Source organism: Triticum urartu, chromosome 2A, assembly GCF_056163025.1.
Source record: "Triticum urartu cultivar PI428250 chromosome 2A, HENAU_Tu73, whole genome shotgun sequence".
Lineage (NCBI taxonomy): Eukaryota > Viridiplantae > Streptophyta > Magnoliopsida > Poales > Poaceae > Triticum > Triticum urartu.
In genome coordinates this window covers 48,928,735-49,048,470 of record NC_141874.1, presented here as the reverse complement: position 1 = coordinate 49,048,470, position 119,736 = coordinate 48,928,735, and the positions used below count along the sequence as shown (strand labels likewise).

Below are 119,736 nucleotides of genomic sequence, written 5' to 3'. Positions count from 1 at the left end.
CATTTAAATCAGAGAATAATGGTTGTTCTATTTATATGAGTAATATCTTTTATGGTCATGCACCCTTGAAGAGTGGTCTATTCTTATTGAATCTCGATAGTAGTAATACACATATTCATAATGTTGAAGCCAAAAGATGCAGAGTTGATAATGAAAGTGCAACTTATTTGTGGCACTGTCGTTTAGGTCATATCGGTGTACAGCGCATGAAGAAACTCCATACTGATGGACTTTTGGAACCACTTGATTATGAATCACTTGGTACTTGCGAACCGTGCCTCATGGGCAAGATGACTAAAACACCGTTCTCCGGTACTATGGAGAGAGCAACAGATTTGTTGGAAATCATACATACCGATGTATGTGGTCCGATGAATATTGAGGCTCGTGGCGGATATCGTTATTTTCTCACCTTCACAGGTGATTTAAGCAGATATGGGTATATCTACTTAATGAAACATAAGTCTGAAACATTTGAAAAGTTCAAAGAATTTCAGAGTGAAGTTGAAAATCATCGTAACAAGAAAATAAAGTTTCTACGATCTGATCGCGGAGGAGAATATTTGAGTTACGAGTTTGGTGTACATTTAAAAAATTGTGGAATAGTTTCGCAACTCACGCCACCCGGAACACCACAGCGTAATGGTGTGTCCGAACGTCGTAATCGTACTTTACTGGATATGGTGCGATCTATGATGTCTCTTACTGATTTACCGCTATCGTTTTGGGGATACGCTCTAGAGACGGCCGCATTCACGTTAAATAGGGCACCATCAAAATCCGTTGAGACGACGCCTTATGAACTGTGGTTTGGCAAGAAACCAAAGTTGTCGTTTCTTAAAGTTTGGGGCTGCGATGCTTATGTGAAAAAGCTTCAACTTGATAAGCTCGAACCCAAATCGGAGAAATGTGTCTTCATAGGATACCCAAAGGAGACTGTTGGGTACACCTTCTATCACAGATCCGAAGGCAAGACATTCGTTGCTAAGAATGGATCCTTTCTAGAGAAGGAGTTTCTCTCGAAAGAAGTGAGTGGGAGGAAAGTAGAACTTGACGAGGTAACTGTACCTGCTCCCTTATTGGAAAGTAGTACATCACAGAAAACTGTTTCAGTGACACCTACACCAGTTAGTGAGGAAGCTAATGATAATGATCATGAAACTTCAGATCAAGATACTACTGAACCTCGTAGATCAACCAGAGTAAGATCCGCACCAGAGTGGTACAGTAATCCTGTTCTAGAAGTCATGCTACTAGATCATGATGAACCTACGAACTATGAAGAAGCGATGGTGAGCCCAGATTCCGCAAAGTGGCTTGAAGCCATGAAATCTGAGATGGGATCCATGTATGAGAACAAAGTATGGACTTTGGTTGACTTGCCCGATGATCGGCAAGCAATTGAGAATAAATGGATCTTCAAGAAGAAGACTGACGCTGATGGTAATGTTACTGTCTACAAAGCTCGACTTGTCGCGAAAGGTTTTCGGCAGGTTCAAGGGATTGACTATGATGAGACCTTCCCACCCGTAGCGATGCTTAAGTCCGTCCGAATCATGTTAGCAATTGCCGCATTTTATGATTATGAAATTTGGCAGATGGATGTCAAAACTGCATTCCTGAATGGATTTCTGGAAGAAGAGTTGTATATGATGCAATCGGAAGGTTTTGTCGATCCAAAGGGAGCTAACAAAGTGTGCAAGCTCCAGCGATCCATTTATGGACTGGTGCAAGCCTCTCGGAGTTGGAATAAACGCTTTGATAGTGTGATCAAAGCATTTGGTTTTATACAGACTTTCGGAGAAGCCTGTATTTACAAGAAAGTGAGTGGGAGCTCTGTAGCATTTCTGATATTATATGTGGATGACATATTGCTAATTGGAAATGATGTAGAATTTCTGGATAGCATAAAGGGATACTTGAATAAGAGTTTTTCAATGAAAGACCTCGGTGAAGCTGCTTACATATTAGGCATTAAGATCTATAGAGATAGATCAAGACGCTTAATTGGACTTTCACAAAGCACATACCTTGACAAAATTTTGAAGAAGTTCAAAATGGATCAAGCAAAGAAAGGGTTCTTGCCTGTGTTACAAGGTGTGAAGTTGAGTAAGACTCAATGCCCGACCACTGCAGAAGATAGAGAGAATATGAAAGATGTTCCCTATGCATCAGCCATAGGATCTATCATGTATGCAATGCTGTGTACCAGACCCGATGTGTGCCTTGCTATAAGTCTAGCAGGGAGGTACCAAAGTAATCCAGGAGTGGATCACTGGACAGCGGTCAAGAACATCCTGAAATACCTGAAAAGGACTAAGGATATGTTTCTCGTATATGGAGGTGACAAAGAGCTCACCGTAAAAGGTTACGTTGATGCAAGCTTTGACACTGATCCGGACGATTCTAAATCGCAAACCGGATACGTGTTTACATTAAACGGTGGAGCTGTCAGTTGGTGCAGTTCTAAACAAAGCGTCGTAGCGGGATCTACATGTGAAGCGGAGTACATAGCTGCTTCGGAAGCAGCGAACGAAGGAGTCTGGATGAAGGAGTTCATATCCGATCTAGGTGTCATACCTAGTGCATCGGGTCCAATGAAAATCTTTTGTGACAATACTGGTGCAATTGCCTTGGCAAAGGAATCCAGATTTCACAAAAGGACCAAACACATCAAGAGACGCTTCAACTCCATCCGGGATCTAGTCCAGGTGGGAGACATAGAGATTTGCAAGATACATACGGATCTGAATGTTGCAGACCCGTTGACTAAGCCTCTTCCACGAGCAAAACATGATCAGCACCAAGGCTCCATGGGTGTTAGAATCATTACAGTGTAATCTAGATTATTGACTCTAGTGCAAGTGGGAGACTGAAGGAAATATGCCCTAGAGGCAATAATAAAGTTATTATTTATTTCCTTATAATCATGATAAATGTTTATTATTCATGCTAGAATTGTATTAACCGGAAACATAATACATGTGTGAATACATAGACAAACAAAGTGTCACTAGTATGCCTCTACTTGACTAGCTCGTTAATCAAAGATGGTTATGTTTCCTGACCATGAACAAAGTGTTGTTATTTGATTAACGAGGTCACATCATTAGTTGAATGATCTGATTGACATGACCCATTCCATTAGCTTAGCACCCGATCGTTTAGTATGTTGCTATTGCTTTCTTCATCACATATACATGTTCCTATGACTATGAGATTATGCAACTCCCGTTTACCGGAGGAACACTTTGGGTACTACCAAACGTCACAACGTAACTGGGTGATTATAAAGGAGTACTACAGGTGTCTCCAAAGGTACATGTTGGGTTGGCGTATTTCGAGATTAGGATTTGTCACTCCGATTGTCGGAGAGGTATCTCTGGGCCCTCTCGGTAATGCACATCACATAAGCCTTGCAAGCATTACAACTAATATGTTAGTTGTGAGATGATGTATTACGGAACGAGTAAAGAGACTTGCCGGTAACGAGATTGAACTAGGTATTGGATACCGACGATCGAATCTCGGGCAAGTAACATAACGATGACAAAGGGAACAACGTATGTAGTTGTGCGGTCTGACCGATAAAGATCTTCATAGAATATGTAGGAGCCAATATGGGCATCCAGGTCCCGCTATTGGTTATTGACCGGAGACGTGTCTCGGTCATGTCTACATTGTTCTCGAACCCGTAGGGTCCGCACGCTTAAGGTTACGATGACAGTTATATTATGAGTTTATGCATTTTGATGTACCGAAGGTTGTTCGGAGTCCCGGATGTGATCACGGACATGACGAGGAGTCTCGAAATGGTCGAGACATAAAGATTGATATATTGGAAGCCTATGTTTGGATATCGGAAGTGTTCCGGGTGAAATCGGGATTTTACCGGAGTACCGGGAGGTTACCGGAACCCCCCGGGAACCATATGGGCCTAGATGGGCTTTAGTGGAAAGGAGAAAGGGGCAGCCCAAAGTGGCTGCGCGCCTCCCCCCTCCCCCTAGTCCTATTAGGACAAGGAGAGGTGGCCGGCCCCCCTTCTCTCTCTTTCCCCCTTGGGAATCCTATTTGGAATAGGATTGGGGGGGAGTCCTACTCCCGGTAGGAGTAGGACTCCTCCTGCGCCTCCATAGGGCTAGCCGCACCCCTCCCCCTTGGCTCCTTTATATACGGAGGCAGGGGGCACCTCTAGACACACAAGTTGATCCACGTGATCTATTCCTTAGCCGTGTGCGGTGCCCCCTGCCACCATATTCCTCAATAATACTGTAGCGGAGTTTAGGCGAAGCCCTGCTGCTGTAGTTCATCAAGATCGTCGCCACGCCGTCGTGCTGACGGAACTCTTCCCCGACACTTTGCTGGATCGGAGTCCGGGGATCGTCATTGAGCTGAACGTGTGCTCGAACTCGGAGGTGCCGTAGTTTCGGTGCTTGATCAGTTGGATCGTGAAGACGTACGACTACTTCCTCTACGTCATGTCAGCGCTTCCGCAGTCGGTCTGCGTTGGGTACGTAGACAACACTCTCCCCTCTCGTTGCTATGCATCACATGATCTTGCGTGTGCGTAGGAAATTTTTTGAAATTACTACGAAACCCAACACCTTCTTATCCGCCAAATACTTGGGGCAGTTCCGCTTCTAGTGACCAGTCCCTTTGCAGTAGAAGCACTCAGTCTCAGGCTTAGGTCCAAACTTGGGATTCTTCACTTGAGCAGCAACTTGCTTGCCGTTCTTCTTGAAGTTCCCTTTCTTCCCTTTGCCCTTTTTGAAACTAGTGGTCTTTGTCAACCATCAACACTTGATGCTTTTCTTGATTTCTACCTTCATCGATTTCAGCATCACGAAGAGGTTGGGAATTACTTTTTTCATCCCTTGCATATTATAGTTCATCACTAAGTTCTAGTAACTCGGTGATAGTGACTAGAGAACTTTGTCAATTACTCTCTTATCTGGAAGATTAACTCCCACTTGATTCAAGCAATTGTAGTGCTCAGACAATCTGAGCACATGCTCACTGGTTGAGCTATTCTCCTCCATCTTGTAGGCAAAGTACTGTCAGAGGACTCATACCTCTCGACACGGGCATGAGTATGAAATACCAATTTCAACTCTTGGAACATCTTATATGCTCCATGGTGTTCAAAACGTCTTTGAAGCCCCGATTCTAAGCCGTTAAGCATGGTGCACTAAACTATCAAGTAGTCATCATATTGAGCTAGCCAAACGTTCATAACGTTTGCATCTGCTCCTGCAATAGGTCAGTTACCTATCGGTGCATCAAGGACATAATTCTTCTGTGCAGCAATGAGGATAATCCTCAGATCACGGATCCAATCCGCATCATTGCTACTAACATTTCTCAACTTAGTTTTCTCTAGGAACATATAAAAATTAAATGGGGAGCAACATCGCGAGCTATTGATCTACAACACAGATATGCTAATACTACCAGGACTAAGTTCATGATAAATTAAAGTTCAATTAATCATATTACTTAAGAACTCCCACTTAGATAGACATCCCTCTAATCATCTAAGTGATCACGTGATCCAAATCAACTAAACCATAACCGATCATCACGTGAAATGGAATAGCTTTCAATGGTGAACATCATTATGTTGATCATATCTACTATATGATTCACGCTTGACCTTTCGGTCTCAGTGTTCCGAGGCCATATCTGCATATGCTAGGCTCGTCAAGTTTAACCTGAGTATTCTGCGTGTGCAAAACTGGCTTGCACCCGTTGTAGATGGACGTAGAGCTTATCACACCCGATCATCACGTGGTGTCTGGGCACGACGAACTTTGGCAACGGTGCATACTCAGGGAGAACACTTTTATCTTGAAATTTAGTGAGAGATCATCTTATAATGCTGCCGTCAAACAAAGCAAGATAAGATGCACAAAAGATAAACATCACATGCAATCAATATAAGTGATATGATATGGCCATCATCATCTTGTGCTTGTGATCTCCATCTCCGAAGCACCGTCATGATCACCATCGTCACCGGCGCGACACCTTGATCACCATCGTAGCATCGTTGTCGTCTCGCCAATCTTATGCTTCCACGACTATCGCTACCGCTTAGTGATAAAGTAAAGCATTACAGCGTAATTGCATTGCATACAATAAAGCGACAACCATATGGCTCCTGCCAGTTGCCGATAACTCGGTTACAAAACATGATCATCTCATACAATAAAATTTAGCATCATGTCTTGACCATATCACATCACAACATGCCTTGCAAAAACAAGTTAGACGTCCTCTACTTTGTTGTTGCAAGTTTTACGTGGCTGCTACGGGCTGAGCAAGAACCGTTCTTACCTACGCATCAAAACCACAATGATAGTTTGTCAAGTTGGTGATGTTTTAACCTTCGCAAGGACCGGGCGTAGCCACACTCGGTTCAACTAAAGTTGGAGAAACTGACACCCGCCAGCCACCTGTGTGCAAAGCACGTCGGTAGAACCAGTCTCGCGTAAGCGTACACGTAATGTCGGTCCGGGCCGCTTCATCCAACAATACCACCGAACCAAAGTGTGACATGCTGGTAAGCAGTATGACTTATATCGCCCACAACTCACTTGTGTTCTACTCGTGCACAACATCAACGCATAAAACCTAGGCTCGGATGCCAATGTTGGGGAATGTAGTAATTTCAAAATTTTCCTACGCACACGCAAGATCATGGTAATGCATAGCAACGAGAGGGGAGAGTGTTGTCTACGTACCCTCGGAGACCGGCAACGGAAGCGTTGACACAACGTAGAGGAAGTAGTTGTACGTCTTCCCGATCCGACCGATCCAAGTACCGAACGTACGGCACCTCCGAGTTCTGCACACGTTCAACTCGGTGACGTCCCTCGAGCTCCGATCCAGCAAAACGTTGAGGGAGAGTTTCGTCAGCACGACGGCGTGATGACGGTGATGATGTTCTACCGACGCAGGGCTTCGCCTAAGAACCGCTACGATATGACCGAGGTGGAATATGGTGGAAGGGGGCACCGCACACGGCTAAGGAACGATCACGAAGATCAAATTGTGTGTCATGGGGTGCCCCCTTGCCCCTCTATATAAAGGAGGGAGAGGGGGAGGTGCGGCCGGCCCTAGGGGTGCACCTGGAGGAGTCCTACTCCCCACCGGGAGTAGGACTCCCACCTCTTGCCTTGTTGGAAAAGGAAGGCGGAAGGGAGAAAGAGGAAAGGGGGGCGCCCCCCCTTCCTTGTCCTATTCGGACTAGGGGGGAGGAGGCGCGCGGCCTGCCCTGGCTGGCCCTCCTCTTCACCCTTATAGCCCATGTAGGCCCAATAACCCCCCCACGGGGGGGGGGGGGGGGTTCCGGTAACCCCCCGGTACTCCGGTAAAATCCCGATTTCACCCGGAACGTTTCCGATATCCAAATATAGGCTTCCAATATATCAATCTTTATGTCTCGACCATTTCAAGACTCCTCGTCATGTCCGTGATCACATCCGGGACTTCGAAAAACCTTCGGTACATCAAAACACAAAAACCCTAATTACGATCGTCACCGAACTTTAAGCGTGCGGACCCTACGGGTTCGAAAACTATGTAGACATGACCGAGACACGTCTCCGGTCAATAACCAATAGCGGAACCTGGATGCTCATATTGGCACCTACATATTCTACGAAGATCTTTATTGGTCAGACCGCATAACAACATACGTTGTTCCCTTTGTCATTGGTATGTTACTTGCCCGAGATTCGATCATCGGTATCTTAATACCTAGTTCAATCTCGTTACCATCAAGTCTCTTTACTCGTTGCGTAATACATCATCCCGCAACTAACTTATTAGTTGCAATGCTTGCAAGGCTTGAGTGATGTGCATTACCGAGAGGGCCCAGAGATACCTCTCCGACAATCGGAGTGACAAATCCTAATCTTGAAATACGCCAACCCAACAAGTACCTTCAGAGACACCTGTAGAGCACCTTTATAATCACCCAGTTACGTTGTGACGTTTGGTAGCACACAAAGTGTTCCTCCGGTAAACGGGAGTTGCATAATCTCATAGTCATAGGAACATGTATAAGTTATGAAGAAAGCAATAGCAACAAACTAAACGATCAAGTGCTAAGCTAATGGAATGGGTCAAGTCAATCACATCATTCTCCTAATGATGTGACCCCGTTAATCAAATGACAACTCATGTCTATGGTTAGGAAACATAACCATCTTTGATCAACGAGCTAGTCAAGTAGAGGCATACTAGTGACACTCTGTTTGTCTATGTATTCACACATGTATTATGTTTCTGGTTAATACAATTCTAGCATGAATAATAAACATTTATCATGATATAAGGAAATAAATAATAACTTTATTATTGCCTCTAGGGCATATTTCCTTCACCCTAGGCGCAGGGGGAGGCCCATGGGGGGCGCACCAGCCACCAGGGGCTGGTTCCCCTCCCACCTCAGCCCATGGGGCCCTCCAGGATAGGTGGCCCCGCCCGGTGGACCCGCGGGACCCTTCCGGTGGTCCCGCTACAATACCGGTGACCCCCGAAACTTTCCCGGTGGCCAAAACTGGACTTCCTATATACAATTCTTCACCTCCGGACCATTCCAGAACTCCTCGTGATGTCCGGGATCTCATCCGAGACTCCGAACAACTATCGGGTTACCGCATACTAATATCTCTACAACCCTAGCGTCACCGAACCTTAAGTGTGTAGACCCTACGGGTTTGGGAGACACGCAGACATGACTGAGATGACTCTCCGGTCAATAACCAACAGCGGGATCTGGATACCCATGTTGGCTCCCACATGCTCCTCGATGATCTCATTGGATGAACCACGATGTCGAGGATTCAAGTAATCCCGTATACAATTCCCTTTGTCAATCGGTACGTTACTTGCCCGAGATTCGATCGTCGGTATCCCAATACCTCGTTCAATCTCGTTACCGGCAAGTCACTTTACTCATACCATAATGCATGATCCCGTGACCAAACACTTGGTCACATTGAGCTCATTATGATGATGCATTACTAAGTGGGCCCATAGATACCTCTCCATCATACGGAGTGACAAATCCTAGTCTCGATCTATGTCAACCCAACATATACTTTCGGGGATACCTGTAGTATACCTTTATAGTCACCCAGTTACGTTGTGACGTTTGGTACACCCAAAGCACTCCTACGGCATTCGGGAGTTACATGATCTCATGGTCTAAGGTAATGATACTTGACATTGGAAAAGCTCTAGCAAACGAACTACACGATCTTGTGCTATGCTTAGGATTGGGTCTTGTCCATCACATCATTCTCCTAATGATGTGATCCCGTTATCAATGACATCCAATGTCCATAGTTAGGAAACCATGACTATCTGTTGATTAACGAGCTAGTTAACTAGAGGCTCACTAGGGACATGTTATGGTCTATGTATTCACACATGTATTATGATTTCCGGATAACACAATTATAGCATGAGTAATAGATAATTATCATGACCAAGGAAATATAATAATAATCATTTTATTATTGCCTCTAGGGCATATTTCCAACAGAAATAACTAAGTATTGGGAGATTAATATGATGAAGATAGACCCCGGGGCCATAGGTTTCACTAGTGGCTTCTCTTGAGAGCATAAGTATTCTACGGTGGGTGAACAAATTACTGTTGAGCAATTGACAGAATTGAGCATAGTTATGAGAATATCTAGGCATGATCATGTATATAGGCATCACATCCGAAACAAGTAGACCGGCTCCTACCTGCATCTACTACTATTACTCCACTCATCGACCGCTATCCAGCATGCATCTAGAGTATTAAGTTAATGAAAACAGAGTAATGCCTTAAGCAAGATGACATGATGTAGAGGGATAAACTCATGCAATATGATGAAAACTCCATCTTGTTATCCTCGATGGCAACAATACAATACGTGCCTTGCTGCCCCTACTGTCACTGGGAAAGGACACCGCAAGATTGAACCCAAAGCTAAGCACTTCTCCCATTGCAAGAAAGATCAATCTAGTAGGCCAAACCAAACTGATAATTCGAAGAGACTTGCAAAGATAACCAATCATACATAAAAGAATTCAGAGAAGATTCAAATATTGTTCATAGATAGACTTGATCATAAACCCACAATTCATCGGTCTCAACAAACACACCGCAAAAAGAAGATTACATCGAATAGTTCTCCACAAGAGAGGGGGAGAACATTGTATTGAGATCCAAAAAGAGAGAAGAAGCCATCTAGCCACTAACTATGGACCCGCAGGTCTGAGGTAAACTACTCACACTTCATCGGAGGGGCTATGGTGTTGATGTAGGAGCCCTCCGTGATCGATGCCCCCTCCGGCGGAGCTCCGAAACAGGCCCCAAGATGGGATCACGTGGATACAGAAAGTTACGGCGGTGGAATTAGGGTTTTGGCTCCGTATCTGATCGTTTGGTGGTACATAGGTATATATAGGAGGAAGGAGTACGTCGGTGGAGCAACAGGGGGCCCATGAGGGTGGAGGGCGTGCCTGGGGGGGGGGGGGTAGGCGCGCCCCTACCTCTTGGCTTCCTCTTTTGTGTCTTGACGTAGGGTCCAAGTCTCCTGGGTCTTATTCATTGAGAAAATCACGTTTCCGAAGGTTTCATTCCGTTTGGACTCGTTTGATATTCCTTTTCTTCGAAACCCTAAAACAGGCAAAAAACAGCAATTCTGGGCTGGGCCTCCGGTTAATAGGTTAGTCCCAAAATAATATAAAAGTGGATAATAAAGCCTAATAATGTCCAAAACAGTAGATAATATAGCATGGAGCAATCAAAAATTATAGATATGTTGGAGACGTATCATACATCATTATCATTACTAGGTTGAGCATCAACATGAACATCATCATTAACATTATCACTAGGTTCATGTTCGTTACCAGATTGTGTTTCAGCATCAGAAATAGAAATATCATTGGGGTTCTCAGGTATGTCACCAACAGGTTCACTAGAAGCATGCAAAGTCCTATCATTTTTCTTGTTCTTCCTTTTAGAAGGACTAGGTGCATCAACATTAGTTCTCTGAGAATATTGCTCAATTCTCTTGGGATGGCCCTCAGGATACAAAAGTTCATGAGTCATTTTACCCCCTCTAGTCATAACTCTAACATCATTATCATTTTTCTTATTATTTAATTCATTGAGCAAATCATCCTGAGCTTTAAGTACTTGTTCTACTTGAGTGGTAACCATAGAAGCATGTTTACTAATAAGTTTAAGTTCACCTTTAACATTAGCCATATAATCACTCAAGTGTTCAAGCATATCAGCATTGTGTTTCAATTGTCTACCAACAAAAGCATTGAAGTTTTCTTGTTTAACCATAAATTCATCAAACTCATCCAAGCATTGGCTAGCAAACTTAGTAAATGGGATTTCACATTTATCAAATCTATAGAGAGAATTTACCTTTACTACCTGTGTCGGGTTATCAAGACCATGTATTTCTTAAATAGGTGGTAAATTCTTAACATCTTCAGCTTTAATACCTTTTTATTTCATAGATTTCTTTGCCTCTTGCATATCTTCAGGACTGAGAAATAGAATGCCCCTTTTCCTCGGAGTTGGCTTAGGAGTTGGTTCAGGAAGTGTCCAATTATTTTCATTTGTCAACATATTATTCAATAGCAATTCAACTTGATCAACAGTTCTTTCCCTGAAAACAAACCAGCACAACTATCCAGGTAGTCTCTGGAAGCATCGGTTAGTCCATTATAAAAGATATCAAGTATTTCATTTTTCTTGAGAGGATGATCACGAAAAGGATTAAGTAATTGGAGAAGCCTCCCCGAGTTTGTGGGAGACTCTCTTCTTCAATTTTCACAAAATTATATATTTCCCTTAAGGCAGCTTGTTTCTTATGAGCGGGGAAATATTTAGCAGAGAAGTAATAAATCATATCCCGGGGACTACGCACACAACCAGGATCAAGAGAATTAAACCATGTTTTAGCATCACCCTTTAATGAGAACGGAAACAACTTAAGGATAAAGTAATAGCGAGTTTTCTCATCACGTGTAAACAAGGTGGCTAAATCATTTAATTTAGTAAGATGTGCCTCAACAGTTTCAGATTCATAGCCATAAAAAGGATCAGATTCAACCAAAGTAATTAACTCATTGCTACCTCTTGAGCACTGCGTTGGATTTCCCCGAAGAGGAGAGGATGATGTAGCAAAGTAGCGTAAGTATTTCCCTCAGTTTTTGAGAACCAAGGTATCAATCCAGTAGGAGGCTACGCGCGAGTCCCTCGTACCTACACAAAAACAATAGCTCAACGCAACCAACGCGCTTAGGGGTTGTCAATCCCTTCACGGTCACTTACGAAAGTGAGATATGATAGAGATGATAAATAATATTTTTGGTATTTTTGGTATAGAGATGCAAAGTGAAAAGTAAAAGGCAAAGTAAAAGCAAAGCAGTAATAAAGTGATGGAGATTGATATGATGAGAAAGAGACCCGGGGGCCATAGGTTTCACTAGTGGCTTCTCTCAAGAGCATAAGTATTCTACGGTGGGTGAACAAATTACTGTTGAGCAATTGACAGAATTGAGCATAGTTATGAGAATATCTAGGTACGATCATGTATATACGCATCACGTCCGAGACAAGTAGACCGACTCCTGCCTGCATCTACTACTATTACTCCACTCATCGACCGCTATCCAGCATGCATCTAGAGTATTAAGTTAAAAACAGAGTAACGCCTTACGCAAGATGACATGATGTAGAGGGATAGTTTCATGCAATATGATAAAAACCCCATCTTGTTATCCTCGATGGCAACAATACAATACGTGCCTTGCTGCCCCTTCTGTCACTGTGAAAGGACACCGCAAGATCGAACCCAAAGCTAAGCACTTCTCCCACGGCAAGAAAAACCAATCTAGTAGGCCAAACCAAACTGATAATTCGAAGAGACTTGCAAAGATAACCAATCATACATAAAATAATTCAGAGAAGATTCAAATATTATTCATAGATAGACTGGATCATAAACCCACAATTCATCGGTCTCAACAAACACACCGCAAAAAGAAGATTACATCGAATAGATCTCCACGAGAGAGGGGGAGAACATTGTATTGAGATCCAATAAGAGAGAAGAAGCCATCTAGCTACTAACTATGGACCCGTAGGTCTGAAGTAAACTACTCACACTTCATCGGAGGGGCTTGGATGATGATGTAGAAGCCCTTCGTGATCGATGCCCCCTCCGGCGGAGCTCCGAAACAGGCCCCATGATGGGATCTCGTGGATACAGAAAGTTGCGGTGGTGGAATTAGGTTTTTGGCTCCGTATCTGATCGTTTGGGTGTACGTGGATATATATAGGAGGAAGAAGTACGTTGGTGGAGCAACATGGGGCCCACGAGGGTGGAGGGCACGCCTGCGGGGGGGGGGGGGGGGGGGCAGGCGCGCCCCCTACCTCGTGGCCTCCTGTTAATTGGCTTGACGTAGGGTCCAAGTCTCCTGAGTTGTATTCGGTGAGAAAATCATGCTCCCGAAGGTTTCATTCCGTTTGGACTCCGTATGATATTCCTGTTCTTTGAAACCCTAAAACAGGCAAAAAACAACAATTCTGGGCTGGGCCTCCAGTTAATAGGTTAGTCCCAAAAATAATATAAAAGTGGATAATAAAGCCCAATAATGTGAAAACAGTAGATAATAAGCAATCAAAAATTATAGATACGTTGGAGACGTATCAAGCATCCCCAAGCTTAATTCCTACTCGTCCTCGAGTAGGTAAATGATAAAAACAGAATTTTTGATGCGGAGTGCTACTTGGCATAATTTCAATGTAAATCTTCTTAATTGTGGTATGAATATTCAGATTCAAAAGATTCAAGACAAAAGTTCATGTTGACATAAAAATAATAATACTTCAAGCATACTAACTAAGCAATCATGTCTTCTCAAAATAACATGGCCAAAGAAAGCTATCCCTACAGAATCATATAGTCTGGCTATGCTCCATCTTCACCACACAAAGTATTTAAATCATGCACAACCCCGATGACAAGCCAAGCAATTGTTTCATACTTTTGATGTTCTCAAACCTTTTCAATCTTCACGCAATACATGAGCATGAGCCATGGATATAGCACTATATGTGGAATAGAAGGGTGGTTGTGGAGAAGACAAAAAGGGAGAAGATAGTCTCACATCAACTAGGCGTATCAACGGGCTATGGAGATGCCCATCAATAGTATCAATGTGAGTGAGTAGGGATTGCCATGCAACGGATGCACTAGAGCTATAAGTGTATGAAAGCTCAAAAAGAAACTAAGTGGTTGTGCATCCAACTTGCTTGCTCACGAAGACCTAGGGCATTTTGAGGAAGCCCATCATTGGAATATACAAGCCAAATTCTATAATGAAATATTCCCACTAGTATATGAAAGTGACAACATAGGAGACTCTCTATCATGAAGATCATGGTGCTACTTTGAAGCACAAGTGTGGTAAAAGGATAGTAACATTGTCCCTTCTCTCTTTTTCTCTCATTTTTTGGGCCTTCTCTTTTTTATGGCCTCTTTTTATTATTATTTTCTTTTTCGTCCGGAGTCTCATCCCGACTTGTGGGGGAATCATAGTCTCCATCATCATTTCCTCACTTGGGACAATGCTCTAGAAATGATGATCATCACACTTTTTATTTTTCTTACAACTCAACAATTACAACTCAGTACTTAGAACAAAATATGACTCTATATGAATGCCTCTGGCGGTGTACCGAGATATGCAATGAATCAAGAGTGACATGTATGAAAGAATTATGAACGGTGGCTTTGCCACAAATACGATGTCAACTACATGATCATGCTAGCAATATGACAATGATGAAGCGTGTCATAATGAACGGAACGGTGGAAAGTTGCATGGCAATATATCTCGGAATGGCTATGGAAATGCCATGATAGGTAGGTATGGTGGCTGTTTTGAGGAAGGTATTTGGTGGGTGTATGATACCGGCGAAAAGTGCGCGGTATTAGAGAGGCTAGCAATGGTGGAAGGAAGGAAAGTGCATATAATCCATGGACTCAACATTAGTCATAAAGAACTCATATACTTATTGCAAAAATCTAGAAGTTATCAAAGCAAAGTATTAAGCGCATGCTCCTAGGGGGATAGATTGGTAGGAAAATACCATCGCTCGTCCCCGACCGCCACTCATAAGGAAGACAATCAGTAAATAAATCATTCTCCGACTTCATCACATGACGGTTCACCATACGTGCATGCTACGGGAATCACAAACTTTAACACAAGAATTTTTAAAATTCACAACTACTCAACTAGCATGACTCTAATATCACCATCCTCATATCTCAAAACAATTATCAAGCATCAATTTTTTTCTTAGTATTCAACGCACTCAAAAGAAAGTTTTACAAATCTTGAATACCAAGCATATTATTATTAAGAAAATTACCATGCTATTAAGACTCTCAAAATAATCTAAGTGAAGCATGAGAGATCAATAGTTTCTATAAAACAAATCCACCACCGTGCTCTAAAAGATATAAGTGAAGCACTAGAGCAAAATTATATAACTCAAAAGATATAAGTGAAGCACATAGAGTATTCTATAAAATTCCAAATTATGTATGGCTCTCTCAAAAGGTGTGTACAGCAAGGATGATTGTGGTAGACTAACAAGCAAAGATTCAAATCATAAAATATGCTCCAAGCAAAACACATATCATGTGGTGAATAAAAATATAGCTCCAAGTAAAGTTACCGATGGAAGTAGACGAAAGAGGGGATGCCTTCCGGGGCATCCCCAAGATTTGGCTTTTAGGTGTCCTTAGATTATCTTGGGGGTGCCATGGGCATCCCCAAGCTTAGGCTCTTTCCACTCCTTGTTCCATAATCCATCAAATCTTTACCCAAAACTTGAAAACTTCACAACACAAAACTTAAAGTAGAAAATCTCGTGAGCTCCGTTAGTGAAAGAAAACAAAAGACCACTTCAAGGTACTGTAATGAACTCATTCTTTAATGGTGTTATACCTACTGTATTCCAACTTCTCTATGGATTATAAACTATTTTACTAGCCATAGATTCATCAAAATAAGCAAACAACACACGAAAAACAGAATCTGTCAAAAACAGAACAATCTGTAGTAATATGTAGCTAGCGCAAGATATGGAACCCCAAAAATTCTGAAATAAATTTCTGCACGTGAGGAATTTATCTATTAATCATCTGAAAAAATAATTAACTAAATATCACTTTCCAAATAAAAATGACAGCAGTTCTCGTGAGCGCTTAAGTTTCTGTTTTTAACAGCAAGTTCAACATGACTTTCCCCAAGTCTTCCCAACGGTTCTACTTGGAACAAACACTAATTAAACACAAAAAACACAACCAAAACATAGGCTAGATAATTTATTTATTAAATAACAGCAAGGAAAAGTATTGGGTTGTCTCCCAACAAGCGCTTTTCTTTAAAGCCTTATAGCCAGGCATTGATAATTTTGATGATGCTCACATGAAAGACAAGAATTGAAGCACAAAGAGGGCATCATAAAACACGTGAAAAACACATCTAAGTCTAACATACTTCCTATGCATAGGCATCTTATAGGCAAACAAATTATCAAGGTAAGCAAAAACTAGCATATGCAAGGAAGAGGAAGGAAACAATAGCAATCTCAACATAACGAGAGGTAATTTAGTAACATGAAAATTTCTACCACCATATTTTCCTCTCTCATAATAATTACATGTAGGATCATAAGCAAATTCAACAAAATAGCTATCACATAAAATATTCTCAACTTGATCCACATGCATGCAAAGTTGACACTCTTCCGAAATAGTGGGATCAACATTAACTAAAGTCATGACCTTTCCAAACCCACTTTTATCAAAAACTTCATGAGATTGAACATTCTCCAAATATGTGGGATCTAAAGTTGACATTCTTCCAAACCCACTTTCAATATTATTTAAAACATTATAATCAATCTCATATTCATCATGGGGTTTAAATAAATTTTCAAGATCAAAAGAAGAATCACCCCAATCATGATCATTGCAACAAGTAGAGGACATAGCAAAACTAGCATCCCCAAGCTTAGGGTTTTGCATATCATTAACACAATTGACATTAAGAGAATTTATAATAACATCATTACAATCATGCTTTTCATCGAAGGAACTATCAAGTATGGGTGCAATAGCAACGATCTCATGTGTAACATAAGGAACTATAGCAGATTCATCTTCATAAATATTGGCATCATGGCCAGAAGCATAGCAATCATCATGTTCATCAAGGGATATTTCAACCAAATCATCAGAATGATCATTATCTATTGATTCATGCATATCATTATTTTCTTTCGAAGCAACAGTCATTCTTTCAATAAATTCTTGGACATAGACATTATGGGTAAGGTTTTCATTGCAATATTTAAGTATGATGATGGAATTTTCAGATTTATTGAGAGTGAAATCATACTTTTCAATCAAAGAAGCAACTTCATGAGCACCCTTAAAAACGACAAATTCTTCAATTTGTTCGATATCATAGTAACTATAAACACCCTTTGCATAAGAAGATAAGATTTCATTATCATTGAACTCACATAGGTAGGGAAGGTGTTTTTTAGGGTTCTTAGAGCAACAAGTAAAATCACAAATATCACAAAGATTCCAAGCATAGCATAGCAAACTATTTATATGATACCATAAGAGCTTCCCCTTTTCAGACAAACGATGACGCATAAAATGAGCATGCTCATCTAAAGATTTCCCATCAACTAGGCTAGTTAGGGTATTAGGGTTTCAGCACGAGCGCATAAGGATCGAAGATGATCCAAGTAGAACACTTTAAGTGGATCCATAACAATAGATTATTAGCAAGCAAAGATGCAAGCAAATGGAAGGCACAAGGTAACACAAGCAAACAAGCAAAAGAGGCAAATAGAGAAAGAGAGGGAGGATAGAGAGAGAGAGAGGGCGAATAAAACGACAAGGGTGAAGTGGGGGAGAGGAAAATGAGAGGAAAATGGCAAATAATGTAATGCGGGGGATAGGGATTGTAATGGGTACTTGGTATGTTGACTTTTGCGCAGACTCCGCAGCAACGGCGCCAGAAATTCTTCTTGCTACCTCTTGAGCACTGCGTTGGATTTCCCCGAAGAGGAGAGGATGATGCAGCAAAGTAGCCCTCAGTTTCTGAGAACCAAGGTATCAATCCAGTAGGAGGCTACGCACAAGTCCCTCGTACCTACACAAAAACAATAGCTCAAGGCAACCAACGCGCTTAGGGGTTGTCAATCCCTTCACGGTCACTTACGAAAGTGAGATCTGATAGAGATGATAAATAATATTTTTGGTATTTTTGGTATAGAGATGCAAAGTGAAAAGTAAAAGCAAAGCAGTAATAAAGTGATGGAGATTGATATGATGAGAAAGAGACCCGGGGGCCATAGGTTTCACTAGTGGCTTCTCTCAAGAGCATAAGTATTCTACGGTGGGTGAACAAATTACTGTTGAGCAATTGACAGAATTGAGCATAGTTATGAGAATATCTAGGTATGGTGATGTATATACGCATCACGTCCGAGACAAGTAGACCGACTCCTTCCTGCATCCACTACTATTACTCCACTCATCGACCGCTATCCAGCATGCATCTAGAGTATTAAGTTAAAAACAGAGTAACGCCTTAAGCAAGATGACATGATGTAGACGGATAGTTTCATGCAATATGATAAAAACCCCATCGTGTTATCCTCGATGGCAACAATACAATACGTGCCTTGCTGCCCCTTCTGTCACTGTGAAAGGACACCGCAAGATCGAACCCAAAGCTAAGCACTTCTCCCACGGCAAGAAAAACCAATCTAGTAGGCCAAACCAAACTGATAATTTGAAGAGACTTGCAAAGATAACCAATCATACATAAAATAATTCAGAGAAGATTCAAATATTATTCATAAATAGACTGGATCATAAACCCATAATTCATCGGTCTCAACAAACACACCGCAAAAAGAAGATTACATCGAATAGATCTCCACGAGAGAGGGGGAGAACATTGTATTGAGATCCAATAAGAGAGAAGAAGCCATCTAGCTACTAACTATGCACCCGTAGGTTTGAAGTAAACTACCCACACTTCATCGGAGGGGCTTGGATGATGATGTAGAAGCCCTCCGTGATCGATGCCCCCTCCGGCGGAGCTCCGGAACAGGCCCCATGATGGGATCTCGTGGATACAGAAAGTTGCAGTGGTGGAATTAGGTTTTTGGCTCCGTATCTGATCGTTTGGGTGTACGTGGATATATATAGGAGGAGGAAGTACATTGGTGGAGCAATAGGGGGCCCACGAGGGTGGAGGGCGCGCCTGCGGGGGGGGGGGGGGGGGCAGGCGCGCCCCCTACCTCGTGGCCTCCTGTTAATTGGCTTGACGTAGGGTCCAAGTCTCCTGAGTTGTATTCGGTGAGAAAATCACGTTCCCGAAGGTTTCATTCCGTTTGGACTCCGTTTGATATTCCTTTTCTTCGAAACCCAAAATAGGCAAAAAAAACAGCAATTCTGGGCTGGGCCTCCGGTTAATAGGTTAGTCCCAAAAATAATATAAAAGTGGATAATAAAGCCCAATAATGTCCAAAACAGTAGATAATATAGCATGGAGCAATCAAAAATTATAGATACATTGGAGACGTATCACTCATGATCGACAGAGAAATCATAATCCTTATCAGTAATAAAGATACGTGAAGCAGCAAAAACAAGATCATATTTCATTCTAGCATTCAAAGACTTTTCTTTAAGCTTAGCTAATAATTTCTTAAGATCAGATCTATCATTGCAAGCAAGAAAGTCTCTAGCAGTTTCTTTATCCATAACACAACCCTCAGGCAAAACCGGCAATTCATATCTAGGGGGAGAATCTTCATCATCACTTTCATCAATATTATCAGTTTCAATAATTTCATTCTCTCTATCCCTAGCAAGTTGTTCATCAAGAAATTCACCTAGTGGCACAGTAGTATCAAGCATAGAAGTAGTTTCATCATAAGTATCATGCAAAGAAGAAGTGGCATCATCAATAACATGCGACCTATCAGAATCAATAGCATGTGTAGGTGTCGCAAGTTTACTCAAAACAGAAGGTGAATCAAGTGCAGAGCTAGATGACAATTCCTTACCTCCCTTAGTAGTTGAGGGAAAATCTTGGTTCTTTAATCTTTCAAGTTCTTCATAGTGATAAGCAGATATAAATCCCAAGTGACTCAAAGAATAGAGCTATGCTCCCCGGCAACGGCGCTAGAAAATAGTCTTGATAACCCACAAGTATAGGGGATCGCAACAATTTTCGAGGGTAGAGTATTCAACCCAAATTTATTGATTCAACACAAGGGGAGCCAAAGAATATTCTCAAGTATTAGCAGCTAAGTTGTTAATTCAACCACACCTGGAAACTTAATATCTGCAACAAGGTATTTAGTAGCAAAGTAATATGATAATAATGGTAACGGTAGCAAAAGTAATATTTTTGGGTTTTATAGTGATTGTAACAGTAGCAACGGAAAAGTAAATAAGCGAAGAACAATATATGAAAAGCTCGTAGGCATTGGATCGGTGATGGAGAATTATGTCGGATGCAATCGATCATGCAACGGTTATAACATAGGGTGGCACAGAACTAGCTCCAGTTCATCAATGTAATGTAGGCATGTATTCCGAATATATTCATACGTGCTTATGGAAAAGAATTTGCATGACATCTTTTGTCCTACCCTCCCGTGGCAGCGGGGTCCTATTGGAAACTAAGGGATATTAAGGCCTCCTTTTAATAGAGCACCGGACCAAAGCATTAACTGATAGTGAATACATGAACTCCTCAAACTACGGTCATCACCGGTAATGGTCTCGATTATTGTCACTTCGGGGTTAACGGATCATAACACATAATAGGTGACTATAGACTTGCAAGATAGGATCAAGAACTCACATATATTCATGAAAACATAATAGGTTCAGATCTGAAATCATGGCACTCGGGCCCTAGTGACAAGCATTAAGCATAGCAAAGTCATAGCAACATCAATCTCAGAACATAGTGGATACTAGGGATCAAACCCTAACAAAACTAACTCGATTACATGATAAATCTCATCCAACCCATCACCGTCCAGCAAGCCCATGATGGAATTACTCACGCACGACAGTGAGCATCATGAAATTGGTGGAGGAAGGTTGATGATGACGATGGCGACGGATCCCCCTCTCCGGAGCTCCGAACGGACTCCAGATTAGCCCTCCCGATAGAGTTTAGGGCTTGGCGGCGACTCCGTATCGTAAAATGCGATGAATCCTTCTCTCCTATTTTTTCTCCCCAAACACGAATATATGGAGTTGGAGTTGAGGTCGGTGGAGCGTCAGGGGGCCCACGAGGCAGGGGCACGCCCAGGGGGGTAGGCGCGCCCCTACCCTCATGGACAGGGTGTGGGCCCCCTGACGTGGATTCTTCTTTCAGTATTTTTTATATATTCCAAAAATAATCTCCGTTGATTTTTAGGTCATTCCAAAAACTTTTATTTCTGCACAACAATAACACCATGGCAATTCTGCTGAAAACATCGTTAGTCCGGGTTAGTTACATTCAAATCATGCAAGTTAGAGTCCAAAATAAGGGCAAACGTGTTTGCAAAAGTAGATACGATGGAGACGTATCAGGCGGCGGTGGCGGACGCGACGGTCTGCGGGGCGAGCAGCGGCTGGAGAAACGAGGGCGATGGGGCGAGGAGAGGGACAGAGTGCGGCTGGCTCCGGTTGGGTTCGACCGGACCCGGCTACATGGAGCGACCGATACGGGTGCGTGCGGGTAAGCCACTGTGGCACCTGACGCGTGGGCCCGGTAGGTTAGATACGTGGTCAATACGCACTTATACGGCTGTCAGACCGTTTTGCAACACTTAGGCTTAGAGTTGGCGCTGCATGGCAAAAAAAGTGACTAGTGGTACTGATTCGTCACAACGTGCCGAAGTGTGGTAGTTCCTTGCAATTAACTCCAGTTCATCAGCCGGCAACATCAAAAGCGGCCCATGGCGCGTAGAAGGAATTTTCTTAAAGACTTTCGCATACTCCATGACTTAGCTATCGTCTGCAACACTTATACATAGCCAAGCTTACTATAACCCTAGGCTTCATGGTAACTATATAAGCCAGGGGGTAGAGGACATCATTGATCTCATGGTAGACCAACCTATACTTTGTACTACTTCCCAAATCAATAAAATACAAACATGACGTAGGGTTTTATCTTCTTAGAGAGCCCGAACCTGGGTAAAATCTCTTGTCTCTCTTACCATTACATCTAGGCTACCAGCTGGGGTTCCCTCTACCCAAGATATGCCGGAATCGACTCTGTCTTTGGTGGCCCAAGCAGGTCTCGCCATGTAGTTGCATCAATCCGATGACAATCAAGATTGGCGGTGACATGACCTTTGTGCCAAGCCAAATCTTTGTTTTCGGCAGCGCTGTGACGCCCCCGATTTAATCGTACACTAATTATACACGCAAACGTGTACGATCAAGATCAGGGTCTCACAGGAAGATATCACAACACAACTCTACAAATAAAATAAGTCATACAAGCATCATAGTACAAGCCAGGGGCCTCGAGGGCTCGAATACAAGAGCTCGATCATAGACGAGTCAGCGGAGGCAACAATATCTGAGTACAGACACAAGTTAAACAAGTTTACCTTAAGAAGGCTAGCACAAACTGGGATACAGATCGAAAGAGGCGCAGGCCTCCTGCCTGGGATCCTCCTAAACTACTCCTGATCATCGTCAGCGGGCAGCACGTAGTAGTAGGCTCCTCCGGTGTAGTAGGAGTCGTCGTCGAAGGTGGTGTCTGGCTCCTGGGCACCAACATCTGGTTGCGACAACCATGTAGAAGGGATAGGTGGAAAAGAGGGAGAAAGCAACCGTGAGTACTCATCCAAAGTACTCGCAAGCAAGGAGCTACACTACATATGTATGCATTGGTATCAACTGGAATAAGGCTATCATATGTGGACTGAACTGCAGAATGCCGGAATAAGAGGGGGATAGCTAGTCCTTTCGAAGACTACGCTTCTGGTAGCCGCCGTCTTGCAGCATGTAGAAGAGAGTAGACTGAAGACCTCCAAGTAGCATCGTATAGCATAATCCTAACCGATGATCCTCCCCTCATCGCCCTGTGAGAGAGCGATCACCGGTTGTATCTGGCACTTGGAAGGGTGTGTTTTATTAAGTATCCGGTTCTAGTTGTCATAAGGTCAAGGTACAACTCCAAGTCGTCCTGTTACCGAAGATCACGGCTATTCGAATAGATTAACTTCCCTGCAGGGATGCACCACATAACCCAACACGCTCGATCCCATTTGGCCGGACACACTTTCCTGGGTCATGCCCGGCCTCGGAAGATCAACACGTCGCAGCCCTACCTAGGCACAACAGAGAGGCCAGCACGCCGGTCTAAACCTAAGCGCACAGGGGTCTGGGCCCATCGCCCATAGCACACCTGCACGTTGAGTACGCGGCCGGAGAGCAGACCTAGCAACCTCCATTACAAAGGAAGTCACGTTACGCGGTCCAACCCGGCGCGCGCCGCTCAGTCGCTGGCGTCACGAAGTGCTTCGACTGATACCACGACGTCGAGTGCCCATAACTGTCCCCGCGTAGATGGTTAGTGCGTATAAGCCAGTGGCCAGACTCAGATCAAATACCAAGATCTCGTTAAACGTGTTAAGTATCCGCGAACGCCGACTAGGGCCAGGCCCACCTCTCTCCTAGGTGGTCTCAACCTGCCCTGTCGCTCCGCCTCAAGTAACAGTCGGGGGCCGTCGGGAACCCAGGCCCACCTCTACCGGGATGGAGCCACCTGCCCCTTCAGCTCCCATCTCCGAACAGTACCGCAGGTAATGTAACTGTGTAAAGTATATAGTATATGCCCGTGATCACCTCCCGAAGTGATCACGGCCCAGTAGTATAGCATATGGCAGACGGACAAGAGTGTAGGGCCACTGATGGAACACTAGCATCCTATACTAAGCATGTAGGATTGCAGGTAAAAGTAACATCAGTAGTAGCAAGGACAGGCTATGCATCAGGATAGGATAAACGGAAAGCAGTAACATGCTACACTACTCTAATGCAAGCAGTATAGAAGAGAATAGGCGATATCTGGTGATCAAAGGGGGCTTGCCTGGTTGCTCCGGCAAGAGAGAGGGGTCGTCAACACCGTAGTCGTACTGGGTAGCAGCAGCGTCGGTCTCGGTGTCTAGCGAGAGAAGAGGGTGAAGAAACAATAAATATAATGCAAGCATATGCATAGTGATGCATGACATGACAAGTAACGGTGTTAGAGGTGTCCTAACGCGGTAGTAGGTGATACCGGTGAAGGGGGATGACATCCGGGAAAGTATCCCCGGTGTTTCGCGTTTTCGGACCGGTGAACCGAAGAGGGAAAGTTGCGTGTTCGCTATGCTAGGGATGCGTGGTGGACGAACGGGCTGCGTATCCAGATTCGTCTCGTCGTTCTGAGCAACTTTCATGTACAAAGTATTTTGATCCGAGTTACAGATTATTTTATACGATTTTTCAAAGTTTTAAAGTTTTTCTAAAATTATTTATTAATTCGAATTAAAACAGGATATACCTTTTATACCCACTAAGGGCTAGCCACAGTCAATGACATGTGGGGCCAGGGGACTAGGTTGACCCAGTCAATTGTCCAGTCAGCAGTTGACTAGTCAACTGTTGACTGGTCAAACCTGGGTAGTGGGGCCCAGCTGTCATTCTCACAGTTTTAATATTTTAGTTATTTGTGATTATTTCAAACTGAGGTTAATTAGTGCCAGTGGGGCCCGTTGTCAGTGTCTGGTTAGGGGGTTAGTTAGCGCTAAGTCAACAGGGGAGGCCGGCTGGGCTCACAGGGGCACCAGGCGCCGGCGGCCACAGCCGGGCAGCTGGACACGCACGGGAGCCAAGGGCTCCGGTGCCCACGACTAGTAGCAGCGGTGGCCAAACGGCGGGGTGCTCCAGCGGGCAACGGCCGGCCGGAGGCGGGCTACAGGCGGCGGCGTTAGCGGGTAGCAGCAGAGCAAGGCAGGAAGCGGCGGTGCAGCGATTGGCGCGGCGTACGGGAAGGAGGCCGAAGGTGGGGCGCCGGAGCGAGACGCGTGAGCGGGGCGCCGCGGGGTTGGCCGGTTGCGGCCGTCCACGGGCAGCGGCGAGCGACGGAGCTGAGCACGGGGGGAGGGGCTGGGCGCGCAGGGGAGAGGGGAGAGGGGGGAGCTCACTGGGGCAGTAGGGGTTAGGCAGCGGGGGTCGAGGAGGATGACGGAGGAGACGCGTCGTGGAGGAGGCCGACCGGCGAGGAGGTCCGGCGAGGTCCTCGGGCGGCTGCGCGGGCTCCGGGCGGTGTCCGTGGAGCTCCGGGCGGCGGTGAATCGAGGACAAGGCGGCGGCGTACGGCGGGTCGAGCGCGGCGTCGGAGCTCGCAGATCGGGAGAGGGGGAGGCGAGGAGGACGGCGGTGGGGCGGCGGGGACGTGCCGGGGCATCGGGCGACCAGGGCGTCGGGTGCCCCGACCCGATCCAGAATGGGGAGTGGGAGAGGTCGGGGGGGGAATCGTGGGGGAAGTGGGGAGGGGCCGCTAGGGTTTCGGGGGGGGGGGGGGGGGGGGGGGGGAGTGGGTTAGTAGGCAGGGGGTGGGCCGGCCTAGGGTTTGGCCTAGCTAGCAGCTGGGCCGAGTGGCCCAGTGGGGGAGGGTTGTTTTACTCCTTTCCTTTTTTTTTACCTTTTCATAATTTTCTTTTTTTGTTTTATTTTAGTTACACATTAATTTTAATTTTATACAAATATATGTATAGCCCCTAAAATAATGTTTCAGAACAATCCACTACTATAAAAAGTTTTACCCTGATAAAAACAGTCTAGTATTTTATAAAATACCAAAGTCGTTTAAATAGTTGTTTAGCTACTGTTTAAATCATTTTAGTGCTTTAAATCTTTTTACTAAAATGTGGTTCCTCCACCATTTGGACTTAGGATTTATTTGTCCCATTTTGAACATTTTAGTTTTAACGTTTGAAGAATTTACCGTTTGACTCGATTTTGAATTTGAATTTGAATCGGTTTCAAACTAACACGAGATTAGCAACAGTAACCATCGTGACGTGGCATCATTAACAGAGGTTTACTGTAGCTCAAATACCCGGGCGTCACAAGCGCTGCCTTCCTCGCCGATTCGATTGGCCACCTAGGGCGGGTCAAAACCTCGATCCCACACCGTATCATTAGATCCGGCGATTTGGAGCACACTGCGGGCTCGCGCAGCCCTCGTAGAAAGGTCGTTTAGCCACACCGAGGTCCAGTATGAGGCACGCGATCCAATGCTGACGTCAAGTCAGGTTTAGGGCGCAGGTGCATGACCATCATCGGATCTGCCACCAGGGCAGTATCCGACGACCCCTCCCCAGACTAAGATAAGTGGCCAGGTCAACAATAAAGAACCAGGATTCGTGTCAGATCGGATCTTGTAGAAACTTCCTCTAGCCCCGATGTCAGATTGGGTCCGAGGAGAACGCGAGGGAGAATTCCAGTGCTCGACATCAGGACTAGCCGAAGAGTCAATAATCCTCAACAATCAGATCTCGCAAGTGGTTGGAGTAAGATGACATCGGCCGAGGTCAGATTTTCAAACCCACCCACCACCCATCTCATTGCTACAATCGAAGGGTCAACCGACGATTTACGCCGACGAGGACAAGCATACATCTGGGATTTATCACTCCTCATTCAAAAGCCGGATGAGACGGTTTGCCAGTTTTGGTCCCGTTTTCTCTCAAAGAAAAACGAGATCCCAAACTAAAGTGATAGAGAAGCCCTCGGAGCATGGTTAATAATATAGCCATCTGTTGGCTATAACACATTGCCATGTCATTTATAACTAATGTAATAGCCAACACGTATAATAATTGGCTATAAGAAAGTACTACTTTGTCAACATAGGATCCATCTTCCACTCTCACAAAGTTTCTTGGAACTTGTGATACAGCCGGCTGTAAGTCTACATCCGCTTCTCTTCTCTCTCCTTTTCTCTTTTCCGATCAACACCAATATAATATTTAAATCCTTACAGCCTGCTTATGTCACCTTATTATACTTGCTCTCACAACATTCAAAAGTAAGATAAAAGAAGAGTGGCTCTACAGGGACCTCTTCCTCCGTCACCAGCAGAGAACCGTGGCCGGACTCTCAGAATTGATAGGTACTGCACTATTACCCACAAAAAAAATGCCTGGCTCGCCAAGGAGAAGCACCAGAGCGTCTGCGCGAGTTCAATCGGTTTATAAATTACTATTTCTCGTTTTTGTGACAGAATTCATCAGGTGTATATCCAGAGTTTGAGGGTTGTGCTGAAGTACACTGATGCATCTGTTGTGAACTTGTGATTGGCAGGGAGCAAAGCAACATCTGCCAAAATTTGCTGATTCTGCTACGGAACTACGGCTATACGTAAGAGAAGCTACTGCTACTCGTGCCCTGTTTCACGCATCTCGTGTACTAGACGACAGCAGGAAGAGAAAGAACGTAGATGCACATTATACTCAAGATTATGGATGATGGGAAAAGACAGAACGTAGCTGCATATTATATGAAGGATGATGCAGTGAATCAGGTTATGATCTGTGTGCTCGGCTTAGGCACAGATGGATGACTTGACAAAGTGTATGTGAATGATTAAAGCACTCACCTAATCACTCGTACCAGCTGAAAGTAAAAAGTAGCTGCCGACTAGTACCTCAAGCACCAAGGTTGTATGCCCAAGGTTGTAGCTGCTGTGCTGATCATCCTTGGTTTGAACTGAAATTCCAACACTAGTCGCGGAGCTTTGTACCAGGCGAAATGCCCAACGATGGCTAGTAATCAAGCTTGCTTTAATGTAAAAATCCCCAATTTTCGCTCTCATCCACAATCCTCTCCCATCAACAATCCCCTTTCTACAAAGGTTGTTGTTTCATAGGCAGTGGTTGCTATATTGAGATAAGATGCTGCAAATAGCAGTACTACAATTAAAAATCTACTCATAAAAGAAAAAGAATGCTACTCCCTCCGCCCCATAATATAAGAGTGTTTTTGACACTACACTAGACCCATACATAAGACCTTGCATTTGGCAGAAACTATTTTCAAAAGATCGCTGTGATGATTAAGGTGTTTAAACCCGGCAGTGACTTTAAGGTAGCCAGTACAAAGCTTAAATTTTACGGACGATGTTAAGACGCTAAGGAGACAATTGGTTCAGCTGGTGCGTGTCACTTGAGTCATGGCTTTCACTCGCCTTCATTTTGCACTCTTGGGAGCGGGCTTCTTCTTCTTCCTCAGCTGAAAACAAAATGTTGAAACAGAGTTAACGTTAGCTGCCGGCAGCGATGGAATCTGTACTGGGTGGGACGTTGACTGATTTCATAAACTGTTATAGAATTGGAAGATCGATGATTTATCTCAGCAAATGTGGGACACAGTATACAACACAAATCTAATTAAAGGACACATAAAAAGTAAAAATAACTAAGCTGTAGAAGCAAGCTTTGTTAGCATTTAAACTGATACAAAACGTTAATTAGCCGACTTGTCACATCAAATCTGAAACAAGCATAGTGAAACTTTATTTTGATCGATGATAAAGGCTGTACATGATTGAAACCAAAGAATATGGACAATATTATGGTGACCAAGGCCAAGAACACGAACCATGACATATAGCACCGTAAGTTCCATCATCATTGTATCTAAAAGTTGATACAGAACTACCTAGCTAACTCAACACCGAATGCAGACTAAAAATAACTCTGGAACAAGCATTAATGATATTGATGATGAAAAACAGAATATGTTCGACAATATATGATGACTGTATTATTCACTCATGGTTGACCTTTTGCTTCTTCAAGTGCCCCTTGTTTTTCTTGGCGTCACGGCGCTCCTGCTTCAGACCCTTTATGTCTTTTGTTAAGGTCAATTTTGAAATCTTTCAGTAAAATAAAACATGAAGCGGATTAGCATACCAATAGGTTAAATTTAAACTTCAGAACTATTAATAAAACAATTTAGACACAAACCTTCTGGTCTGGAATGTAGATCATGCCCCGCTTGCCGTCAATTGCATCATTCGTCACATTTTTCACCTGCAAAAATGTTAATGTAGTTGTGAATACATACTGACATACAAGTTCTCAGTGACAAAATTATAGTAAGTATAGTTCTCTGAAACCTAACCATCAGGATAACAATATCTGATGAACAAAAGACAGTTGTTCCATTCGAATTACCTTCTTAGCATGACCAGGAGTCCTCATAGCTGGCTTCTTCTGTAAACTTTTAGCTGGACGATGTAAAAATCCAAGGATTAACCTTTTCAGCTAGGTAAGGATGGTTAAAAGGTACACCTATTTTATAGCCAAACAGATATGCATTTGCATATACTTATAATTGTTTTCCTCAAGCATTAGTTATGGATTTAGACTTCACTGGATTATCTTACCAAACATATAAAAACCAAATTAAAGCCAGCCCTGGATTAGATATATGGATAAAAAATATAGCAAGTAGCACTACTTAAATCAACTTAAGTATTGTGATCAGATGTTAAAGTTCTTTTTTCAATTCATAGTCAACATAACAACAGCAAAGTAATTTAGGTCAAAACCATAAGCAAGACACCCTACAATGCACAAGTTTGTGTCCGAGGGGCTCAAGATGAATGCTACTCCCTCCGTCCCATAATATAAGAACGTTTTTGACACTACACTAGTGTGAAAAACGTTCTTATATTATGGGACGGAGGGAGTAGCTTGCACAAATTTATGCTATGAATGCTTCCATGGCAAGCTCCAAACCACATGAAAGCTCCAGCATCAATGGTATGAAAGAAACTCACAATTAGAATTCTGAATATATCCTATTTCACACGAAAATACAGAGTAAACCAGTGCAAACATGATGTTGTCTCTACATCAACTGTCCAGGTGCAGTTGCGCTGTTCTTTTTTACGCCAGTAGCACCAGTTCTTGCAGGAAGATGATAACACAAACAGTGTACTGAACATGATCTTGACAGGGGGCATAGTCTTCACAAGTTCACAGTATGAGATAGAAAGGTAACTAATGACGCAGACAGCCAAACAGGACTTCCTTTGAACTGCTGTTGAGTAATTTTCAGTTGTGATATACAGTATATGCTCTTTGTGATGCAGTACCACTGCTGATGGAATAAGACTATAGGAGAGGGCTTGGCACAAAAGAAGGGGAAAACAATTAGCAACAGTAAGTTCTCATGTTTCTCTTCCTCTAGTAATTCCTTTTGGAACCAAGTGCAGCTCAGCAAACAGTGGGCGTGAAAGGATTCCGGCACGCCAGGGCGCCGTCGCAACACTAAAAAAAAAACAAGAAGGCGTGGCGGAGCTCGGCGGTTGCGGTGCGTACGCCAGGGCGGCGTCGAAGCCGAACAACGCGCCGGCGCCGGGGTCTGTGTTGGCAGCCATGGCGGGACGGTGGCGAGAAACGGCTGGCGGGAGGGGAGGGGCGGCAAGAAAATACCTCCGGGGAGAAGGCAGGGCACGCCGGCGTCCTGGAGGTGGCTGCGGCGCAGGAGAATAAACTGCGCGTCCCTCAAGGGCTCAATCGGCACGAAAATCTGGGATCGGGGCGGGGTGGCCCGGGGCAAAACCCGGTCTACCAAATAAATTAGTAAGTGGGGAACTTTCGGCCCAGAAAGTATGATCTTTGAAATTTCTGGCCCGCCCCGGCCTGCCAAACCAGGCCTCAGTGGCGTAATTCCATGTTGCACCTAAAAAAAATACTAAGATCTAAAAACCCTAACAATAATATCTTCTTAGAAACCGTATAATTTTTTTTTCATTATGCAAAGATTGATACTACAAGGTTGCCATTTGTATGTTTCGTGACGTCACATTTCTTTTCTCTTGAGGGGAGGAGTTTATCCTGATGTGTCCATACGGTAATTTTGTTCATATGTAATTTAAACTAAAAGCATGACAAATTTTTTAAAGAGGAGGGAATACCATTTAGACGTTTGCAGAAATGTTCTTGGGGAATGAGTTTATCCTGATGTATACATCACACAATTATACCGTGGAGGCACAAGACTCACACTTGCGTCTTTGGAGTAATTGGCTTCGGCCATGTTCCCATCTACGGTGTTGCCTAGCGTCGATTTTACAGCCAATATTATAACCACGCACACAGTTCTATCATTTTGCTTTCGTATACTTTGAAATCTTGCATGATTGTTTTGAGTTTGTTGGCAGCTTATTTTCTTTTTTGCAAGAAGGTGCCGATTTATCATAACACACATTGATATTGCATGATTATACTGTAGGAAGCTTCATATTTGCTGTACATTTTTTCTACGAAAAAGATAAAGATCTATCATCAAAGTTCATCAGAAGTACAAAACACTCGAACATAATGAAAATTACATCAAGCTCTCTGGAGCACCAAGCGATAATTGTCGCCACCAGAACAAGCCGTGGACCTGCCATTTTGAAAATGCGGACAATCTTTGAATTTGTTATTTTTTTTCAAAACAAAAATATTTTTCAATATTCTGATTTTTTTGAAAATATGATCATTTTTTGGAAACTCAAACACTTTTAAAATGGATGAACAAATTTGAAAAATGGGAAAATTTTCTTAATTTCTGATTTTTTTTAAAAAACACAAATATTTTTGGAAAACATGAACAATTTTCGAGTCTATGAACAAATTTTAAAACATAATCATTTTTTAAAATACAAAAAAAAATTGGCAAACAAGAATATTTTTTCAAAGTACCAAAATTTTATTGAATTTATGAACATATTTGAAAAATGGGAACCTTACATGGAATACTCAAATATTTTCAAAAACCCGAACGTTTTAAGATTTATTTTGGAAACAGGAGTTTTTTTGAAATTTTTGAACAGTTTTCGAAATGTGTATACTTTTTAAACTTTTGAACAATAAAATTTGAATCCGTGAACATTTTTAAGAAAGTATAAAAAAAATGATAAAAAAGAAAAGAAAAAACGAAATTAAAAGACAGAATAAAAAAATATGTTTGTTACCTTCTGGAAGGTTCCCAAAACCGGTATAAACCGACTGGGGCCTTCCAAAATGTTCCCAAAACCGGATTGGATACTTCTCCACGCAAATGGGCCGGGCCATCCCGAGTTCCCAAAACTGGATTACCTGTGGGAATCCTCGTCAGTTTGTCGTATAATGCGGCGAGTAGGGATTTCCCTCCCCCAGACAAATCTGCTACATATTGTTTCTCTCTCCCATTGTGTTTATGGACTAGTAGCCTGGTAATCTTCTTGGCCCAGAGCATATATATATATATATAGCCCATGAGGAACAACGGAGAGAGAAAAAAAACTACCAAAACTTATAAAAGGAAATATTTTGCACAGATTTCCACATATAAGATCTGACGGATACATCACTGATTGAGCTACAATTGTTTCTCGGGGGCTGCTAAATCTCAGTCGACTTAGACTTCGCGAAGTCTCAGTCGATGTCTTGGCCATAGGATGCAGGACCATCAAGATTCGTGTGCATGTGTAGGCTGGCTCGAACTTCTGGCCTTTTTGTCGCTGCGCTGGTAAGAGGGCCGGGTGGTTTTACGAGCCTGTAGAAACAAGAGGACCTTTTTTGTTTAGCTTCTGGGCTTTGTGCTTTTTGTTACTGCAGCCCAGAGATTCCATTGTATCTTTTTGTTGTAATTTGTTTTGTCCCTTCTTTTACCAACACAAGCGAGTTTGCCTGTATGGGAGGGGGTCACGGTGGTTTCTCTTTTGCCCAAGAAATTGTTAGTTTTTGTCTTTTATTTTTTTCAGCACATTTCTCTCTTTTTTTTTCACCTTTCATTTCACTTTTTGTATGATTTTGACTTATTTCTTTTGTCTTTGTCCCGTTTTCTCTGGTTTTTTCTTCTAGTCTTATTTTTATTTTTATTTCTTCCATGTTTATTTATTCCTTTTTTCCTTTTATTTGATTTTAGTATTTTTTTTTCTAAATTCTAACGGGCCCTTTTTTGCAAAAAATGCCTACCTAATTTTTTAAAATATCATTCCCAGTTGTACATCCACCAGATGCTTTATAAGTAAATGTGGATGTGATAGTTGAAATTTTCTTAACAAGTTTTGCTAAAAATGTGTTTGAGTTTAACGAAGTCTCGGCGGACATATGTGATCGTCAGATCAATGTTGTTTGTAAGATTCATGTAGTGCTGCTTGTTTGATGTTACCTCGACAAAGCACCACTAAGTAGTGATACACATGTCGACAACCTAGTTATCTGCTTGTGTGGGGTATCACATGTCTACAGTATAACTAGTTATCTGCTGGTTTGGTGTTACCTCGACAAAGCACCACTAAGTAGGTTGGATTAAGTAGAGATCCGAGGGGGTTCTCTCGGTTCCAGTAGTTTGGACGAAGTAGAGATTATTAGTTTCTTTTTTTCCAGTAGTAAAAAAGTAGTTTGGATCACCAGAGTTTAGGAAGTTTTTATTTATATTCCCCCATTCTAGCAGAGGATATCCCCATGTGTGCCCTTTTGTGTTCTTTTTTGCTATTCTTTTTTCAAGTAGAGAGAATATCCTATATGTCCCTTTTTCCCTATACTGTATATCTGGGTGGAATCTATACGAAACTCCAGTAGTATGGATCAATTTTGGCTGGGAGGTCTAGTGGTTTCAAGTTAGAAATTATTCTTTGTTTTAAACGTAACAGAATTGATGTTAGTCAATTAAGAGTTTATGTTAGTTTTCAAGTGGCGGTTCCAGTAGTATGCGTGTATATATGTTTTTCTGTCTAGTTTTCGAAATGCTTCTCTTTTAAAAGCAACATAATTTGTTTGTTAGTCAACAGAATTTGTGCATTTTCCATTTTTGTGACTACATCCTGTTAATATATCTACTTATACATTTTTTTGCTAGTAATTGTTTTTTGTATATTCATCTATGATTATATGTTTGCTTTTTTTCATACCCAAGTTAAGAAATCGTTGTTTGCTTGTCTGGTCATAAAATATGTCTATTGCATATCCTAGTTAACTTATCCCCATTGACTAGGCATGCAACTGCAAGTGTCGCCCTCGACTGCAACCGACCTTTGTTTTGTCGGAGGGCGACGAGAGAGGTGGGCCAATTGCATGTTTGACACTAGGCATGCAACTGCAATTGTCGCCCTCGATTGCAAGTGCATGTCTACCCCCAATGACTTATAACTGACCCTTGACTGCAACAACATGTCTACCCACCTGACTGCTACTAAATTTTTTGTTGCGTCGGAGGACGGTGGGAGAGAAGAGGGCGCTGCTGCATGTGTGACTCTAGGAACACAACTGCAAGCATCGCTCCCGAATGCAATTGCATCTCTACCCATATGACTGCAACTAACCTTTTCCGTCAGAGGGTGGCCGGAGAGGGGTGGTAGTTGCATGTCTGACATTAGGCATGCAATTGCAAGTGCCGCCCTTGACTGCAACCGCATGTCTACCAACCTGACTGAACTAACCTTTGTTTTGTCAGTGGGCAGGGGAGAGGGGGCCCGTTGCATGCCTGACAGTAGGCATGCAACTGCAAGTGTTGCGCTCGATTGCAACTGACCTTTGTATTGTCGGAGGGCGACGTGAGAGGATGGTGATGGTGGGGGGGAGGTAATTGCATGTCTTACACTAGGCATGCAGCTGCAAGTGTCGCCCTTAGCTGCAACTACCTGTTGACCCACTACAACTGACTTTTTGTTTTGTCGGTGGGAGGCGGTTGCATGTATGACACTAGGCACGCAATTGCAAGTGTCGCGCCCGACTGCAACTGGCCTTTGTTTTGTCGGAGGGTGGTGGGAGAAGGGGAAGGCAGTTGCATGTATGACACTAGGCACGCAATTGCAAGAGTCACCCCTGACTGCAATTGCATGTGCACCCACCCGGCTGCAACTGACATTTGTTTCGTTGGAGGCGGTGACAGAGAGAGGGAAAGTTGCATGTTTGACTAGGCATGTAACTACAAGTGTTACCTCAACTGCAATTGCATGTCCACCCTCTCAACTGAAACTGGCATTTTGTTATGTCGCATGATGGCGGGAGAGGGATGGGGTAGATGCATGTCTAACACTAGGCACACAACCGCAATTGCATGTCTACCTATTCGACCGCAACCGGTCTTTTTTTTAAAGTGTGGCGAGAGAGGGGAGGATAGTTGCATGTCTAACACTAGGCACGCAATTGCAAGCGTCATCCCCAATTGCAATTACATGTGCCCCCACCTGACTGCAACTAACATTTGTTTTGTTAGAGGGCGACGGAGGGAGAGGGGGAGTTGTATATTTGACACTAGGCATGCAACTGCAGCTGTCGTCCTTGACTGCAGATGCATGTCCACCTTCCCGACCACAACTAACCTTTTGTTATGTCGAAGGATGGCGGGAGAGGGAGGGGCAGTTCCATGTCTGACACTAGGCACACAATGTGTAGTGTCACCACTGACTGCAATTGCATGTCTAGTTATCAGACTGCAACTGACCTTTGTTTTGTCGAAGGGCGGCGGCGGGAGAGGGGCGCAACTGCATGTCCTTTCTTACCAAGAGTGTGGAGGGACCATTTTCATTGTTTTTTTTATTATATTACAGAAAAAACATAGTATCTTCTTTTTTTCATTTCCTTTTTTTTGTTTTGTTACTTAAATCAGTTATAAAGTCTAGCTTTTTTGTGTGTGTCTAAATTGTCGATGAAACTAATGAAGTAGCCAAAGTTTTTTGTCTATTTTTGTTGCCCAGTCCCCTTGTTTACATCCAAGACTTAGAATATTTTGTTATCAAACTTTTTTTTTATCTGCTGGATAGTATATTTTCAAACTCTATAGGAATCCATTTTTTGTATATTTTAAACTCTATAGAAACAGGTTGACTGAGGTTTTGATTGATTGCTAAGTCATTTTTTTTCTTGCAAATTTGTTCAGGCATCATAAATAGTAGCTGCTGGTCATTTGTTCCAATTATATATTTTTTGTTCAGCTTTTGATTTTTGAAATGTGCATCTGTCCAGTATCAGAGTAGTGTTGCTAGCAAATTGTGTCCAGGGCATGATATGTTGAATTACTATCAGTTATAATCAGTAGTAGTAATTGTCTTTTGTCAAAAAACATAGCAGCTGTTTTTTTTCTTTTTTGTTGTTTATAAACACTTGTTTATAGCTGCTGGGAATTAGCATAATCATAAAAAATTTATAAATCTACCGAAATTTTCCAGCGAACCAGCACACATATGCATAGTTGATGTTTTTTTCTTATTTTTTCCCCAAGCGTGCCAAACAAGCGCGCACACACACACACACACACACAACGAGCTGACAGCTGAGTGCTTCTTGGTACAGAGACTAATTAAGTACTTAAACCTGTTCCTTTTCTGTTGAGTACCTTTTTGCTGCGTCAAAGAAAACAAATGAACAAGCTAGTCCAAATACACAAACACAGTAAGAAGCCCGGCCCAAAATAGCAAGGAAACAAACAGAAAAACAAAAAAGGCCCAGAACCTAAGCCAGATGCAGTCCAGCAGAGAGCAACCTAGGAAACAGGCCTAATCTTCCTTAGTTGACGTCAGCCGACTGAGACTTCACGAAGTCTCGGTCGACTGAGTCTTAGACAGACCCTTATTTCTCAGAAATACCAAATCCGATATAGAATCCCTGCAAAGATGCTTTGTTTTCATGAAGTTAAAAATCTTTGACGATACGCTAATTGAATAAAAAGCTCTCCTCCAATTGATTGAGCTACAATTTGTTTCTCAGAAATACCAAACCCGACGCAAAGATGCTTCGTTTTCAAGAAGTTAAAAATCTTTGAGGATACGCTAATTGAATGAATGGAATACTCTCCTCCAATCGGCATGTAGTCAGCGCGCGATCCCTCTGGCTGTCTGCTTGCCTATAAATACATGGCGAGAGACTCTCCTTCCTCTCACGTACGCAAAGTAACCGTGTATTGTTCAGCGTGAGCATGGCTTCTTCTTCCTTCGTCGCTTTCGTGGCTCTAGCCAGCAGCTGCCTCCTCATCCTCCATTCGCGCAGCGTCTCCGGCTGGTCTGACGGCGGCGCGACGTGGTACGGTCCCCGCCACGGCGCCGGCTCTGACGGTAGGTACATACAATAGTACATAGTAGTTGTTGTTTACGTGTACGTATTTCGTAGTGATCGAGTACTGACGCGTGCGTGGGCGTGCTGCAGGTGGTGCGTGCGGGTACCAAGGCGACGTGGAGAAGCCGCCGTTCTCCGCCATGATCACGGCGGGTGGTCCCTTCATATTCAATGGCGGCAAGGGCTGCGGCGCTTGCTATCAGGTTAGATGCATCGGCAATTCCGCTTGCTCTGGGTCCCCGGCGACCGTGGTCGTCACAGACCAGTGCCCCGGCGGGCCGTGCCAGGCTGAGGCTGCGCACTTCGACCTCAGCGGGAAAGCGTTCGGCGCCATGGCCAAGCCCGGACAGGATGACAACCTCCGCAACGTCGGCAAGCTTAGAATCCAGTACAACCGGTAAGCTCTCGCTAGCGCACACACTTATGGCAGTGCTCCGCCTACGTGCATGTTCGATCGTGTGATCCTCATCTCTTTGATTTCTTCGCTCGCTTGCAGGGTTCCGTGCAACTGGCATGGGCTCGACATCGCCTTCAAGGTGGACGCCGGCTCCAACCCCAACTACCTTGCGGTGCTCATTGAGGACGAGGCCGGCGACGGAGACCTGTCTGCGGTCGAGCTTCAGCAGCGCGGCAGCAGCTGGGCGCCGATGCAGGAGTCGTGGGGCGCGGTCTGGAAGTACAACGCCGGGTCCACTCTGCAGGCACCCATATCGTTCCGCCTCACCTCCGGCTCCGGCAAGAAGCTCGTCGCCAGGAATGTCATCCCCGCCGGCTGGCAGGCCGGCAAGACCTACCGATCCATCGTAAACTTCCAGTGATTGATCCGTCAGTGGGATCAATTGAGTGCGCATGTTAAATTAGTTGTGCAGCACGAGTGCGCTAGCTATATGTAGTAATCGAGCCCGTGCCCGGAATAATACTTGCTGTCATGCTTTGAAAAATTGCAAACATAGTGTGGAAAAAAAATGCTTTCTTCGTATATTTTGGCAGCTGATCTGCTCTTTATCTGCTTAATAATTTTGTACTATAAGGATACGATGGATATTGCTAAACGCTCACGATTGATGCCAACTGATCTTTCCACTGGCAAAAAATCTATGGCGTGCGATGGCTCTGGACTGGCCGATCCCGGACGTCGACAATATCTATAACACTGGTCCAGAATGGCTTTTTAGTTTGCTGGAGCCACTCCCTGATACAGTCCGCATGATCGTCTTAATGACCATGTGGCGGACTTGGTACATCCGGAATGAGCTCACGCATGGGAAACAAGCACCACCAACACAAGCCTCACGTCATTTCCTCCATGGCTACATAAGCTCCTTGTTGTGTATTCAGCAGCACCCGTTGGGGAACATGGACAAAGGGAAAATGGTGTTGCACTTACCGGCCACCAAATTTGAGGCTGCTACAGCTAGAGACAAGCAGGACCGTGAGGAGCTGCGTTGGTCTCGGCCGCCTGAAGGCTGGGCCAAGCTGAATACGGATGGAAGTTTCGTACAGGAGACGGGTGCAGCCGGGGGCGGCATGGTCCTGCGGGATGATACCGGCACCATTATCTACACAGCCTGCAGGGAAATACGTACATGTGATAACGCCCTGGAGGCGGAACTTTTGGCATGTAAAGAGGGCGTCGAGCTCGCGATGCACAGGACCTTGCTTCCCCTTGTTGTCGAGATGGACTGTGCGGAGGCGGTAATGATGATTAAGAGTCCCACGCGGGATCGATCAATGTTCACGGCACTGGTGCAAGAGATTCAAGTGTTGATTGCTGATAGTACGAGGGAGATAGTTTTTACTCATATTAGCCGATGGCAGAACAAGGTCGCTCATTGCCTTGCTGTGTATGGTAGATGCACACCTCGCACCACCGTGTGGTTTGGGTTGGGGACTAGTGAAGTTGTTAGCATTTGTATGGCAAATTCTCCACCTTAAGTAATAAAGTCCCCTTTTCCCTCGCAAAAAAAAAGATGCCAACTGTCTTTCGAGTATTAAATTTATGTTGAAAATCTTGACTACTACTACTACTACAAAAAAAAAGCCACTAACATAATATATTTAGGATTTCAAGAATGGTCTCTGAATAAATTTTCAGAGAACATAAGAAGAAAAGGTGACTTGCACAAAATAAAATTCATGCAACTTACAAATAGCAAAAGTGGAAAAATAGTATCAAATCTGTAGAGCACTTCCTTATATTTATTCATGGATTTTGTTTTCCTTGGTGGCCGATTTGCTTTAGATTATGGCCTGAAGTTACTTGATTTTTCATGATGGTCCTAATTAAATCTATTGAGTTTATGATTGCCCAAAGTTACTTCACTGATCTAGTGTTTCATAGACATGGATCGACCTAAAATTTGGTATGTCTTTGTTTCATAACCATATAATGGAAACTAGACGCGCCGAAATCAAACTATCATTGATCTATATTACTAACATAGCATATCATTAAATGAAGAAATAATGATATCATGATAGTGTATAAATATTATATCATGATACTAAATATTATATCATAATTGGAAATAATGAATAAATGAGGTGCTGCTATGAGACATACAAAACAATCAATGAGGTCATCTAAAGGACAAATCAGTCGTAACATGCACTATGAAGGTACTATCATACACTAGTATCAAATACATAATACTCTCTAGAGGTATAAGGCATACACTATCTTAATTTTAATCACTATAATTATTTAGGAGCATGCGAACATTAATTTCTAGAGATAAAGATAATACATTGTACAACATGTTTTTTGCTTTCTCTAATTGATGTGGAAGGCATAAGAAAATAGCTTCTCATCAACCATTGTGCATGCCCTTACTCATATGACTTCATCTTGAACATATATAGCAAAATGATACCTACATATCACATCGTTATGTCTTGAAGGTACATGACTATAACCATCAGTAGGGCCTATCCTACATTGTACAACAATTTGTGATTTGTGTATATATTGTTTTGATGACTTTAGTGTCTGGTCGATGAATTGTTTTTCTGTTTTGGGGTAAAAAAATGTCATACTGTATGGGGGTGATAGTCAATTATGCACACATGCAAGCAAAATTAACCAAAGGACAATGATAACCATATTAAAATGTCTACTCATTGAAAAGGCTACCTACCAAATCTGGGAAAATGTAATGTAATAAAATAGCAAACTTAATAAGGGGGTGATCTACCAAAATATTATGTCTTTATTAATCAGACAACAAATAAAGAATCGCAATATGGAAGCGGTCGCAGGACCAGCTATGAGTGGGGCCACAGTCAGTGGGCTCCATGAGGCTTGCCGGAGCTACCCGCATGGCTAGAGATGTCACCGTTGGCGGGAATAGTGGTTAGGGAAGGAAGCTTCCTCCCACTGAAGTAGGAACTAGCTGATAGCGCTTGTTAATTTTTGTTACTTGAGGTGTTCTTTGTACTGCCATGACAGTAAATGAATAAATCGGAGTATTAAACATCCACTACAGATGCTCTTACCTAGGGGTTCCTCGTCTAAAATAGAAGGTTGGAGGTTCTGAAAATTAAGGAATGCAATTTCTTTGAAAAATCTTTGAAAACGGTGAAACAAATTTTGCGGATACACTCATTAAATAAAAAATATCCCCTCACCACGACATTTAATCAGTGTGTGATCTCTCTGGCTCTCTGCTGCCTATAAATACATGTCAAGAGACTACACTTGCTATCACACACATCACTTACCTATCTCAGGTTCATTCCCTTCTTCCTCTACATACGCGGAGCAACCGTATATTGTTCACCACGAGCATGGTTTCTTCCTCCTTTGTGGCTCTAGCTAGCAGCTGCCTCATCATCCTCCATTGGATCCATTGATCGATTGTCATCTCTTTGATTTCTTCGCTCGCAGGGTTCCGTGCAACTGGCATGGGCTGGAGATCACCTTTAGGGTGGACGGCGGCTCCAACCTGAACTACCTTGCGCTGCTCATTGAGGACGAGGCTGGTGACCGTGATCGGTCAACGGTGGAGCTTTAGCAGCGCGGCTGCAGCCGGGCGCCGATGCAAGATTCGTGGGGTATGGTGTGGAAGTACAACTCCGGGTCCACCCTGTAGGCACCCATATAGATCCGCCTAACCTCCGGCTCCGGCAAGAAGCTCCTCGCCAGCAATGTCATCCATTCTGGCTGGCAGGCTGGCAGGACCTACCGATCCATCGCAAACTTCCAGTGATTGAGTGATCATTCCATCAGTCGAATCTAGTACCTATGTTAATTAATTATTAGCCACGTGCATGTCTGTAATCGACATTGATAATTCAAAATGGCAATTGATGTGGCAGATCTGACCACATGATAAATATTGCTAAACCCACAAGATTACTGCCAACTGAGTTGTTTGTCAGTCTTTCTAGTTTAAACTTATATTGAAAATCATGACGCCTATAAAAAACTCAGTTGCTTAATTTAGGATTTCAAAGAATGGTCCAAGTAATTAATTAATATACACTGAAAAATAGTGCCAGGTCTTGAAACAGAGTGTGCCCTTAAATTCACGCATGGATTTTAATTTGTTTTCCATGGTAGCTGATTTTTTTGTAGATTATGGCCTAAAGTTACTTGATTTCCCATGATGTTCATGAGTCTACGATTGTTCAAAGTTCCTTATTTGTCTTAGTGTTTCTTACACATTGATCAACCCTAAAATTTGGTAATTGCTTATGCTTTGTTTCATAAGAGGACAGTGGGAACTAGGCGTGCCGAAAACAAACTAGTGTTGTTCTATATACAAAGCATAGATACATATGACTTTGTTGCAAGAGAGATAAATGAAAAGGTGGTTTGTATTCTCTTAGCTAAGAGATGATATCAAGATGTCATCTCTCAGTCGTACGATTTCAGGAGTGCGCAAATAATGGCTAGAGATAAAAATAATCCCTTGTATAACATGCCTTCTGACTTGTCTAGATGATGTGGAGCACATAAGTAAATACAATCTTATCAACCATTATGCATGCCCTTGCATATGACTTCGTCAGTATATCTTGAAACATATAGCCATAAGATAGATACATATGACTTCGTCAATATATCTTGACGGTACAAAATTACAACCATCAGTAAGGCCTATGTTATGTTGTACTCCCTCCGTTTTATTTGCATTGCATATTAGCTTTGTCTCAGGTCAAACTTTGTAAATTTTGACCCATTTTGTAGAAGAAATAATTGACATCTACATTACCAAATCAAAAACAAATACTATTAAATTCATCACTGAATATATTTTCATAACATATATATGACTATTATAAATGTTCTTATTGTTTTCTATAAACTTGATCAAACTTTATAAAGTTTGATGTAGGACATAGCTAATATGGAGATTAAATAAAATGAGAGTACACACTATTTCTGGAGACCAAGATATATACATATACAACCAAAAGATATATACATCTGACTTCGTCAATGTATCTTGAGGATGGGTGGCTCCTGGATCATTCTGTGTTTTGGGAATGTGTCTATGTTGTACTCAGTGTTTTATAGAAAGAAGATGGTGGAAACATATAGAGCCAAAACATAAATGTCATTGATGATTTATACAATCAAACGATAGATACATACGTCTTCATCAATATAGTTTGAAGCAATGCCACTCCAGTATAGTACGGGTTGTGTGAGTGTGTGCATGTGTATGTATTTGCGTGTAATACTCTTCGGTTTTACAAAGAAGAAGATAGGCATACATATAGGGCTAAAGAAAAAACCTGGTGAAATTTTGGTTTAAGATGATAAATATATTGGCCTTTCTATTACCCAAGGGCACATGGAAAGGAGGGAAACTCCAGTTCATTGAAAATTAGTTCCATTGACACCTCTTGTTGGAGAAATGCCTTCCACCCGGTAGGAACACACGAGCCTTTTTGATTCACAAGTAATAAATTACTGGCTAAATACCCGTGTATTGCTATGAGACGGAACAATATTTAAAAATAGTGACCCGTGACCTATTGTCCTCGGCGTCACCGTTGTCCTTGAAGGCGCAGTCGAAGCCCTCGACCGTCGGCGCTTGGCCGTCCTCGAGCGAGCGACTGTCGACCTTGCCCACGAACGGTTCGGCTATTTTGATCAAACTATGTATTTGGTGGCTATTTTGATTAATACCATGGCTATATGGATCATTTTGATAGAGGCCGAGGTAATCCTCCTTTGAAAAAAAAAACACCTATGGGTTGTTTACATACTTTTCACGTAATCTTTCAACTAATTCTCGTTCCCTTGGATTTCACCAGATGGGCTCCGCTGAATCCAATCATTGGCTGGCACATCACCTCTCAGTCTTAGGGCATCTCCAAGGAAGACATGTAAAACATTGGTCCGGACACATTTGTTCACTTTTGCAATCTAATGGGGACATGTATCAATCCGCGAAATTGTTCGGACGTCCAAAATCCGGTATTTTGAAGACAAAAGTGGGGAGGCTTTGCCAGAGTCTGAACATGCAACCAATCACATAAGTGGTCCCTCTCTTCTCTCTCTTCTCCCATCTGCACATGCATGGTCCCCCTCTTCTCACTCTCCTCCCAATCCACAAATATTCCACCACATGCATGGTCACCACCTACCTTTTCTCTTCTCAGCTGGTTATTTTGCAGTTAGTGGTGTATTGCTTCCTCCTGTACCATGTTTGCGGACCACGTCCGGACATAAAAATGGACATATACCAGAGAAATTTACAGATCGGCGTTGAAGATGCTCTTAAGTCTACACTATACAGTAGGTGGAGGTACACTGAAAAAAATACAGTAGGTGGAGGTGGAGGGGAGGGATTGTTGGCAGCGGGTCAAAATGGTCACATATATGTCAACCAACTATAGGATAGAACATTCGACCTGAAACGAAATGAAAATCTGTTACACTCACTCATTAAGCAAAAAGAATCCCTTCAAATCTGTATTTAACCGTCAGCCTGCGATATCTCTAGCTCTATGCTCATATGATACTTATTATTGTGATCGGCCTAATGGATAGAGATAGTCCCAAAATCTTTACTAATATACTCATTAAATAAGAAAACATATCCCCTCGAATCCATATTTAATCAGCATGCGATATCTCTAGCTCTCTGCAGCCTATAAATCAAAGTACATGGCAAAAGACTACGCTTGCTATCACACACACCACCGGATCTGCCTCCAGTTCGTTCCCTCTTCTTTCTCTACGGACTGGCCTGCGCGGAACAAGCATGGCTTCTTCTTCCTTCGCCGCTTTAGCGGCTCTAGCCATGAGCTGCCTCCTCATCCTCCTTCCGTGCAGCGTCTCCGGTTGGTCTCATGGCGGCGCGACATGGTATGTTCCCCCCGAAGGTGCAGGCACTGACGGTACGTAAGTGCACACACATACAATATTTATAGTCATATATTTTCTTCATCCGAAAAAGTTTGTCTCTTAAATGGATGTATCTAACACTGGCCATTTGAGAGACAAGCTTTTTCGGCTGAAGAGAGTATATGGATTTGATGCATGCTAGGACGCGTATATAGTTGTTTATTTGTACTGGCGCGTGCATCGGTGCATGGGCGTCCTGCAGGTGGTGCATGCGGGTACCAGCGCGACGTGGAGAAGCCGCCGTTCTCCGCCATGATCACGGCGGGCAGCCCCTCCATCTTCAAGAACGGCAAGGGCTGCGGCGGTTGCTACCAGGTGAGATGCACCGGCAATGCCGCTTGCTCCGGGTTTCCGGTGACCGTGGTCGTCACAGACGAGTGCCGTGGCGGGCCGTGCCTGGCCGAGGCTGCCCACTTCGACCTCAGCGGGAAGGCGTTCGGCGCCATGGCGAAGCCCGGCCAGGCCGACAACCTCCGCAAAGCCGGCAGCATTAGAGTCCATTACAACCGGTAAGCTCTTGCTAGCTAGCTAGCGCACACAGCTCTCACGCCCAGTGCTCCGTGCATGTTCCATCGATCAACTGTCGTCTACTCCTATGTCAAAAAAGTTGATACATGAGTATCTGAACAAATCTAAGACAAACTTTTTGGGACGAAGGTAATATTCGATTTCTTCTCTCGCAGGGTTCCGTGCAACTGGCACGGGATGGACATCGTTTTCAAGGTGGACGCAGGCTCCAACCCGAACTACCTCGCAGTGCTCATAGAGTACGAGGCTGGCGATGGAGACCTGTCGGCGGTCGAGCTTCAACAGCGCGGCGGCGGATGGGCATCGATGCAGGAGTTGTCGGGTGCGGTGTGGAAGTACAACTCCAGGTCCACCCTGCAGGTGCCCATATCGATCCGCCTCACCTCCGGCTCCGGCAAGCAGCTCATCGCCAGCAATGTCATTCCCTCCGGATGGCACGCCGGAAGGACCTACCGGTCCATCGTAAACTACTAGTGATCGAGTGATTGATCGGTTTGTCGAGTACCAATGGGCACATGTGTGGCCTTGTGTAATCGACATTGATAATTCGATACGGAAATAGTAGATGTTTCCATCATGCTTGAAAATTTTCAAATAATGTGGAAAAAATTGCTTTCTTGGAATATTTTGGTAGATGTGTTGTATGTCTGTCTAGGGCGTGGCTATACCTCAATCAGCTGGAAAAAACTTTGGGGTCAGTCGATTTTTTCAACCGCCGGAAAATCAATGGCCCACACCTTTTCTTCAACCTCCAAGCACCTTCCTTCCACCACCAACTACCACCGGCCTAACCTCCCCCCCCCCCCCTAAACGGCCCCCACCGCCGGTCTTGCCGCCGCCCCCGGCCATCCCTCTAGCCCCGCGCGCATCTAGTTTTTTTTTCTTCGGCGAAGCCCCACAACCGCCCCACAACCGTCGTCCACCACTGCCCCCATCCTAAACCCTAAGATAGATAATGGGGTAGCCCTCCGGCGAGCCCCTTCCTTCTCCTTCCTTCCCTCTGGCTCACTCCGGCAAAATCTTAAAATCGATTGACCCCAAATTTGAAATTCAATCGACTGACGTTTAGCTAATGTGACTTGTCTAATATTCTAACGATAAGATGGATATTGCTAAACCCTCAAGATTATTGCCAATGAAGTTGTTCATCAATCTTTTGAGTACTCCCTCAGCGACAATTAATATGGATCAGAAGGAGTAATAAATTTATGCTTGAAAATCATGCCTAAGAAAACTCAGTCACTTAATGTAAGATTTCAAAGAATGGTCCAAATACCATATACACTAAAAAATAATGTCAAGTCTATGGGCTACGTGCTTCAATTTATTCATGGATTTTGTTTTCATTGTGGCTGCTTTGATGTAGATTTTGGCCTAAAGTTACTTGGTTTCTGAACATGGTATTAAAATCTTGAGTTTACGGTTCCCCAAAGTTACTTCACTGCCATAGTGTTTCCTGCCCATGTATCGACCCTGAATTTTGGTATCTGCTTATGCCTTGTTCCATAACAAGACAATAGGAACTATGTGTGCCGAAAACAAGTCAGTTTTGACCTATATAGCCAAAAGATAGTTAGGGAAAATAAGGTGATATATTAGCAATGTCAAATAATTGTTGAGTTGGAAGAGAAAGACCCCCCCCCCCTCCCCCCTCTTTTCTTAGCTATAAGAGATGATATCAAAGATGTGGCATCTCTGTCCATTGTATGGGATGCCATGTCTAAGATCTCCCAGTGTGGTATATAGTGTAATGTCATGCAGCTTCATGCAATGACAACTAGGCCCATCACTGACAAAACATAGTATTAAATGAAAAAAAAAGGTATTGGTATCATAGCATGATACCATATCATAGTAAATGAGATGCTATTATGAGTCATACAAAATAATTACTTAGGTCGTTTTAATTTTCAGACTATGATATTATGCACTATGGATTAACTATGTTACTAAATGCGAGAGGCTGACTTTAGGAATATGCAAACACTAATTACTAGATATAAAGATAACATATCTTTTAGCTTCTCTAAATGACGTGGAATGCATGAGAAAATAGTTTCTTATCAACCATTGTGCATTCCCTTCGACATATGGCTTCATCAATATATCTTGAAAACATATAGCTAAAGGATACATAAATGTGTCTTTCTTAATATATCTTAAAGGGGCTCGACTACAACCGTCGGTAGGGCCTTTTTTACGTTGTACCTGGTATATCTAATGGATTTCATCTGTATATCTTGAAGCTACATGACTCCAGTCATTGATCGGCGTTGTATCAGTGTGTGTGTGCATCTATGTTGTACTCTGTGTTTAAAAAAAAAGAGGTAATAACACCGGTGGTGTTTAAACTTGCCACGGATGTTCACTTTAGTGCTTGAATTTGAAAAATAATTCAAACTAGTTCTAAAACTTGACGCATACGTGCAAATACGGTGCTAAGCTTATTTGTAGATGTAAAATGTGCTGATGTGGCACCGTATTTGGCTGACGTGGCACTTGTAGCGACCAAACATGATTTTAGTAAAATACTTATGTCTCTATGACTAGTGGGGCCCGTTTTGTCAGTACACAAGAAAACTGAAACGAAAAACGTTACCCAATAGGGTTCGGACCAGAGAACTGGACAATGTGGTCGAGCTTACCCTAGCCACTCCATCGGATTTTTTTTAGGCAAGCCACTCCATCGGATAGCGTCACGTTTTGAGGGAAATAACCTTTATTCATTCAAAGACCACATTCAGTGGGATACAAGTTACGTCATGAGGCTGGCCAAGCCAAACATGACGACCAAAAGCTAACCTTAAAGCAAATCTAGCTAACTTATGAGCTTCTAAATTAACATGACGACCCTCAAAAGAGAAATTACATTGGAACGGTAATGATCTGGACTTAATTTCAGAGATGATCGAACCATAGGAGCCCTTGTGTCCTCTTGTTATGTAACCCGCTTGCAATCTGAAGCAACCACCATTTGCTGAATATGAAGATCTTCCGCTAGGGCAATAGCCTCCCGGCATGCAATAGCCTCTAGTGTCACTGGGTCCCAAATCCCGTCAATGACCAAAGCTGAGCTCCCCAAGAAAACACCATTGCTGTCCCTGCAAATAGCTACCGCCGTTCCCCCTCTATGTGTTCGTATAGCTGCATCGACATGGATCTTGGCATAATTTGCTGGAGGTGCCTTTGGTCACGTGCAAACACTGGCCCCTCATTTATAATGTAGGCGTGATACTTAAATAGGCTGTAGTCAGTGCGGCCCATTTATCACATGTTATTTTTTTTTACAAAAATCTGCAATTATAATTACACTGATACACATGCTACCACTCTGCATTTTGCACACGTTAACATCTGTAGATTATAATAATATAATAAAGTTAGATTCAAATATTTAGATGGTATTAATAGTTACCTCGTGGTATACAAATATTCGTGTGCGTGTATTATTTTAAAATTTTATAAACCAGCCCCCCATGCCATGCCGTGTGTTATAAATATTTGTGGTACATAATTAATAACCTCATGGTACACAAATATTCGGGTGCACACAAAATAAATATATAGATGTATGCAATAAAATAACTTACTAAAAATGTTCATGTAATTTAAAGAAATTTTAACCTATTATTTAGAAAATACTATTTTAGATATAATGGATACAAAATTTTTGTACATGCATGGCTTATATTTAATTTATAGAATTTATGGATAACAACATTTACAAAATAATTACGAATATTCACTGGTGTATTAATTTCTCTCATGACTTATATTCTTAGTTTTTGCTTAATGTAAATATAATCCGTGAGTTAATTTTCATATGTACATTTTAATTTTATAATTTAATAATACATGCACAGTCTATCACCATTTTGCACGTTTTGCGCCCATACGCTTGTGTTCGCAGATTCGCCCATTCGCTTGTGTTCGCAGATTCGAAGCCTGTCTGTCACCATTTTTCATTTCTGTTTTCTTGTGTACTGACAGAAAGGGCCCATTTGTCAAAGAAGCATAGTATTCAACTAAAATCCACGTCAGCCACATACGGCGCCATCAGCATACTTTATGTCTACGAATGAGATTAGCACCATATTTGTATGTTCATGCCAAGTTTTAGCACCAGCTTAATGTATTTTTTAAGTTTAGACACTAAAGTAAACATCAGTGACAAGTTCAAGCACCATTGGTGTTATTACCTAAAAGAAATAAGATGATGAACACATAGGTACGACTTTGTCAATATATCTTGAAGCTATGCGGTTCCATTCTTTAGTACGCGTTGTGTGTGTGTGTTCATGGGCACCGGACAGTGCTTGCAATTGCAACACGGAGCACGTGGTAGCCGCTGCATCACACAAACGCTGCACTGCAACAGTGAAATCCTGTCAGTAAATAAGCCTGGACATGCTTACTTTATTGATAGATATGTAGATATAGATTGAATGACCGGATTTTATTGTATTTATTTAATGGGACTACCTAAAGGGCACTAAACAGTGGTTGCAGCACGGCGTGGTAGCTGGAATTTCCTGGTAGCTGCTAAAGAGTGAGGTCTTGTCAATAAAACGTCCACCGAAAGCTGCTAAAGAGTCACAAGCAAACCACATCGATCGATCCAGCGTTCGACTGAGGATGGCAGTCGACAGCATGCACGTCGTGATGTTCCCCTTCCTCGCCTTCGGCCACATCAGCCCGTTCGTGCAGCTGGCGCGCAAGCTCGTCGCCGCCGGCGGGGTGCGTGTCACGCTGCTGTCGGCCGCGGCCAACGTGCCCCGCGTCGAGGCCATGCTGGGGCCGGCGGCCGGCGCGGTGGCGGTGGCCCCGCTGCGCCTCCAGCGCGTGCCGGGGCTCCCCGAGGGCGCCGAGAGCACGGCCGAGGTCTCGGCGGACGGCGCCGAGCTGCTCAAGGTCGCCGTCGACGGCACCAGGCCGCAGGTGGCGGCCCTGCTCGCGGAGCTCCGTCCTGACGCCCTGCTGTTCGACTTCGCCACCCCGTGGGTCACCGAGCTCGCGGCGCCGCTCCGCATCAAGGCGCTCCAGTTCTCGGTCTTCTCCGCCGTGTCCGGCGCCTACCTGATGAACCCCGCCCGCCGCCTCGGCGCCGGCGGCCAGCTGCCAACCGCGGACGACCTCACGTCGCCGCCCGCAGGCTTCCCACCGTCGTCGAGCATCACCACCGTGCCGGCCTACCAGGCCGCCGACTTCAGCTACGTGTTCACCAGCTTCCACGGCGAGCCGTGCGTGTACGACCGCGTCCTCGCCGGCGTCCAGGCCAGTGACGCCCTCGTCATCAAGACGTGCTTCGAGATGGAAGGCCCCTACATCAACTACCTCACCGCCCAGCACGGCAAGCCGGTGCTCGTCACGGGCCCGGTCGTGCCGGAGCCGCCGCAGGGCGAGCTGGAGGAGCGGTGGGCCAAGTGGCTCTCCTCCTTCCCGGACAACGCCGTCGTGTTCGCCTCCTTCGGGAGCGAGACGTTCCTCCCGGCCGCCGCCGCGGCGGAGCTCCTCCTCGGCCTGGAATCCACCAACCGGCCGTTCTTCGTCGTGCTCAACTTCCCCAAGGGCACGGACACCGAGGCGGAGCTGGCCAAGTGCACGCCGCCGGGGTTCGCCGAGAGGACCAAGGGCAGGGGCGTGGTGCACACGGGGTGGGTGCAGCAGCAGCACATCCTGCGGCACCGCGGCGTGGGGTGCTTCGTGAACCACGCCGGGCTGAGCTCCGTGGTGGAGGGGCTCGTGGCCGGCTGCCGGCTGGTGCTGCTGCCGATGAAGGGCGACCAGTACCTCAACGCGGCGCTGTTCGCGCGTGACCTCCGCGTCGGGGCGGAGGTGGCGCGGCGCGACAGCGACGGGTGGTTCGGGCGCGGGGACGTGAGCGACGCCGTGGACACGGCGATGGCGGACGGGTGGGAGGGCCAAGGGATTAAATGGAGGGACTTCTTGATGGACGACGCCGTGCAGAAGAGGTTGGCGGACGATTTCGTCAGGGATTTCAAAAAGTTCGTGAGGGCCTGAAAAGATGATGTACTATGCTTTTGCTTGCTACTTGGTCTCGTGTCCATGTCCATGGAGGCAAATAAATGTTATTTTTAAATAAAAATTTATTTTACTATTCATCGGCTTGCTGCCCCATTCTTTAATTCTCCCAAGAATTTTACTTTCCCAAGAATGGACTTCTACTTTGCTGCCCCATTCTTTAGTTTTTTTTAAAAGAGGAAGATCTCCGTCTCTGTATTTGGGCGATGCATACAACCACTTTATTAATTATTTACAAAAGACCGTATAAAGAAATACGACAGCATCTATCAAATAAATGTGATTTTCAAATAAAAATGATCTTGCTATGGATGCATTCCTTAATTCTCTGAAGACTTTTTTTTTCTTTCAAAAGAATTGATTTATGCTTTTACTCTATGTTCCTTTTTTCCGTATATCAAAGCTATGGCATCATCTTCCCAAAGCCCATTTATCTTTGCCGAGTTTCAAATATTGGCTGTTTATATATATTTCACACGAGTTTTGTGTGGTATATATCGCACAACCATCAAATATTCTTTAGTCATAATTTGATTTTCAATGGAATGAGTGATGAGACTTAAACCTACATCTTAAAATTTCATAACTATGTGACTCCAAATCTATATGTTTGTCTGTTATAACACGGTATGTCGACATCTGATTGCATTTACTCTCACTTGCAAGGCACTTATAATTACTAGACTATTATATGGTCACATTTTTTTCATGTTTAACCTGCAATAGTCATTTAATTCAAAAAAGTTGGTCATGGATATTCTAATTTATATTAGTTTATGAGTTGGCTCAGCTCATTAAGAAATGGGGAATTACAACCTGCCTTCCTCCATCGACCAGAGGGGCTAATATAGTCTCTTTACAGCTCAGCGTGGTAAAAGGAACTACTGTTACAACGGCCAGTAACAGTAATAGTTTGAGTGAAATGGTGAGGAGCAATCTGAGCCGTTGAACATTATCTTGCCATCTCAGCCGTCGCTTGACAGAATCCTTCTGCACTATCTTCTCTTTCTGTATCGCCTGGGTTCAGGTCCTCTGATAGCCCGTCACCCAGCGTTAGTCGAAGTCCAGAGAGCATGGCGTAGCCGTATACAAGAAAAATGGACAATCCTACACCTAGGAAGAGGCTACGAAGACCTACGTAAAATTCCAAACTATAAACCTATCGGCCCTGTGATTTTAACGGGGGGTGGGCCCCTCCTCACCAATCTATCCAATAAGCCGTCTACACAATGCTGGTTACGTAGAACACGTAACAGATTTTACGTAAGTCTAGCATTGTCCCAAGAAAAACATAGTTGAGCCTTGACACCGGCGTATCAGGGTGACGGCGTCACGGGCGGCGAGGGCCAGGATGTCTTCGCAGGAGACGGTGGCGTTGCAGGAGGCCTCGACCCGAGTCTTGATGCCCTCTATGATCTCGTAGCCGCACACCGACTTTGCGTTCGGCGCCGCGTTCTTCTCGCTGGTGAAGTTGGTTGTGTCGTTGAGGAGAAGGAGAAAGATGGTGTTGCTACTCTTCCAGTCTATCTCCACCATCAGTGGTGGAGCTACCCGAAAATCAGTGTTTGGTGGGGCAAATGCTTAAAAAAAACTAATCTAAGTCCTCCTACAAAAATTTCCTTGGGGGGGGGGGGGGGGGGGGGGGGCAGCGCCCCCTGGCCTCATAGGAGTCATCCAATCTGGGTAAATTGCGATGGATTGTTTGCTGGTCGACTCAATTAAAAGACGAGTGAGCTTTTCATATTGTGACTTACAGAACCTAACTTCTCCTTTTGTACATTGTAAACCAGTGGATGAATAAACCAATCAGTTTGATAACACAGGTTAGAACGATAAATCTCTAAAATGCCAGGCACAATGCTAACTTGTAGTGGTTCTATAGCAAAACTGGTGCAGTGCTAAGACAATTCCATTGTCATGGACGATGGAGGAATAAATAGCATAGCATATTAGCAACAACCCGCTAGATCGATGCAGGTTGATCAGATATTAGGCCTTTTCCTAACAGATGTCTTGTTTTATCAAGAAGATTTAATTCACCAGCCAAAAGATTGATGCACGGGAGGGCTAAAGATCAATAGGCTTCTAGAGGGTCAAATTTTTCTCAAGAGAAAAACAGGGGCTAATACAGTGCCCCATGTTACAGCTGGAGTATTTTACCCAGGATACATACTTGTGAGAATTTGAACTTAGAAACTACAGCCAAGCATCCAGCAAAGAGGCCATACGAGATGACCTGACATCGGCGGTAAAGCACAAATGAACTCGCTTTGTATGGGAGGAAACAATACAACTGGTCTGACAGATAATTAATTGCATCTATAGTCCTCGTGGTTGCTGGCGACGTCCAACTTGATCCTGGAACTTGCGTATTGCTTCAATACGGTCCCGGTACAAGAAAACACGTGATCAATACAGTCCTTTGAAACAACAATCCTGGCTCTAGAAGTTCGAGGGGGGGGGGGGGGCAAATGATAAAACATGCAGACCCGAGGGGGGCAAACACTAAATTCGTTAACAATGTTTTGCATTTTATTTTAGATTTCCAAAAAAGATTGCTGATTCAAAAAAATATTTATGAATTCATAAAATGTTTGTCACAAACAAAAAATGTTTATATTTCAAAAGTTGTTCCCTAATTTCAAGAAATGTTCACCTATTATCATTTTTAACCAAAATTTCACCAGGTTTTCTATTTAGCCATATATATGTGCCTATCTTCTCCTTTTTATAACCGAAGAGTATAACACACAAACATACACATGCACACACTCACACAACCCGTACTAAATACTAGAGTCGCATTTCTTCGAACTATATTGATGAAGCCATATGTATCTATCGGAGGGGAAACTATATTGATGAAGTCATATGTATCTATCTTATGGCCATATGTCTTCAAGATATATTGACAAAGTCATATGTAACAGCATGCATAATGGTTGATAAGGTTGTATTTACTTATGTATTCCACATCATCTAGATAAGTTAGAAGACATGTTATACAAGGGATTATCTTTATCTCTAGCCATTATTTGTGCACTCCTGAAATCGTACTCTGAGAGATGACATCTTGATACCATCTCTTAGGTAAGATAATACAAACCTCCTTTTTCATTTATCTCTCTTCCAACAAACCTCCTGATGGTTAGGTCGTAGACTAGTCTCATTGGCCCTAAACAACTATATTTCCTGCTCTAACTTTGACACTGAGAACTTGTATGTCAATATGTATTCTCAACTACATTACCATTTTTGCAGGTGAAAAATGTGACGAATGATGTAATTGACGGCAAGCGGGGCATGATCGACATTCTAGGCCAGAAGGTTTGTGTCTAATTTGTTGTATAAATAGTTGTGAAGTTTAAATTTAACCCATTGGTGTACTAATCTGCTTCATGTTTTTTATAACTGAAAGATTTCAAAATTGATCTTAACAAAAGACATAAAGGGTCTGAAGCTGGAGCGCCGTGATGCCAAGAAAAACAAGGGGCACTCGAAGAAGCAAAAGGTCAACCCTGAGACTAGTCACAATGGGGAGTAACTTAGACTAGTAACATCACATTTTACTAGGCTAGGTTACTACCTCCACAGTGGGTAGTAACATATGTGTGTTGTCATGTTATGATTCATTTATTAGCCTATAGACTCATATTGTCTTGGTATGTGTGATGTTACAGTAACTAGCTAAGTTACCACCATCACCTCTCTCATCATTAAATATGTGCCACATAAGCAAAATTATCTTGAAAAGTGTGATGTTACTAGTGATGTTACTCCCACTGTGGCCAGTCTGAGTGAATATGACAGTCATCATATTGCGAGCTCGATGAGCGGTGGGCCAAGTGGCTCTCCTCCTTCCCGGACAACGCCGTCGTGTTCGCCTCCTTCGGGAGCGAGACGTTCCTCCCAGCCGCCGCCGCGACGGAGCTCCTCCTCGGCCTGGAATCCACCAACAGGCTGTTCTTCGTCGTCCTCAACTTCCCCAAGGGCACGGACACCGAGGCGGAGCTGGCCAAGTGCACGCCGCCGGGGTTCGCCGAGAGGACCAAGGGCAGGGGCGTGGTGCACACGGGGTGGGTGCAGCAGCAGCACATCCTGCATCACCGCGCTGTGGGCTGCTTCGTGAACCACGCCAGGCTGAGCTCTGTGGTGGAGGGACTCATGGCCAGCTGCCGGCTGGTGCTGTTGCCGATGAAGGGCGACCAGTACCTCAACGCATCTCCTCCTTCCTCGTCACCGCCGTCGTCCAAGTCCTAAGTCACACACGCATCCCGCACGCGGATGAATCACTACTTCTAGTATATATAGACATGCTCTTGAAAGAAGGCATACATGGGAAGAGAAGGGGAAGGCCACACCTTTGATGGCTGGTGGGCATCCCAAGAAAGCTGCAAGCCATGGTAGTTGTTTGACACCTCCCATTTCACTAGATAAGCCATGGAAGTTGTTTGACACCTTCCATTTCACTACAACAGATCCTCGAATAGCAGAATGGACTTCTTTTTTGCTATGTAGATGAAGATTTTTTGTTTTGTTTTGCGACGCAGATTTGAGATTACACAATGACTGTGAGAACATTTTATGTTTGTAACTTGGGACACCGGAATGCATCCAGTTGCTTCTCATGGGTTTTCATAACCCAATCCAGATGGGTGCTCAAAAGTAAATAACGAAGAGCCAAACACAAGGGCATACTGATACTGAAACTGAGAAATTTCTTTGATTCCCAACTTTGTTTTCACTAGATACATGCAAACTTCACAATTTGCTGTTGCTGCAAACTTTACACGTACATAGACTTGGATGTGTGGATCTAGACTAAGCAACTGTACCAAACAACATAAGAGCAAGAGAACCCTGCCAAAAAATAGTATAGACGCGAAATTTCAGTGGCCATATTGATGTATGTGTAACTTTTAAAATGACTGGAATCCCTCAAACTTTCTTCCACCTCAGGCTTATTGGCACTAAATAAATGAGATTACCGGAGTGTTTGGTAGCTGCCAGCCGGTCATATATGATCAAGTTTTTTTTTACTTCCCTTCGCATTACTCCCTTCATTCAAATATACAGGGCCTAATACGTTTTCGAGATCGACTATAACCACCGGTTAGAACAATAATATATGATGTGTATGTAACAAAAAGTGTATTGTCAAATTCATATTGAAAGCAATTTCTAATGATATAATTTTTTACATCATGCATCTTATATATTGTTAATTTTATTAATGGTCAAAGGTAGCCTTTAAAACGTTATAGATCCTAATATACACTACTACCTCTGTTTCTAAATGTATTAAACTGTCAAAACCTTTTACATTTAGGAAGAGAGGCAGTGGTAGATATGACGGCGTCACAGTAACGTATTGCGTTGGTAGTGTGCCAGCCGATATGAATGCAACAGACCACCTCATGTGATAGTTTGGTGAATTTTTGCAGATGTCGCTTGCGTTCGTCAACTGGCAGTTGCGCCGACAGCAGGCTTAACTACTGGCAACTACCATGGGACCTGTCTATGCATGCATCATCAATAATCCTAGTACATGGGATAGGCCGAAGCATATCTTGGAGGGCCCAACGAATTTGTCTGCCCTTTTAATGCTTTCGTTTGCATTTTTTTAACACATCACAGACACAAACGCTTATACATTCATGAATACACTCATTCCTGTAAACACAAACGCACAACTACCCTATAAGCATCTTCAAGAGACCGAGTCCGCATACATCCTGAGTGTTTGGTACTTATGATGAACTTTGATGATAGATTTGAATCTTTTTCACAAGAAAAAAAGTACAGCAAATATGAAGCTTCCTACATTATAATCATGCAATATCGAAGTGTGTTAATGATACACCATCTTGCAATCAATGAAAAAAAGGCTGCTAACAAACTCAAAATAATCATTCAAGATTACATAGTACTATACGAAAGGAAAATGATAGAACTCTGTGCATGGTTGTAATAATGGCTGTAAAATCGACGCTAGGTAACACCGTAGATGGAAACATGGCTGAAGCCAATTACTCCAAAGACACAAGTGTGAGTCTTGTGCCTCCACAGTATAATTGTGTGATGGATACGTCAGGATAAACTCCTCCCCTCAAGTGATTTCTAGAGACCGAAAACGTTATCACGTTTAAGGAGAGAGGTACATAATGACAGCTCATGTCAATAAGCTATTATAGCTATCAACATCCTATGATTAATGGCTCAAGTGCATAATGATTTTAGATCATGGCAAATGCAACTTTGTGTAGAAGTCAGGTGACAGTTTATTTATGTATTTATAGCAAGAGAAAAGAAATGCGGCGTGATGAAATATATAAATGGCAACCTTGTAGTATCAATCTTCGCAGAATGAAAAAAATGTTTACAGTTTATTTAAATATTTTTTAGATCTTATATTTTTAGTGCTTTAGATCTTATAGTATTTTTAGGTGCAACATGTCACTGAGGCCTAGTTTGGCAGGTCGGGGTGGACCAGAAATTCCAGAGATCATCCTTTCCGGGCCGAAAATTTCTGGGTTGCCCCGGGCCAGCCCGTCCCGATCCCATATTTCGTGCCGATTGAGCGAGCCCTCGAGGGACGCGCAGTTTATTCTCCTGCGACCGACGCGCCGCAACCGCCTCCAGGACGCCGGCGTGCCCTTCTTCCCTGTGCCTTCTCCCCGGAGGTATTTTCCTGCCGCCCCTCCCCTCCCCTCCCCCAGCCGTATCTCGTCACCGTCCCGCCATGGCTGCCACCACAGACCCCGGCGCCGTCGCGTTGTTCGGTTTCGACGCCGCCCTGGCGTACGCACCGCAACCGACGAGCTCCGCCACGGCCGCCACTACGCCTTTCTTTTTTGGTGTTGCGACGGCGCCCTGGCATGCCGGAATCCTTTCACGGCCACTGTTTGCTGAGCTGCACTTGGTTCCAAAACAAATTACACTAGAGAAAGAGAAACATGAGAACTTAGTGTGGCTAAGAGCCTGTTTGGTTTCAATAAGTCACCTGACTTAGGGCCTGTTTGGTTCCAAATAAGTCACCAACTTATAAGTCGAAAAGTGAAAAAAGTGACTTATTTTGCCAAACAGACCCGACTTATAAGTCATCCCAACTTATAAGTCATAAGTTGCTCCACCCCAACTTAAAACTTATAAGTCACCCCCTTTTGCGTGGGACCCACCACCTGCATGATGTTGATTGGTGTGGAAAGGTGTGTGAGGTGACTTATAAGTCAGGTGACAACCAAACAAGCGTGACTTATAAGTCACTAGTTTTAAGTCACCTGACTTATAAGTCGGGTGACTTATTGAAACCAAACAGGCACTTATAAGTCAGGTGACTTAAAATCAGTGACTTATAAGTCACGTCTGTTTGGTTGTCATCTGACTTATAAGTCACCTGAGCACACCTTCCCACCTTGTTTTTTAATGTAAAGGTGATGAGACCCACGTGAAAGGGGGTGACTTATAAGTTTTAAGTTGGGGTGGAGCAACTTATGACTTATAAGTTGGGATGACTTATAAGTTGGGTCCGTTTGGCAAAATAAGTCTCTTTTTATACTTTTCGACTTATAAGTTGGTGACTTATTTGAAACCAAACAGGGCCTAATAGTTTTCCCCTTCTTTTGTGCCAAGCCCTCTCCTATAGTCTTATGAGATTGGCTTTTCAACACCCGGGTGTCTAGACACCCGGTTATCTCAATCGTCCAGTGAGAAACATCTTGTTGGGATATGTGCGGAGTCCTCCATCACCGCTTGGTTTAACAGGCTACGTGAACAGTAAAAGTGGGAGTAGTAGTTGTTTGTCCTATACAAGATTCTCGTTCACCTGTCCCACCACTCACTCGCTGTTGCTTCTTTCCCGTGAGAGCGAGTGTGCGACATGCAAATTTTTTCAGAAGATGCATGCAAAAGTGTGAGAGAGCGGCCGCTTGCAAAGCTTTTTGGAGTTTTTTAAGAGGGAGCAGCCTCTCTCTGACCCTCTTTGACTCTCTCTATGCAACAACAGTAAGGAGAGACAACTTTTTTTTGGGTCCGTGTGTATGAGAGAGAGTAGAAATGATAGGAAAGAGAGGTTGTGTGAGAGAGAAAACAATTGTTTCCAACGAGAGGCGATGGTGAGAATCAGACAGAGGAGAGAGAAAAGTATCGCTGCACTGTTTTCTACCAGAGTCAAAAGCATCCGTATGGCTACAGTAGCCCGTCTAGTCAAACTGGACGAGAGCAGCTGATTAGCAGACTTATCACTGGAAAGCATCTGCCACAAGTCAGACAGTGTGAGAATGTCAAAGAAAACTGGACGACTGGGATAATGGGGTGCCGGGGCTCCCGGGTCCTATCGCACCTTTCTGATAGTCTTATTCCATCAGCAGCGCTACTGCATCACAAAGAACATATATCAGCACTGACAATTACTCAACAGCAGTTCAAAGGAAGTCTTGTTTGGCTGTTCGATAGCTGCTATGCTTGCATCATTAGTTGCCTTTCTATCTAATACTGTGAACTTGTGAAGACTATGCCTTCTGAGATCAGTACCCTGTTTTATTATCTTCCTGCAAGAACTAGTGCTACTGCCGAACAGCGCAACTGCACCTGGAAACTTGATGTGAAAACAACGTCATCTTTGTGCTGTTTTACTCTGTATTTTTGTGTGAAATATAGGATATATTCAGAATTCTATTTTCGAGTTTCTTTTATACCACTGATGCTGGAGCTTTCCTGTGGTTTCGAGCTTGCCATGGAAGCATTCATAGCATAAAATTTTGCAAGTTAACATTCATCTTCACTTCTTCAGACCCTTGAACACTAAAACTTCTGCATTCTGGGGTGTCTTGTGTATGCTTTTTACCCAATATTACTTTGCTGCTGTTATAGTTTACTAAAAAAAGAGTTTTAACATCTGATCACAATACATAAATTAATTTACCTAGTGCTACTGCTATTATTTTTTATCCATATATCTAATCCAGTGCCGGCTTTAGTTTGGTTTTTATATGTTTGGTAAGATAATCCAATGAAGTATAAATCCATAATTAATGCTAGATGAAAACCTTTATGAGTATATACAAATGCATATCTGTTTGTCTATAAAGTAGGTGCATGTTGTCACCATCCCTACCCAGTTTAAAAGGTTAATCCTTGGATTTTTACATCGTCTAGCTAAAAGTCTACAGAAAGAAGCTAGCTATGAGGACTCCTGGTCATGCTAAGAAGGTAATTCCAATGGAACAACTGTCAACTGTCTTTTGTTCATCAGATATTGTTATCCTGATGGTTAGGTCGCAGACTAGTCTCATTGGCCCTAAACAACTATACTTCCTGCTCTAACTTTGTCACTGAGAACTTGTATGTCAATATCTATTCTCAACTGTACATTACCATTTTTGCAGGTGAAAAATGTGACGAATGATGTAATTGACGGCAAGCGGGGCATGATCTACATTCCAGACCAGAAGGATTGTGTCTAATTTGTTTTATAAATAGTTGTGAAGTTTAAATTTAATCCATTGATGTACTAATCTGCTTCATGTTTTTTATAACTGAAAGATTTCAAAATTGATCTTAACAATAGACATAAAGGGTCTGAAGAGGGAGCGCCGTGATGCCAAGAAAAAGAAGGGGCACTCAAAGAAGCAAAAGGTCAACCCTGAGTGAATATGACAGTCATCATATTGTGTCGAACTTATTCTGTTTTTCATCATCAATATCATCTCTACTCCTAATGTTTGAGTTGATAGGATTGCATCCACAGCTTTTTTTCATCCCACCATTTTCGTCCGTTTTTTCGGTGGTTTTTCCGTTGGTTTTTTCGTCCCCTCCCCTCACCCCACGCACGCACCCTCGTTTCTCTCGATCCCCTCGATCCCCGCTTGGCTTGCTACCCTAGCCGCCGCTGACCTCGCCTTCCCTAGCCACCGCTGCATGACATCCCCGTGCAGGACTCCACCCCGCACTTTCCCCTTGCCGCCCAGGATCCTCTCATCGCAAGCTGCCTTTGCCGCCGCATTGCAGGATCCTGTCGCCTTAACCGCCTCCTGGCGGCGGTGCCTTCCAGGATCTTCCGGGCCGTCTGCTCAGGGGACTGCCGAGCACGAGTCACCGGCGCCGGCTCAACGAAGCAACCATACTGCGCCGCCTTCCAAAGATCAAGGAGAGCACCCAATCCCTGCCGCCTCCTCAAAGATCCGGAGTATACAGCATTGGATGCCCCAGGTCACCGCAGCCCCCTCCCCACGCGCGCACACGGACTGCACTACCTGGACGCGGCCGCCACCATCCCACTCTTTTCCTGGTCGTATATCCTGTGAGAGGAAGGATAAAGAGACCGCAAAGCATATGAGAATATTGTAAGAATGCTTCTCTGTACCTTCCATAGTGCCAAAACCAGTTCTGTTGTGTGCTTCACACATGTACACTTGTTCAGCAGATTAAGATTGACCATGAATTCATACTATTGATTGATGGCTCAAGGGAAGAGATGGAGCGGCACATTGTACATTGAAATCAGGTTTGTGTTCGTGATTAATTAGGCCCAACTTGTCTCATTTGATTGCATGCCATGGTGTCATCCAATCTGGTTGTCTACAGGGAATAAATGATGACACATGGACACCATTCAGTGGCAGTTTGATGTTTTTCAGGAATGAACTCTGCCTGTTATTCAGCACTATGAGAAAAGTAGGGAAGCATCGAAGGGTAGTTTTGAATCTAGAGACAAATTTGTAATGTGCTGAAATTATAATTCCATACATACTGTACAATAAATATAATCTCACACACGTCCATGTATATCAGTTTTGCCTTTTAGACGGGAACTTATCTGTAGCAAATTCTGTGTTTTATTGTAGAGCATTTTGAATTGCTCGACCTCTTCACATAAACTGCCTTTCTATTTTATTTTCTGAGAAATAGTTATGAGATGATCGCCAGACTTGATTTCCCAAGCCCCTGAAGGCGGGGGTAATAAGACATCCGTTTTATCAGTCTTGATTACACTCTGTGAATTTGACAACATGAGCATTTTGATGAGGAGAGTCCCCTCCAGCTGCAGTTTGTACTGAATTTCTTTGCATTGTGCATGGATCCTGTTAAACCTGCAGTACCTACCTGCACATTGATACAATGATACTCATGCCTAACAGTGAAAATGTTGCATCTTGAGATTCGATTCTTTCATTTATGATGCTCAGCAATATGCATAATGAGAATACATATACTTATTACTAATCTTCTGGGTTTTTTTGTTTTGAAACTAATTCTGTGTTATTTGGTGTGTATATGATAGGTACAATCATAGTACGGTCACAAACTTGATTGATCATCTGGGAATAAGCTTTATCCAAGCTTAAATACCACTGCTAAAAAGTCTGATATCACACAAATAGAGCAAGAGATTAACTTCCTAAAGGTTAGGATGTTCTCTACTTATGGTGGTCGAGAACTAGATGTGTGTGTAGCTTGTATGATCCACATTTTGTATTAACGGATTCTTGGGGCATTAAGCAATGCATATTCTGGTGGTATTTTTGCTCCGGTCTGCTGGTCTGCCTGCAGGGTAATGCCTGCGTCTTCAATTGAATCGAGCCTATATGGACTGTCCCGAGCCCGCACCTATTGCAGCTAGCCGTCCTCGTTTGGCTGCCGCTCATCCGTGTGCTGCGTGTTGCTGGTTCGGCTGCCGCTCGTTCATGCTGGCTCTCCCCCTGTGATGCCACTACACCACGGTCTCCACGGAGGCCACCACCATGGCCATCACAATCCCTCCCAAGAAGAAGATCGAGGCATGGCAAAAACAGTGGCTAAATTGGCGTCGGTTTTGTAGGGGCAAACTCCGGTTTTCCCAAGGATCTTAAGCCATGAGGCTGGAGGGTACACATCTTCTCTGTCTCTATCTTATTCAGTTACAGTTTTGCTGATTAATTTGGTGGAATCTTAGTAAGTACAGCAAGTATCTGTTTGTTTATTCATGTTAGCTTTCTAATAACTATAGGCATACTGAATCCTTTTTTAGTGGTAGCTAACTATATACAACAATTGTTCATATTTTATTGCCATGGTATAAAAACAACGTCTTAAGAATGATGGGATAGCTTAATCACACAAGCTGCCTCACATTGCATTATAGACACGAAATCTGAACATGTCAAGTCGCTAGCTGGATGCGTAGACAAGCTGTAGGTCGCGTGTTAGACCCCTTGTGCCCTTAGTTTTTTTTGTTATTTTTACTGTTCCTACTGCAAAATGGGCTAGGCCGGTCGGGGGCAGGAAAACACAGCAGGGCAAAAGAAGAGAAAAGAAAACAAATAAGAGGCTACAAACAAAACTTAGATGTGACATAACCATGTCATATTTTAGATGTGCCGTAGACACACCCTTACCAAAATCCATTGGTTGGTCAGATCTGCCAAAATATTCCAAGAAGCAATTTTCCACATCAATTGCCATATTTGAAGTACCAATGTCGAGATTACACATAGGCACGGAGCTAATAATTAATTAACATAGGTACTCGATCCGATAGATCTAACGATCACTTGATTACTGGAAGTTTACGATGGATCGGTAGGTCCTGCCAGCCTGCCAGCCGGAGGGGATGACATTGCTGGCGACGAGCTTCTTGCCGGAGCCGGAGGTGAGGCGGATCGATATGGGCGCCTGCAGGGTGGACCCGGAGTTGTACCTCCACACGGCGCCCCACGATTCCTGCATCGGCGCCCAGCTGCCGCCGCGCTGCTGAAGCTCGACCGCGGACAGGTCGCCGTCGCCGGCCTCGTCCTCGATGAGCAGCGCAAGGTAGTTGGGGTTGGAGCCGCGGTCCACCCTGAAGGCGATGTCTAGCCCATGCCAGTTGCACGGAACCCTGCGAGCGAGCGAAGAAATGAAAGAGATGACAATCAATCGATGGATCGCATGAACATGCATGACGCTCTGCTGGGCTTACCGGTTGTACTGGACTCTAAGTCTGCCGGCGCTGCGGAGGTTGTCGGCCTGGCCGGGCTTGGCCATGGCGCCAAATGCCTTCCCGCCGAGGTCAAAGTGGGTAGCCTCGGACAGGCATGGCCCGCCGGGGCACTGGTCTGTGACGACCACGGTCACCGGAACCCCGGAGCAAGCGCCATGGCTGATGCATCTAACCTGATAGCAAGCGCCGCAGCCCTTGCCGTTCTTGAAGATAGAGGGGCCGCCCGCCGTGACCATGGCGGAGAACGGCGGTTGCTCCACGTCGCCCTGGTACCCGCAGGCACCACCTGCAACACGCCCATGCACTCGTCAGTACAGGTAAACAACTACTAACATATGGAAAAAAAATTCTGTGTGTACGGGTTGTAAACTCCTCTCTGTGCGTATCCAGTGTGAGATCACGCCACGTGGTCCACCTTGCCATCCGACGATCCTCTCCTCAGATGCTCGTTCCGTTTGTTCGCTCGGCTCGGTAGCCCAGCGTTCGGCTCCAAAACTAGTCAATCCCGGCTCCTGTGAGTTACGCAGTGATTGATTCTGAAATCTGAACAGATACGCATGAGTATTGCTGCTTCTGCTTCTTCGGTGCAGCGGGGATTTGATCGTGGATTTCTGATGGCTGAGCGACCGGAACAATGTCATCTACACGATGGGACTAGCGGCCCAGCTCGCCGGCTCGGCGCTCAGTGCAGCGGAAGAAACCGTAGTCATCTCCGTCGCACGCCGAACGCGTCCTCTCATCCCATGAACGGATCGAAACGGCAGCCGCGGGTCGGGCTGCCGCAGGTCTGAAGCGAAGCTATTGTGGAGAAGGTTGGGAGTGGCCATGGCGGAATCTGACACCGTGGCCTCCAAGGATGACCATGGTGGCAAGGTTTTGACTTTCGGTTTGTGAAATTTCTCGCCCCAGCCCGAGATGGCCGAATTTCGGCCATTTTCAAAAATTTCGGCCGAAATTTGACCAAATTTTGACTAAAATCCTTTTTTTCGCCGAAAGGTATTTTTCGCCCCTGACCGAGATGGCCGAAATTCGGCCGAAATCCGTTTTTCTCGGCCGAAATTTGGTGGTTCTTCTTCCGGCAGCAAATCTGAGAAACAAGAGAAAAAATCAGAAATTTTTAACTACAGATTTATGAAGACATCTAGATAACACATGCAGTTTTCTGAAAGAGGTCAGATGGATATTTCATTAGTTTTCATCCATTGAAATTCTGTTATTTGCATAAATTGGTCCTCGCAATCTCAGGGTACTCATTATACCAGCAGGAAGCTACATCATGTCTGGTTGATTTTTCCAAAACATTAGCTGCTTCCTTACAAGACATATTTACGTGATGAAATATACAGAACAAATTTCACGGTTATACATATGATATCATCAATTATGATGCTAACTACTATGGGAGTTGTCTTGCTCTGCGCCCTTCATCTTGTTGATCAATGTCAAGCAATCTGATGCAATTTCCATTTTCTGAAAACATGCTTCTGCTGCAAAGTTGAGAGCATGTCTTATAGCTAAAGCTTCAGCTTGTTCTAGATGTTAACACTTGATCAACAAAGCCCCTTCTGGCTGCTTGTACAGATCCCAAGTTATCTTACATTATCAAACCATAGCTCACGCGCCGTGAATTAGAGAAAATCACAACATCAACATTCATTAGCGTGAAATCAATTGACAGAAAGAGACCATTTTTGAATTATTCCCTGCTTCTCGCGCCTTGTGGATGTAGTCGAACAAGAAGCAATCAGGAAACATTCCATCATCTCCAATGGTTTCCTGTCAGTCTCGTTTTTTCCTATGCCGAAGTGGTTCCTACTTCCTTCTGCAAAGAATGAATTAGCAAGTTTGTTCAGTTTAGACAGTGAAGTATATGTATGTATTATCCATGCCATTGCAGCTTGACCGGGATAAACATGGAGGAGACATTGTACACGGTGAGACCAACGATTGTTCTGCTGACATCAACGGTTCCTGGCAGCTAAGATACTGAACAGTGATTAATTAACTGTTAATGCTGACCACTTCCACTAGAACAAAATAGATTGACATGAGAAACAAAAAGAAATCAACATGAGAGAATATGAGCAGCGGCGAGCAGAAGAAAAGGGGGATTGGAGACGTACCTGCGTCGTTTGGCTGCCGGCCGCACTCCCTCTATCCCGTGTCAGAAACTCAGAATAGGGGCAGGCGGCGGACGAAGGAGATGACAGCGAAAGCGGACGATCAGCCGGTGAAGAACGACGGTGAAGACTGCAGCGGCGGCGGCGGCGACTGCAGCAAAGGATGCGACGGCGACTCTGGTCTAGGTGGATTAGGGATCATGCGGCCGGTCCTGCGGCCAGTCCCCGAGCCGAAGTTTCAAAGGCTGCGGCTTGTTTCCTGGAGCCGATAGGAGTTGCTCGAGCCGAGGAAGCCAGCGCACGGGAGTGGATCGTCAGATGGCGAGGTGGACCATGTGGCTTGATCTCACGCTGGGTACCCACGGAGAGGAGTTTACAACCCGTACGCACATAATTTTTTTCCCTAACATATACGCGTCCTAACATGCATGCACTCTCATCATCAAGGTCTGCATGCATCGTCCATGCCAGACTATGAGCATGATTGGTTCCATGCCAAAAGTTGGCATGCCAATATTTTGGCAAATACCAAATGTTGGCTAGTATTGGTTGGCTATCAATTTTTTTTCCAACCTCACGAAAAGTTACCAGCATTTGGCAACTTTTGATTTTGCCAAATGTCGGTATCAAACCAATTATGCTCTCAATACATACCGTCGGTGCCGGCTCCTTCTCGGGGACCGTACCACGTCGCACCACAATCGGACCAGCCAGAGACGCTGCTCGAATGGAGGAGGATCAGGAAGCTGCTAGCTAGAGCCACGAAAGCCACGAGAGAAAGAAACCATGCTCGCCGCCGGTGAACAATATACGGTTGCTCCGCGTATGTAGAGGAAGAAGGGAATGACTTGGAGATAGGTAAGTGATGTGTGTGATAGCAAGCGTTGTCTCTCGCCATGTATTTATAGTCAGCAGAGAGCCAGAGAGATCACACACTGATTAAACACCATGGTGAGGGGATATTTTTTATTTAATGAGTGTATCCGCAAAAGATTTTTCACTATTTTCAAAGCTTATTCAAAGGAATTACATTCCTTAATTATCAGAACCCCCAACCTTCTGTTTCATACGGGAACCCCTAGGTAAGAGCCTCTGTAGTGGATGCGTAATACTTTGATATATTCATCTACTATCATGGCAATAGAAAAAACACCCGAAGTAACAAAAATTACAAAGCGCTATCCGGCTATTTCCTCCTCCAATGGGAGGAAGTTTCCTTCTCTAACCGCTATTCCCACCGTGGGTGACATATCTAGCCACGCGAATAATTCTAGCGAGCCACATGGAATCCACTGACTGTGGCACCGCCTATACCGGCCCGGTCCCGCAACTGCTTTCATATTGTGATTCTGTTTCTGTGGTTTGATTAATAAAGACATAATTATTTTGGTAGATCACCCCCTTATTAAGTTCGCTATTTTAGGTTTCATTTTCCAGATTTGGTAGGTAGCCTTTTCGGTGAGTAGACATTTTATTATGATAATTATAAAGAAATATTATCATTGTCCTTTGGTTAATTTTGCTTGCATGTGACTATCACCCTACATAATATGACATGTTTTACCCCTAAACAGAAAAATAATTCATCGACCAGACACTGAAGTTATCAAAACAATATACACACAAATCACAAATCGTTGTACAACGTAGGATATGCCCTACTGATGGTTGTAGTCGTGTAACTTCAAGATATATTAAGAAAGTGATATGTAGGTATCTTTTTGCTATATATCTTCAAGATGAAGTGATACGAGTAAGGGCATGCACAATGGTTGATAAGAAGCTATTTTCTTATGCCCGCCACATCATTTAGAGAATTCAAGAGACATGTTGTACAATGTATTATCTTTATCTCTAGAAATTAATGTTGCATGCTCCTAAAAAATAATACTAGTGATTAAAATTAAGATAGTGTAGGAGGACTTACACCTCTCACAACAAGTATTATGCATATGATACTAGTGTATAATAGTACCTTCATAGTGCATATTATGATAGATTTGTCCTTTAGACGACCTCATTGATTGTTTTGTATGTCTCATAGCAGCACCTCATTTATTATGATAGAAAATCATGATATAATATTTAGTAGTATAATTATTTCCTCATTTAATAAGACATGCTATGTCAGCAATATAGATCAATGATGATTTGTTTTTGGCACTTCTAGTTTCCATTATATGGTTATAAAACAAGACATACCAAATTTTAGGTCAATCCATCTCTATGAAACACTACATCAGTGAAGTAACTTTGGGCAATCATAAACTCATAAATGTAGGACCATCATGAAAAATCATGTAACTTTAGCCCATAATCTACAGCAAACCGGCCACCATGGAAAACAAAATCCGTGAATAAATATAAGGAAGTATTCCACGGATTTGTTATTATTTTTTCACTTTTTCTATTTGTAAGTTGCATCATTTTTTATTTTGTGTAAGTCACCTTTTCTTCTTCTTGTATTTAGTCCGCTTTTTTTTTCCTTTGGTCCGTTCATGCCCGCGAGCCTGTGTGTTGTGTGCATAAGTGTTTGTCTCTGTGCATTATGTGTGTGTGCACGTGCTCGTATTGGTGTGGCGCTAGTGTATGTGCATGTGTGCATGTATGTCTCTCTATGTGTGGATATGTTCACGGGGACGTGTTTGTGTGCATCTGAGTGTGTGTGTGTGTGCGCGCGCTCATGCACCGTTTTTTGTGCCTTCGCGTCTCTACGGAGATTATTAATCTTCATGTAAACACTAGGTATAACATTGACATATAAATTCAAGTTTGATGCAACATGTGTGAAAATTATATATAGGCTTCTTTTGCTATTGTGAACTGTGCAATTTCTCGGAATTTGTGTGCAGTTTTTATCATCAATTATTTGAAGTTTTTCTAGTTTCTTTCTTTTAGGGTAATCCAACGTCCGCAATTCATTCTTTCTTAGGAAAATTTATGTTCTTGTTTTTTAGTTTTGTATCAGTTTTAATCTTTATTTTTGTTTAAAGAGTGTTAAAGTGGTAGATTTTCCAGATTGTATTACTCATGGATACCACTAAAATTTATAGAATTGATCCATTTTAATTCTAATTGGAACACAACCGTAACATAACCTAAGCTGCCTAAATAAAAATTCACAACTTACAAGTAGAAGGTACCTTATTTTTCAGTGTATATTATTTGGACCGTTCTTGAAATCCTAAATTATGAGTGAGTTTTTCTTTGTAGGAGTCATGATTTTCAACATAAATTTAATACTCAAGATTGACAAACAATCGGTTGGCATCAATTTTGAGTGTTTAGCAATATCCATCGTATCCTTAATCAGCTGCCAAAATATTTGAAGAAAGCATTTTTTTTTCCACATTATGTTTGCAATTTTTCAAAGCATGAAAGCAAGTATTATTCCAGGCACGGGCTCGATTACTACATATAGCTAGCGCACTCGTGCTGCACAACTAATTAACATGCATAATCAATCACTGGAAATTTACGATGGATCGATAGGTCTTGCCGGCCTGCCAGCCGGCGGGGATGACATTGCTGGCCACGAGCTTCTTGCCGGAGCCGGAGGTAAGGCGGAACGATATGGGTGCCTGCAGGGTGGACCCGGCGTTGTACTTCCAGACCGCACCCCATGACTCCTGCATCGGGGCGCTGCTGAAGCTCAACCGCAGACAGGTCAGGGCATCTCCAGCCGCGCCACCAACAGGCCCCCCTAAGCCACTTTTTCGGCGCCGGCGTCGAAAAAACGGCCCAGTCGCGCCCCCAGGACGCTGAAAATCGCCGGTTCGGACCTTTTTTCCGTCCAGCGGTCACAGGCCGAACCCGGCGCACTGGGGAGCAGTTGGGGGCTCCGGCGCTAGGGAAAAGCACGCCTAGCCCACACCGACAGGGGAAAAGTCAAGGTTTTCTTTCCCCGACTCGCCTCGCACCCCCCGCGCCCTCGGCCACCACTAGCTATATCCCGGCGACGGCCGCCGCCCTACTCCGCTAGATAGTCATTCCCCACCGGAAAATAGCAGCGCTTCGCCGCGGCAGCCCCTCCCACAGCAGCTGGGCGTTTCCGGCCGCCGTTTCCGGCCGCGGAGGCGTGGTTTAGCGGCGGGTACACGCCCACCGAGCGCAAGGTGTTCGGCGTTTTGCCTGACTCGGCGATGGACTCGGATGACGAGGAAGAGCTCGCCGTGCTGCTGGAGGAGGAAGCCGCGGCCGACGTCCAGGAAGAAGAGCATCTCATGGTGCTCGCCGCCCTCGCCCAGCTGCTGGCGAGCAATGAAAAGCCGTGGCGAGGTGGCTCGACGCCGGGGCGGGTGAAAGCAAAGAACCGGCATCGTCTCGAAGGCTACTGCATGCTCTACTCTGACTACTTCGCCGATGCTCCACTTCATGGCGAGAAAACATTTCGGCGCCGTTATCGGATGAGCCGAAAGCTCTTCCTCAGGATTGTGAATTCCATCCGGGAGTTCGACAATTACTTCAACTGCAAGATGGATTGCACTGGCGCTCTTGGATTCACCTCCATCCAGAAGTGCACGACAGCGATGAGGATGCTTGCATATGGAGCTCCCAGTGATTCACTCGACGACTATGGGCGCATGGCCGAGTCCACCAGCATAGAGTGTTTCTACAAGTTCTGTTGGGCAGTGGTGGCAGTGTTTGGGCCATAATACTTGAGAACACCCAATGCGGAAGACACTGCTCGGATCCTAGCCCAGAATGCAGCAAGAGGATTTCCTGAGATGCTTGGAAGCATCGACTGCATGCATTGAAAATGAAAGAATTGCCCATTTGGTTGGCAGGGGATGTACAAAGGCGCCAAAGGCGTTTGCAGTGTGGTGCTTGAGGCGGTAGCCACACAGGACCTCTGGATTTGGCACTCCTTTGGTATGCCAGGAACTCACAATGACATCAACGTGTTGCAGTGCTCTCCTGTTTTTGCCAAGCTCGTTGAGGGCCATTCTCCTCCGGTGAACTTCGAGATCAATGGGCACCAATACAACAAGGGGTACTACCTAGCAGATGGCATCTATCCGAGATGGTCGACATTTGTGAAGACGATCTCAAACCCTGCGGCAGGAGGCAAGAACGCCTGGTTTGCGAAAGTTCAGGAGGCTTGCAGGAAGGATGTCGAGCGGGCATTTGGTGTGCTCCAATCTCGATTCACTGTTGTTCGGTACCCCGCTCAAACCTGGTCCAAAGATCAAATGTGGGAGATTATGACTTGCTGTGTCATCTTGCACAACATGATCATCGAGAGCGAGTAAGAAGACCCAGTGTTTGACACTGAACCATACTACAGGCAGGGTCCTCTAGCCGAAGTTGATCACCATCTACCGGCAACTTGGACTGCCTATCTCAGTATGCGTCAGGAGATCCGAGACCCACAAGTGCATCATCAACTGCAGAAAGATCTGATTGAGCACCTATGGAGGCTCAAGGGGGACACCGTGTGATGAAATACGAGTTTTTATTTGTTGAACTATATAATTTGTATTGAACTATTTGTTGTTGTACTATTTTGTTGAAGTATTTGATTTTTCTGTGATGAAATATGTGATAAGAAATAATTGTGTTGATAATTGAACGCTCGGCGAAACCACGCCGAATATGGGGCTATTCTCACCCATATAGGCCCTTTATTCGCCGAAATTGGGCTGCAAAGTGGGCCAATTTCGGCGCCTGGGGGCGACGACTGGGCGCAAAACCACCCCAGCACTGATTGTATCGCCGGCTTGCCCCCAGAAGGCGATTTTTATGCGTTTTGGAGGGGCCAACGGCTGGAGATGCCCTCACCGTCGCCGGCCTCGTCCTCGATGAGCACCACAAGGTAGTTGGGGTTGGAGCCGGCGTCCACCTTGAAGGCAATGTCCAGCCCATGTCTGTTGCATGGAACCCTGCAAGCGAGCCAAGAAATCAAAGAGATGAGGATCACACGATCGAACATGCACGTAGGCGGAGCACTGGACATAAGTGTGCGCGCTAGCGAGAGGTTACCGGTTGTACTGGATTCTAAGCTTGCCGACGTTGCGGAGGTTGTCATCCTGGCCGGGCTTGGCCATGGCGCCGAACGCTTTCCCGCTGAGGTCGAAGTGCGCAGCCTTGGCCTGGCACGGCCCGCCGGGGCACTGGTCTGTGACGACCACGGTCCCCGGGGACCCAGAGCAGGCCGGATTGCCGATGCATCTAACCTGATAGCAAGCGCCGCAGCCCTTGCCGCCATTGAAGATGGAGGAGCCACCCGCCGTGATCATGGCGGAGAACGGCGGCTGCTCCACGTCGCCATGGTACCCGCACGCACCACCTGCAGCACGCCCATGCACGCGTCAGTACTCGATCACTACGAAATACACGTAAACAACTACTACTATGTGCTATTGTATATTTGTATGTACGCGTCCTAGCATGCATGCACTCTCATCGTGGAGGTCTGCATGTCCATGCAAGGCATATGGCTATACATACCAATATACCTACCGTCAGAGCCGGCGCCGTGGCGGGGACCGTACCACGTCGCGCCGCCGTCAGACCAGCCGGAGACGCTGCGCGAATGGAGGATGAGGAGGCAGCTGCTGGCTAGGGCCACGAAAGCGACGAAGGAAGAAGAAGCCATGCTCACGCACAAGAATATACGATTACTCCGCGTACGTGAGAGGAAGGAGAGTCTCTCTCCATGTATTTATAGGCAGAACCGCAGAAGACAGCCAGAGGAATCGCGCGCTGATTACATGCCGACTGGAGGGGAGTTTTCTCTTCAATTAGCGCATCCTCAAAGATTTTTAACTTCCTGAGAACAAAGCATCTCTGCAGGGATTCTATATCGGGTTTGGTATTTCTGAGGAACAATTGTAGCTCAATCGATGATGTATCCGTCAGATCTTATATGTGGAAATTTATGCAAATTTTGCTTTCTATAAGTTTTGGTAGTATTTTTTTTCTCTCCGTTGTTCTTCATGGGCTATCTATATATTTAGGCGGTTGCTACAAATCAGCCGGATGATTTCTTAGAGAAATCATCTGCCTGTACAACCGTCTGATAAGCGTGCAAGGGGCCGTTGGATCAAAACAGGCAGCAGTGAGCGTGACAGCTTCAGCGCAGCTATCCCCCCCTCCCCCCCCCCCCCCCCCCCCGAGCTCCAACCAAGCATCGACAACTTCCGGTGAGCTCCATTGCAACCCGACGGAGCTCCAATGCAGCACCAACGCTCCGCCGGAGCTCCATTGCAACTCCGGCGAGCTCGAACGCAGCACAAAGGCTCCGGCGAAGCTCCATTGCAACTCTGGCCGAGCTGCAAATGCGACTGTACATCTCTAATTTGCATATTTTAATGGAGTTGCTCTTTACATATCCAATATGCATTATCTGTTGGAGTTGCCTCTTTTTAGAGATGTAAATTTTTACATCTTCTATTGGAGATGCTCTTAGCATGGATGATAGAGGATCCTCCATTTGGGGCATTGCCAATCAAGGCACCTCTATCTTCTCCAGCCTACATAATGTTCTCCAAGCCAGCCTGATCAGGCAATAACTTTTTAGAAGCCCATGGCATTATCCAAACAACCCATTATACAATTATACCTTTAGAAACTCATGCCGCTATCCATATACCTTCATTGTGTTGCGGGCCAAGAATGGGACGCTATGTGCTCCACGACTGGGCTGGCCAATTTAGGGAGCCCTCTGGCTTCTGAAATCCTCGTACCAGCCTCGGAGTACAGCGAAACTCATCCACCCCTTGCTTTTGGACCGAGAAGCTGGCAAAACACAGTGCAAAATCGACGGAGTCGCGGAGTTGGAAAAACCTGGCTCCGAGGAAACTGGGAAGTTGGATTCAGAAAGAATTACGGGCATGTGCCACCAGCAAGTGGTGGCGTGTAGCCAGCGAATTTCTTCCGCTAGAGTGTGTTTTTTAGTTTTTCCTTAAAAATGGTTTAATTGGTTTTCAGTTGGCTTTTAGATTTTTTATCAATTTTTTCTAAAATTTATGCATTTTTAAACATGAGGTTTTTGTAAAAACGTGAACATTTTTAAAACGTTTGTGAACATTAAAAAAATTGGAACATAAAACATGAAAGTTCTTTTTAATAAATATGAAGATTTTTAAATTTTGTGAACTTCTTTTAAAGAAAAGATAAACAAGAGATAAAAACAAACAGGAAAAATAATTAAAACTGAAAAAAAACAGAAAAATATAAACACAAATAAACCAGACGAAAACTTTCTAGAACCTTCCTAAAACTGGAAAGGACCTGCGCTAATTGAGCCGGCCCACTCGCACGTAGGGGCCGGGTTGGCAGTCATAGAAAGGATGGAGCACACGGTATTAGAAACTCCGAGTAACCAGCCCAAATGAACTATCCTGATGGATCAACGCCAAGATCCTCAACAAAAAGAAAAATCAACGCAAGATCAGAGGGGTAAAAGAAGTACCATGTGTCTGTGAGCAGGCCAGAGGTCACCAGGTGTTCTCACTAGCCCATTCACAAAAATGAAAAAGAGGCAGGCCCATGAACGGAACATATAACCAGTATAATGCACCAAACCAATGAAATGAATAGATAAAGCACCAAACCATATTACAGTGCAAAACAAGACACCATACTAATGCTCCGGGAACGTATCTGGTGCATCAAGGTAATTGGTGCTACCTATTCAGTGTCAAATTTGTTATTTTTGTATCTCAAGCAATGTTTCAAATATTGATTTAAATTTTTGTGACAACGTACATTGATTTTGTGTCAATGCACTAGATTTTTTTAAAAAAAATCAAACATTTTTGAATGTGCAACAGGCGCCCGGTGCACCGGTAGCACAAATTGCCCCGGTGCACCAGATACATCCCCCTAATGCTCCTTCCAGATGCAGCAGATTCATTCAACAAAAGCTGCTCTTACAAACCAAAAGCTAACACAAGAGGCAACATCAGCTGCCTCGTACATATCTGAACACAGTTCTTGAAAGTTGACATGGCAGCAATGGTATGGTAAATGTATATATTGTTTTTCCAAATGGTACAGTATAATGGTAATGTTTCTGTCTATGAAAAAGACGAGGCAACTCTGTTTCTGTGTTCCCATCCAAATAGTGGGACCACTCGACTATAACGGAGTTTCTGTAAATAATAGATCAGCACTACCTCCTGGAAATAATGAGCCGAATCTTCGCTGCTAGTCACTTCAGCGTTCTATTGACTGCAAGCAAAATACAGAAACGTCAGCTACCAGGATAAACACAGGCTACGGTGCCGACAAGTGTAAAAAGCGTAAGACGATGCGAAGAGAAAAAAAAAAATGGTACACACACCTCAAAAATCGCTGAATTGTCTCTGGTATGTGGGATTGATGCAGGCAAACAACGATTTCTTCTTTGGTTTTGTACCAAACAGGAAGTTCCGCAGCGGCACTCTGTGTCTGCTCGGGAAATGCTTGAATTGGTTTTGGTAGCTGCTATCTGCCTCCTGGCGGGACGAGCGCCTGGACGAGAGCTCGAAGCTCTCCCTCAGCTTCCGCAAGGTGACGTTCACCTCGCCTTCGAGCTCCCTCATGCGCTCCAACGCTGCCTGCAGCTCGCTCTCGATCTTCTTGTTGGATTGCTGCATGTTCCGTACCTCCCCTTGGAACTTGGCCGCTTCGTACGGCGTGAACTTGGCGCCATCGGTCTCCGTGCTGGACCGCAGGGCTTCGGCTATCTCCTCTTGCAGACTGCAAAGAGATGCAGTTTTGAGCTGCAGGTCTCGGTCGAGAAGTACATTCTGCTCAAACCATACGTCCACTTCAGTCCTGAGCTCTCTCAACTTCTTCTCAGCAGGTTCAGGCTCTGCCATCGCAGCATCAGGTTCTCCTCCTCCCATTTTCTTATTTTCAGAACTCTCCATTTCATTCTGTAGCTCCTGGTATCTGCTGTTGAAGTCCTGCACCTGGTGGCAAGCCATGCTGTACCTTGTCAGGAACCGCAGGTTTTCGTCGACTAACTCATCGATTTCAGTTCTGAACTTCATTTCAACTGCCGAAGCACTCTCCGGTGCATCAGTGTAGCTCGAATCGGTTTCCTTCACAATTGAAAGTTCTCTAACCAAAGTCTGATCTGATCTATCAGTGGGTGGCGTCTCTGAAGAGTCCAGTAGGCCTTTGAGTGATTGGATCTCAACATATTTCATTGAATTTGCATTCCTCAATTCCCTTATTACTGCCTTTGTATCTTCAAGATGTTCCTGGTTTTTCTTTTCCAACTCGGCAAGCCTTCTCTTGGTTTCATTGTAGTTCTGGAGAACTGCAGTGTAGTCGGCGAGCAATATCGCGTCTCTTCCCTCAAGCCCGCTCTGTGCATCTTCTTGTGAAATCAAATTGGACTTTTCATGCCTGCTACTGCTTCCATGGTTGTCCAAGATACTTTCTTCGCTTGCAAGCATTTTGACATTTGGATCTTTCTTTTCGAGTTGACTATCAGAAGTGTGGTTGACCTTATCTTCTGAATCTGTTGGTACTTCTGATATTACCGGATACGCTCCTCTGGTTTCCTCAGAATCTCTAGCTGGTACAGAGAGAGAGGTTTCATCTCTCACCTCCGAGGAATATGCATTCACATGACCAAGTGAATTTTTTTGAACACCTTCATCAGATGATTCGACTTCGCCGTGTGTGTTCAAATCTAGGATGTTTACTGGAGAAACAAGTTGGCCACCTTGCTTTGGCAACTCTTCACCTGATTTTGCTTCATCCACATGGCATAAGTCCAGGTTCTTACCTGCATCACTGGAACTATGAGCACCTTCGGGCACCGTATTTTCCCCTGTCGTACCTTCTTCACCGAAACTATCAAAGTTTGCAGAACCAGCTAAACTAATCTCAGCAATCACTTTTGGTGATTCGCCATCTCTAACTCCAAATCCTTCCTCCTGGGTCAAGCTGTTCCCAGGAACAGGATTTTCATCACCATCAATCTTCAAGTCTTGGGTTCTGTTGTCACCACCAAATGAACTCTCAGCAACTTCCACTGAAGACCCATCTTCATTAGAGTCATTTTTCTTATTTAAAGCATTGAGACTTTCTGAGGGAAGGAGATGATTCTGACTGGCTGCAGTTGGTGAATATTCACCTTCCACAGTTTGCCCTTGAGCAACGTCCATACCACCTGACGAACTCTGGTCTACTTCTTTTGATGAGCTATCTGTTGCCAACTTGTTGAGACTATTTTCATTGTCCGGACCAACAATCAGATCAACATGGTTGCCAGCTTGTAGTGACTTGTTATCTCTGAATCCTTCCTGCATAGAGCAATTCCCCATCTGAACGCTTTCCTCGGCACCATTCTTGGAGTCATGGACACCATCAGTACTACCTGATGAATTGTGATCAACAACTTCTGAGTCATCTTGATTTTGGGGACCATGTCTGCCCAAATTATCACCTGTAGCTTGCGCCTGTATACCACTGATTTCTCCTCCGTCCGTTTTGCTGTTCTCTGTTGTACCATTTTCCATGGATACATCTTCAGACAGTGTTGCCTTGTCTCCAGCTGCAGCTGACAACTCAGGCAGGTCTTCAGCACCAACTGGTACAAATGCCTTTGATATATTAGTTATGCAAGTAAAAACTTCAGAAAATGCTGCGCTAACAAGAACTTCCTCCTTGATTATAGATCCTTCAAGAGCCCTGGTTCTGTTCAATTCATCTTCCACTAGCTTGAGCTCTTCACTTGAGTCGCTTGGATCATCACGGAGTGCCATCTCATCTTGTAGATCGTCTAATTTGTTGTTGATCTTCTCATTCTCTTCTTTCAATTGCTTGATTTGTGCAGACTGCTTTGGGAACTTCAGCTCCAAGTTAATGATCTTATCAACAAGTTCATCAACTTTATATGCCATCTCCTCCACAGAGGACTCCGAATTGTTTTCAAAGAAGTCCTCGATTTTGTCATATATAGTCTGTAACTCGAGTATTTCCTGAGTAATGGGATAAACTCTGTCATTCGCTGTCATGTTTGCACTGTCAACTTCTTCTTTAGACGGGTCAATAATTCTGCTCAAAGCATAAAACCTTTCTCGGAGAGACACTATTTTCTCTGACTCCATTTTTGCACTCCTAATCAACTCCTCGAATTTTTCCACAAGCTTAGCAACCGTACCCTGACATGACCGAAGAGCCGTTATCGTCATCAAGGCACGGGCTTCATCATCATCAATGGCTGCATGAGCGTCAAATTCATCTTGCATGTGACAGATTTCCTCCTGCATATCTGCAATCTGCTTCTCAATCTCCCAATACTTGGCAATTCCACTCTCATAAGAACTCTTAACGAATTCTTTCTCAGTCTGCATGACAAGTATAGCCTTTTGCAGCCTGCCAATCTCTGCTTCGGCCTTATCTTTGCTCATATTAGGATCAGGCTTCTCATGCACTGTCCTGTTACGCCCGGGAGTCCCTTCTCTTTTTCTCTTCAGAATGTCATCCACAGTCGATTTCTGTATCTTGCGCGAGTTGATGGGCATGATTGCTCTCGGGAAATTATCGTCCTCCTCTTCCAACATGGCATACTGCACTTCCTCTGGACAAGCAGTGGCGATGGTGTGGTTGGCCTTGTGCAGCTCCTTGGACAGGTGGTCATAGCGCTCAACAAGAGCCCTGTAGGCCCTGTACACGTCTTCGACATGGTTTATGACCTCCGGCCTCCTGCGGTAGTACATCTCAGCCCTCTTGCCGAACGAATCGGCCTCCTCCCCGAGGAGCTTGAGCATGATCTTGACCCTGTTTTCCACATCTGCACAGCCACATAGCACCGAGTATTAATTACCTCGTATGTGTACAAGTGGCAACACTGCATTGCGTACTGCCAAATATAAACAGATACTAGCTTTTGTTTCAGTAGTGATGGGATCAAATATGAATTAACAATTATTTCCATGAACACCGGAACACATAGGTACCTCGAGATGTGAACAATGGAGTCGAAACAAAACTTAGTCTGCTCAATATGTGAACAAAAGAAAACGACCACAATTTGACTACTTGGTCATGGATTTGACCGAGTCCTGATGGGAGGAAGCTTATTGCTTTTGATGACCACTACGGTTCATCTTGGTTGAGGCTTGTTGCCTTTGATTTTACACCTGACAACCATCCTGGTTTATTTTCCTCTTCAGAGAACAAGCACGGGCAACTGTTTGAGAAACAGTACAAATTTGCTATAAATTCCATCCGACTAAGATGCACAGCACGGTACACGGTGCCGGCCATTCCCAATCGAATCAAGGACACGGACGATTTTAGTAAGACATCTGAACCTGAACTAGGGGGGGACAGCATTAAATCGGAGCAAAGAAGGGCAGGACAAGTAGCGGTAAGCAAAGATTGGATTGGGCGGAGGACGATGATAGAATCGTACGAACCTTGGAGGTTTGCGTCGAGCCACTTGGACTGGGTGGTGCGGATGTGGCTCGCCCACCACCACGAGTAGGCGTTGCTCGCCGCCCGCTGCAGCATCTCATCTAGAATCCCAGCAGATCAACAGCAGCCTTGGAGTGGAGAAGAGGGTTGGGCTGGGTCGGAGAAGAAGAGCTGGGCGGAGCCAACGAGGCTGCAGGGGGAGACAAGCAAGGTGTGATTCTGTCGGGGTTTCGGCCGGATCTCCCTCCCTCCCCCCACGGCGAGGGGAGGCGTGTATCCGTGTGGGGACGGAGCAAAGCCCAAGGCCGAAGCGAAGCAGAGGATGCAAAGCAAGCAAGGAGCCCGACCAGGGGCAAGGAATAATAGAATAGTCGTATCTCTCCCTCCATCCTTTTTCTTCTGCGCGTTTCTTTCTTTCTTTTATTTATTTATTACAGCAACTTTCTTCCACTTTTTTCTACAAAAACGAAAGAAAGAGGCGAGACGCGACCATTATTTCCTTCTATTTTTTTGTGGAAGGCTAACACGTTATTTCCTTCTACTTTAGTTTTTTCAGGGGTATTTCCTTCTATTTTTTTAATGTCATTTCCTTCTATTTTCGTAGGATATTTATTTACAGCGCCGAAATTAATGGGCTCGAGCGCGTTCACATTGGGGAAGAAAATTAATGGGCCTGCCTTTAATTATATTATTTATTCGCCCCGCAAATATATGTTTTTATTATTATTTTCGCGAATGTTTTTTTTTTGGCGAAAATGGATTCGGCAAAGATATTTATTCGATTTGGAGATAATCCCAAGGCAGATGGAGGATGCAACATTACATTACTGGGGAAAAGAACGGCTCGGGAAGATATTTTTATGATCGATAACGAGTGATTGGACGCAAAAGCAAATCTGATTTTCGAAAAAGCACAGGGAAAGGAAGGAACAGGTGGTCGAGCGTGGATGCATGATGGGGTCGTGCAAGGCTGAATCATCAAGGGGAAAGATGGTGGATTCACTCGGACGTTTTGGCGTGGGTGCCACGATCGGATCCGCGACCGTCGGTGACCTCGCTTTGCTGATTTGTACTACTACTAGTAAGTGTGCACGTGTAACGCGCGTCTATTTAAACTAATAAGTGTGCACGTGCAACACACGTTTATTTGGATTAACACACTATACTAAACTTAATACAAGACAATTTATTTATAAATTTGAATTTTCCCTATAAAATACACAATCTCTTATTCCCTACTCGTACAAACAATTTGAAATATCATTTCTCCTTAATCAACATGTCTCCTGTATTAAAAGACCACCAACCCAATGTATAAAACTCAAAATTATTTAGAAGATTCATCATGATTCTCCATATGCACACATTTATGCAAGTATAATCACACATGAAAATGTCACTTAGGACAAGCTAAGGAACCGTTTCAGTGCCAACAAACTCCAGTCAAGAATTATTATTACAATTGAGTGTCAACCACAATAGTGGGAAGAGACCTCTATGATTTGTTGAAAAGAGGAATCCATTGTCAGATAGAGAAGTGTAGAGATGTCTTGACTGCATAAAATCAGCTGTGAAACAAGACAAAAAAAAATGCTAGTTGGACCATCCGATTCTACTATTGCACACAAGTATTATAACGTCTGGAGGCAAGAAAAGTGACTTACTTTATTATGAAAATAGAACATGTAAACCAAAAAAAGTTACAGTGATAAATTGCATAATTATACTTGTTATTCACTCGACAAAAGCATTAATACGACAACTTGAAACAGTTACTTGAGTACTACACATTTCTTTAAGGGCTCAACATTCAATTTTTTGACAATATAACAAATATCCTCTCAGTTTATAGTAATAATGATACGAAGATAAATAATTTGGAAATGGTCTTCAACATGCGTAGGCTACCACTTGTAAGAATAACAGTGGCAAAAAAGTCAACAAATACCGGTTTAGAAAGAAAAAAACTGCAGACATGCTTCCAATTTTAGCAACTCTAGTGGATAAAACATACCTTACCTCTCAAGTCAGGAAATAGTCAAATGAAAAAATGTACTTCTTATAAGTAGTAGAGATGAAGTCATAAGGATCATGATTCAAGATATTCGAAGAAACATGGTTGGTCTCTCTGTATGATGCGAACTCGTCACCTCTACCAAAGTGTTCGTGCGTAGTATGTAATGTAGAGTGTAATAATGAAATAAAATAAATGATATGAGAATTTATCATGACCACAAAATATCCTACATTCGTCATCATCATAATCAACATGCATTTTTTGTTTCTCTTGTATGTGGTCCAAGTATTCTATCAGGAAAATATGTTAACTCAACTGTAGATAAAGACGGTATGAAAATGCTCATGTAAAATTACAATTGCCATGTATCTGCTGGACAAACAAATAAACTTATGCAAACTTCAGGGTTTTTTTAGTAAAACTTATGCGAACTTTATTTTTTTCACTAAAACTTATGCAAACTTCTGGGTTTTTTCACGTAATTTCATGACTGCAAGTAAGGTCTTGGTTCAGCGAATTTGTCTGTGAGTTCACTATGTAGTCGTGAGTTGGCCATGTAATAACCGGTAGTCAGTACTTAAAAAAACAAGGATGTCTGTTGCAGGTACGTGAAAATCAGTGAAAAAATAAAAAAAGAAAGAAGGCATTGGTTGCCTGAAACCCAACTGTGTGTGCTCCAGCGCGCCTCTGTTTCTCATTGCCTCATCTCTAGTTCCTATACTTCTAGATGTGTCACCACCGGCGAGGTAGCGATGACAGTAAAAAACAACACTCGGTGCTTACCTGATTAGTGCGTGCATGCGGCGCGTTCGCGTGAAGGCGAGCGGCTCCGTCGTTCAGGCCTGCGAGCGGCCGCAGCGACCGTGTCCTCTCACCAACTGGGCGGCGTTGTCGACGCAGGTGAATCAGTAGTCCAGCTTTGAGGCGGCGCCCTTGTGACGCCTGGGTAACCAAGCTATAGTAACCCTCTGGTAATGGTGCCACGTCACCTCGATTATTGTTGATAATCTCGTGTTAGCTCGAAACCAAACCAAATTCAAATTTGAATTAAAGTTAAAACAATTAAAGTTTTCAAAAGTCAAAACTAAATTGTTCCTAATGTGTCAAATAATCCATAATAAATGTTGGTAAAGAAATCATCATTTACTAAAATAATTAAATGCACTAAATAAACTAAAATGATTTAAAACAAAAAAGTAAATAAATAAACAGATAAAGAAAATAATCAAAAGATAATAGGAAAGCGAAAAAAAAGAGAACCCCAACCCCCGCTGGGCCCCGGCCCAGCTGGCCTCAGGCCCAACAAGGCCGGCCCACCCCGCACCTCCCTGCCTATATGGCCCCTATCCCCCGAAACCCTAACCTACCCCCACCCCCACTCTCCCCACGACGCCCCCCTTCTCTCTCCCGATCTGGATCGGGATCCAGAGGAGGCCGACGCCGCCCCGCGCCCGGAGCTCGCCGCCCCCCATGCCAGGACGCCGCCACCTCGCCATCCTCCTCCACTCCGTCGCTCGTCCCCGTCCCCCTCCACAACGGCCCTCCCCGACCTCCACCGAGCCCGCTGCCCGTGCCTTGCGACCCGCTGTGAGCCTCGCTCCCTCCGCTCTCCCTCGCGCGGCACCGACTGCCAGCGCTGCGCGCGCGCCCCGCTCGTTCCTCGTCGTTGCCGCTCTGCCTAGCCCCGTGTCGGCCTGCCTCGCGGCCTCACCGTGCTTGCACGCACGCATCGACAGCGCCCTACTCCTCGAGCTGCTGCTCCGCCGCGCCCACCTTGCAAGCCCGCGTTCCGCGACCGCAGCCCCCCTGACCCCGCACCTCCCGCAGCCCTCCCCGCTCCGGCCGTCCTCGCCGACCGCGCCCTGTGCGTGCACCCGCGGCCCTCCTCGCCTAGCTCCCGCGCCGTGGCCACCCCCTTGCTGCTGCTCTGCTCCTGGCCGTCGCACCGCGCCGCCCCCTGTGTCCGCCTCCGCCTGCCGTGGCCGGCCGGCGAGCCCCACCGTGGCCACGGCCTCATCCCGCGTCCTGGCGGGCAGCGCCCCGCCCACGCCCATCGGGTTCGTCCGGCCGCCCCTGGGCGTGTGCCCGTTCGGGCCGCGCCGTTCGCCTGCTAGCGTTCGGCGCCCACTAAGGCCCCTGGGCCTATGACGTTGGGGCCCCACCCCCTGAACGAAAATGATATATATATAAATAATAATAATGATTAAATTAATTAAAAAAATGAATTAATAATTAATAATTAATATTAATTAAAATGATAATTAATTAGTTAATTAAAGAATTAATTAAACTAATTAAACCTGATTAGATTAACATAACCAATAATTAAACTAATTGGCATTGTTTAATTAACCTACTAATTAAACATCCAATGACATGTGGGCCCCACACGTAGTTGACCCAGTCAACTGCACAGTTGACTGCTGACGTCGGCATGATGTCATGCTGACGTCATCCTTTACTGTTCTGGATAATGTTGAATTAAATCATTAATTCGAAAAATTAATAAAACCTTAGAAAATCATATAAAATAATCCGTAACTCGGATGAAAATGCTTTCTACATGAAAGTTGCTCAGAACGACGAGACAAATCCGGATGCGCAGCCCGTTCGTCCGCCACGCATCCCTAGCATAGCGAACACGCAACTTTCCCCCTCCGGTTCACCGGTCCGAAAATGTGGAACTTCGGGAATACTTTCCCGGATGTTTCCCCCCTTCACCGGTATCACCTCATACCGCGTTAGGGCACGCCTAGCATCACGCATTGCTTTGTCATGCATCGTTACGCATCTGTTTGCATTGTATTCATTGTTTCTTCCCCCTCTTCTCTTGCTAGACACCGATACCGACGCCGCTGCTACCCAGTACGACTATGGTGTTGACGACCCCTCCTTCTTGCCTGAGCAACCAGGCAAGCCCCCCCTTTGATCACCAGATATCACCTACTCTTCTCTCTACTACTTGCATTAGAGTAGTGTAGCATGTTACTGCTTTCCCTTAATCCTATCATGTTGCATAGCCTGTCCTTGCTACTACTGTTGTTACCATTACCTGCTATCCTACTGCTTAGTATAGGATGCTAGTGTTCCATCAGTGGCCCTACACTCTTGTCCGTCTGCCATGCTATACTACTGGGCCGTGATCACTTCGGGAGGTGATCACGGACATATACTATATACTTTACACAGTTACATTACCTGTGGTACTGTTCGGAGTTGGGGGCTGAAGGGGCAGGTGGCTCCATCCCGGTAGAGGTGGGCCTGGGTTCCCGATGGCCCCCGACTGTTACTTTGTGGCGGAGCGACAGGGCAGGTTGAGACCACCTAGGAGAGAGGTGGGCCTGGCCTTGGTCGGTGTTCGCGGATACTTAACACGTTTAACGAGATCTTGGTATTTGATCTGAGTCTGGCTATTGGCCTATACGCACTAACCATCTACGTGGGGACAATTATGGGCACTCGACGTCGTGGTATCAGCCGAAGCCTTCGTGACGTCAGCGACTGAGTGGCGCGCGCCGGATTGGACCATAAGCCTGCTCTTGTATTAAGGGGGCTAGTTCTGCTTCCGGCCGCGTACGCAACATGCAGGTGTGCAATGGGCGATGGGCCCAGACCCCTGCGCCATAGGATTTAGACCGGCGTGCTAACCTCTCTATTGTGCCTAGGTAGGGCTGCGACGTGTTGATCTTCCGAGGCCGGGCATGACCCAGGAAAGTGTGTCCGGCCAAATGGGATCGAGCATGTTGGGTTATGTGGTGCACCCCTGCAGGGAAGTTAATCTATTCGAATAGCCGTGATCTTCGGTAACAGGACGACTTGGAGTTGTACCTTGACCTTATGACAACTAGAACCGGATACTTAATAAAACACACCCTTCCAAGTGCCAGATACAACCGGTAATCGCTCTCTCACAGGGCGACGAGGGGAGGATCATCGGTTAGGATTATGCTATACGATGCTACTTGATGCTACTTGGTGAACTTACCATCTACTCTCTCCTACATGCTGCAAGATGGAGGTGGCCAGAAGTGTAGTCTTCGACATGATTAGTTATCCCCCTCTTATTCTGGCATTCTGCAGTTCAGTCCACATATGATACCCTTATTCCATTTGATACCCATGCATATGTAGTGTAGCTCCTTGCTTGCGAGTACTTTGGATGAGTACTCACGGTTGCCTTCTCCCCCTTTTTCCCCCTTTCCTTTCTTTCTGGTTGTCGCAACCAGATGCTGGAGTCCAGGAGCCAAACGCCACCGTTGATGACGACTACTACTACTCGGGAGGTGCCTAATACTACGTGCAGCCCGCAGACGACGACCAGGAGTAGTTTAGGAGGATCCCAGGCAGAAGGCCTGTGCCTCTTTCGATCTGTATCCCAGTTTGTGTTAGCCTTCTTAAGGCAAACTTGTTTAACTTATGTCTGTACTCAGATATTGTTGCTTCCGCTGACTCGTCTATGATCGAGCTCTTGTATTCGAGCCTTCGAGGCCCCTGGCTTGTAATATGATGCTTGTATGACTTATTTTATTTGTAGAGTTGTGTTGTGATATCTTCCCGTGAGTCCCTGATCTTAATCGTACACGTTTGCGTGTATGATTAGTGTACGATTGAATCGGGGGCGTCACAGCCCTCCATGCACCGAGGCGCCCCCCACTCGATTTTTTTGGCCCGCTTATACTGGTCCAGGATACTTAGCGTTGCCCCCACTTGAAGGGCGTCGGCGGTGGATGGTTGTCAGCGTGGGTATTGTGGACGGAGCTGAAGTCGACGCGGATGCCGGTGGTTCCCGGAGAGCATGCCAGGACGTGGACGAAGTCGTTGCAGTCAGTAGAAAAGTGACCTGGCCTCCAGGCAGAAGACGAAAGCGACGACGACAGGTGTGTGTGTTCGGAGGAAGCCGCAGCTCCTTCTCGCGTGTCTCCCACTGTGGCTCGCGTGGGTGGTGGGCTGGTGACGGCAGGCGACTCACAATCGCGATTCCCGAGACGATAGGATGCGCTCGCGATTAGTTTCCTAATAATTAGATGCGTTCATGATTAGTTATCTAATAGGATGCGTCCGTGATTAGTTTCCTAATAATTAGATGCGTCCATGATTAATTTCTTAATAAGATGCACGTGATTATTTTCCTAATAATAGGATGCGCCCGTGATTAGTTTCCTAATAATAAGATGCGTTTGTGATTAGTTTTCTAATAATTAGATGCACTGTGATTAGTTTCTTAATAGGAGTGTCCGTGATTATAGTTTTCTAATTGACTAGACGTGGACTTTCATATTTTCCTCCACGGTGGAGTACGGTCAGTCAATGTAAATTGCTAAGTGCACACAGAGAACAAATTAGGTTAAGGCTAGCCGTTAGATTTAGTTTAGTGGGACTGATCATGCGGTGGTAATGTATCCATATACGTTTTGTGGGGTGCATTTAGAGAAGATAATGTTTGCTCTTTTATAAGTATAGAGTAGTACTATTACATGCCTGCGTTTCGATCGGCGACTAGTCATTTGAGAACAGGCCATGATGAGGAGGATTTGAAAAATGCTCTCGCCCCCCGCGACGGCGACCCTCCCCCACCCTAGATCCATCGCGCCGCTCGCCTCGCCATCGCCACCTGCCTCCCACACCACTCCGGTAGCCATCATATGCCCTCTCTCGTCGCCGTTTCCCTTCAGACCCCGTGGATCACCTGGATCCCGACATCCCACGAACGTTCGTTGCCGCGCGTATTGCCCGGCCGTCGCCGCCGTTGAGCGAGACTCACCTCTTCCTCGGAGGAGACCCGCTGCTTTGGTCTCACAGGGCGGTCGCGCCGGAGGATTTGCCGGATTTGTGCTCGCGGTGGTGGGATGCGCGGGCGAATCAGATCTGGAAGGCGGTCCAGCGATCGGAGAGGTGCTCGAAGGAATTGCGGCGGGCGAGGCAGAATGCAGAAGTCTAGCTCGATCTCCGCGTAGAGTGGCTGCGAGATGTCTATATCTGGCAGCGCAGGCTTGAGTTCGAGTTTGGGATCATGGTGGAAATTATCTTCACCGAATCCACGTCGGAGGAGCGGGCGCGCATGCCTCCACCATGGCGCCTGCAGGCTCTGCAATTGATCAAGTAGGCATTGGCCGAAGCACGCTCTGGAAATCCACTGCAAAAGCAACAATGGGGCTGCATGATGAACAAGGTAACTTGTCTGCCATCCCCACCCTCAAATCGGTAACAAGTTTTGGAAATGAGCGATCAGACATTGCACGAGCAAAGCAACTATAGATATGCAGATGGGACAGTGGCCCGTGATTGATTTGGAATCAGTGCTAGAAAATCTGGAATTTTGTGAAGGATAGCCAAATGTGGCGCTTGAAATTGGGTTTGAGCTCTCGAACCGGACCAGTGAACACACGAATCTGATGCTTGGTTTGGCCTCTGCACATCATCTGGGTCACTGATACGTCTCTAACATATCTATAATTTTTTATTGTTCCATATTGTTATATTATCAATCTTGGATGTTTTATAATTATTTTATATCATTTTTTGGTGCTAACCTATTGACATAGTGCCAAGTGCCAGTTGTTGTTTTTTTCCATGTTTTTTACATCGCAGAAAATCAATATCAGACAGAGTCCAAATACCACAAAACTCCACGGAAATTTTTTATGGTTCAGAAGGAACACAACAGGCCCTGGCTGCGCCTGGGGGTGCCTCGAGGGAGGCACAACCCACTGATGTCTACTACACAACTTTCTTCTTGTAGACGTTGTTGGGCCTCCAAGTGTAGAGGTTTGTAGGACAGTACCAGATTTCCCTCAAGTGGATGACCTAAGGTTTATCAATCCGTGGGAGGCGTAGGATGAAGATGGTCTCTCTCAAACAACACTGCAACCAAATAACAAAGAGTCTTTTATGTCCCCAACACACCCAATACAATGGTAAATTGTATATGTGCACTAGTTCAGCGAAGAGATGGTGATACAAGTGCAATATGGATAGTAGATAAAGGTATTTGTAATCTGAAAATATAAAAACAGTAAGGTAACTAATGATAAAAGTGAGCACAAACGGTATTGCAATGCGTTGAAACAAGGCCTAGGGTTCATACTTTCACTAGTTCAAGTCCTCTCAACAATAATAACATAATTGGATCATATAGCTACCCCTCAACATGCAACAAAGAGTCACTCCAAAGTCACTAATAGCGGAGAACAAACGAACAGATTATGGTTGGGTACGAAACCACCTCAAAGTTATTCTTTTCAATCAATCCGTTGGGCTATTCCTATAAGTGTCACAAACATCCCTAGAGTTCGTACTAGAATAACACCTTAAGATACAAATCAACCAAAACCCTAATGTCACCTAGATACTCCAATGTCACCTCAAGTATCCGTGGGTATGATTATACGATATGTATCACACAATCTCAGATTCATCTATTCAACCAACACATAGAACCTCAAAGAGTGCCCCAAAGTTTCTACCGTAGAGTCAAGACGAAAACGTGTGCCAACCCCTATGCATAGATTCCCAAGGTCACGTAACCCGCAAGTTGATCACCAAAACATACATCAAGTGTTCTCAAATCCTTAAAGACTCAATCCGATAAGATAACTTCAAAGGGAAAAATCAATCCATTACAAGAGAGTAGAGGGGGAGAAACATCATAAGATCCAACTATAATAGCAAAGCTCACGATACATCAAGATCGTGCCACCTCAAGAACACGAGAGAGAGGGATCAAACACATAGCTACTGGTACATACCCTCAGCCTCGAGGGAGAACTACTCCCTCCTCGTCATGGAGAGCACCGGGATGATGAAGATGGCCACCGGAGAGGGATTCCCCCTCCGGCAGGGTGCCGGAACGGGTCTTGATTGGTTTTCGGTGGCTACGGAGGCTTCTGGCGGCGGAACTCCCGATCTATTGTGCTCCCCGAAGTTTTAGGGTATATGGGTATATATGGGAGGAAGAAGTACGTCGGTGGACCTCCGGGCTGTCCACGAGGCAAGGGGCGCGCCCCCACCCTTGTGGGCAGCCCGGGACTCTCCTGGTCCAACTCCGATACTCCATGGGCTTCTTCTGGTCCAGAAATAAGTTCCGTGAAGTTTCAGGTCAATTGGACTCCGTTTGATTTTCCTTTTCTGCGATACTCTAAAATAAGGAAAAAAATAGAAACTGGCACTAGTCTCTGGGTTAACAGGTTAGTCCCAAAAGTAATATAAAAGTGTGTAATAAAGCCCATAAATATCCAAAACAGATAATATAATAGCATGGAACAATAAAAAAATTATAGATGCGTTGGAGACATATCAGCATCCCCAAGCTTAATTCCTACTCGTCCTCGAGTAGGTAAATGATAAAAACAGAACTTTTGATAAAAACATATTTCTCTTCATTTTGGCATGAATGTTCAGATCCATAAGATTCAAGACAAAAGTTTAATATTGACATAGAAATAATAATACTTCAAGCATACTAACTAAGAAATTATGTCTTCTCAAAATAACATGGCCAAAGAAAGCTATCCCTACAAAATCATATAGTCTGGCTATGCTCCATATTCACCACACAAAATATTTAAATCATGCACAACCCCGATGACAAGCCAAGAAATTGTTTCATACTTTTGATGTTCTCAAACTTTTTCAATCTTCACGCAATATATGAGCGTGAGCCATGGATATAGCACTATAGGTGGAATAGAAGGGTGGTTGTGGAGAAGACAAAAAGGGAGAAGACAGTCTCACATCAACTAGGCGTATCAACGGGCTATGGTGATGCCCATTAATAGATATCAATGTGAGTGAGTAGGGATTGCCATGCAACGGATGCACTAGAGCTATAAATGCATGAAAGCTCAACAAAAGAAACTAAGTGGGTGTGCATCCAACTTGCTTGCTCACGAAGACTTAGGACATTTGAGGAAGCCCATTGTTTGAATATACAAGCCAATTTATATATTGAAAATTTCCACTAGTATATGAAAGTGACAACATAAGAGACTCTCTATCATGAAGATCATGGTGCTACTTTGAAGCACAAGTGTGGTAAAAGGATAGTAACATTGCCCCTTTTTATTTTCCTTTCTTTTTTTATTTGGCCTTTCTTTTATTTGGCATGTCTTCTCTTTTTTGGGGACAATGCTCTATTAATGATGATCATCACACTTCTATTTATTTACAACTCAAAGATTACAACTCGATACTAGAACAAAGTATGACTATATATGAATGCCTCCGACGGTGTACCGGGATGTGCAATGACTCATGAGTGACATGTATGAAAGAATTATGAACGGTGGCTTTGCCACAACTAAAATTTCAACTACATGATCTTGCAAAGCAATATGACAATGATGGAGCGTGTCATAGTAAACGGAACGGTGAAAGTTGCATGGCAATATATCTCGGAATGGCTATGGAAATGCCATGATAGGTAGGTATGGTGGCTGTTTTGAGGAAGGTATATGGTGGGTTTATGATACCGGCGAAAGGTGCGCGGTATTAGAGAGGCTAGCAATGGTGGAAGGGTGAGAGTGCGTATAATCCATGGACTCAACATTAGTCATAAAGAACTCACATATTTATTGCAAAAATTTATTATTATCGAAACAAAGTACTACGTGCATGCTCCTAGGAGGATAGATTGGTAGGAAAAGACCATCGCTCGTCCCCGACCGCCACTCATAAGGAGGTCAATCAATAAATAAATCGTGCTCCGACTTCGTCACATAACGGTTCACCATACGTGCATGCTACGGGAATCACAAACTTCAACACAAGTATTTCTCAAATTCACAACTACTCAACTATCATGACTCTAATATCACCATCTCCATATCTCAAAACAAACATCAAGTATCAAACTTCTCATAGTATTCAATGGACTTTATATGAAAGTTTTTATTATATCCCTCTTGGATGCCCATCATATTAGGACTAAATTCATAACCAAAGCAAACTACCATGCTGTTTAGAGACTCTCAAAATGATATAAGTGAAGCACGAGAGTTCATCTATTTCTTCAAAATAAAACCACGCAGTGCTCTAAAAGATATAAGTGAAGCACTAGAGCAAACGACAAACTACTCGGAAAGATATAAGTGAAGATCAATGAGTAGTCGAATAATTATGCAACTATATGAAGACTCTCTAACATTAAAGAATTTCAGATCTTTGTACTTTATTCAAACAGCAATAAAATCCTAACAAAATAAATTGACGCTCCAGACAAAACACATATCATGTGGTAAATAAAAATATAGCTCCAAGTAAAGTTACCGATGAATGAAGACGAAAGAGGGGATGCCTTCCGGGGCATCCCCAAGCTTAGGCTTTTGGTTGTCCTTGAATATTACCTTGGGGTGCCTTGGGCACCCCCAATCTTAGGCTCTTGCCAGTCCTTATTCCATAGTCCATCGAATCTTTACCCAAAACTTGAAAACTTCACAACACAAAACTTAACAGAAAACTCGTAAGCTCTGTTAGTATAAGAAAATAAATCACCACTTAGGTACTGTTGTGAACTCATTCTAAATTCATATTGGTGTAATATCTACTGTATTCCAACTTCTCTATGGTTCATACCCTCCGATACTACTCATAGATTCATCAAAATAAGCAAACAACACATAGAAAACATAATCTGTCAAAAACAGAACAGTCTGTAGTAATCTGGATAAAACGTACACTTCTGGAACTCATAAAATTCTCAAATAAATTGGTGGACATTAGGAATTTGTCTATTAATCCTCTTCAAAAAGAATTAACTAAATATCACTCTCCAATAAAAAATGGCAGCAATTCTCGTGAGCGCTAAAGTTTCTGTTTTTTACAGCAAGATCAACAAGACTTCCCCCAAGTCTTCCCAAGGGTTCTACTTGGCACAAACACTAATTAAAAGCATAAAACCACATATAAACAGATGATAGAAGAATTATTTATTACTAAACAGGATCAAAAATCAAGGTACAAAAATAAAATTGGGTTGCCTCCCAACAAGCGCTATCGTTTAACGCCCCTAGCTAGGCATGATGATTTCAATGATGCTCACATAAAAGATAAGAATTGTAACATAAAGAGAGCATCATGAAGAATATGACTAGCAAATTTAATTCTAACCCACTTACTATGCATAGGGATTTGGTGAGCAAACAACTTGTGGAAACAAGAATCAACTTGCATAGGAAGGTAAAACAAGCATAACTTCAAAACTTTAAGCACATAGAGAGGAAACTTGATATTATTGCAATTCCTACAAGCATAAGTTCCCCCCTCATAATAATTTTCAGTAGCATCATGAATGAATTCAACAATATAACCAGCACCTAAAGCATTCTTTTCATGATCTACAAGCATAGAAAATTTACTACTCTCCACATAAGCAAGATTCTTTTCATTCGGAATAGTGGAAGTATCATTAGAAACTCAAATACTATAAATTGTTTCCACCTTAAAAGAGTAATGTTCAGAAAAAGGGTAATCATAATCATGAAAAGTTTTATAAATATAATCATCACTACTTTTTATAGCATATGTATCATCACAATAATTATCATAAGTAGCAACTTTGTTCTCATCATAATCGATTGAAACCTCTTCCAAGATAGTGGAATCATCACTAAATAAAGTCATCACCTCTCCAAATCCACTTTCATAATTACCATAATAAGATTCAACATCTTCCAAAATAGTGGGATCATTACTTCCTAAAGTTGACACTCTTCCAAACCCACTTTCATCAATATAATCATCATAAGTAGGAGGCATGCTATCATCATTATAAATTTGCATATCAAAACTTGGGAGACTAAAAATATCATCTTCATTAAACATAGCTTCCCCAAGCTTGGGACAAACATTAATTGCAGCAAATATATTCTCAAAAACATCATCTTCATCAAACATAGCATCCCCAAGCTTGGGCCTTTTCATATCATAAGCATAATCACTCTCATCATTAATAGTATGGATAGCACCAATAGTATAGCAATTATCATATTCTTCCAAGCAAGTGCCAAAAAGATTTTCAAGATCATAAGAAGTAGCATTATCTTCCACAATTATATTTTCATGAGGCACAACAGTAATAGGAGCAGCATTATTTGGGAGAGATATCTTTTTACCTCTCTTCCTTTTTCTTTTCTTCTTCTTCACCACATCATGTGTGGGTTCAATCCTCTTTTTGAGCTCCTTATTAATGAGATTGGTTGAATAGGAGGTTCCTCCTCGTTACCTGATTCATCATAAGAAATAATAGGAGGGTATTGGGAAGTCTCTTCCCTTTCATTAGTATTCTCTTCATCCTCTATTTGTTTTCTTTTCTTTATGTAATTGGCAATATAAGGGTTTTCAATGCAATTCACCGCACAATACATATAAATTTCTTCTAGATCAAAGTCAAGAAATTTATCGAGATTAAATTTTGGAATACCCTCAGTTATATGTTTCATTTCTTCATAACCCAAAAGAAGACTAAGCTCTTTATGATGCTCAAGGGTAATCAAGTTATCACAATTTTTGGACACGACTTGATCATGAAACAAATAGCATTGGAGCTTTAAATGACCATGTTCATTGCAAAGTTCACAAGGATGGCGATAAATATTGAATCTTTCAGCATAAACATCTAGCCTTTCTTGCAACAATTTAGTTTCCAAATGGTTATGCCTCTTACAATATCTACCTTCCCTATTTGGTGTGTACTTGCAAACCCAATGCACTCCACAAAAATTGACATGTATATAGGAGACATTTTCATCATAACTAGTGCAATCATCATTAGTACTATGGATATTCAAGGAGTTCATACTAACAACATTGCAATCATGCTCATCATCCAAAGATTTAGTGCCAACCATTTTAATGCATTCTTCTTCTAACACTTCGGCACAATTTTCCTTTCCATCATACTCACGAAAGATATTAAAAAGATGAAGCGTATGAGGCAAAATTAATTCCATTTTTTAGTTTTCTTTTATAAACTAAACTAGTGATAAAACAAGAAACAAAAAGATTCGATTGCAAGATCTAAAGATATACCTTTAAGCACTAACCTCCGCGGCAACGACGCTAGAAAAGAGCTTGATGTCTACTACACAACCTTCTTCTTGTAGACGTTGTTGGGCCTCCAAGTGCAGAGGTTTGTAGGACAATAGCAAATTTCCCTCAAGTGGATGACCTAATGTTTATCAATCCATGGGAGGCGTAGGATGAAGATGGTCTCTCTCAAACAACCCTGCAACCAAATAACAAAGAGTCTCTTGTGTCCCCAACACACCCAATACAATGGTAAATTGTATAGGTGCACTAGTTCGGCGAAGAGATGGTGATACAAGTGCAATATGGATAGTAGATAAAGGTATTTGTAATCTGAAAATATAAAAACAGCAAGGTAACTAATGATAAAAATGAGCACAAACGGTATTGCAATGCGTTGAAACAAGGCCTAAGGTTCATACTTTCACTAGTGCAAGTCCTCTCAACAATAATAACATAATTGGATCATATAGCTACCCCTTAACATGCAACAAAGAGTCACTCCAAGTCACTAATAGCGGAGAACAAACGAACAGATTATGGTAGGGTACGAAACCACCTCAAAGTTATTCTTTCCAATCAATCCGTAAGTGTCACAAACAGCCCTAGAGTTCGTACTAGAATAACACCTTAAGACACAAATCAACCAAAACCCTAATGTCACCTAGATACTCAAATGTCACCTCAAGTATTCGTGGGTATGATTATACGATATGCATCACACAATCTCAGATTCATCTATTCAACCAACACATAGAACCTCAAAGAGTGCCCCAAAGTTTCTACCGTAGAGTCAAGACGAAAACGTGTGCCAACCGCTATGCATAGATTCCCAAGGTCACGTAACCCGCAAGTTGATCACCAAAACATACATCAAGTGTTCTCAAATCCTTAAAGACTCAATCCGATAAGATAACTTCAAAGGAAAAACTCAATCCATTACAAGAGAGTAGAGGGGGAGAAACATCATAAGATCCAACTATAATAGAAAAGCTCACGATACATCAAGATCGTGCCACCTCAAGAACACGAGAGAGAGATATCAAACACATAGCTACTGGTACATACCCTCAGCCCCGAGGGAGAACTACTCCCTCCTCATCATGGAGAGCACCGGGATGATGAAGATGGCCACCGGAGAGGGATTCCCCCTCTGGCAGGGTGTCGGAACGGGTCTAGATTGGTTTTCGGTGGCTACGGAGGCTTCTGGCGGCGGAACTCCCGATCTATTGTGCTCCCCGAAGTTTTTAGGGTATATGGGTATATATGGGAGGAAGAAGTACGTCGGTGGACCTCCGGGCTGTCCACGAGGCAGGGGGCGCGCCCAGGGGGGTGGGCGCGCCCCCCACCCTTGTGGGCAGCCCGGGACTCTCCTGGTCTAACTCCGATACTCCGTGGGCTTCTTCTGGTCCAAAAATAAGTTCCGTGAAGTTTCAGGTCAATTGGACTCCGTTTGATTTTCCTTTTCTGCAATACTCTAAAACAAGGAAAAAACAGAAACTGGCACTAGGCTCTGGGTTAATAGGTTAGTCCCAATAATAATATAAAAGTGTATAATAAAGGCCATAAACATCCAAAACAATAATATAATAGCATGGAACAATCAAAAATTATAGATACGCTGGAGACGTATCACCCACCAGGGCGCGCCATGAGGCCCAGGTGCGCCTTGGTGGGTTGTGCCCACCTCGGGTGCTCCCCGGACCGCCTCTTTGCTCTATAAATACCCCAATATTCCAGAAATCCTAGAGGAGTCAATGAAATATTCATCCAGCCGCCGCAGAGTCCAGAACCACCAGATCCAATCTAGATACCATCTCGGATGGGGTTCACCACCTCTATTGGTGCCTCTCCGATGATGCGTGAGTGATCCTTTGTAGACCTTCGGGGCCGTAGTTAGTAGCTAGATGGCTTCATCTCTCTCTCTCTTGATCCTCAATACAATGGTCTGTTGGAGATCCATATGATGTAACTCTTTTGCGGTGTGTTTGTTGGGATCTGATGAACTTCGAGTTTATGATTGATACGTCTCCGTCGTATCTATAATTTTTGATTGTTCCATGCCAATATTCTACAACTTTCATATACTTTTGGCAACTTCTTATACTATTTTTGGGACTAACATATCGATCCAGTGCCCAGTGTCAGTTCCTATTTGTTGCATGTTTTTGTTTCGCAGAATATCCATATCAAACGGAGTCCAAACGGGATAAAAACTGACGGAGATTTTTTTTGGAATATATATGATTTTTGGGAAGAAAAATCCACGCGAGACAGTGCCCGAGGGAGGCACGAGGCAGGGGGCCGCGCCCCACCCCCTGGGCGCGCCCCTGACCCTCGTGGCCACCCCGTAAGGCGGTTGGTGCCCTTCCTTCACCGCAAGAGAGCTAATATCTAGGTAGAGATTGTGTTAAAATTTCAGCCCAATCGGAGTTACGGATCTCCGGGAATATAAGAAACGGTGAAAGGGCAGAATCTGAGAACGCAGAAACAGAGAGAGACAGAGAGACAAATCCAATCTTGGAGGGGCTCTCGCCCCTCCCGTGACATGGAGGCCATGGACTAGAGGGGAAACCCTTTTCCCATCTAGGGGGAAGGTCAAGGAAGAAGAAGAAGGAGGGCTCTCCCCCCTCGCTTCCGGTGGCACCGGAGTGCCACCGGGGGCCATCATCGTCACCGCAATCTTCACCAACAACTTCACCACCATCATCACTGACTCTTCCCCCCTCTATGCAGCAGTGTAACCTCTCTCTTACCCGCTGTAATATCTACTTAAACATGGTGCTCAACGCTATATATTATTTCCCAATGATGTATGGCTATCCTATGATGTTTGAGTAGATCCGTTTTGTCCTATGGGCTATTTGATGATTGTGATTGGTTTGAGTTGCATGTTTTATTATTGGTGATGTCCTATGGTGCTCTCCGTGTCGCGCAAGCATGAGGGATCCCCGCTGTAGGGTTTGCAATATGTCCATGATTTGCTTATGGTGGGTGGCGTGAGTGACAGAAGCACATACCCGAGTAAGTAGGTTGTTTGCGTATGGGATAAAGAGGACTTGATACTTTAATGCTATGGTTGGGTTTTACCTTAATGATCTTTAGTAGTTGCGGATGCTTGCTAGAGTTCCAAACATAAGTGCATATGATCCAAGTAGAGAAAGTATGTTAGCTTATGCCTCTCCCTCAAATAAAATTGCAATAATGATTACCGGTCTGGTTACCGATTGCCTAGGGACAAATAACTTTCTCGTAACAAAAAGCTCTTTACTAAAACTAACTTAGTTGTGTCTTTATCTAAACAGCCCCTACTCTTTATTTACATGCTCTTTATTACCTTGAAAACCTATCCAACAACACCTACAAAATACTTCTAGTTTCATACTTGTTCTAGGTAAAGCGAATGTCAAGCGTATGTAGAGTTCTATCGGTGGTCGATAGAACTTGAGGGAATATTTGTTCTGCCTTTAGCTCCTCGTTGGGTTCGACACTCTTACTTCTCGAAAACTTTTGCGATCTCCTATACTTGTGGGTTATCAATGATCAGTTATATCTTTTTATATCCATGAAAGTATTTGAGTTTCTTTAATCTCTTTTATGCATGATTGCTTATAGCCTCATATTTCTTCTCTGATATTTGGTTTTTGTTTAGCCAACTTGATCTACTTATCTTGCAATGGGAAGATGTGCTTTGTACTGGGTTCGATCTTACGGTGCTTGATCCCAGTGACAGAAAGGGAACCGACACGTATGTATCATTGCTACTAAGGATAAAATGATGGGGTCTATCTCTACATAGATAGATTTTGTCTACATCATGTCATCGTTCTTATTGCATTACTACGTTTCTCCATGAACTTAATACACTAGATGCATGCTGGATAGCGGTCGATGTGTGGAGTAATAGTAGTAGATGCAGGCAGGAGTCGGTCTACTAATCTTGGACGTGATGCCTATATAATGATCATTGCCTGGGTATCGTCATGATCATTTGAAGTTCTATCAATTTCCCAACAGTAATTTGTTTACCCACTGTTTGCTACTTTTCTCTAGAGAAGCCACTAGTGAAACCTACGGCCCCCGGGTCTTCTTTCTCATATATTTGCCTTTGCGATCTATTTTTCTCTTGCATTTATTTTCAGATCTATTAGTCCAAAAACCCAAAAATACCTTGCTGCATTTTATTTCTATTTATTTTATTTGGTGTTCGATCTATCAATCTACTACAAATTTACCTCACGTCTTTTGCCTATCTTGAGGCGTCGTACCCCGGAAGGGATTGACAACCCCTTTAACACGTCGGGCTGCGAGGATTTGTTATCTGTGTGCAAGGGTTGTTTACGTTGTGTTGATTGGTTCTCCTACTAGTCCGATAACCTTGGTTTCATATCTAAGGGAAATACCTACCTCCGTTGTGCTGCATCATCCCTTCCTCTTTGGGGAAATACTGACGTAGCTTCAAGCGACATCAAAAGGAATTTCTGGCGCCGCTGCCGGGGAGGATCTTCAACATATACTAGGTTCCTAATCACAAATCTCATCTCCTCACAATTTACATTATTTTCCATTTGACTGTCGTTTTCCTCTCCCCCACTTCACAAAAAATTGTCGTTTTATTCGCCTCTCTTTTTTCGTTCGCCGTTTTCTTGCCAGATCTATTTTTTGAGTGCAATCTTGTTGTGTGGTCATCATGACTCAAGATAACACCAAGTTATGTGATTTATCAAATACCAACAACAATGATTTTATTGGCACTCCGCTTGCTCCTCCCGTCACTAGTGCGGAGTCTTGTGATATTAATACTGCTTTGCTGAATCTTATTATGAAAGACCAATTTTCTGGTACTCCTAATGAGGATGCCGCGTCCCATCTTAATACCTTCGTGGAATTATGCGATATGTAAAAGAAAAAAGATGTGGACAATGATATGGTGAAGATGAAATTATTTCCGTTTTCCTTGCGTGATTCTGCAAAAAAATTGGTTCTCTTCTTTGCCTCGTAATAGTATGGATTCTTGGAATAAGTGCAAGGATGCTTTTATCACTAAGTATTTTTACTCCCAAAAAATTATTTTCCTTAGATCCCAAATCATGAATTTCAAGCAACTTGAACATGAGCATGTTGCACAATCTTGGGAAAGGATGAAAATGATGCTAAGGAATTGCCCAACTCTTGGGTTAAATCTTTGGATGATCATACAAAAATTTTATGCGGGGTTGAATTTTGTTTCTCATAATCTTTTAGATTTTGCCGTGGGTGGTACTTTTATGGAAATTACTTTGGGTGAAGCCTTGCTTGATAATATTATGGCAAATTATTCACAATGGCATACCGAAAGGGCTCCTACTAGTAAAAAAGTTAATTCGATTGAAGAAATTTCTTCTTTGAGTGAAAAAGTTGATGCTCTTATGAAATTGGTTGCTAGTAAAAGTTCTTGTCTTGATTTTAATGATATGCCTTTTTCTACTTTGATTGAGAACAATAGTGATGCCATAGATGTGAATTTTATCTCTCGAAATAATTTCAACAACAATGCTTATAGAGGTAATTTTAATCCTAGGACTTTTCCTAGTAATTCCTCTAATAATTATGGTAATTCCTGTGGAAATCAATCTTATAATAATAATAGGAACACCTCTGATCTTGAGAATAATATTAAAGAATTTATCAACACACAAAAAGTTTTCAGCACTTCCATAGAAGAAAAGTTGAATCAGATTGATGATTTGTCTAGAAGTGTTGATAGAATTGCTCTTGATGTAGAAAATCTCAGGATGAAATTTTTTGTTCCTAAAGTAGATGAATCAATTAAAGCTCTCTATGTTTCTATGGATGAAAGTAAGAAAAGAACCGCTATGCTTAGAGCTAAAAGAGAATTTTTGGAAAAAGCGTTTTCTAGTGATTTCTTTCGCAAAAGTGATGAAGATCTTAAAATGATTAGTGTTTCTTCTATTGATTCCTTGTTTAGTAAAGTTAAGATTGATTAAAAAGGGACTGGAGAAGATTTAACTTCAGGTAGAAGGCGTCCCAATATTTCGGAGGGTGAAAATCTTGTTGAAAAAATCGATGAAAGTGAGTTTGGAGAGGTCAAAACTTTAGCTAGTGATGTGCCCACTCTTTTGTATTACAAAGACTTTAATTATGATAGTTGCTCTTTGATTGATTGTATTTCTTTGTTGGTATCCATGATAAATTCACCCCATGCCTATGAAAAAAATAAAGATTTTACTAAACATATTGTTGATGCTATGATTAAAGCTTTTGAAGAAAAATTGGAATTAGAAGTATCAATTCCTAGAAAATTGCATGATGAATGGGAACCTACTATCAAAGTCAAGACTAAAAATTATGAGTGTTTTGATTTGTGTGAATTGGGTGCTAGTGTTTCTACAATTCCAAAATATTTATGTGATGTGCTTGGTTTTAATAATCTTGAAGAATGTTCTTTGAATTTGCACTTGGCGGATTCTACTATTAAAAAGCCTACGGGAAGAATTAATGATGTTATTATTCTTGCAAATAGGAATTATGTTCCCATAGATTTTATTGTTCTTGATATTGATTGCAATCCGTCTTGTCCAATTATTCTTGGTAGACCGTTTCTACGCACTATCGGTGTCGTGATTGATATGAAAGAAGGCAATATTAGGTTCCAATTTCCTTTGAGGAAGGGTATGGAACACTTTCCTAGAACAAGAATTAGGCCACCATATGAATCAGTCATGAGGGCATCTTATGGATCTCAAACCAAAGATGACAAAACTTCGATCCTTACTTTATGCCTAGCTAAGGGTGTAAAACTATAACGCTTGTTGGGAGGTAACCCAATGAATAAAATTTATTTTTGCTTTTTTGCTTCCTGTTTTTGAGTGTTAGCACAATTATGCTACTATTATGATTGTGTTTTTTGTGTTTTAATTAGTGTTTGTGCCAAGTAAAGCCTTTAGGATCTTCTTGGGTGATAGTTGTTTGATCTTGCTAAAAAAAACAAAAACTTTTGCGCTCACGAAAATAATTATAATTTTTTTACCAGAGAGCGATAAAATATCCATTCCAATTGCAGTATATCAATATACAAATTTCTCAGGCCGTCCTAATTTTTCAAAAAATGGAGTTACAGAAGTATTCGAAATAGTCAGATTGCTACAGACTGATCTGTTTTGACAGATTCTGTTTTCTTTGTGATGTGTGCTTATTTTGATGGCTCTATGGTTTTATTTGATGAGTTTTTGCCATAGAAAAGTTGGAATACAGTAGATATAATACAAAAACAAAATATGAATTGGTTTGATACAACACTTATAGTAGTGATTTATTTTTCTTACACTAGCGGATCTCACAAAGGTTTTGTTGAGTTTTGTGTGATTGAAGTTTTCAAGTTTTGGGTTATCTTATGATGGATGAAGGAAGGATAGAAGAGCCTAAGCTTGGGTATGCCCCGGCATCCCAAGCTATTATCCAAAAATGAGCAACCAACTAAGCTTGGGGATGCCCCAGAGTGGCATCCCCGCTTTCTTCCAACGACTATCGGTATTTTACTCGAAACTATATTTTTATTCCTCACATGATATGTGTTTTGCTTGGAGCGTCTTGTATGATATGAGTCTTTGCTTGTTTTATTTTGTGTTTTAAGTCTTCAATCCTTTCTAGACACACCTATTTGAGAGAGCCAAAATTATGTCATGACTTGTTAGAATTGCTCTCTATGCTTCACTTAATTTTTTATGAGCAATAGGACTTGCTCTAGTGCTTCACTTATATCTTTTTGAGCATGGTGTGCTTAGTATTTTTGAAGAAATGCTCTCTTGCTTCACTTATATTTATTTGAGAGTTAGCAAAATTTTCAAGAAATTCTCTCTTGCTTCACTTAAATTATTTTGAGAGAAAGAAGAAAAATTATGCTCATGATCTTCACTTATATTTGTTTGAGCTTATGAAAAGAAACACATGAAAATTAGTATCAAAGTGATAGATATCTAAGAAGGATATAATAAAAACTTTCATGAAGATCATTGGACAAAATAAACTTGGTTATTAGTAATAGTTTTGAGATATGATGATGTGATATGTGAGTTATGTTGATGAGTAATTAGGCTTTAGTAAGAATATTGGTGTTAAGGTTTGTGATTCCTTATGCAAGTACGAAAGTCAATAGTCATGCAATGATATTATATCCTACTTATGGTGCATTATTTGGTGTTATTTATGCTTAATGCTTGCTTATGAGATTATCCGTTTCTTGGTTGGTCGCTTCCCAATCTTTTGCTAGCCTTCATTTTGCACCAAGTATGATCACTACTTGTGCATCCAAAATCCTTTAAACTAGTTTTGCCATATGAGTCCACTATATCTACCTATATGCGGTATTCTTTTGCCGTTATAAGCAAATTTGCATGTGTCATCTCTAATTTTCAAAATAAACTTCTCTTTTGTGTGTTTGTTTCGCTCATGGAGTGGTGAGGGGTGGCTAATATTTTCCATGCTGGATGTGTTATTCTCACGATGAGTGTTTATTCACTTTTCATTGCATGAGAGTAAGGCAAAGGTTTTAGGGATATCCAGTCCCAAAATGAAAAAAATGAATTTATTTTATGTTGTCAAATAATAAATTCCTTGGAAAGTGTTGGTATGGAGGGCACCCGTGGATACGGTTAGCCATGGAAAGTGAAAGTATGGTGGAAAAGGAATAAACTTTATTTTCTGTTTGGGAACCGCCTATGGCATATCTATCATGGAAAGTGTTGGGAACTCTAGGTTGTTTTCGTTGGTGGGATGGATACACCTCTCAAAATATTTTTATCTCTAATTTTTCGCTTTGAGCCCTGGCACCTCTACAAATCCCTACTTCCCTCCGCGAAGGGCCTTTCTTTTTTTACTTTATGCAGTTTTTATTTTGATTTTGGGTCTCCATCTTCTCTTATAAAAAGCACCAACTAGGAGGCAATAGGATCGTACTTAAGTATTGGGTGTAGCTAATATTCGAGTGTGTTTCATGGATGGATCAATGTTTGACCATCATGGGCTAGGGATGACTTATTTTAGCGTTGATATTTTGAAAGATATGGTTGCTTGTTGATATGCTTGATTATCTAAATTATTATGTCAAAACTAGACTATTGCTTTGAATCACATAAAAGTCCAAATGTCCATGATATAAATAAAATAATATGATATGACATGATAGGCAACATTCCACATCAAAATTTATGTTTTTATCACTTACCTACTCGAGGACGAGTAAGAGTTAACCTTGGGGACGCTGATACGTCTCCAACGTATCTATAATTTTTGATTGTTCCATGCTGCTATATTATCAATCTTGAATGTTTTATTATCATTTTATAGCCATTTTATATCATTTTTTGGTACTAACCTATTGACATAGTGCTAAGTGCTAGTTGTTGTTTTTCCATGTTTTTTACATCGCAGAAAATCAATATCAGACGGAGTCCAAATGCCACGAAACTCCACGGAGAATTTTTATGGGCCAGAAGGACCACAACGGGCCCTGGCTATGCCTGGGGGGTTCCCCGAGGGAGTCACAACCCACCATGGCGTGCCAGGAGGCCCAGGCGCGCCCGGGTGGGTTGTGCCCACCTCGGGTGCCCCCGGACCGCCTCTTTGCTCTATAAATACCCCAATATTCCAGAAACACTGGAGGAGTCGACGAAATATTCATCTAGACGCCACAGAGTCCAGAACCACCAGATCCAATCTAGACACCATGTCGGATGGGGTTCACCACCTCCATTCGTGCCTCTTAGATGATGTGCGAGTGGTCCTTTGTAGACCTTCGTGTCCGTAGTTAGTAGCTAGATGGATTCATCTCTCTCACTTGATTCTCAATACAATGGTCTCTTGGAGATCCATATGATGTAACTCTTTTGCGATGTGTTTGTTGGGATCTGATGAACTTCGATTTTATGATCAGTTATATCTTTTTATATCCATGAAAGTATTTGAGTTTCTTTGATCTCTTTTATGCATGATTGCTTATAGCCTCGTATTTCTTCTCCGGTATTTGGTTTTTTTGGCCAACTTGATCTATTTATCTTGCAATGGGAAGAGGTGCTTTGTAGTGGGTTCGATCTTATGGTGCTTAATACCAGTGACAGGAAGGGAACCGACACGTATGTATCGTTGCTACTAAGGATAAACGATGGGGTCTATCCCTACATAGATAGATGTTGTCTACATCATGTCATCGTTCTTATTGCATTACTATGTTTCTCCATGAACTTAATACACTAGATGCATGCTTGATAGCGGTCGATGTGTGGGGTAATAGTAGTAGATGCAGGCAGAATTCAGTCTACTAATCTTGGACGTGATGCCTATATAATGATCATTGCCTGGATATCATCATGATTATTTGAAGTTTTATCAATTGCCCAACAGTAATTTGTTTACCCACCGTTTGCTATTTTTCTCGAGAGAAGCCACTAGTGAAACCTACGGCCCCGGGTCTTCTTTTTCATATATTTGCCTTTGCGATCTATTTTTCTCTTGCATTTATTTTCAGATCTATTAATCTAAAAACCCAAAATTATCTTGCTGCATTTTATTTATATTTAAATTATTTGGTGTTCGATCTATCAATCTACTACAAATTTACCTCACGTCTTTTTCCTATCTTGAGGCGTCGTGCCCCGAAAGGGATTGCCAACCGCTTTAACACGTCGGGTTGCGAGGATTTGTTATCTGTGTGCAGGGAATGTTTACGTTGTGTTGCTTGGTTCTCCTACTAGTTCGATAACCTTGGTTTCATATCTGAGGGAAATACCTACCGCCGCTGTGCTGCATCATCCCTTCCTCTTTGGGGAAATACCGACGTAGCTTCAAGCGACATGAGTCACTTCTGCTGCCATGGCCTCATCCCCCGATCTGGTGGAGGAAAACCGAATCACGTGAGAGTAGAGGTTGATGACCCACAAGTATAGGGGATCTATCATAGTACTTTTGATAAGTAAGAGTGTCGAACCCCACGAGGAGCAGAAGGAAATGATAAGCGGTTTTCAGCAAGGTATTCTCTGCAAGCACTGAAATAATAGGTAACAAATAGTTTTGTGATAGGATAATTTGTAATGAGTAACAAGTAACAAAAGTAAATAAAGTGCAGCAAGGTGGCCCAATCCTTTTTGTAGCAAAGGACAAGCCTGGAAAAACTCTTATATGATGTAAAGCGCTCCCGAGGACACATGGGAATATCGTCAAGCTAGTTTTCATCACGTTCATATGATTCATGTTCGGTACTTTGATAATTTGGTATGTGGGTGGACTGGTGCTTGGGTACTGCCTTACTTGGACAAGCATCCCACTTATGATTAACCTCTATTGAAGCATCCGCAACTACAACAAAAGTATTAAGGTAAACCTAACCATAGCATGAAACATATGGATCCAAATTAGCCCCTTACGAAGCAACACATAAATTAGGGTTTAAGATTCTGTCACTCTAGCATCCCATCATCTACTTATTACTTCCCAATGCCTTCCTCTAGGCCCAAATAATGGTGAAGTGTTATGTAGTCGATGTTCACATAACTCCACTAGAGGAGAGACAACATACATCTCATCGAAATATCGAACGAATACCAAATTCACATGACTACTAGTAGCAAGACTTCTCCCATGTCCTCAGGAACAAACGTAACTACTCACAAAGCATATTCATGTTCATAATCAAAGGGGTATTAATATGCATATAGGATCTGAACATATGATCTTCAACCAAGTAAACCAACTAGCATCAACTACAAGGAGTAATCAACACTACTAGCAACCCACAAGTACCAATCCCGGACTTGGAGACAAGAATTGGATACAAGAGATGAACTAGGGTTTTGAGAGGAGATGGTGCTGGTGAAGATGTTGCTGGAGATTGCCCTCTCCCGATGAGAGGATCGTTGGTGATGACGATGGCGATGATTTGCCCCTCCCGGAGGGAAGTTTCCCTGGCAGAACAGCTCCGCTGGAGCCCTAGATTGGTTCCGCCAAGGTTCTGCCGCGTGGCGGCGGAGTCTCATCCGGAAAGATGGATTATGATTTTTTCCTGATCGAAAGACTCCATATAGCAGAAGATGGTCATTGGAGGGCCACGAGGGGGCCCACGAGGTAGGGGGCGCGCCCATGGGGCGTAGGGCGCACCCCCACCCTCGTGGGCAGGGTGTGGCCCCCTGGTGAACTTCTTGCGCTTAGTATTTATTATATATTCTGAAAATGACTTCCGTGAAGTTTTAGGACTTTTGGAGTTGTGCAGAATAGGTCTATAATATTTGCTCCTTTTCCAGCCCAGAATCCCAGCTGCCGGCATTCCCCCTCTTTATGTAAACCTTATAAAATAAGAGAGAATATGCATAAGTATTGTGACATAATGTGTAATAACAGCCCATAATGCAATAAATATCGATATAAAAGCATGATGCAAAATGGACGTATCAACTCCCCCAAGCTTAGACCTCGCCTGTCCTCAAGTGAAAGCCGAAATCGAAAAATATGTCCACATGTTTAGAGATAGAGGTGTCGATAAAAATAAAATACGAACATGAGGGCATCATGATCATTCTTAGAACATCAACTTATATAATTCTTGTCATATGATCTCTTATGATAGAGTAATAATTCAATCACAATTTCAAGTATGAATCATAAACTTCATTGAAAACTAACAAACTATAATCTTAGTCATTGGAGCAATTGTAGTTTATCATAACATAGGAAAGGGTCAATATAAGAGCTTTTCAGCAAGTCCACATACTCAACTATTATATAGTCTTTCACAATTGCTAACACTCACGTAATACTTACGGGTATGGAGTTTTAATCGGACACAGAGAAAGATAGGGGCTTATAGTTTTTCCTCCCAACGTTTTACCTCAAGGGTAATGTCAACAATAATAGTTCATGAAAACTCACATCCAATTAGCCATATATACCAGGATCTTTCCAACATGTTGTGCTTGCCAAAAGATAAAATGTAAAAAGGAAAGGTGAAGATCACCATGACTCTTATGTAAGGTAGGAGATAAAAGTAAATGATAGCCCTTCGCAGAGGGAAGCAGAGGTTGTCATGCGCTTTTATGGTTGGATGCACAAAATCTTAATGCGAAAGAATGTCACTTTATATTGCCACTTGTGATATGGACCTTTATTATGCAGTCCGTCGCTTTTATTTCTTCCATATCACACGATCGTATAAAGCTTTTTTTCTCCCACACTAATAAGTCATACATATTTCGAGAGCAATTTTTATTGCTTGCACCGATGACAACTTACTTGGAGGATCTTACTCAATCCATAGGTAGGTATGGTGGACTCTCATGGCAAAACTGGTTTAAGGGTGTTTGGAAGCACAAGTAGTATCTCTACTTGGTGCGATGAATTTGGCTAGCATGAGGGGGAAAGGCAAGCTCAACCATGTTGGATGATCCATGACAATATAATTTATCTCAGATGTAAGAAAACATAACCCATTACGTTGGTTTCCTTGTCCAATGTCAACTCTTTAGCATCTCATATTTTAATGAGTGCTCACAATCATAAAAGATGTCCAAGATAGTATATTTATATGTGAAGACATCTCTTTCTTTATTACTTCCTATTAATTGCAACGATGACCAAAACTATATTTGTCAACTCTCAACAACTTTTATTCATCATACTCTTTCTATGTGAGCTCATTACTCTCCATAAGATCCATATGATCTCTTCGTTTCCTTTTTATTCTTTCTCTTTTCTTTTATTCACTTAAGATCATGGCAAAATAATCAAGCCCTTGACTCAACACTAATCTTTATTATATATAGCTCACGGACTCGATTACATAGAAGGATCATAAAGCAAAACTCACAACTAGATCATACTAAGAACTTTATGCTACTAGATCAAGATATTATCAAAAGGATCGAACTAAGAAAAACGGTAAAGATAAAAGTGGTGGTGATACGATACTGGGGCACTCCCCCAAGCTTGGCAGTTGCCAAGGGGAGTGCCCATACCCGGTGCTCAGTTCTTCTTTGTTGCTGAAGAAGGTGATGGTTTTGTTGATGGCGTAGGCTTCTTCCTTAATTTGCGCTTGAGGAAAGAATTTTGGTCCCTTAGGTCATCGATCTCCTGCTCCAGGCTCAGTACCTTTTGCATAGTTCCTGCTTATTTTCCTGCAAGAGGCGAAAAGGGATAAACTCGATCTTAGGTTTCTTTACTCTATCTAGGAGGCTTGAATTTTTGAACTCCACATGCATGTCCCCAGATTGAGGTAATGGGACTTCATCTTCTTCTGAGCTCGTCTCCTTCCTTCCCTTGGGTTCATAGTCCTCTTCTTCTTCCGTAGTCCAACCACAATGCTCCACATCCCCATAGACCTTAGGATCTGCAAGGTAATCAGCCACATAGCTTTCTCCTTCCGAATCCTGGGACGACATGTTGCTCTAATCTGCAGCAGAACAGCTTGAAACAAAGACATGAGATATTTGCGTGATATAGGAGTCGAAACCTTCGGGAGATTATATAATGAATTTTTACCGACCAAAATACGTAACGTGTAAGAAAACGGAGTCCGGAGAGCACACGAGGTGCCCACGAGGTAGGGGGCGCCCAGGGGTAGGGCGCGCCCTCCACCCTTGTGGAGCCCTCGTGTCCTTCCCGGACTGCTTCTTATTTTTCTATTTTTCTAAATATTCCAAAACAGAAGAAAATTGCCATTAGAACTGTTTTGGAGTTGGTTTACTTACCGTACCACATACCTATTCCTTTTCGGAGTATGAAACGTTCTGGAAAGTGTCCCTTATGTATTCCTCCAGGGTTATGGTTTTAATAACATTGGTTTCAACATTTATAGGATTACCTGAGATATAATCTTTAATTCTTTGATCGTTCACCACCTTCGGATTCATGCCTTCGAAGTTGTTGATTTTTATGGCACTGGAACGATAGACCTCCTCGATAACATAAGGACCTTCCCATTTAGAGAGAAGTTTTCCTGCAAAAAATCTTAAATGAGAGTTGTATAATAATACATAATCACCTACATTAAACCCACGCTTTTGTATTCTTTTGTCATGCCATCTTTTGACTTTTTCTTTAAACAACTTGGCATTCTCATAGGCTTGGGTTCTCCATTCATCAAGTGAGCTAATGTCAAATAACCTCTTCTCACCGGCAAGTTTGAAATCATAATTGAGCTCTTTAATAGCCCAATATGCCTTATGTTCTAGTTCTAGAGGTAAGTGACATGCTTTTCCATAAACCATTTTATACGGAGACATACCCATAGGATTTTTATATGTAGTTCTATAGGCCCATAATGCATCATCAAGTTTCTTGGACCAATTATTTCTAGATCTATTAACAGTCTTTTGAAAAATTAATTTGAATTCTATGTTTCTCAATTCTACTTGACCACTAGACTGAGGGTGATAAGGAGATGCAATTCTATGATTAACATCATATTTAGCCAGCATTTTACAGAAAGCACCATGAATAAAATGTGAACCACCATCAGTCATTAAATATCTAGGGACTCCAAACCTCGGAAAAATAACTTCTTTAAGCATCTTAATAGAGGTGTTATGATCAGCACTACTAGTTGGAATAGCTTCTACCCACTTAGTAACGTAATCAACAGCAACTAAAATATGTGTATATCCATTAGAGGCGGGCATCCCATATAATCAAAGCCCCAAACATCAAATGGTTCAATAACAAGTGAATAATTCATAGTCATTTGTTGACGTCTACTAATATTACCAATTCTTTGACATTCATCACAAGACAAGACAAACTTACAGGCATCCTTGAAGAGAGTAGGCCAATAAAAACCGGATTGCAATACCTTGTGTGCAGTTCAATCTCCAGCATGGTGTCCTCCGTAAGCCTTGGAGTGACCCTTGCGTAGGATCTGTTCCTGTTCATGCTCAGGTACACAGCGTCTAATAACACCATCTACTCCTTTATAAAGATGTGGGTCATCCCAAAAGTAATGTCTCAAATCATAGAAGAACTTTTTCTTTTGCTGGTATGTGAAACTAGGTGGTATAAATTTAGCAACAATATAATTAGCATAATCAGCATACCATGGAGCAGTACGAGAAGCATTTATGACATTTAGTTGTTCATTACGAAAGCTATCATCAATAGGTAGTGGGTCATCAAGAACATTCTCTAACCTAGACAAGTTGTCTGCAACGGGGTTCTCAGCTCCCTTTCTATCAATAATATGCAAATCAAATTCTTGTAGTAAGAGAACCCATCTAATAAGTCTAGGTTTAGCATCTTTCTTTTCCATAAGATATTTAATAGCAGCATGATCTGTGTAAATAGTTACTTTAGAATCAACAATATATGGTCTAAACTTATCACAAGCAAATACAACTGCTAAGAATTCTTTTTTAGTAGTAGCATAATTTCTCTGAGCATTGTCTAGAGTTTTACTAGCGTATTGAATAACATTTAATTTCTTATCAACTCTTTGCCCTAGAACAACACCTACAGCATAATCGCTATCATCACACATAATTTCAAAAGGTAAATTCCAATCAGGTGGCTGAACAATAGGTGCAGAGATCAATGCTTTCTTAAGTATTTCAAATGCTTCTACGCAATCATTATCAAAAACAAATGGTATATCTTTTTGTAATAAATTAGTCAGAGGCCGAGAAATTTTTGAGAAGTCCTTAATGAACCTCCTATAAAAACCGGCGTGACCAAGGAAACTTCTTATACCTTTGATGTCCTTGGGACATGGCATCTTTTCAATAGCATCAACCTTAGCTTTATCAACTTCAATACCTCTTTCAGAAACTTTATGCCCCAATACAATACCTTCATTAACCATAAAGTGGCACTTCTCCCAATTCAAGATAAGGTTAGTTTATTCACATCTCTGCAAAACTCGATCAAGGTTGCTTAAGCAATCATCAAAAGAGGATCCATAGACGGAGAAATCGTCCATGAAAACCTCACAAATCTTTTCACAGAAGTCAGAGAATATAGCCATCATGCATCTTTGAAAGGTAGCAGGTGCATTACATAAACCAAAAGGCATACGTCTATAAGCAAAAGTACCAAAAGGGCAAGTAAAAGTAGTCTTTGATTGATCATTGGCTGACACAGGTATTTGAGAGAAACCATAATAACCATATAGAAAGCAAAAATGTGTATGTTTGGATAATCTTTCTAAAATTTGATCGATAAAAGGTAAGGGGTAATGATCTTTTTTAGTAGCTTTATTTAATTTGCGGAAATCAATTACCATCCTATAACCTGTAATAATTCTTTGCGGGATCAACTCATATTTATCATTAGGAACGACAGTAATACCTCCCTTCTTAGGGACACAATGGACAAGACTTACCCACTGACTATCAGCAACATGATAAATTATACCTGCCTCAGGAAGCTTTAGTATTTCCTTTCTTACCACTTCCTTCATCTTAGGATTCAACCGTCGTTGATGATCATGAACTGGTTTGGCGTCTTCCTCCAAATTTATTTTGTGTTAACATAGATTGGGACTAATGCCCTTAAGATCATCAAGAGTATATCCAATAGCAGCACGATGCTTCTTCAGAGTTTTCAATAATCTCTCTTCTTCATGCTCTGAAAGGTTAGTGCTAATAATAATAAGATATATATCTTTCTCATCAAGATAAGCATATTTAAGAGTATCAGATAACAGTTTAAGCTCAAACACGGGATCACCCTTGGGTGGAGGAGGATCCCCTAGGATTTCAATAGGCAAATTGTGTTTCAGGATGGGTTCTTGTTTAAAGAATACTTCGTCTATTTCCCTTCTTTCATTCATAAACATATCATTTCATGGTCTAGCAAATATTGTTCTAAAGGATCACTAGGAGGTATGGCAATAGAAGCAAGACCAATAATTTCATCTTTACTAGGCAATTCCTCTTCATGGTGTTGTCTACGAGATTTAGAGAAATTAAATTCATGAGACATATCACCTAAACCAATAGTAACAACATCATTTTTGCAATCTATCTTAGCATTAACTGTGTTCAAGAAGGGTCTACCAAATATAATGGGACAAAAGCTATCTTGTGGGGAACCAAGAACAAGAAAATCAACAGGATATTTAGTTTTCCCACACAAAACTTCAACATCTCTAACAATTCCAATTGGTGAAATAGTATCTCTATTGGCAAGTTTAATTGTGACATCAATATCTTCTATCTCAGCAGGTGCAATATCATGCATAATTTCTTTGTATAAGTCATGAGGTATAGCACTCGCACCCATATCACATAAGCCATGGTAACAATGATCTCCTATTTTAACAGAAATAACAGGCATGCCTACCAAAGATCTAGGTTTATCTTCAGCACAAGGTTTAGCAATTCTAGCAGTCTCATCACGGAAATGAATAACATGCCCATCAATATTATCAGACAAGAGATCTTTAACAATAGCAATATTAGGTTCAGCTTTAATTTGCTCAGGAGGTGTATAAGTTCTAATATTGCTTTTACGAACCACAGTTGAAGCTTTAACATGATCCTTTATCCTAACTGGGAAAGGTGGTTTCTCAACATAAGAAGTAGGAACAATAGGATCATTGTAAGTGATAGTCTTTTCTTCAACTTTAATAGGTGCAGCTACTTTTACTTCTATGGGAGGATGATATTTAAACCACTTCTCCCTAGGGAGATCAACATGAGTAGCAAAAGATTCACAGAAAGAAGCTACTATCTCAGAGTCAAGTCCATATTTAGTGCTAAATTTACGGAAAACATCGGTATCCATAAAAGATTTAACACAATCATACTTAGGTGTCATACCTGACTCCTTACCTTTGTCGAGGTCCCAATCTTCAGAGTTGCGTTTAATTCTTTCCAATAAATCCCATTTGAATTCAATAGTCTTCATCATAAAAGAGCCAGCACAAGAAGTATCGATCATGGTGCGATTGTTATCAGAAAGCCGAGCATAAATTTTTTGAATAATTATTTCTCTTGAGAGCTCATGATTGGGGCATGAATATAACATTGATTTAAGCCTCCCCAAGCTTGAGTGATGCTTTCTCCTTCGCGAGGCCAGAAATTATATATATAATTGCGATCACGATGAACAAGATGCATAGGATAAAACTTCTGATGAAATTCCAATTTCAATCGTTTGTAGTTCCATGACCCCGTATCATCACATAGCCTATACCATGTCAATGCATCTCCCTTCAAAGATAAAGGGACGACCTGCTTCTTAATAACATCTCCGGGTACACTTGCAAGCTTAAATAATCCACAAACTTCATCCACATATATTAGGTGCTCATCGGGATGTAATGTTCCATCTCCTGCAAAAGGTTTAGCTAGTAGTTTTTCTATCATACCCGAAGGAATTTCAAAGCAGACATTTTCATTTTCTTTTTATTTTTCAGTAGGTTTAGTAGGTTGAGGAGCAACTCTTTGCTCTATTGGTCGAGGTGAAGATACCCCGAACAAGCCCCTCAGAGGATTACTTTCCATAGTAATAAGTGACAGTAAATTTCAGCACACTATGTAAATTTTTCCTTACCAAATTCCACCTACCAAAGGTGCTTCACTCCCCGGCAACGGCGCCAGAAAAGAGTCTTGATGACCCACAAGTATAGGGGATCTATCGTAGTCCTTTCGATAAGTAAGAGTGTCGAACCCAACGAGGAGCAGAAGGAAATGATAAGTGGGTTTCAGCAAGGTATTCTCTGCAAGCACTGAAATAATAGGTAACAAATAGTTTTGTGATAGGATAATTTGTAATGAGTAACAAGTAACAAAGTAAATAAAGTGCAGCAAGGTGGCCCAATCCTTTTTGTAGCAAAGGACAAGCCTGGACAAACTTTTATATGATGTAAAGCGCTCCCGAGGACACATGGGAATATCGTCAAGCTAGTTTTCATCACGTTCATATGATTCGCATTTGATACTTTGATAATTTGGTATGTGGGTGGACCGGTGCTTGGGTACTGCCCTTACTTGGACAAGCATCCCACTTATGATTAACCTCTATTGCAAGCATCCGCAACTACAACAAAAGTATTAAGGTAAACCTAACCATAGCATGAAACATATGGATCCAAATCAGCCCCTTACGAAGCAACGCATAAACTAGGGTTTAAGCTTCTGTCACTCTAGCAACCCATCATCTACTTATTACTTCCCAATGCACTACAAAAAGAAGACACATCCATGATATTTTGGGCCGAACGAATTTTTTTCCTGTCATACATATGACACTTCTATGACGATAATTGTGACAAAACCCGGTATTATCATAGATGTGGTGAGCTCCTACTTCCATGACAAAAAATCATGACAGAAAATGGGCTTTTCGTCCTGGGCGGTCTAGAGACGCAGCTGCATGACATTCTTTGGGCCGTCCATGACAGAAAAAACCGTGGTAGAAGCGAGGGGGAGGAAAATTTCAGGGAGTTCCCGGTTACGGTGGGAGGTCGGGGGCCGAGCGATGCGCGTTTCTCTCGTACACGTACGCGCGTGTGTGCGAGGTGTTGGCTCTAACTGAACCCGAGCGAGGCGTTGGGCTCTAACTGAACCCGAGCGATTGCACTGCAGGCTACGCGTTACTGAACCCAAGCGATCGATCGATGGCTGTTAACTGAACCCGATCGAGCGATTCCTTCGCTACTGCTGCTAGCTGAAGCCGATCGATGCTGCCTCTGGATGAACAGTGAGCGTTGCGGGGGGGGGGGGGGGGGGTTGGATGAACAGTTCCCGTTGGGGGTGGATGAACAGGACCCCGTGGTGTTGCCTCTGTATGAACAGGAGCCTGATCGATCGAGCCGGTTGGGGCTGGATGAATAGGACCCCGTGGAGGGCTGGATGAACAGGACCACCCCATGGAGGGCAGGATGAACAGTAGACGGTGGAGGGCAGGATGAACAGTAGCCCGAGGAGGGGTGGTTGAACAAGAGCCTGTGGAGAGGGCTGGTTGAACAGTAGCCGGTGGAGTAGCGCGCGGTGGAGGCTGCATGAACAGGAGCCCGTGGATGAACAGTCGCAGATGGAGGCTGGAGGAGCTCGACGGTGGATGAATAGTCACTAGTAGAAAAAGGGGCTTTTGTCCCGGTTGGTAAGGCCCCTTTAGTCCCGGTTTTCGAACCGGGACTAAAGGGTCGGTACTAATGCCTCTCCCTTTAGTCCCGGTTCAATCCAGAACCAGGACTAAAGGGCGCGGCCACGTGGAGCTCCACCACCAACCGGGACTAAAGGAAATTTTATGATTTTTTTGAATTTTTTTTTGAAATTTTTTTTTGATTTTCAAATTTCTGAATTATTTTAACCTCTAGTCTGTAATCACCACCCCTCATCACTTCTCAATTTATCCTCCAATCACCCCTCATCATTCCAAATCATCTAACTTCCCGAACGGTCACCCATCCTCCCACTCCCCCAGCCTGAGCACGCTTAACTTCCGGGTTCTATTCTCCCTCGCTCCAAGTCTGCACTTGTTGTTTGCCTGACAATAGTAAGATGTCAATCTTATTAACCTTCAGGAATTTTGCTTGAGCATGAAGTGACACATTTCATAGTTTTATTTTGAAACTATTGTTTTAAAAAACAATAATTATTTAGTAACACTAATATTTCTTGAATAATTACTTTGACTATTGTTTGACCATAGTTTGACCACAGTTTGACCAGACTTGACCAAAATTGAAATAACTGAAATAATTATTTAGTAACACTAATATTCTAGAATAATTAGTTTGACCATTGTTTGACCACAGTTTGCCCACTGTTTGAATTTCTTTCGATTCTTTCCACTCTAGATCTTAAAAGCCCTGTAACTTTTTTCTATTAGGTTTTTGAGGATTTTGAAAATGTTTAACGGGGTTCCCCCGATTAAATTCGGATGTAACTTTTCGAGTAGATGGTTTTTCATATAAAAAACTTTTTCATCCGAGTTAGTATGCAAAAGTTATGCCCATTTTTACAAATTTCAGAGAGATTTTGCAAATAAAGTCAAAATTCACATTTGCAAATTTTCCCAACAACTAGACCACATATCACATGGGAAACTTATTTTTTTTGACATTTCCATCATTTTCTTTCATTTTTTTTAAAACTGAAAAGGCGATCCACGGGGGGGGGGGGGGGGGTAGAGTTTGCAAATGGGACCTTTAGTACCGGTTCGTGGCACGAACCGGGACTAAAGGTCTCAACCCCATTAGTCCCGGTTCGTGCCTCAAACCGGGACTAAAGGTCTAATCTTTAGTCCCGGTTTGAGGCACGAACCGGGACCAATGGTTGTGGGCCAGGAGCGAGGCCCATTGGTCCCGGTTCATCCCACCAACCGGGACCAAAAGGTCCAGATGAACCGGGACCAATGGCCCACGTGGCCCGGCCGGCCCCCTGCGCTCACGAACCGGGACCAATGCCCCCATTGGTCCTGGTTCTGGACTGAACCAGGACTAATGGGCTGACCCGGCCTGGACCAAAGCCCTGTTTTCTACTAGTGAGTAGCTCGAGGAGGCTGGAGGGGGTTGACGGTGGAGATGGAAAATATCCCATGGAGTCCCGTTTTGCGGTACGCCACACCCCTCCCGATGAACAGGACCCCCGTTTCAACTGTAGCGCTCCAACACAAGTCCGTTTCGTCCGTTTTGCGGTACGCCACACCCCTCCCGATCAACAGGACCCCCATTTCGACCATAGGAGGTCCGTTTCCTCCGTTTTGCGGTACGCCAGACCCCTCCCGATGAACATGATCCCGTTTCGAACGTGGCCAGTCAAACACAAGGCCATTTCCTCCGTTCTGCGGTACGCCAGGCCTCGTTTCCATCACCTGTTCCGTCCAAGCCCTCTCGATGAACACGACACATTCCGTTGCCTCCCCATGAACACGACGCATTCCGTTGCCTCCTCATGAACATGACGACGACGCTGTTTCTCCGTTCCGACCCAGCCATGTACACGAGCCCTAGCCGTACATATGCGTGAGTAGGCGTTCGAGACCCTGCCCGTATGTACACATACGTGGCCGTATTTTCTTTATTACACCCTGGCCGTTGTACGTACGTGTAAATGCTACGTGTGCGCCTCTACTACGACACGTGCGCGCCTCTACTACGACACGTGCGCGCCTCTACATCGACCAGTATATATGTACGTACACGTTCGCGACCAGAATGACAACGCTACGTACGCTTTGACCAGGTGGGTCCCGACTGTCAGGCACTTCCTTGCGTGCGAAGATGTAGCTGGTGGGTCCCAACAATCAGGGGGGCGAATCGTTTTGTTTTTTTTGCCCGGTCGCACTTCTTTGCGTGCGAAGGTGTAGCTGGTGGGTCCCAGCAGTCAGGGGGGAAACGTTTTTTTCGCGAAATACGGTGGCCCGTCCAGTGGGTCCCCGCTGTCAGGTGGAGGAATAATTATTTTGTGCGTAATAAGGAGCACTTCCTTGCTGCGGCCGTGGACCCAGTTGTCAGCGTCTCCACGCACAGTACTCTTCCGATGGAAGTCGGTCGTTGACCACATTGATCACGCCGCACCGAGAGCACCACGGCGGTGGATGATGGCGAGGCCTAGGAAGGGGACGACGCGGAGCCGGGGAAGACGTGGCAGTGGATGCCCACGCATAGAGGAGTACGAGGGTTCACTGGTTCGCTGCGGTGTGAGGCTGCCGTCGCCGCAAAATAACATGGGGTCTGGGTGATTAGAGGGATGGCCTGGCCAGCGGTGGGAGTAGTAGGCGGCGATGAGGCATCCGCCGCATCGTAGCCGGCCACGGGAGGCTGGAGCACGAGGCACGACCGGCGCTAATTTGGGCAGCTGGAGCAAGAAGACCAGAGGTTGAAGAAGAACTACGGCCGTTGGATGGACATCGTACGGTCACTGGATCTATAATCGTGCATATTGACTAAGTTGACAAAGCCCTCCATCCCCGTCAACTTAGTAGGCCCACAAGTCATCCTCCCACCAAGGTGGGTCCCAGCTAGCAGGGGGGTATTCATTTTTTGAGCGTAATAAGGAGGCACTTCCTTGCGTGCGAAGATATAGCTGGTGGGTCCGAGCTGTCAGTGGCGGTAACGTTTCTTCCGCGAAATATAGAGGCCCTTTCGGTGGGTCCCTGATGTCAGGTGGAGGAATCATTATTTTGCACGTAATAAGGAGGCATTTCCTTGCGTGCGGCCGTGGACCCAGCTGTCGGCCTCTCCACGTACAGTCCACTTTAGATGCATGTCGGTCGTTGACCACGTTGACCAGGCCACGCCGAGAGCACCAGGGCGGTGGACGACGGCGAGGCCTAGGAAGGGAACGACATGGAGGCAGGGAAGACTCGGCAGTTGTTTCCCACGCGGAGGGGAGTACGACTGTACGAGGGTTTACTGGTTCGTCCGCCGTCGCCGGAGAATAACAGCAGGTGTGGGTGAGTAGAGGGATGGCTAGGCCAGCGATGGGAGTACGGTGGGGCGGTGAGGCCTGCGCGGTAGCAGAGCCGGCCGCGGGGAGTCCCGCCGGCGCCTGTTTGAGCAGCTGGAGCAGGAAGAGCAGAGATTGAAGAAGCACGACGGCCGTTGGATGGCCATCCAATAGTCACTGCTTGTGCGTCAACCTTTTTTTTAGGAAAGCCTCAAATCTGCGGAAAACAGCATACAACCCATCTGCCATTATTTCTAATAATTTACAGCCCATTTGCTAATTATTAAGGTTTTTTTGGATCCCATATTCTTTTTGTTAGCATTACAGCCCATATTGTGGCCACGGTTAAAAAATTATATGAAATTTTGCATATTTCGGTGCGGTCCGAACTGTTTTTAATCCCGAAATTTCGACTCACATTCAAACTGATTTAAAAAATAAATGTATAACAATATAAAATCCAACAAATTCTCCACGCATAAAAATTAATGTAATTTCAAATCTCAAAATGAAGAAAAGATATTTGAAACTAATTGCCGGTTTGATGTGTTTTAAAAATGTACAGCCCATTTCTCATTACTGATGGGCCATTTTCTCGGCCAGCCGAATGAAAGCTCTCCTCATCTTGAAAGATTTGCAGCCCAACAGGCCTGACAAAGTGACTTACTTGGCAAATCACAAAAAAACT

The 119,736-nt window shown here is 43.4% G+C and overlaps 8 protein-coding genes, 1 long non-coding RNA gene and 1 pseudogene across 9 annotated transcripts; 5 read left to right on the top strand and 5 right to left on the bottom strand.

Moving 5' to 3' along the window:
• Positions 1–22,630: 22,630 nt before the first annotated feature.
• On the bottom strand, positions 22,631–25,722 carry LOC147983586 (uncharacterized). Its single transcript, XR_015615696.1, has 3 exons — positions 25,364–25,722; positions 24,268–24,342; positions 22,631–22,953 (listed from the first exon to the last, which is right to left on the bottom strand). It is a non-coding gene; the product is annotated as an uncharacterized LOC147983586 (long non-coding RNA).
• Positions 25,723–28,097: 2,375 nt separating this feature from the next.
• LOC125540891 (ribosome production factor 2 homolog) lies at positions 28,098–30,762 on the bottom strand. Its single transcript, XM_048704423.2, has 5 exons — positions 30,668–30,762; positions 29,402–29,454; positions 29,192–29,257; positions 29,008–29,100; positions 28,098–28,454 (listed from the first exon to the last, which is right to left on the bottom strand). The coding sequence occupies exons 2-5, from the start codon at positions 29,426–29,428 to the stop codon at positions 28,413–28,415; spliced, it is 228 nt and encodes a 75-aa protein (XP_048560380.1). The 5' UTR covers positions 29,429–29,454; positions 30,668–30,762; the 3' UTR covers positions 28,098–28,412.
• A 6,354-nt stretch (positions 30,763–37,116) lies between these two features.
• Positions 37,117–38,202, top strand: LOC125540890 (putative expansin-B14). The gene is made up of 3 exons (XM_048704422.2): positions 37,117–37,260; positions 37,352–37,658; positions 37,758–38,202. Exons 1-3 carry the CDS (start codon positions 37,125–37,127, stop codon positions 38,077–38,079), a joined length of 765 nt encoding a protein of 254 aa, XP_048560379.2. The 5' UTR covers positions 37,117–37,124; the 3' UTR covers positions 38,080–38,202.
• Positions 38,203–38,368: 166 nt separating this feature from the next.
• On the top strand, positions 38,369–41,274 carry LOC147983585 (uncharacterized). Its single transcript, XM_087540786.1, has 2 exons — positions 38,369–39,138; positions 41,148–41,274. Exons 1-2 carry the CDS (start codon positions 38,369–38,371, stop codon positions 41,272–41,274), a joined length of 897 nt encoding a protein of 298 aa, XP_087396912.1.
• Positions 41,275–44,392: 3,118 nt separating this feature from the next.
• Positions 44,393–45,775, top strand: LOC125540889 (expansin-B15-like). Its single transcript, XM_048704421.2, has 3 exons — positions 44,393–44,617; positions 44,827–45,133; positions 45,308–45,775. The coding sequence occupies exons 1-3, from the start codon at positions 44,482–44,484 to the stop codon at positions 45,624–45,626; spliced, it is 762 nt and encodes a 253-aa protein (XP_048560378.2). The 5' UTR covers positions 44,393–44,481; the 3' UTR covers positions 45,627–45,775.
• A 3,852-nt stretch (positions 45,776–49,627) lies between these two features.
• LOC125540888 (anthocyanidin-3-O-glucoside rhamnosyltransferase-like) lies at positions 49,628–51,274 on the top strand. Its single transcript, XM_048704420.2, has one exon. The coding sequence runs from the start codon at positions 49,788–49,790 to the stop codon at positions 51,171–51,173; it is 1,386 nt and encodes a 461-aa protein (XP_048560377.1). The 5' UTR covers positions 49,628–49,787; the 3' UTR covers positions 51,174–51,274.
• Positions 51,275–52,887: 1,613 nt separating this feature from the next.
• LOC147983584 (UDP-glycosyltransferase 79A2-like) lies at positions 52,888–55,454 on the top strand. The gene is made up of 4 exons (XM_087540785.1): positions 52,888–52,923; positions 54,456–54,521; positions 54,613–54,705; positions 55,005–55,454. Exons 1-4 carry the CDS (start codon positions 52,888–52,890, stop codon positions 55,452–55,454), a joined length of 645 nt encoding a protein of 214 aa, XP_087396911.1.
• Positions 55,455–63,624: 8,170 nt separating this feature from the next.
• On the bottom strand, positions 63,625–64,411 carry LOC125534884 (putative expansin-B14). Its single transcript, XM_048697940.2, has 2 exons — positions 64,132–64,411; positions 63,625–64,050 (listed from the first exon to the last, which is right to left on the bottom strand). Exons 1-2 carry the CDS (start codon positions 64,386–64,388, stop codon positions 63,729–63,731), a joined length of 579 nt encoding a protein of 192 aa, XP_048553897.2. The 5' UTR covers positions 64,389–64,411; the 3' UTR covers positions 63,625–63,728.
• A 5,325-nt stretch (positions 64,412–69,736) lies between these two features.
• Positions 69,737–72,870, bottom strand: LOC125534883 (putative expansin-B14; annotated as a pseudogene).
• A 2,248-nt stretch (positions 72,871–75,118) lies between these two features.
• LOC125535456 (protein NETWORKED 2A) lies at positions 75,119–79,998 on the bottom strand. Its single transcript, XM_048698504.2, has 3 exons — positions 79,643–79,998; positions 75,562–79,014; positions 75,119–75,449 (listed from the first exon to the last, which is right to left on the bottom strand). The coding sequence occupies exons 1-2, from the start codon at positions 79,734–79,736 to the stop codon at positions 75,563–75,565; spliced, it is 3,546 nt and encodes a 1,181-aa protein (XP_048554461.2). The 5' UTR covers positions 79,737–79,998; the 3' UTR covers positions 75,119–75,449; position 75,562.
• Positions 79,999–119,736: the final 39,738 nt, after the last annotated feature.

Coding starts and splice junctions, on each gene's coding strand:
- LOC125535456 (XM_048698504.2), bottom strand. CDS start 79,736: ATGCTGCAGCGGGCGGCGAGCAACGCCTACTCGTGGTGGTGGGCGAGC. Junction 79,015..79,642: donor GCTCGACGCAAACCTCCAAG/GTTCGTACGATT, acceptor GTGGCTGTGCAG/ATGTGGAAAACAGGGTCAAG.
- LOC147983584 (XM_087540785.1), top strand. CDS start 52,888: ATGGATTGTTTGCTGGTCGACTCAATTAAAAGACGA. Junction 54,522..54,612: donor TCGACATTCTAGGCCAGAAG/GTTTGTGTCTAA, acceptor TATAACTGAAAG/ATTTCAAAATTGATCTTAAC. Junction 54,706..55,004: donor GGCACTCGAAGAAGCAAAAG/GTCAACCCTGAG, acceptor TGAATATGACAG/TCATCATATTGCGAGCTCGA.
- LOC125540888 (XM_048704420.2), top strand. CDS start 49,788: ATGGCAGTCGACAGCATGCACGTCGTGATGTTCCCCTTCCTCGCCTTC.
- LOC125534884 (XM_048697940.2), bottom strand. CDS start 64,388: ATGGTCACGGCGGGCGGCCCCTCTATCTTCAAGAACGGCAAGGGCTGC. Junction 64,051..64,131: donor CTTAGAGTCCAGTACAACCG/GTAAGCCCAGCA, acceptor GCTCGCTCGCAG/GGTTCCGTGCAACTGGCATG.
- LOC125540889 (XM_048704421.2), top strand. CDS start 44,482: ATGGCTTCTTCTTCCTTCGCCGCTTTAGCGGCTCTAGCCATGAGCTGC. Junction 44,618..44,826: donor CGAAGGTGCAGGCACTGACG/GTACGTAAGTGC, acceptor GGCGTCCTGCAG/GTGGTGCATGCGGGTACCAG. Junction 45,134..45,307: donor ATTAGAGTCCATTACAACCG/GTAAGCTCTTGC, acceptor CTTCTCTCGCAG/GGTTCCGTGCAACTGGCACG.
- LOC125540891 (XM_048704423.2), bottom strand. CDS start 29,428: ATGAGGACTCCTGGTCATGCTAAGAAG. Junction 29,258..29,401: donor CTCCTGGTCATGCTAAGAAG/GTAATTCGAATG, acceptor ACATTTTTGCAG/GTGAAAAATGTGACGAATGA. Junction 28,455..29,007: donor GGCACTTGAAGAAGCAAAAG/GTCAACCATGAG, acceptor TTTTGTTTTCAG/CTGAGGAAGAAGAAGAAGCC.
- LOC147983585 (XM_087540786.1), top strand. CDS start 38,369: ATGGCTCTGGACTGGCCGATCCCGGACGTCGACAATATCTATAACACT. Junction 39,139..41,147: donor ACACCTCGCACCACCGTGTG/GTTTGGGTTGGG, acceptor CTTCGCTCGCAG/GGTTCCGTGCAACTGGCATG.
- LOC125540890 (XM_048704422.2), top strand. CDS start 37,125: ATGGCTTCTTCTTCCTTCGTCGCTTTCGTGGCTCTAGCCAGCAGCTGC. Junction 37,261..37,351: donor CCACGGCGCCGGCTCTGACG/GTAGGTACATAC, acceptor GGCGTGCTGCAG/GTGGTGCGTGCGGGTACCAA. Junction 37,659..37,757: donor CTTAGAATCCAGTACAACCG/GTAAGCTCTCGC, acceptor GCTCGCTTGCAG/GGTTCCGTGCAACTGGCATG.